Here is a 144,179-nt window from a genome sequence, read left to right as displayed (position 1 = left end):
AAATAAATCCTTGTAGTCCTTACTCAGGGCAAATGTGTGTTTTGTTAGAGAAAGGATAAGGTTGCATTCATAGGAATTACAGTATCAGCTTACTTTATAGCAATTGTATACAATGGTTGAGAACATTCATTGTTTTAATCCGAGGTATGCTGGAGATTGAGATATTGTAGCCAACAAAACCTTTTGGTTTTCTCTTTTACTATTCTTCAGTTTGTTCATTTGACTACAAGACTGTGCAGATCTAATGCTGTGACAGATTTTAGCTTTGCTGATGATAAACTGCAAAGTATTCAGTGTACTACACAGAAATTTCACAAGGTGAAAAAATTCAGCAGTACCTTTCATGGGAGCATGTTTTGTGTTGTGAGCTGTGCTGCAGTTCTGAAGATATCTTGATTCTTTTTGCTTCTTACAACACTTAAACACACAGAGTTATATAGACTTATACAGTGTCTCTCAGAGGCAGCTCCTCTTTCTCTGTGCATCACAAAGACCTAGATTAAACTTTGAGCACCAACTTATTTCTCCATTAACTTGACAGAACAAAGCCCTGATGAACCCAGATGATAGGACTGGATAACCTCTGACAATACAAGCCATATCAGGATGTCAGATGTCAGACAGCCCTAGAAAGCAACCAGCCTGTTCAGTGAGCAAAAGACGTGAAGTGAGGAAGAAAAGTTGAATAGTAGTTCAAAGAAGGAATTCAGACTACAGTGGCTGGGGAGATTACTAGATTTAGGTCAACAGCCTCACTGGAGGGATTCCCAAACCTTTCTTTCAAAACCTCACTTCTAGGATTACAACTCAATTTTCATTGCAACTTTTGATAGTCTCCATATTTGTAAATCACGTCTCTTAATGGTAATTTTGAAGTTTTTGTAAAATTATATGAAGTTATTCCAAAGAACTGGACACAAGAGAAACAAAATATACATCTCTACACACACTTGCATCACTTGTTTAATGGAGTTTCCCTTGAATTCTATCAGTGTAAACAAAGGGGGGGATAAGGCTCTGCATCTCTTAGACAAACAGAAAACATTCTCTGTACCATTACATAAAACTCATTTTGCAAAAAACTTTTCCTAAAGTTTTTATACTATTTTATTTATTTCCTTGCCTGATTAGCTTTTAACCAAATGTAGATGTTTTCCTTGACCTATTTTCAAAGTTAACTAATCCCTAAATCCCCCAGTTATGCAATCTTGAAGGATTAAATGTTTGTCGTGAAAGAGTCTGGATTTGTTTAGACTGAATAAATTTCAGTGGTTTACATACAGTTCATTGATTAAACTACATTCATAGAATGCTGGCTGTTGTCACAGGGAGTCTGCCAAAGTAGCTCTATTTAGATGTATATAAGCTTCTGCTCATAGTTAAACCCACAAAATATTTGCATGTGGTACATCTTGGAAGAGAAGGCTCTTTTTATATATAACACTTGTTCCATCTCTGCAGAAATATTACAGTTATTTAGTATCTACATTGCAGTAGCACCTGAATGCCAGCCTGGTCAGAAAAGCACTGTATTAGGTAAAATGACAATCTCTGCTCCAAAGCATTCAACCTAAAGGGCATAACAAACCAGGTGGAGGAGATAAACAAGTGGTTGGTCTGCGGGTGGTGGCAAAGACAGGGTAACAAATAATAGGATGCACAGGATTTGCAGCCAGTGAGGAAGAACAATCACAACATGCCATCTGCCCACCCATAATTAGATTAGAGTTCTCTCTTTGCAGTGCAGAAGAGCACTTTTGAAGAGACACTTCAAGAAGAACAGGAGCTTCTCCTACGTCTTGGAATTTTTCCTATGCTTAGTAAGGTGTCATGAGAGGAAGGATAAAAATGCCCAAGGAGATGCCCAGGTGTCAAAGACCTAGTGAGATAACAGATCACAGACAGAAATGGCTAAATGGTCAGAAAGGTATATTCTGCTTGGTTTTTTAAGGTTTTGCTCACACAGTTCGAATATTCTTTAAAATTCACCTTCATGGTGGTTTAAGCTAACTGGTTTTACTTCTCGCTTACAATGGGCCGGGAACTGCTATTTCCAGTTACACTGCCTTAGTTGAGAGGATAAAACCTCAACTTGTTCGCATTGAACAGTTGCTTTGTACTTCTTAGAACACGCTGAGATCATATGCAGAGAAATGAAGATGCCTTTATTGGAAGTGTGAACACCAAAAGAGTGATTTTAAAGAACTGAAAATATATTTCTTCAGGGTTATACGTGAACCTCTCTAAATGAGGAAGTTGAGAATATTTTTCTCTCTTAGACCTAATGATCCCTGCTTGGGTTTCTATCCCTTCTTCCAAAACAGCATGTCTCTCTCTCAGGGCAGGAAACCAGAATACATGACCTGCTTTTATCAACTGCTGCTTTCACCTACTCCAGCAGTTGCTGTTTTAAACAGATGAAATAAAATGGTAATGCAAAATTCACCTTCAAACCCGCTAAATCTTTAGAGTCAGAAATGTATCTAGAGTTGTGCCCTTCAATTCTGAAGTGAAGAACTTGAGATTTCATTTTCAATTCATTCTGATGAATAAATCACTCTGTGATGTGAACAGAGACTATGGATTAAATTAAATTCAAGTTTAGCAAAAACAGTTATTATAGCATTGCAACATATCTACTGAATATAAAATGCAAAAATAGTACTTTCCACGCTCTGTAAATTTTCAGTAAATACAGTCTTTTACACCATTACATGCTCCCTTCTTTCTGGAAATGTAAGTAATTTTCAGTTTCTACTAGACAGGAAAAATGGTTCACTGAACTTGCGGCCTCAGGATTGCAAAATCCTGTACGGATAAGCCTGCTCTTAAAAAGTAAGTCAGACTACTTGTTCACATTATGGGTGGACATCCTGAGAGGCTGCAAAATATGACTTAAACCATTACCCTGTGGCAAGCAACAGATAACCACAGTTTTACAATAGGTACTGACAGCTGCAGATTTGCTGTATTTAAGCGAAAATCTGGGGGAAATTCACAGCTGTCACAGCTGAGTTTTTAGCACCCAAAACCAAAAATACTGATCAAGGATGAAAAATAGCTGAGTAAAACTGAAAGCAGGAAAATAAAGACAACTCTTGAAAATAATGAGAGTGATGGAAATGAAAATGAAGTGAAACTAAGCATGTCTGAGGCCTTGAGAAACAAAAGGAACTGTGCTAGTACATTTGCCTCATGCTAGGCAGCCTTGCCATGCTAATACTAATCAGAAGATGGCTTAATCAAAACAAGTTAAAAGAATCATAAGCAGTGGTGAGCAAGAAGATTTAACACAAAATCTACTTCCTGGAAAATTAGTTTAAAGAAGTAAACCAAGAATATAAGATCAATAAAAAAGCAGCAAAGGCATTTTTTGTGTTTTATTCACCTAACTTTTAAAGCAGGTATTTTGAATCCATTCTCGTTTTCTTCTTAAACCAATGCAGTCACAATACATTGTCAAAACAGTTGGGTTTATTTACTATTACACAAACTAGACTGCATATTGAACAGCTTTTACAGTAGGCTTCATACAGAAGAGTTAGAAAGCCTTGCTGGATTATCAGCAGAATTAGCAGAAATCACCTGGAGCATAAGTACTGTTGTTCTTACTTCAACAGTAGGCAGGACTTAGGAGCAAGGTTGTCATTACACTGAGGCATGACCATCCCTGTACCTGGTGACACATCACAGGGACAGTGGATATTGAGCCAAAGTGAACATCTAGAAAGGGCTCTGGTGCCAGGCTATCCACCAAAGAAAGGGTCTTCTAGGAAGATCTTCTCAAGCTGGGATCTGGGTAGAAGGCAATGCCCCGTGAGAGCAAAACTTCAGAACACATCCATCAGCCATTGACCAGAAAAGGAGAGACCACAGGGTTGTAAAGCAAGGAAGTGAGATACAGGCAATGGAAGGAAGGAGTGTGTGACAGTGCTCAAAGCAGTGAATCCCCCACTGCTGGCACAACAATTGACAGGAGTAGAGAGTGGGCACAGCTAAAGAAGTGGATGTAGGCACAGCACATAACACATACGTGGCATCTTAAAACAGTAGCTTAAACTAACCCTCCTGATAACTAGAAAAAAACATAAATGCAAATTTAAAGAACAATGGTGCTGGGTTGAGTCCTGCAGTAGACATGGGTACATGCCTAGCTCATATATTTTGCATTCTTCAGTTTTTCTGGACAGATTCTGAATTAGTTGATAGTGTACTCAAACTTAATACATGCACTCCTAACACTTTTAACAGTATTTCAAGTATCTCAGTATTTCTTTTGATATGTGCTTAAAATACCTATTTCTGAATGTAAAATTCATACATCTCATCCAAGAAAAGCAAGCCATTTCCGTATTTACTCTCAAACCTCACCAGAATACTGTACTTTTGCTAGATTTTGGAGGAAGAGCAGTCAAGTAGCTTCCAGTTCAACTCTTGAAGAAAAGCTAACTGAGAAGTAAAAAGACTGTCACTGCCAAGAGTTACAAAAGGATCTGGGGAAATGACACTGTCAATGGTTACAAAAGGTCCCCCACACCCAATGTCTAACCAGCTGGAAGATGCAGTTTAAAAAAAAAAAAAAAAGGTGCACTAACATCTCTTTTCCACATTGAGGCCATCAGGTTTCGCTTAAATATTAATTTTCACCTGAAATAATGTTGAAGCCAAACAATAAACCAAACGTGTGCAGAACTTTTGGAAGAAGTTCACTATAGGGCAGGGATGACATTTGCTTCAATGTTGACCAGCATAAAATTGGTCATATAAAATTGGCGTATGTTATGATGGTGTGAAGTGCTTGCTGTGGCACATATTTCCTGTAGTGTCTCATAAGACTTAGTCCATGCAATATGCAAGGTTTTCCAGATTAACCTCTAGTGCTACATATATGAAACATCCTTTATTAATTAATTATTGTTTTAATTATTGTTTATGAATTTATTTCTACAGGGGAATTACGTTTTGGTATTACAACACTACCATCAATTTAAAGAGAACTGTCTAGCAAAAGAACAGAACAGAAAGCATTATTTCAAGCCACATCTTTTGTTCAAGACCTTGCTTGTTTATTTTAAAGACAGTATCTTAAAACAACTTTTTGCCTAATGACTGCTGTTCTATTTTAAACCTTAAACAATCTGTTCCATGAACCACCTGGAAAAAACGTGTTGAAAAATAGTTGAAAACATCCTTTCATTATAATTCCTGGAAAAAATGTGACAGTCATTATCTATGATGAGACTTTTATATTTACAAAGAGTTAATTTAAATATCATGCTGATCTCTCCTTCCCTCTCCAAGCCGTACTGAACAATCAGAATTCATTATGTTGCCTATTATAGATCAAATGCCATTATTTCTTGTTATAATGAAGACAGAACAAAAACCACACCAGAACAGAAAATACAGCTGATAAAACTGAAATGTCATTTTACACGAAAATCTCTTTTCTATTCTTTATACTAGGGTCCATCATGGCTGGGCTTCGCGAACAAAGATTTGGGACTAGGGTCCAACCTGCATTACAAAGCACTGCCTAGATACTGCACTGTAGCTTCCATGATCCACTCTCGGAGGTTGACTGACCCACAGAGATGGTATCGGAGGTTCTATTACTCAGCCACACATCCTAATGAGAAACTTTCCCATTCCTGTACCCACAACCACTGACAGGTTGGCTCACAGACACACCTTCCTATGCATCATCCAGGCAGGTCAATGGTTTGTACAGATGGTCTGAGAATACCAAGGCAGAGAAGCCAGGGAATGCTGCAGTGCCTTACGTTTCTACATGGAGGTGTTCTGAGCTTTTATGCAACAGCATCTAAGGAGGTTAAGGAGCTGTAATTAGCATACATCACCTCTCTGTCAGTGCAGCTAATCAGGCTGAAAAATCCCAAGCGTCTCCACTCCTGAGCAGTCCTGATTCTTGCAATGGAATTTTCAAGCTCTTCTTGCTAATTGCTTACACTTCTTTCAGACTCTCTGGCACCACGGAAAGCTTCCTTCTCCTGTGGAAATGGGGAGGTGAGGGGGTGGGGTGATTTTCACTATGGAAGTGACTTTTTGTCTCTGCTAGGAATCTCACTAGAGCTATGGACTCTTCTGAAGATATCTATTGATACTAAAAATACTACTCTGAAGGTATATTCAATTTAATTCTCACTGAATTTCAGGGGTAATTCCTGGGCTTTGTCTGTACTGTAAGGTCAACAACTGTCACAGCTGGTACCACACTGTCAGCTGCCAAGAGAGCTCAGGCTCAAAGCACCCAAATCATGATTCCAAACAGCAGAGGTTATGTGACCTGCTGGTCAGGTGCTGTTGTCAGATGCACAAATCTACTTGCAACTGATTATATCAGACCACATGACTGACAGCTTGGGGTCAGGATAGCAGCCTCAAGCTTTCCTCACTGGGAGCATCTCCCAGAGTCAGACCTAAGTGTGCACCTGAGCACACACCCAACATATAAAACGTGGATGATGGGCAAGTCTGTAGCTGAGAATGGGCTTAACAGTTAACTATTCTTATCTTGAACAGCCTTTTACTCAAACTTCAGGATCTATATACTATGCACTTGATGCCTGCTCAGTCTAAGGGTGATGTTCCCACATCACCAACACAGATGATCTAAGACCCAGCTGTTGTAAGCAACTATCCAACCAGCTGCTTTTTCCCAGTTATGGCCAGTGTCTGCTGGGCTTCCCTCTTCCGTGACTTACCAGGACCAATGGTAAAATATTTTTCCTTGTAGGTCTGGCCTTGTCAGCTTGCTCTCTCACATTGTTGAATATTGTTTTCATTTATCAGCTTCAGAGTAATTTTTAAGCTTTTTTTAAGATTACATGACTGTTTCACGCTATAGAGTGTACTTGTAGCAGAGTCACTCTGTAGGGAATGTCATAAGCACAAAATAAATTGTAACAGCCACGAACTAAATAATATTTAGAAGACTTTTTATATCCTTCTCATATCATATCATGTGAACATGATTTTATTTTTGCTTTGTAGCTATTCACTCAACCAAACAATTTTTAGAAATCAGGGCCTCATGAGTTCACCTTGAAAAAAAAGAACCACATGTAAACTAAACAATAAATAACTTTGTTGTGTTGCTAAGTTAGAAGAGTGATATGTAACTTGCTACATCAGGAAAACATACTTTTAATGTCAGTCGCTCAACATCAGAATTTTTTTATAATTAACTCTCTTGCTAACATAAATGCAAACCTTAAGTAGATCTACACATTAGAAGATTAATAGAAAGGTAGAAGATTAATAAAAAGGTAGAAAACACAAAAGCTTCTGAGTATTTTACAAGAGAACACAGTTTAAAGATGTCAAGGACAAAATTTGCTATGTAGAAGTAGGGCAATGCACTATATAGTCATTGAGCGTTGAGTTTTTAAGTTAAAAAAACAAAAAAACAAGCCAGCAATCTCCCTTCTTTATTGAAAGGTCACTGTAATGCAATAGGACACAGAAGCAGTTGTGAAATTAAGCCCTCCAGAACCTGGTTGCAGCTTTGGAACGTGACCATTGTTGTGCAATGGAGTTTGTCACCATCATATGAAAACCTCATTGGGAAATAAATCTTTTGTTTACCTGCTCATCACAGATAACAATCGACTGATTCACATTCTGTAGTATTTTACTAGGGTCTAAAACAATACCTGAACTGCAAACATGATCTTTTCTTTTAAACACCTCTATTCGAGCAATTTTAGAATCAGCTTCATACATCCTACATACAGAATGCTTTCTCTTGTTTTGTGTCCCTCTTTAAAGAGAAGGTATGTCAACAGGTTCACAGCCTATTAGAAGCTTCTCCATTCTTGCTACCTATTTTTACCTGCTTAAAAAAAATACAGTAATGATGCTGAGCTAGATATTCAGTGGAATATTAATCATGCTGATGTCTCAAGTAGAGGCTTGACCTCTGCTCAGGAGGAACAAGCAGTAAAAGCAAATTAACCCACAGGTACAGAGATCTATATAAGCAGAAGTATGAGCACATTGTTCTAATTACAATCTCCATTCTCTGGAATTCTGGAGAATCTGTGGGCACATCTACACAGGTGGGTGTAAACAGAGCTCCTTTGCCCATCTCCTTGGGTGAACTGATGGAGACTAGTGCTGATTCAGAATTTGAATAGGCACATTTGCATAGCACTGAACTGACTAGATGTAGAAGCAACGAGGAACTCAGTACGCCTGCACATGTCTCTAGACACTCATCCTGAGGTGCAGACTTTGCCCATCATACAGAGGGCAACATAATAAAGATGACAATCAAATTTCTCAATAGGGAGCAAAGGAGATACTCCAAGTTTATATATAAACTAAAAATATGGCTCCAGACTTGGATTCCTAAACGTGGTTTTAGGAAATTCACTTTGCAATGTGCAGTGTTGATGCAGCAAGTCAACCTTCAGTATCTTAATTTTCTCAAATAGCACAGTTGATTTGAAATACACAAGTAGTTACGCCTTAACGAGAGTTTCTAACTTGTTAAGTGAAAAGCATGTGTCTTCAGCATGTGTTTTCACTCCCATCGTCTTTTGGTGACTTGACTGCCCAAAGACTAAGGACTCTCATTACTTGGAAGATCTTTTCAATTGTAAACATCTGTTTCCAGTTTCTGGGAAATCTCAGGGAAAATTTTTCCACTAATACTTCACAAATACACCCATTACCATAAGTATAAAAGGTTTGCCATAGATTTTAAATGTGTAAGAAACAGAAAACTGAAGCAGTGAAATCTGCTAGGCTAATGGTTTTTGAAAAAGGAAAACACTTGGCAGCTGTTTGGAAATGAGAAATTTAACATTTGGTCTCTTCTCAAAAGGTGACAGTGATTAACAGTCAGTCAATGATGCCACTGGATCTTGTATGACTATGCTTGTGAATCAACCTAAGACAATCTGTGGCAAAGAAAAGCTATTTTTAAGATTAAAAGCTCACAGGACAACCTTAGTCAGTAAGGTTGTTTCTAACAGGGCACAGTCACATGAAAATAGTGCAAGAGACAAAGAACAGGTTTTTTCCTGGCTATCTGTTGCTCATGCTATGCAAGTAATTTCACGGCAAATTTGTTTAGCAATAACTGTATTAATCAGAACTCCAAGGGAATAAGGAATTACACCCTAAGCATCTCATCCATTCACTATATATGAAAGAGTTCCTCAGGTTAGATGTACCTGATAAAATCGATTTGAAGGGTGGGGGAAAAAAGGCTCCATTCTGCTGTTGAAAGTAGTGCTGGACCAGGATATATGCACAGAGCCTAGATATTTATTAGCCCAAAATTCCTATCACTTTTCTGTTGACAACTCCCAGACACAGTGGTGCCTATACTGCACCTCAAGCACACTTCAAGACCCAGGAGAAGAATGCAACAAGAGGGACATCCTCACAGCCTGTAGTGGTTAAGTGGGTATGAATTCTCTTAGCGCTCTGAGTGACTTACAGCTTTCCATAAGGTTTTGTTTGTCTGTCATGTGAAAATATTAAAGAAAATCATTTAGATTCATAACTGGAACAGAAAGTGATTTGAGAACTGAGAGTTTTTGTCTGTCATTTTAGGATGCATACGTAACAGGATGTTGGTTTCACTTCAACAGAGAATTTCATATGCATTTATGGAAAAAAGTTAATACTTGGTAATGAAGTTCACGTTAAGTGCGAGACTATTATGCTTCTGTGTGCTTAATTTAGAGCTCGGCACATGGTCTTCTGATATGTGCTAAAGAGGCTGCACGTCACTGCCCTGCCCATACCCTGTGTCAGTGTGTGAATGTGTACATGGAAACAACACATATGTGATGGGAACAATTTGCTATACCTTAACAGACGTTACTTACACAACATGTAGAGAGATGCCCAAGAGATATCATGCCTTAGGCAGCTCCAGTCTTTCTGATGATCCTCAGAGCAGAAAAACCTCCTACACAGAGCTGTCTTTTAAAAGGCACAGGCTTACTCCTAACATAAATTCTCATGTCTATATTCTGCCTAACACGCCTGGAGGTATGGCTGAGACACAGCCTATTCAGTAGCTATGAAGAGATTGCTAAAGAGCATATAACATGAGTAACTACTGAAATCATTTAATTAACAGTGATTTAGGGGTCACTGTCAGAGAGGTAACACAGAAAAAAAAAATCAAAATCCTTTCCCACTTTGTACTGTTTCATATAACATGATCATTTTTTTATTTTAGTTTTAAGAAAATAACGTGGTATCATTTTTTAGTATGATTGTTAGGAAAACATAAGGAAAAATTACTTTAACCTTATTAAGTTTACTGGACAATTTTAAATTTTAAACAGAAGCCTCTTCAGTGCAGTGATCACAAATTCATGTTGAAATGAGACAGAATAGTGCATATCAGGACAGTGCTTAGGATGCCACTGTCAAGCTTAATTAATCACTCTTATTTCTCTCTTGAGTCATCATAATGAGATTTTTTAATAGGGAAACCACTTCAAGAGAAATTTCTGAAGCTGATGTTCAAGCAGATTAGACAGAGAAAATGTTTTAGCTTATAAGGATCCTGCATAGCATGTGTTATTAAATGTACAAATGAATGTACCTTACAGTCTCTATTTCCATCATCTGTTGTTAAAGGAAGAGATACATAGTCTTAGAAATAAATAGGTGTTCTTGCAAAATTTGTAGTGTGGTTGCATTACATTTGGTGGTGGGAAGGGACAAGTTACTGGTTGTTCAGTTGTTTAGTTACAGAAAGGTGCAGTTTGCCCAGTAACAAGGGGACCATGGAATGGGGGGACACATTGGAGGCGTCGAGAAAGCTGTAACCCTGGAGTTCCTCAGTCAGTGGGGAAATGGGGAGGGACCTGTGTTTCAGGCAAGGGGATAAAAGAGGCTGCAACCTCCATTAAGTTGAGAGACCTCACTGGGGATTGGCCGGTGAATTCTCCCTTTTATCTGAATAAAATTGAGTTACCACCTCTGTCTCTGGGAAATCTTTGAGGCTCATAATAATAGAAACAGATATATTATTTTTCAGAACAAATGGGGGCTCGGTCTGGGATAGACTCACCCTCCAAGGGCAGTAGCTGGTGAAAGGAGCTGGAGGCACCACATCACTGGTTTTGGTGATCAGTTCCTTTCATTAGTGGCCGGCGTCAGATGGCTGACTGGGTTCCCGAGACCATCCAGAGACAGACAAGAGGGGAAGATAGGGTAAAAGAATGTTCATTTTGATTTGGAAAGGTGTCCACAGGGAAAGGACTCACCAGTGAGTAGTATGGGAGTCGGAGAGGGGGGAGAAGGGAGAATTCCCAGGGGAAAGAAAGGAAAAGAAAAAAAAAAAAAATGCCTGAGGGGGGGCAATGAGAAGGTGCCATGGGGGGGCAAAGCAGAAGATGCTGGGGAGGAGGCAGTAAGGAAAATGCCGGGGGGTGGGCAAAAGGGAAAATGTCCAAGGGAGAAGGCAAGGGGGAAAATGCTCAAGGAGGGCGAAAGGAAAATGCCCAGAGGGGACAAAAAGGAAAACACCCCTGGCAAAAGGCCAGATAGGGGATCTGACAAAAAGGGTGATGACCCTTATATCTCTCCAGAAAATGCCCAAGGGAGGGCAAAAGGAAATGCCCAAGGGAGGGGGGGGAAAGGAGAATGCCTAAGGAGGGCAAAAGGAAAATGCCCAAAGGCGGGGCAAAAAGCCACATAAGGGATCTGGCAAAAAGGGTGACAACCCTTATATCCCTCTAGAAAAAGCCCAAGAGAAGGTGAAAGGAAAATGCTCAAGGAGGGGCAAAAAGGTCTAAAGAGTTACAGTCTATTGGGATGGGGGGGTGACGGTAACTAGGAGAGGGGGTTTGCAGACCACAGGAACTTCTTTTCCCACCAAACCCCAGGCATCGGGAACCTTTTTCACTCCCATCAAAAATGAAGCATCTGCGGCATGGGTTCGCAGTGGGGTGTGGCAGGAACTCCCTTCCTGCCAAAGTTGAGGTGGCACAGGCGTGGTTTGTCAGCGACCAGGGAGTGAAGTGATGACTGGGGGGAGTGTTGTGGTTTGTCGCCGAGTCGGGCGCACGGACCACAGTGGGGGGAGTCGCAGTTCCCCGCAGAAAATTTTCAAGACGGGATGGGGTCCCAATGGAGAAAGAGGTTTACAAACACTTCAGGAGAGGGAAGGGGAAACAAATTCAATCCTATCTCCCTCAGGGACTAGGGTAGGGACACAATATACTGCTAGAGAAAAAGTTTTGCAAATGCCACGGAGTGAGGTTCCATTGGGGGGCCAAGGAGGAGGTTTTGGTTTTGTAATAGTCCCATTAACAACTCAGGATATAAGAGGATTGAAAAAAGAGCTTCCTTCTTATTTAGACGATCCTGTAGGAGCGAGGGAGAGAATAAATGAATACTTAGAGAATGCAGATCACACTTGAAAAGATTGGGATTTCTTGCTAGGAATCCTCTTCTGATTACAGAAAAAGCCTCTAAATGGATGACTAATGCACCAGTATGAAACTTGTCTAATAGAGCAAGATGATATAGAAATCAAAGGTGGAAAAATTTTAATTCAGATTCTTGTGGAAAAATTTTAATTCAGATTCTTGTTTAAACAAGGATGAGCAAAACCCCAAAAGAAAAACAGTTAATGATTGTATTCAGGTAACAGATCTTCAAACACGAGCTAGAAGTGACCTAACAGATGGTTCACTATCTAGAGGACAAATGTGTGTATTGATTGATCTTCACAAGTAACAGAAGGGAAGTGTTACACCAGGTAGGCTATAATTGAAGGAGAACAATTAAAAGAGTGTGGTAGATTACCTTCTATCCGGTCAGCACAAACAGCTGAACTATTTGCTCTGATATGAGCTTGTGAAATGTACCAGGGGAAAGCAGTTAATGTCTATACAGATTCCAAATATGCATATGGAGTAGTACACGTGTTTGGGAAATTAAGGGGGAAAAAAAGGGTTATTAACCTGTAGAGGCAAGGCACTAGTACATGAGAACTTTTCTAGATAATGTTTGAAATCCCTTATCTGGTAACATTACAAAAAGAAAGCGGGATAGAAATTACTAATCTGTTCATAAAGCAGTATGTGGCCAAGATACTGTCTGTTGAAAATCTCTTTGACAGGAAGCCCAGCTGGCACAAACCCTACTCCTGGAGATTGAGTTCTAGTTAAGGAGCAGAAAGAAGCATCGTTGGTGGCAAAGTGGTGTGGACCATATCAGGTGTTACTGACCACAGAGACAGCAGTTAAGACTGCTGAGAGCTGGTGGACTCACCATACACAAGTGAAACCTTCTAAAGCATCAGAGGTCTGGACTTCACAACTACAAGAGAAAGAAGGAAAACCTAAACTTATACTATGCAGAAACTGTGAGCAGAAGCGTGTGTATTGATTTAGGGAGAAGTTCCTGCATCTACCTACTGAGCATCTACTAAATTTCCACTCAAACCTTCCTATAGACAATCAGATGAAGATGAAACTTTTGATCCTGTGTCCTGTTTCTGTATCAGCTGTGCGCTCGGCAAATAGAAAGAAATAAGTTTTTAGTATTAAGGGAAGAATTGCAAAAGCCTCTAATCTAACTAATTGTCGGGTCTGTGGAGGACCAGGGGGATCAGAGAACTGGCCCTGAGTAGCTGAACCAGTACAACCAAAATGGTGGGTCAGCAACCTTAGTAAGGTTCATAATGGTACAGGATATTGGGAAGAAGGATAGCAGCCCTTGGCAGTTATCTCATACAGGAATAGGAACATTTCCTTAACAGAACCTGAGAGAAAGGAGTGGAAGTAGGAGAGAGTATTCATGAAAGTACCTTGTCACTAGGGTATGATTGTACAAATGAGAACTGTAAACTTCATTGGGCTTGGCAACACCAAAATGGGACCAGAACTCTTTTTCAAAGATTCTGGTCTGCAACCAATTTATCAAACCATAATTGTACTTGGCAGGATATGGCAGGTGCCTGGAAATGTTACTATCCCAGCAATGATTCCAAAATACACATAGTGTATGGGCCATTAGGGAAGGAAAATACTCTTTATTTTCAAGTCGCAAAAGATGAGGAAGTCTGGGATGGTCCCTTTTCCAAAGAACTCAGGCACTAAAAAGACACTATCTGTGGCTGACATGCATATAAAAGATTGCCTGAAGATGGAATTTGTTTTGTGGGACACATTAAAACCTTATTCCTTTTACTAAACCATATACAAGGGAATAGTTTGGGAATTAAAGTATATGATGATTTCAAAAGAGAAAAACAAGAACTTCATACTTCCCTTACAGGACAGAGTAAACAAAGATGGAAAGAGAATGAGTGGACTCCTCAAAGGATTACAGAGCATTATGGACCAGATACTTGGAACCCCTATAAACTGATTCCTGGAGCAAGAAAATCCATCCATAATTTAAATTGTATAATCAGACTCCAAGCTACATTAGAGACTATTGCTAACCAAACAGCTAACGCCTTAGATAGACTAAGTAACCCCAATGAGAACCACCATCTTTCAATATCAAATGGTTTTGGATTATTTGTTAGCAGAGAAAGAGGGAGTATGTGCAAAATTAAACAGCTCAGACTGCTGCCTGCAAACTGATGTCAATGGAAAAGCAGTAGAATAGATAGAAAAGGAAATTCGAAAGTTAGCCCATGTCCTGGCTCGAACTTCGAAGGGGTGGGACATAGATATGTTTTCATGGCTTCCAGTCGGACCAGGATTAAAGAAAACACTGTTCTTTGTTCTTTGAGGGCTAGATACCTTAATTTTCCTATCTTGTATGATTCCTCGTCTCATAAAAATTATTGCACATGTGATAAAGGGAAGGCAATTAGTAGCTATGCCTAATGACCTAAAAATAACAACTGAAGGACCAACTATTCATTCTCAAGAAACTTTAACCTTAAGTAATGAAGCAAACCAAGAGATAATTATTAGGAACATGATACTCCCTTTTGCAAGAACATCATAAAAGAAGAAAAAGGAGGATTGTTAGGAACAAATAGGTGTTCTTGCAAAATTTGTAGTGTGGTTGCATTACATTTGGTGGTGGGAAGGGACAAGTTACTGGTTGTTCAGTTGTTTAGTTACAGAAAGGTGCAGTTTGCCCAGTAACAAGGGGACCATGGAATGGGGGGACACATTGGAGGCGTCGAGAAAGCTGTAACCCTGGAGTTCCTCAGTCAGTGGGGAAATGGGGAGGGACCTGCGTTTCGGGCAAGGGGATAAAAGAGGCTGCAACCTCCATTAAGTTGAGAGACCTCACTGGGGATTGGCTGGTGAACTCTCCCTTTTATCTGAATAAAAGTTGAGTTACCACCTCTGTCTCTGGGATATCTTTGAGGCTCATAATAATAGAAACAGATATATTATTTTTCAGAACAATAACAAGCTTTTTATCCATACCAAGGTGTGTGGGATTTTACTTCTGTAGCCGTTTGAACTTACATTATTAGTATTTTAATTTGATTTACAGTACCTCCTTTAAACACATCCAGAAAGTTGGATGCTGATAGCATTAGATTTTTTTTTAAGTAGAAAAACTTATGGAAAATATTAAAGGAGTTCATTATCTATTGTTCTAAGAAGTGGCTTTTAGTTAGAAATGACATTTAGGTGGAACCAAAATTTTAGCACACTGAAGAGTGATATTTGGCCCTGTCAGTGTATTTCAGGATCTCATCACATGGTTGCCTCACCAAGTTGCTTTTGGTTTCAGCCCTCTCTCATTACCCCTTCCCGTCTGACTGAAATCAGCTGATCTTTTTAGGCATTCCCACAGTCAGCCAGCAAACTACTCGCTGTCAGATACCAAGCACCATATTTAGGGTGTGCCTTTTAAATACAGAGGCCAATAGGAATACAGTCGCCTCATTTTATCTACCCCTTCAGAGCTCACTGCCTTCCCATCATAAAACTTTGCCAACCAAACAGAAAATGTTCTCAACCTATAGGAGTAGCTTTCTGATTCTACATGTGCCTTTGCTGAAAATGCAAATCAATAATAGTAATAAAGGTATTTTAATATATTTAAAATATATATTACATAATCTGGATAAAATGTAATTAACTTTTAACATCCATGCAATCATTTCGTTATTGCGGCTAAAAAAATAATTCTCAGAATCCATCTCTTCCAGAATCTCCAAGAAAAATACTCTTTGTTTCACCATTTTCTGATTCATTTGACTTTGGAAGCAAAATAAACACATTGCTGTGTTCAATATTGTTGCACAAGAGAATTCACAAGAATGAAATGTGTTCAAAGTTCCTAGAAAAAAATGCAGCAATGCAGGCTGCCAACTTGTTCAATGTCAAGCTCTAGGCAGTATAGCAGGACTAGCAGTAAATGACTCATAGTGAGTCACGCTTTAGCTATTTTTGCTTTTAAAGTAATGCCAGGCGCTGTGTTAATATTCAACCCTGAGTAAATTTAGCAATGCAAGAAAACAAGTGTTTCCATGGTTGCTCCTTCACAATGTTTATGGTATATACACAGCCATTAGGCACAGGAATTAAGCCAAATGAAGAATATGGAAATGTTCCTCTTTCATTTACAACTGAATTTTGCTACATTGGGTTTCATGACTCACTCAGCTACTACTTTTTCCAACTCTAACAAAAATGTAAAGCCGTAGCTAGCACACCACCGTACTGTTAGTGGTCAATAGCCACTACTTTCCTCTAAATTACATCTTGTCCTGCGTACATGACTGAGCTGGAAGCATGATAATGAAGTTACGCATATTTTTTTCAGGACAAAACAAGACTGACATGAAGCCCTCACTAGTGAAACTAAGTACGTCCATCATGGGTAACATGTTCCGTGACACTTCTGAGGAGGAGCTGGCAGGGAGCAAAGCCAAAGAGGAGGGCTGAAGGGAAGAAGGAGGTTGTGGCACCACGTGAAAAGGGAAAGCAGCTTCAGAAAAAAGAGGAAGGATGCTGATTGAGGCTGAGGAACAGTTGGGTAAAATGAGAGAAGTAGCGAAGAGCGTACAGCAGAGCTGGAAAATATCTTCCCATGACACAGCTGTGATGTGACAAAACCCATATGCAGGCATGACTTCAATGCAGCTATCTACACAGCCGTGTTTTCTTAGGTGAGCAGGTATTTGTGGAATTGTGAAATAAGAGCCCAACTAATGTAGACATCTGACATGGCATCACAAAACTTTGCTGGAAATCAGGAAAGAGGAATTTAATCTGGGTTGTAGGAAAAAAAACAAGGCCCCAAAAAACCCAAAGCAAAGGAAAGGTAAATCGCTTACTTTGCTCACACTAATAACAGAGCTGCCAAATGATTACATATGATTGCTTGTTAAACTTTTTTGTTCCTATTTTAATACAGTGATTTATTCATTAGTCTTAAATTGCAGTAATTACTATTTTTATTGTAGAGGCTGATAAAGCATACAGAAAGCTTTTACATTTTTCCCCTTGAAGGAAACTGCTTAGTTTTTCTGCATCAAGTCTTCCATGCTGCAATAAGCAGGGACTTTTTCCCATGTTTTCCTATCTGGTTATAAACTAGCCACTTAGTTTATACTCAAAGTTTATGGATGGATCCTGATGAACGGCCTTCCTGCAAAAACTTTTTTTGATTTCATTAAGTCTTGGCTTGACCCTTAAACTTTCAAACAGGGAGTGCGGGAAAATATTTAAGGCTGGGCAAAGAACTGAAGCAAACTACTAAAGTCCAAAATGATGAAAAATCCTGTTTGGTGGCCTCCTAACCCTGAAGGCATTTATCTCCAGCAAGCCCCTCCCAGGTTCTCCAGGGATCTGAAGATCTGACTTCTGTACTTGCCCAGAGCTGCCCCAGCCTGAGTAACTAAGAATACATTGCTTGTCTTGCAACCTCTTTGGCTCTTGAAAGGAGGCACAGCTCCATCCAAGTGGAAGAAGAGAAGGTGGTGATGGAGATGGAGATGTAGAAAACACAGTTTTGTCTTGCTGCAGGAGTTAACCACTGGAGTACACAGTTGTGCACTCTCTTCAAATCCTTCCCAGTACCTTCCACTTCCAACTGCACATGGTGCACATTTTGCACCAACTGAAGGGCTGTGGAGTGCCCTCTGCAGACCAGCCTGCAGCCGAGGGGTTGCTGAAAAGCCTATGAGCAACTGTATGATGTCAGATGTAAATTCCATTCCACCCCATCCAGCAGCCTTACTCTGATGATGAATAATAGCAAATCACTACAGAGGTCACGAGGCAGGGAATGCTGACAGCAATGTTTTCCTGGTATTGTCCAGCCCCCAGTAATCTGGTCAGGGACATTTGGAGGATCCAGAGAGGAGTCAAACATGTCATCTTCCTCATAAGGGCTTTTTTTAGGTGCTTATTTGGGAATTTATTGGCATCACTTCCTGGGCAACTGCTGTAGTCACAATGCTATGATATAAAACATAAGCACTCTCACTATCACTCCACTAACTGCTTCTCTCCCTCACTAGGTATTTTTAGTGCCTTCTGGAACCACCTGTTAAGCAACTTGCTTTTAATCCTAAGATCATTCACTGCAAGTCTGGTAACACACATCTACATCCACATTTGAGATGATAAGATATGATAAACCTATCCCCACTTGTTAAGTAAGATGCTGTGTCTGAAATCAGAGCTAATAACTGCTGAAAGGTGACAATTTAAAGCACTCCTGAGTTGTGACAGAACATTTGAATGCTTCAAGCCTGTTTTAGAGTAAGTGTAAATGCCAGCAAAGGTGTTCGACTTCTGTGACTTGGTTTTAATGGTGACTGAAAGCAACATCTCTTAGGTTACCCCTGAGAGACAGTACATACAATTACCACTTCAGCTCCCCGATAACATCAGTAATCATTTGAGAGTCTGAAATTCCTAAATCTACAGATTAGAGCCGCACTCCATTTCCTCTCCAGGTACACAATAGAAGCATGGGTGCTCCATCTCACAGTACAAGCGATTCATTGCCTCTGCGTTACTTTATAGTTGGCACGTTTTTAGCCACCTTATGCAATACTGACTGACATACAGATGTAAAGCACTCTATGCTGACTGAATAGATTTGTCACTGAACAAAGCTGTTCAAGCTTTGCCATAACCCTCCTCCTGGGAGCTAAGGCACTTAAGTCTAGGCTCTGACATCTAGTCTGAGGTCTACAGACCTAAAAGATAGGTGTTGCAGTCCCTCAGAGCTTCTCTAGCTTTCTTCCTCCATTTCAGCTCAACATTTAACAGGTTTGGGGTAGTGTGAAGATCTCCAGTATATTAATGGCATACAAGTCAAGTTGGAAAGAAACCATGCTCTACTGTGAGGTTAGTGGTGTCTACGGCTTTCAAGAGGGAAATGAAATAATATGGATATCAGAAATTACGGTAAGCAGCCAATGCACGTGAACTTCTGCTATGGAATTAGAGGATGTTTCTTAATCTTGCAGTACATTACTATTTTGCATGTTATTATATGTGGCAAGTATAGGTCAGGGAAATTGCACTGATTTCAGAACCTACACTGACGCTTACCAAAGCAAGATCTAGATCAATACCTGCTGCTCTTCTGAAGGACACACCACATGGCAAATAGTTTCAGGATCCATAAAAACACCAAGTGTTTTCCCTTCTCTGAACTGGAGTATTTCAAAGTTACCGTGCAGCGTGATATGCACTGATGGATTATTATTTAGTCAGCATTATCTCAGAACTACTTCCCTGTTCTTCCTCAAATGCTTTTTGTACTGGCACTCAATATAAAAGAATCTACTTGAAGTAGATTCTACATGAAGCAGTATTTCCTCTGATACTTGTGCATACTGGTGGCACAAAGTCCCACATATAAATAATTGAAATAAATATATAGAAAGAGTAAAAAATCCTACTAACTCTCCAGATAAAGACTCAAGTAACAGAAAAAATGAGTAAATAAAACAAAGTTCCCTAAGTTTAAAGCTCTTTTCAGGTTTTCCTCCTTCCTCCTCAATATCCTAAGTTCAAAGTGAGAGCATCTCATAGAAAAATTTTAACACTGAGATGCTCTCCCTTTCCTCTTCCTTTGATTTCTTCTCCTTGGACTGTTCTTCACCTGTTTTCTTGTGATCACACTTGAAATTTAAGCTTTAAGCTCATGGCACATGAATGGAATTCCTATATCCTCCAACTTTTAAATTTTTCTGAATAGCATGCAACAGATACAATAGTAAGTAAAATTGTGCTGAGCTGGTAGAGGCAGTCCTTGAATTTTCACTGCTCGGATTTGTGCAAGCAAAATAGTATGTATTATTACACCATGAAAGAAGTGAGTGAAAACTCTAAGTGAAATCACTGGTATTTTATTACCAGAAAGCAAATTTTCCATAGGGTATAACCCATCTATTGAACATTTCAGAATTTCAGATACAGGCAAGGTTTAGCAACTACCTCTATGCATCTTACTAATCTGAAATTTCTAAAACATTTCTGATGAGTTCAAATACGGTCACAAGGCATGAGATTTTAGAAGTTATCATGTTGCACTGGATTACCATGGAATCAAGAAATATAGGAACTGACTGAATTGAACTAAACGCCATTGGGGGAGAACATCTCTTTAAGCTTGGGTGAAGTGCTGGAACAGGAACAATGAGCAAACACTTGCTTACAGACTTATTTTGCCAGAAAAATTCTTATCACCTAAGCAAAGTTCTAAGGTTTTTCATCATTCTTCCAATAGAAACAAAGGGGAAAAAGTTAATATATTTTAAGATGGCATTTTATTAGATAATGTGATTGAATGCAACATCAAGGGAATGGAAGTGCATCTAGAAGCTCCCTTCCTGACCTATATTTTCATACAAACAGTAAAAATGTCGTGCTGGCAGCCATCAATGTGCTCACTTAAGGGAGAATTATCCCATGGCAGTAACAATAAATTACCCTAAGTATTATGCCTAAGTGTATAATAATAATAAAAAATTATTTCAATATAACACTCCGTTTCCTTTCTAGATTTTATAGACTCAGTGCTGACCTGAAAGCCAGGTTGATATAAAAGCAAGAGTTACATCCTGCAAAGAATTTTTTTTGCAATTGAATAAAATGTAGATCTTTTAAAAATGTATGTAGGGACCAGATGACAGACACAAAAATAGATAAGAAGGCCCTACCCTCAAGCATTTGCTGATTAGAAAGGGAGATATTTATAACAGGAGAGATCTACATCTGATGTTCTTTCTGATTAAGATACCTCCTCCCTCAGCTGAGTGCTTTACTATAGGGCTAAAGGGTCAGTGTCTCTAAGTATTTCCTTCTGCAGTTGTTGCCATTTTTATATATAGTTAAATACACACTGGACAGAGAGAGAGACAGAAACTGATTCCAGAGCTACAGGTCAATCACTTAGTAGGCCAAGAGTCAGTCAAATTCTGATTGTAAATCACCAAGACTGAAACTCAGATCTCTTATACTCCAGGTTACTTTCAATGGAGAAGAGTTGCTTGAGGGGGTGGGTTGATTCCTCTTTCATTTTAACTACGAATTCCATGTCAGATCTCTAAATGCCAAACAAAGAAACTTCTTGTTTTGATCAATTACATTAGAATAGCAATTATTTCATCAAAGAAACCAGACTTATTGGCAATTAATGTTCTTCATTAATCCACTAACAGAATTATTTATTGTCAACGCAAGTTTCTGCATTTACAAAATTTTTGACCTGAAAAAGTCATTCCAGATTGCAGAAGAAAAGTTCTGACGGTTTCATTCATTCTGGAGTTAGTACTTCTTAACAAACTCGCAAGGACACTAGCTGTAATGGTAATTTTACAATTTGGATATTGGTCTTGGGTACCATACAGCTCCCATTGCTATGATCATCCTGTTCATCTGCTTTGCTTCTCTAGCTTGTTTATCTTTCAAAAAACTCTGTGAAATAGAGTAACTCATTCCATTCTCAGGCCCTCATCTAATCCTTCAAAACTACTGAGCAAGTCAACTAATTCCTTCCAGAAAATATCCAGACAGGACAGTTCCAAAAGGACAAAGCCATGCCAGGCTTCTCTTATCAGGATAGTCCTTCAACCCTACCCAAAATTCAGCTCTCGTTCACACAAATGCCTCAACATATTCATGTCACTCCTTTGGGGCTGCAACTTGCTACCTCAGCATCATGCCATGAAGGCATTACTCTGGCAGTCTTAAACACAGCTCTTTGAACTGAATAAAGCACAAAAAGACAATAATGATGTTTTAGTGCCACAAGAGATTCAGGGTAGTTGAGTGTTTTGTACTCAACTAGCCATGGCTGTTTTGCTCCATAGGGTACCAGCCCAGAGCACCATGGATTTGAGCCAGTCCACGTTCCTTAGTCTCTTCTTCACAGTCCACAAACACAATATACACATAACTGAATTAGAGACATAGGTGTAAGGTCCAGATCCACAAAGTTTTAGGCACCTAACTTCCAGTGGTCTGTTCTGAAACTAAATTACTTGATCAAATACAAGAAGAGGGTAACAAAGCAAAGAACTAAAGCTAGCTCTCCTGAACTTCAAATGACCTTTCTAAGTGCTGGATCCTCTTTCGTTTCTTTACTAGTCAAAGGCCTGTCTAGAAGGAATTTTACATAAATGAAAAGATCATATCCCACACACACACCACTAAACTGTCATAACACCAATCCCACTTTCAGTTGGAAATTTCAACTCCTGTGCTGAAGTTGTTTTCTCATAATTAGTCAGTAAGGGGATTTTAAATTATTTTTTTACATTAAAATATAAAGAAAAATACACTAATGCTATTTTTTCAGGTGATTCTCTGCCAACCCTGTCAAGTATAAAGACGAAAATAGGCCAACTAAGAAGCCAGGTACAACTGAAGAGAAACCCAGATCTGCAAATCACTTTTGTGACTCCACACAAGAAACTTCAATTATTTCCTCAAGTTTCACCACTGTTATATGGTGAGAAGTAAAATTGCCTACCTCAGTGTGATGTTGTGAGGATTAATTGGATGAAACTTGTCAGGCGTTATACTACTCAGTGTCTCGTTGCAGCTTGTTTTCTTATCCTACTAAAAGCAAATCAAACTCTTTCCTGGAACCTCCAGATAGACTGTTTTATGAATTTAAAGAGAATTCTTTTCACAGTGTCATTTTTTCTATCCCAAACTGCATCTAAAATAACATTTTTTTACATAATTATTTCTCAGCATATGCATCGCTTAAAATACATGTATCAACAGGGCATATGGCGTCTACTTGAACATTGAATTTAAAATCATCTCCTTTCAAAATATTTGCTTATTGATAACAACTATAAATCCATCCTTGCAAAATGTTAAATCATGATACATACTTTTTCCTTTCAAAGCCTCAGAGACTTTTTTTTTCATTAGTAGAGAAGGCAAGAAAGATCTTTACAACTGCAGTGTTGCTATTTTCCAAACTACATTACAATGACTGCTTTCCTGTGACAAAAAGTTCCCTGAACTACTACTGAGTCTCAAAATTATTTGTCCCCCATAAAAAAATATTATCTTTCCAACATTTGCCAAATTCACTCCATAAACTTTGGCATAACCAGCAATATTGTCATTCACTCAAATCTTAGCACTTTCCACCAAATCACGACTGAAGTGTGCATCTGTTGGGTGTTCACAGAGCCCATATTTATCAAGGATTCCAAAGTGCATGTTGTCAGCTGCTACAAAAAAGCTATGAGACCTGTCATCCATCCTTTGTGCACCAAATGTGACACTAAATAACCTTCAGCAAATACAGCAGTGGCAGCTAGGGTCATATGAGCAGAGATTATACCTTCTGATTATCTCTCTTCACAGAGTATCAGAAATTTAAACTGTTACACAGAGATTAAAGACAGATCTTAGTTCCATTCTGTGAAAGCAAAATTCTCATACTCTGTGCCAGAAGATGCCTTTGAGATAGACAGAGATATATATATACTGGCATGAAATAAAAAGACTTAGTAATACAACTTCAAACAGAAGGTGGGATTTTAAACTTACAGAAGATACAAAATGCAAAGTTACAATTCCTGCAGTAATCAAGGCTTAGTTCCTATGGGCTCACTCCTTCAAGGTTCTGCACTGTGGTTATGCTCCAATAAGGAAATGAAACATGCCAGCAATCTCACTAATTTCAAAGGATCTACTCAAGCAATTTAATTTAAGCAACTTACTTAAGCATTTCACTTATTCAAAAGATCACTAAGCACTTTGCAGATCCAGGACCCTTACGGGTAAGGAGAGCATCAGTCATGTAGTGTTAAGGTAAAAAAGTTCTTACAAACCACACATGCAATCATATAGAACTTTCTGGTATTACCAGATTTAGTGAATATGCCTCCAAGTGCTCAATTATTTGGAAAAGATAATGTAGCCACTTAGGGGCACAAGAAATGGTTAAAAAAAAAGAAAAATTAATCAAACTCCTTTCTACTGCTTACATTCTAAGAAGGCTTAGAGGAAAAATTATAATGTTTTCCATTAAAAGTAAGAAGTGGGAATTTAGGAAACTAAGATAGTTCTGAAAACAGACTTCAGAAAAACCACTTTCTGTTCACATAAAACCTGTCTGACAGTGTTTTGACACATATCATCAGAGGTGGAGATTTTGCATTACTTTGCACAAACTCTAGCTGAAGTAGCTGCATAATAAAGGTTCACATATTGAGAGAAAATGCCTGAAAACTGTCTGAAAGACGAGCAGAACAGAAACTGCTCTGAGGCATATCAACCTTACTGCCAGAGATGCACTTGCCCAATTTCCTTTCTGCACCTTAGCTGCTGCTGAAGTTCAAAGCTAAGAAGGCCTCCTTCCCACAGAACTGCCAAGAGAAGAAGACAAGCTGAAGGTGATACAGCTCCGTTCTCCTCCCTGAGTATTAGAGGTACCTACGGTACTGCCTGTCACGTGTCACGGGCAGGGAACAACCATGCAGCTCCCTTTCATCACTGTGGCAGCAAATATCAAGAGAGAAAACATACTATTTTTCTTAATTTTTTGTTAAAATAAGGTTGTATTTAACTGCTTCACACTCTGCACTATACCTAAAAACTGTGTTGAGAAATTTTTCTCCTTAAAATCCTAGCTAATTTTTAAGTAGCAAGACAATGTGAGAATATACTGTTTCCTTGTTCAGCTATTCTAGACTACAAATGTTGAACTATGAATAAAAGATACACAATGATTAATGGTAACACATCCTGGACAGCAAATCATTTTAGCATCCACCCCATCTGCTCCTTTGAGATAGAAGAGACTGGAACAACAGAAAACCCCAGGAAAGCCCCTCTGAGAAAACTTGGCTGAAGTTTTCATATTTTATGTGATTTAGCAACAAAACCAAATCCCAGAAAAGAGCTAAAAATTGGACCACAACTGTATATGTGTTCTTGAAACAGGCCAGGAATTTTGAACTAAGTTGTGCGCAAACCTGGCAAGACTAATGATTGAAAACAAAATATTAACTAGATAGTTTTTGCTGAAGTTACTGATACATGTAACTCACATGAAGCAGTTTTAAAGTGTCTCCCAAAATTTGCAGACACATTGTAATATGCTGTAAGATGGGACCAGAATTGTAGGGCTCACGCTTTTGAAATCACAATTCATACAGGAGAAACTAAAGAATACACAGTTGACTCGATATAAGCACAGATATTGAATATTTAACAGGATGACCTTAATGTTCTCTTTACCAAAAAAAACCCAAAACCTAACACGAAAAACACATGTACACACAGTGTCCTATAAGGTAAATCACCAGTTTATGGAAACTCATGTCTTTTACGGATTTCATGACTCTCCAGCTCAGCTGGTATTGCAACTCTGAAATTCCTGCCTCTGAGTCCAATCTTTCTTCACAGTAATACTATTTTCGACATGGTATATCACAGAATCACAGAATCAAGTTGGAAACGACCTCTGGGATCACTGAGTCCAAACTATGACTGAACACCACCATGTCAACCAGACCACGGCACCAAGTGCCATGTCCAGTCTTTCCTTAAACACCTTCAGGGACAGTGACTCCACCACCTTCCTGGGCGGTCCATTCCAATGTCTAATCACCCCTTTTGTGAAGAAATTCCTTCTAATGTCCAACCTAAACCTCCCCTGCAGCAGCTTAACATTATAACTAGTACTTTAGATAATACTGACAGTGCTCAATTATACATCTCGACATAATAATTTACTATGTAGAGCTCAATAATGAGAAGTGACTTTTTGTACCAGATGGAGTACATGTGTTTAGTCTCTCACAAAGACATTAAAAACAGAGGCCCTATAAGAATTCCTGTAAGAATGTACCTATCATTTTTAAGCTTGTGAATATATTTTTGATATTCGGTTCCACATGTCTTTTTAAGGGCTAGGTATGAGTGACAAAAACACACAAAAGGAGAGAGGGAGGATAAGGGTAATGGCAAGAAGATGACATAACTACAATAAATAGAGAAACAAGACAGTCTTAAAGGTTCCAGGTCACTGTATCATATAGAAGCAAATTTAAGTATGTGAATATAAACAGGCTCCACCGATCTTCAGTCATCCATTATTACTCAAAAATTTCTAGAAGCCTTCCTGGTAAAAGAGCCTTTTGAAGAGGAAAGGAGTGTAGGAAAATAATTTCATATTGGATCAATAGATTATGTAGGCAGAAGACACAACACTAATGCAAGTTTAAGGCAGCAGAATTGTGCTTGCTTTCAAAAACTATTTCCCACCTATCTGCAGACCTGAGGTAACACTTCATTGCCAAAGAAGGTGGCTGCACCAGACTGTTCCCTTGTATACATGTTCACTATATTGCATCCAAGACTTTGCGGAAGCCAAGTAACCATTTTTCATTAAATCTTTTAAATTGCAATAAATATGTCAAGAGGAGCAAATGTGATGGATTTACTTGATCAAAACCAACACGAAATCTACAAACCCCAAGCTGACCCAGCTGATAAACAGTCCTTGTACAGAACACAGCAGTCCACCCAACATCATCATGCATTTCATTTTGGGCATAGTCTGACCTCTGTACACGACCAAAACAAAAGTCAAGTGGCTAGTAAGACAAATCTGGATTTCAGGCAGCAGTAGCAGAATGACATTCTCATATTTTATTACGAATAATTTTTACGGTGTTTATTTAATTTGGGGTTTTTTTCAACAGGTCTGCCAGTTAGAACTTAGTCCCATAGCTTGAACTGAATCTATTCCTAGGGCATACACCCCTTCCTCAGGCAATTACAGGGTGGAAAGTAAAGCCGAAATCAGTTATCAAGATTTTTATCTTCTTAGTTACAAACACCTGGAAATTAGGAATTACAACATAATGGTGGGGCAGTAATAATTTTATGGCTATGTAGGGAGTGAAAATTACACTGTTTTGTGGTCTACAACTTGGTATGTTCATTCTTAGAGTAGTGCTAAGATCTATTAAACTCAGAGATCAGTGCTAATACTCAAATCGAAAATCTTAAAACCCATAAAGATGAGAAACAAATATATTAAGCCCTCGAGCTCTAATCCTAGGGAGTCTTGAGACACCAGATCTAAAGTTCACCTTGTCAAACATGTCCTCACACCCCATAAGTCTCTATAGGGAAGTAATCTAAAGTCCAGTGGAATCAGTGGGCAAATTCTTTCTGCTACTTCCAGTGAGGTTTGAATAGGGTTCCAAAAAACCCCAAAACTCAAGGAGAGCTACAGGCGAGCGTCCAGAATATCCTTTTCCAATGGTATAAATCATTAATCTATGACTCCTGAAGTTCCTGAGACACCAGTTCATGTTGAAATCAAAATGTAGGGTGGGAGGGAATAGGTACAGCAAGGGGGTCAAGGGACAGAAAGTAGAATAATACGATTTCAAAACATAATCATGATTAGGGAAGAGCGACACAAATAGTGTCAGAGCCCATGAACTTTCCTAGAACCAGTAATCAGAGTGATATTTTAATGGCTGCTATATGTGTGGGGCAATAAAAGCATACAATTTCGTTGTGTTGCATAAATAACAGAACTGTTCACTCTCCAACTCCTCTGGTAATTCAAGCAGATATAACTTGAAATTTTAACACTAGAAAAATTATGTGAATTAAGAAAACCAGATTTTACTAAGCTGCAGTGTTTCCTGGTGCGTGCACGAAGCTGTAAACCTGAGAACACATACAGTAAGCATTTTCCAACAATATAGTTCTACGATTAAAGCAAAGGTCTTCTTAAGAGTTGCAACACATCCTAAGTTGTGAAACAGGAGCAATTTGTTTAAGCGACAAATGAAAACAGCTTACCTAATCTTTTTAGAAGATCCTATCAATTAAGAAAATAAATGCAAAAGGTCTTCAAATGACAAAGCCCACCTTACCAAAAAAAAATGGGATTTTCATGATATTTGTATTCAAACACAGCAGAAACTGTGGGAGTCTAAATAAAACTACCAAAGTAATTACACTGGTCTTTTTTCTACACAGATAACAATTTAAATAAGTTTTTAAGTAAGAACACACACACCAGTTTAAGCCATAATTGGTAATTCTATATTTTAGGGCAGTTAGTCACATCTTACTAGTTAGTACTCAAAGAATCTTTTTTTTTTTTAAATCAGACTTACATTGTTTTTTCATTTCTTTAAGCTGATCCATAAAATACATGTATTTTTCATTGCTTTTCAAATCTGAATCACTGTTCTTATTCTCAATTGTAGTTAATTTTTCTTGCACCAAGTTTTCTAAATCTGGTATAATTTCTGGTTTTTCTCGTTTTACCTGTAAGGAACAAGAAACAGAATGTTATTCATTATGACACATTTTAATACAAAGCAAAGGACATAAAGCAAAAATTCATTAGCATAATCTCAGTTTCTTTTGACTACAGTTAGGCTTCCTGCTCTGAAGCTGTAACCTCCAGGTAATTATTCATTTCAGTAAAAGTAACTATGAAATGTAGAGATTAACTACTCAGTATCATTTTAACTCAGTTTCTGGGTATTTCTCATGCTAACATTAGGGAAAACCGAACCTTGCAGTCAAATTTACTTCCCTGAGTAGTGAAAGTAAACATGTTAACAACAACCAGCATGACACAGCATGCATGAAAACAATGAATACAACTCTGTCCAGAATGAGAGATGATTAAAAAGCAGAAATAACATCAAGAGTTTTCTTAAAACCTCCACTCTCTCACGATTTTGGAGTCAGCTTTACAGAAGCTTATAATCTACATGCATGATCAGTGTGATAACTCCAGCAAAAGCAATACATAGGCTAATGTGAAAGGAAAGTACCCCAATTTATTTGTGCTGTGTGAACAAGAAGCATTATGCCACACAGGCAGGCAAAAATACAGTTTCTTGAAAAGTACTTGTTTGCAGCAATTACATCTAGATTGATCTGAAGAATAAATACCTAGAAATAAAAGGGAGGTCATCACATAGGCAATATTAAGATATTCTAAAACTGCAAAAAGCACTTTGGGAACCCCCTAAAGACAGTAATTGGGGTTTTCCCTTCTGTTTCTCAAGCCAACATTAAATTCCAGGGGACTATACCTTTGACAGGTCTTCAAAAGTACTGGATTACAGGTAATGTGGACTGTGCTGTACAATGATGGCCAGCAATAGCACAAAGTTGGAAAGAAGGGTGGACATCTGTCAAAGCCTTAATGCTAAGCATCTTCAGAACCAGACAAAGGCCATTTCTATCTCAAAATTATGACAAAACAGGACAAACTGAAAAAACAGGAGGTAAGCACCATTTCTGCTGAGCCACTCGTCCCCTACCACACACATTAAATTCTGCCCCTTACCAGACCATGCTACTATTCACTGTGAAAGACAGGAAAAGAGGCTACTGAGAAAAAAACAGTCCACTTCATCAAATCGTTTACAGCTTTGAAAGTTTACAGAGACCTTGGAAATCCTACAGAATATATCTTATTTCAGGAGCCAAAGGAATAATAAATGTTGATGTAAAAATGAACTCTGTAGATATATAAAATGCTACAAGAAAACTTTACTTTCCCTTAATCAAAACAAAGCAATCCATAAAACTATTACTTCTTCCAGGAGTAGAGCCAGTTTGGCACATTTTCTTTAGGCAGATACAAGTTGTGGCAAGAAGAAAAATAAGAAAAAAATATGCACTGCCAGATGATAGCATGCAAAGTTTTCAAAGGCACCTGGAGATAAAAGATCACCAACCACAACATCCAACTGTGAATGGGAATACCTTGGTACCAAAGGAGCTCAGTGACTATGAAAGACTAAAATCATTAGAGATGCTCAGACTGCTGCATAAAGCCAAGAAGTAGCATAGAGTCCTTATCCTATGAAATCTGACAAAACGAGCAAAGGAAAACAGAATATCCTGTGTCCAGTGCAGTGGGGACAATTGTACAAACTCGAATGAGTTGCCTGTGTCAGCATCACAGCAAACTGCTGCAACAGAGGGCCTGTCACAAACTCAACCAGAACTGTTCAGTACTCAGCTGGAGGAGATACTTGGCCTTCAGGTATAAACAAGCACAAGAAAACAGTTACTAAATCAAAATACATTTAAAATGCAAGACATTATAAAAGAATGATTTGATCTGGACCACATACTCTGCAACATCAGGTTGTTTTTACCGACATTCCAACATTTTCTCTTTAACATAAAAATAACATGTAGACACATTCACAAGCATAGACAAATAACAATCCACCACTAAGATCTGCCCTCATCATGAATGAGAGCACTATGGCCAGATCCCATACGGAAGATCCAGCTGTGTATACTAAAAGAGACCCTGCAGTGCTTCTAAGTTGCTGATACGGACACAAAGAGTAAAAGAAATTATGTGGACATTCATCATAGGCATCTATTGGTAGCAAAGACAATGTCAATAACCTTTTCTTCTCCACAGGCACCACGTTACACATTGACATAGTTACATCAGGCTCTTTTTATCTTTTTCTTGGCTCATGGAAGATTTGAGTGCAGGTATGCATCAACATACCATCTTCAATCATACCCTCAGAGTGAAAGGTGAAAAGAAGGGCACAGCCAAGGCTAGTTCAAACAGTGGTGCTCTCTACTCCAATTTCCAGAATATGAGCAGAAAAAAGGCAGCAACTGTAACTTCTAGTGTTATGCTAGCAAAACCAACATATGTCTGAGAAGCTGCATTACACCACTCTGCACTGGTGAGGCCCCACCTCAAGGCCTGTGTGCAGTTTTGGGTGCCACAACGTAAGAAAGATATAGATCTATTAAAAAGCACCAAAAGGAGGGCCATGAAGATGGTCAACAGTCTAGAGAAGCCATATGTGGAGTGGCTGAGGTCACTTTGTTTATTCAGCACAGAGAAGACTGAGGGGAGACCTCACTGCAGTTAGCAGCTTCCTCACAGGGGGAAGCAGAAAGGCAGGCACCGCTCTCTGCTCCCTGGTGATCAGGAATAAGACCCGAGGGAATGGCATGAAGCTGTGTCAGGGGATATTTAGGCTGGATATTAGGAAAAGGTTCTCCATGTAGAGGCTGGCCGGGCACTAGAACAGGCTCCCTGCAGCACCAAGCCTGTCTGAGTTCAAGAAGTGTTTGGGCAACGCTCTCAGGCACATGGTGTGATTCTTGGGCTTGTCTTGTGCAGGGCCAGGAGCTGGACTCAATGATGTTTGTGGGTCCCTTCTAGTTCAGGATACTCTCTGATTCCATGATTCTATGATATGCAGCTTTGTCTGTTCCACTGTGGAGCTACAGAAATTTACATATAGACATCTGTACCAACCTCAAGAAAACGCTCATATAAAACCCTCCCTTACCTACATAAACTATAATCGCACAGCGTGCCGCCACAGATCAATCAAAGTAAGAGCTAGCATGCTCTTTGCTACAGGCAACATGAACAATTTCACCAGCTATCAAGAGGAAAAAAGTCTTTCCCACCAGCTATAGTCCCAACAGCAATACATCATATTGTGAGGACAGTCCAGCAACACATATGGCAAAAGCTCAGACAACCTAAAGAAAAGCTCAGAAACCTAAAGAGTCAGATGAGAGAAATGTTAAAAGAATGCCCTTTCCTGTAGTTGAACTTCTTTCATGTTTACTATTTAAATTCAGTTTCTGTTCACCTCCACATGACTGCTTTCATTAAAATGATTAGTAGAGACACCATTCCTGACCACACTCAATACTGTACCATCACATATGCTATTACTGAAATGCCAGGAAGACCTTCTGGAAGGTCAACACATCACAGGTGAATAACAAGGCATGTCCACCCATTATAATAACAAGTAAATATGTTTGCTGTGCACAAGCAATTCCTCTTTGGTGCTGCATATCCTATTCTATGAAGAGCGTTGAGAATGGCCTAAAACAACAACATAACATTTGGGAAAACAAATGTAAGAAAATGTGCCATCAGTCCTAGATCCTCACAGTGGGACAGAATTACAACATCTTATACACTGCATCAGCACAACACCCTTACAGGTACATCACAGTTTTCTTAGTTCTCGCCACCCACCCACTCCTACTCTACAGATGCTTGATGGATGTAGGAATGATGAGATCAGCATAACAAAATGTATGAGGACAATACAAACATACGACATGGCTAAGGAACAGGGCAAAACTATCAGTATTCAGGGCAACAAGCTGGGGTCACGCTCCTTTTTGGTCTCAACAGCATGCCAGATAAATGCTTATCAGGAGACCTGAAGGCATGTTGAATTTCTCAGAAAAAGTTACTTCACATGGGAACCATGAAAGACATGTTAAGCAAACAACTGTTCGTTTAGCAGCACTGTCAGCCAAAACCAGCATGGTAAGTTACACCTTGCAGTCATTAGTCAATCCATGGAGAGCTACATTGATTTTGAAATCGGGTGGAGGCATACACACCCTACAAGGCATCCTGGAAATTACATGTGACGATGAACTGGGAGTGTTCAGGACATATGGTGAAAAGAAGTATCAGTCACAACAGCTTGTTTACAGCAATAGAAAAAGCAAAAGCATCTGCTGTGACATACCAGCAAAGAACCACAAGGGTATTTACATGGGAGATCAGCAATAGGAGAACAGACATGTTATACACGATAATTAATGATATTCCATACATGATCTATCTACAGTCGTGATAGGAAAACACATTTAGAAACACTAAAAAAATTGTTTAGAAAAACATAGCTGAGGTTTACCTATCAAAACATTTATTTGTTCATGGCCACATGTCACACCACCTGGTCACAGTGATATGTGCAAAGGGGTGTCTGTGTTTGATGGGCAATGCTTATGAAATGAGCCACTTCATGGCAGGTCTTTGGCTTCTGCCAGTATTTGTCTGTAGGGATAAGCTTTTTTCTTGTAGATTCTTCCACTGGGAGTATACCTATTCCATGCAAAAACTGTAAAGACTATGCCTCCAAAAATCAGGCTTTTTGAAAGGTCAGCTTGTACAGCCTAAGGGAACAGTTAACTCAGGGTATTCCAAGGGACAGTCTGGGGAATTTTTATTTCATCAATTACTGTAACCACCAAATCAGAAATAAATTATTCTGTCCCAGACCAACCTCAGAACCAGTAAGGCCAAAGGTACCACAGACTAAAACTGGACCAGTTTGCGGTATTAGTCTACATACAGTAAGGGATCAGTGTCTAAAAAGGCACGAATTAGCATAACTCTGCATGTAGCACTGCAGCATTTAAAAACTGTCCTGCCCAGTCCCAAAACACTTCACAAACATTAAAGAATTTAGCCTTAAACACCCATTGTGACGTACCATTTATTTTTCAAATGGGGAGACTGCAGCATTAAGAGATGAATAACTTGGCCTCAGGTTGCAGAAGGAGACTGGCAGAACCAAAAATAAATAAATCCCAGTTCTGTGCTTTGAGCACAAAGCCAACCTTTTACCTTCTCCTTTAGCTAAGGGAAAGTTCAAATTAACATGTGCATTTCGTTCACTCTCTATAAAGAGCCTGAAACAACTTGTGGCTGCTTGGCAAACTTTGTGATAAAAGAGCGGCGTTCTGCCTGCCACAGAAATGCTCCCCTGGCCTTTGCATTGCAGTGGTTCAGCATGTGACACTCCATGGTTATTTTTTAGTCTTTTCATTCTTCTCTCTCTAGCACAGAAGCCCTTTAGCTGCGTATTTTTAATCCTGTCACTGTTCCTAGGTACCCTTTCTCAGGGCGATCACTAATGTAGCCTGGTATTTGGGAGTTTGCCAGTGCCATCCAAGAGAAATTTCTCAGAAATTTTTTGCCCTACCTGAATCCTGTTGAGGTTTCCTCAAACCAGTGATACAACCTGCAAAAGAACTATCTTTTCAAAGAATTCAGAATTTGCACCATGCATTATTTGTCCCTGTAATTTAATCCCTACAAAATATGGACTTTTAGAGTTTAATTTATGGATAATACTGACATTTGTAAGGTAAAGAAACATTCCTGCTTGCTCATGAACTTTAAAAAGACCAAGTCAGCTGACATGGCAGAATTTCTTCATTTTCCAGATTCTTTGTTGTTCATTTATGAAAGGGAGGGTGATTAGTCACTCAGTGCTGAGAAGCTCAGAGGTATGTAGTTACCTAGATATTTATAGCCTTTTGGGACAACCCAAAAAATTAGTTGCTGATGTTTCCACCTAACTCTAAACTCATAGTAATTTGAACTGTATTTACACTATAGCCATGTGCCTCTGCATCTTTTGAAGAAAAACTTACTGTCTTACAGCTCCTGTTGGGACAGAATTTCTTATCTCTGTGAATTGGGATATTGTAAAGGAACTCAGTCAAGATCTCTCAGAGAGGGGTGGTCAGCCTAAGGCATCCTAAAAAGACCCAGTTCAGATTCTAGGAATCTCACATTTTCTGAGTTGACTTCACTTTAAAATACCTGACCCACATGTGGACATATCTAAAATTGCTTATTTCAGAGAACAAATACCAAGAATTGGCTGGCTAAAACAATAAGCATGGGCACTGACAAAACAGCCTCTCTGAGCATCTCTATCATAGATAAAGTAACTATTCTTCCTTTATTTATATCTGCTATGCAACAAAAGCAAACAAAAATGCATGTCACATTTCTTTCTTGTTTAACAATTCCTACATCCTATTATTTCATCCTTACCTCACTAAATAATTTATTATTACAAATATGCAGCCTTTCAACACACATATTTATTTTACCTCAGGGTAAGTCAAAGTTTGCTGTGATTATTTATTATAACCAATTTTTTTTTCACTGAGAGGGAAAATAACATGAGAGCTAAGTAAATTTGTGGGTTGAGTCACCCATACACTTTGTGAATCATGTGAGAACCAACTCGAAGTGAGTCACCACTGTAACTGAATCAGGCTGCAAAATTTCAGCTCAACCTAAACAGTCATTTATTATTCTTCAATGGCTGGATTCAAACCCTTAGCAAATATCAGATCATTTGCTGATGCACAAATAAAACACCGCTCTTGGAAACATTTGCAGGGGCAGTCAAAAAGGGTATCATCACTTAGCAGCAGGAGCTGCAGCAGTTTGAACACAACTCTGCTGCAGCAGGGATTGCCTAAGGGCCCACATCTGATTCAGGAGAGTCAACACCTCTGCACATGGTGGCTGCAGGGCTGGGACTCCGCTTGAGCAACACCTTCGCAGACAATTGTGAAATACCAAGAGGCAGAGTTATAAGGGCTGACCCACACGTATGACACATACTGCCTATTAAACTGGGCCAGCACAACAGAAAATCACTGTCAGCAAGTTTAAAATATCCCAGAACCCTGCCAGAGTAACAGTCTAAAGGTGAGGCAGGGTTGCTGCAGTTCCAAAACAGCACATCAATAACGTGGCTGTAGGTAGGGTGCCCCCCATAATGAACCTGCTAGTACCTTCCACAGCTTCCTTTCCCTACGTTAAACACAGCTAGACACATTAAACGTCCATAAAGAAAGTAAGCACTGAGGGACACACACGGCTTCCAGGTATACTGGGGTATATCTAAACAAATTCCTCACAACTCCTGGCACACCACAGTCATTTTGTTAAGGCCAGAAATGGACTTTGGCCCACCCTGGTTGCTTTCTTTCTCCTGCTTAGAAAGGAACCATATATAGAGAGTGGGATTAATGTAAATAAGCACCAGGTGAAGAAACAAAATTGCCTGCGTGCAAATGCAAAGTTTACAGCCTGACCAGCGTTTCTTGGGGTTCCCATGTGTTAGAAGTTTCACCTCAAGCAAAATGCTTTACCCTGCACACAGTTTAACAGAAAAAAGCCACCCCGTTTGTATTTTCCCCTGGTACCGACTATGGTCTTTTTGTTTCTCTTCAAGACCCCTTGTGCAGTGCTTTGCAAAGTGCAAAGAGGTAAAAACAAGCAACAAAAGGGGATCTTACTGAAATACCAGTATTAAAACTACCTGCTACCAATGATGTAAAACTGGCTCACAAAAACAGCAGTAAAGGTGAGGATTAAAGGTGAGGTTTTCCCAAAGTACCAAAGTGAAGAAAGTTCATGGATATTTAGAAGCTTAATCCTTTAGCATTTCTGAAAGCCTGTGGTTTGCTGTAAGGGTTGGATTGAATTTTGTTAATTATTTCAACCAAACAGAAGTCTGTCTTCACTTTGTTTTTCTGTAGTTTTTTCCAACATATGAAGTATGAATACGACAAAGCAAAAAATTCTACAGTATTTGGGAGATATTTATGAAAACATCTAAAAAATATGGTTCAACACACGGTGAAGAAGCAAGCATATCTTCTTTTCCTTGTATTTAAAAGTTCTGCCACAAACAGAGTTTATATGCAAGTTAATTTTTGTGCACTAGAGATACACAGCATCTTGTTCCAAGCAGTTTTGCCTGAGCACAGATGAAGGCTTATAACAGCAAAAATAACTTATAACTTTATTTTTATAAAAACGTGGCTTTGTTTTAACAGCATGTTAGAAACTGTGAGGCAGATGGTGCATCTGTTTTAGCAAGGTTGATTCAGCAAATGCATCAGGCTGTTGAACCAGTTTACCAAGCTGCTGATTAATTCACATATTTAGCAAATACATTAACATGGATATTAGAGCTTTTTTTTCTTTCTTTAATATCCCACTCAAACTGATGGGAATTTAGACATTGATTTCAGTGGGAGCAGAAGAAGGCCCTAAGGTGATTTCAGATTAACAACCTGTTTACTCTTGTATGGTTCTGCTTATTTGACTGAGATCACTAAACCCCATGTTTTCTACAGTATGAAAAGAAAGGGCTAAATCCTAAAACAAGTACAATTCAGTGTTATTTTCAGCTCCTACAAGACACTGATGATTTAGCTGTGAAGCTGATTCCTGTATAAAGTGTGACTTATCCTTTGAAGACCTGTATGCAACAATTATTGTTAAAATCAGCTGATTTTCCAGAGGCATGTTTTCCATATTCCTTGTGTATAACTGCAGTAAAAGTCAAGCAGACTTTTTCAATTTTTACTCCTCCTGAATTTTTTTTTCACTCATCTGATGAAATTCTTATCCTCAAAAAGTTCTTCAGCACTGACAGCATTTCTTCTTCATACTCTCCAAAACAGCAATGTGAGTCATATCATCATTTTTCATTAAGACTAAACGTAACCTCTACACTTTGGGGAAACAGCAATAAGATACCTTAAGTACAGACTCATGCTTCATTTGAATTGACATCAGTTGAAAAACATAAATCCTGAATGACATTTGCAGCCTAGACTCACTAAATTCATGTATTCATATTAATATCTAGATCAAGATGGTAATACTTCCATCAGGGTCAGCTCCACCTCTAACACAGAACAGTGAATTCAGGGATAGTTCAGAGCTGCACTAAGCAAAACAAACAAAAACAAAACACCAAGCCAGTGCAACTGCAGTAAGCCCCCCAATTTCCTTACAAATTGGTAATACCTACCTTACTTATACTCACTGGGTACAAAACACCTCACTTGTATGACAGAACAGTCTGTGCCCTGCAGCAGAACTGTCTTTTATTTTGCACTTAACTGTAAATGCGCAGGGACAAGTTTCTCCCTTGAGCCTTTCTACTTTATCACATTCTTCAATCATTATTAGTGATGTTTACTTATCCAGCTTCCTATTGGGACTGCCCTCAATAGAGTTATTAGCCACTAAATCCCAGGTCTTACTTCCAGTCTTATCCTTCTTGATTTACCAGTTCTGGCTGACAGTTTCCACATCTTCCCTTGTCTTGGCTTTCTTAGTACATGCACAAGTGATTATTTTCTCTTGCACAGCACACTCTGGAATGATAACATACTCTTTTTGCTACATGCTTGTCACAGGATATCCAAATTCCCTAGTTTTTAGAGGTTCCCTGCAAGCAGTATATCATTTAATAGAGAAGGATATTTTCAACTGCAATTCTTTTCCTCCTCTTTGCTTATAGGTCCCATCTTTGTTAGTAATGCAGTTTCAACGAAGCCTCAGAAAAAGAACTGGATCAGAAAATTAGCCTTTTAACCTAGCCTTTGCTACCAGTATGATAGATTAAGTTGCTGTTCCTCTACAGTTACCAATTATTGCAAAGGCAACAAGCGCTGTGTAATAGTCTGGTTTAGTCTTGTTTATATTACCACTCTACGCATCCTTCCCACTGACCTCCCAAAATCCTTGGAGTCTATCCACACCTTTCATGTTATCTATCACAGCATCAAGAGGCTGGTTCTTGCCATCAGATAACTGATGATGCCAGTCTCTGTCACTCTACCTGTTTGATTTTCAAAACAAACGTATTTGCACTTTCTCTCTCCTGGTCTTCCTGTTGTGGGAAAGCTCCTCATAAACATTTGGGAATGTATCTTTAAATCCTTCTTCAAAATCCTTGTTTTAAACCATTTTCCTTTATTATAATGCCCACAAATGCTTTCACAACTGTTTGTTTCTGTGCCAGCTGTGTGTCCTGCATGACTGAGCCCAAATTCCTGATTTCAGCGTATCCCTTTTAAACAGAGTCTCATAAAACTGGGTCCTCAGGATTTTGACAAATCCTGAACAGCTTTTTTATTATAGGTCATTACATGAACATCCACATCGTAGCTCAAAACTGTCTTGCTTCATACTCTCCACAATAAAGGAAACCTGAAGAACTGTGAATATAATAAGCTGTAATTAAACACAATAGTAGCAGTAGCAATACCTAACTGTGAAGTGGACACCGGATGCAATCTGGTAGCTGGCTCTAGCATAGAAGGTACAGAAGAAGAGTCTTTAAAAATTCAGAGATATTTGTTTTGCAACTCTCTTGTAATTGATACACAATGACTTTTTTTAAAAGCTAAATGTAAATTATCGATCCAGGTATAAAATTATGACTAAAAATGAAACCATGTTCCAACTCTCCAACCTGTATAGACTCCCCCATTACACATAAGCTCTTGATTTTGTTGTTGGAAGTAATTAAAATCCAACTTTGATTTAAAACAATTTTTAAATAGTTAATATTTAAAATACGAATTTCTGTAAATGAGACTGTGCGACTGCAGTATTAATTTACACATGTCTTCAAAATGTGACAGCAAGGTAAGAAGAAACAGGAAAAATGAGAGTCCTCAACTGCAATTACAAGACTGAAGGAGACCGTTCTACCTGAGAGTCTGCATGGCAACAGGAAACACAGGAGCATGAACCAGAACAATTCCTAAATGGAGTAGTCTTCACATATACTGTTGAAACACTGTTTGTAAAAGAAAAATAAATCAAAAAGCTTAGTCTAAAATTTAAATACACTTGATATTGATTTGACTGACAAGAAAAGGTATTAAAAGTAGAAATCTGATTTGTCTCTCTAAGAACTCACATAGGAAGCCAAACCAATACGAGTTAGGATATAATGCTGGAAAAAAATCAGTGCATTATTTTTTATATCAAAAACGTTCTCATTATGCTGGCTGACTATCCTAGAAATTTTATGTTGTCTGTGATTAAAAACTGTCATTAACTGTAAGATTTAAAATCATAAAAAAGAAGTAATTTTCTTCTAATCATTCTATGCCTGCAAGTATTTCCTTTCTGCTTTTTATAAACTCAATAAATTTTTTTCTTATTCCTCAGTTTCTGCAGCGCTATAACATTTGTCTCCCCAGATTCTTTCAGCCTGCTAGCATAAACCCTATGCCAGCCAACTCTTTTGATCACACCTCCCCTGCCATTCGAACTTCTCCCTACATCTTCCTGAATTTCACAGAATCACAGAATATGCTGAGTTGGAAGGGACCCACAAGGATCATCGAGTTGAATTCGTATATTTAGGTTTTGAACTCGTCCTTCCTCTTTCTCATATTACTTTGCTTTCCCTTTTTTAGCTTCTCTTGAAGCTCATCTCATCACCATTCATCACAACTTTTTAGTACTGCACTTTCCTTATAACTATCAAACTCGCTTTCCTTCATTTCTCTGACTCACTATATATCACATGCTAAACTGATTCCTCTCTTATTACTAGCCCTAATTATGGGATGCCTCCATTCTTCCTTTTATATATTACATTCTCACCAAACAACTGCTGAGTCACTGGTAAAGGATTTAGGGAGCAGATGCAGACGCAGACTGCCTCCTCTCCATGCAGGGGTCAGCAGTCTCACAGGAACAGCAGGTTACACTGACCTCTTCACGCGGTCTTATAGTGCTTTCTCTCCCAAGTGCACCCTCTGGTACCCAGGAATATATTTCCCTGAGACTGCTACTGCTGCACAGTTTCCTCACTGTCGGTGACCTCCTTATGGTCACCTCATTATAAAGTGAAAATACATCATCGGAAGTGGAACAGTGTAACTCACTGTGAGCAACTAAACCTTGTAATTGCATCTAACACTTCACCAGGGATCTTCTCTATGAGTACCTGTGACAGCAAAATATTTGACTTGATTCTACTCTGTAGTTATTCACAATCAGATGAAACTTCAGCTACATCTCAGCTGATCACTTTCTATTTTGGCCAGTTCCTGCAGTTTAACTATTATCAATTCCCATCATAGAATTATTAAGGCTGGAAAAGACCTCCAAGATCATCGAGTCCAACCTTTGACTGAACATCACCTTGTCAACTAAACCATAGCACTAAGTGCCACATCCAGTCGTTTCTTGAACACTTCCAGGGATGGTGATTCCATCACTTCCCTGGGCAGTCCATTCCAATGTTTACCCACCCCTTCAGTGAAGAAAATATAGGACAGTTAATATATGACCTTGTTTGTCAAGCTCATGACAGAATCCAGTGACAAGCAATGAGGGATCTCATCTTGTTATATAAAATACTACATGCAAAAGAACCCAAGAAGAACAGGACAAACAACTCCCTGAGGAAGTTATGGATTACAATCAGTAAACAAATGGATCATTAACTAATCAAACACTTCATTGTTCACATGACAGAATAACACATGCCTACTGCAAAGTTGGGTAACAAATCCGGAAAAAAAAAGAACACCCAACTCACTGGTAGAAGAAAAAAACCCTTTTCTGCAGAGTCACTAACTCTAAATGGAATAATTAAAACTCCCACTTCAGAAGCTGCCACTTTGAAGTGGAACTGCAGATCTCTATTTGCATATTAGGAACGCTTGTGTCGATTTCCATGCTCCATCTGGGCAAGAGATTGCAGATGAGGATGACAAGGCCCTGAATTAGGACAAATCAAATGGATGCAGACTCATGAAATCCTGTAGAGATAATTATCAGTTTCTCAAGATGATGCTAATTAGTATATTAGCATGGTTTCCTCCTTTAGCAGTAAATACATTTTAACAATATGTTATGTCTTTATGTCTGCTATTTAATATGTCAGCCCTGCTAAAATCCTTTGCATCTCTGTTTGGTCTGTTGGCACCATTGTAACTCCCTACTTTGTTGCAGACAACTAGATGAACAAAAATAATAAATAAAATAATAAAATAATAAAAAATAAACTTGCAGTAAAGATGCAAATTGTTGCACTGAAGCTTTAGAGATCCTGCTACCTAATGCAATCCCCTCCACTTTGTATAAAATGGATGGAGAAAGCCAGTGTCAAAAAACAGGAATCACAGAAGCCAGCTACAAAAGCCAGACTGACTAAGAGACAGGGAGTTTATTCCTCTAATGGCAATGGGTGCCTTCTCCACAAACCCTTTCCTTGAGTCAGTTGCTTAAGCCAGGCAAGTCCTTCCTCATAAACAGTGGTAAGAGAAATCCACATACTATCAGATTTAATATCTCAGTGGTTAAAACAGTCATCAGTAAGGTGAGTGACCCGTTTTCAAATCTCTGCTCATCCCATATTAGTTGTCCTAGCCCATAGGCTATTTGGTATTCAGGGGTAAGACATCTTGATCTCTCCTGTTTGAAGTCGTTCCACTTTGTATAACTAATTAAAAGATAATTGCAGCAAGTACTTGAACCTGACTCTCCCACATCCCAGATTATTGCCTAACCATTCAGCTGTGAATTCAGTTTCTCATTTTGTTTCTGCAAGGTTCTTACATCATGTAAGCACTTTTGAAAATCATGTTCTCAGTATTTTACATACAAATATTTACAGAGCAGAAAGTCACATTCATTTCAGAATTACCACTACAAGTATCTCCCATTCTTCTCCTATATAGTACCAGCTCTCTTGCTCAGTGGTGAAAGCTAGGTGGTTGTTTGGTGGTGGAGGGCGTTCTTTTTCAAACCCCTTCTCACAATACAACCCCTTTGTGCAAATTACTAACCCAACTTTCTCTGTGGTTCTTAGTTTTGATTCCTTGCTTGAAGAAGGCAATGAGAAGCCTCAAGCATTATTCACAGATAGCAGAATAAAGGGATATTGGTCTTTCACAATGATTGATGATCACTCTTTAGATTCTAAAAATATGCTATGTGCTTCAGCAAGGACGTGATGAACAGCTCTCTGCCCTGAAGAGCTCGCAAAGTAAACGATGGACCTGGCAGAGACACAGTATCAACCCCCTATCTGGAGAAACACAGACTACAAATCCAGGATAATGATGCACAAGTGAAAGCTTGTAAAGTGTTTCAAAGTAAGGAGAGCCTGGTAAAACAGGCATTTGTTCAAGGACTATAAGGGCATTGTGAGCTGATAAGAGAAGGATAGCAAACTAGGGAAGAAGTAGTTCAAGAAGTAGTGCATACAACAAAATAATTTAAGGAAGGCTGTTCAACCAGTCTACACAAGCAATAAATGTTTACATTTACTTTACAGTTATCCCAGTATAAAACTTGTAAATCCTTTTATTTCAGCTTACATGTCCTATAGGAGAATTTAACAAAATAAAACAAAACAAGGGAAAAATCCTACTAAAAAAAACCACAAAAACCCACAAGAAAAGCAAGGATGCGGAGAACACTGATATAACTATTTTGGTTCTGTTAGTGGCAAAACCTTCCCCATAAACAAAGCCTGAATTTCAAAATGTGAAGTAACTGTAGTCTGAAACGGGGGAAAATTTTACAAATGTTGGGTGAACAGGGGTTTAGGAAAAACTAAGAGTGCAACAACAGTATTGTGAAATGTTAAATGCAACAACATTACACAGCAAGCAGAGGAAGAACTGATTTGAAAAAAATAACGTAAAATTTTGGCTGTGCAAAAACATACTGGCTCATTTATGGTTTCCCAAAATGTTTTTGCGATACAGCATCCTGTGAGTTTCAGCTCACAGGAGTTCTTCCCCATTGCAGAGGCTTGTGGTGATAGAATACAGGCACAAACCAACATTAAGAACAAAAGGTTAGTCTTTTACAATATTTAATTTCTGCAGAGATTCAAACATTTAAATATGTCATTACAAAACAAAATGACTCAGTATAGATGCAATTCAGATGTACCAAAATGCATTAGTCATTCAATAAAAGAGACACTGAGGATTTACTAAAAATACTTTACAGAACAAAATAACAACATATATTTACTTTACTGAATGGTTGTTGTGGAAAGCACATAAAACCAAATCCTGTATAAATCACCCTAATTTGGCTTCTCTGAAACTAGGACTGCTAATTCTAGACCTGAAGCAGCATGGCTAACTCACACCCATTTTCCAACCCCTGTTTTGAACAGCAGAGCAAGAGGAAGCAGTGTGTGATGTGATCCCAAGGCAAGCAAACTGGGCAGGAACTAACTAACCAGCAGCATGAGGAGCTCCCTGCCAGGTGGGAGTCTCACTAGGGGCAGCGTCAACTTCCATCAGCTTCCTACTCATCCAGAGAGGAGACAGTGTTCCTTAGGGAACACCAGCAACAGGGAGCCCTGCCATCAGGGCACAAAACCAGAAGCAAAGCAGTGAATACGGCAGATAGATGTCAGGGAGCATAAAGAAATCCCAGAAATGTCACCAACAGGAGCTGCTCTCAAACAGTGATGAACACAGCACAGGTCACCATTGGTCACCAATGCAGCTTTCCTGGTTCTTTGGCAACCTCAGCCTCCACGGAAGTGCTGAGGGTACATTCTGCCATCTGAAGCTTGGCCTGCTCAGCTGCCCAGTGTTCCTCCCTGGCGCAGGCAGCTGCGGAGTCACTGCTGTGCTCAGTGAGGAGCAGCCAAAAGAGGCCACTGGGCTTCACTGCATCAGGGGTGCTGCAAAGGAGACCAGTAGGATCTAGGTGAGCTGGCAGGGAAGATGATCAGCCTGGCTGAACAGAGAGTTTTGGCTGGAACTCAGGAAAAAAAAGAGAGGTTATGACCGTTGGAAGGAGGGACAGGGAACTCAGGACTACAAGGATATTGTGAGGTTATGCAGGGAGAAAATTAGAAGGGCCAAAGCCCAGCTAGAACTTAATCTGTCTACTACCATAAAAGACATCAAAAATGTTTCATTTTGCTTTCATTACCAGCAAAAGAAGGGCAAAGGAAAACCTCCATCTGTTACTACAGGCAGGGAGAAACATAGTGACAAGAGATAAGGAAAGGCAGAGGTATTTAATACCTTCTTTGCCTCAGTCTTTAATAGTAAGACCAGCTATCCTCAGGATACCCAACCCCCTCAGCTGGAACACAGGGACAGGACAGGGAGAAGAATAAAGGCCCTGCAATCCAAGGGGAAATGGTCAGTGAGCTGCTACAGCCCTTAGACACACACAAGTCCTTGGGGCTGGATGAGATCCACCCATGGGTACTGGGGGAGCTGGTGGAAGAGCTCACCAAGTGACTCTTCATCATTCAGCAGCAGTCCTGGCTCACTGGAAAGGTCTCAGTTAACTGGAAGTTAGCAAATGTGACACCCATCCACAGGAAGGGCTGGAAGGAGGATCTGGGGAGCTACAGGCTAGTCAGCCTAACTTCAGTGCCTGGGAAGGTTATGGAGCAGATCATCTTGAGTGCCATCATGCAGCACATGCAGGACAACCAGGGGATCAGGTCTAGCACGGGTTTATGAAAGGTAGGTCGTGCTTGACCAACCTGCTCTCCTTCTATGACAAGGTGACCCACTTAGTGGATGAGGGAAAGGCTGTGGATGGTGTCTGCCTAGATATTAGTAAAGCCTTTGGCACTGTGTCATGGTTTGAGAGCTCCAAAATCCAATTCTCTAGTCTAAACCCCCTCCCACATCTCAACTCAATGTGAGATGGGTTTTCCAGACACCACACGAGACTCAGAATGGGGGAAAGGGAATATACATTACAATGACTGTACAAATAAATACTATAATACATTATATACAATCTTAACTATTCCTACCATGACATAAAAGTATTTACAATGGATCAAATCTCTTCTCCCCTCCAAATAAAAGTCCAGGAGGGAAGAAAGAAAAGATCTTTTCTACTTTCAGAACAGCAGTCTCTCTAGGGCAACAGTCTCTCTGTTTCGCTCTTCCATGCAGCAGCTGTAGCTGGATTTCTGCCAGTACACACGAGGGGGTATCCAAGCCCTCGTGGCCCATCGTCTAAAGCGAGGGTCTTCTCTTCCGTGGCTGAGTTTCCCAGGACAAGGGCGCTATCACCACGTCATACCACGAAGCGCAGGGGTCTTCGTGATGGTCCTTATCTTCAGGGGATTCAAGTCCCCTTTGCAGAGCTCTGTGCTCTGTCTCAAGCAGCAGGGGGGGGGGGGGGGGGGGCGGGCCAAGGTCACCCCCTCCGCATTCCTTCTTGGAGCTTTTCAGCTCCTTTCTGCAAGTGCTGTAGCACTTTAAGACTCTTTCAAGTAAGAGTCCATCATCTTCCTCCTTTCTCGGAGGTCTCCAAGGAGTTTGGGGTTTTAGTTTCAGTTCTTACCCAAACTTTCTCTGTAGAACTCAGTTCTCTCTCTGCTGCCGGTTCTCTCTCCCTCTCGGCTCTCTCAGACACCTCTGTGTCTTCCTTGGCTGCATGCTGTTTGCTGCTTCTTCAATTCTTACCTGTTGGCTCTTTGCCACTGTCCTCTGTTCGCTGCTGCCTCTGCCGCTGCTCCGTTTGCCCACTCACGATGGAGAAAACTCCTTCAGCTTTCTAGCTACAGGCACTTAGCTCAGTTTAACACTTCCCTGCAGCCCCCCCGCTGGGGGCTGGGGGGGCCCAGCCCCCAGTGGGGCTGCTGCTGTTTCTCCTCGTGGCTCCTACAACATGGCTACTTCTTCAACAACAACTACAACCAACCTTCTCTTCCATTCTGCTTGTGATATGTTTATATTTTGCAGAAGCGCTCGTTGGGTAAAACCTCAAAACTTCAAGGGTCACCACCCCCTGGGGTTTTACCATTTTATAACTGCAGGGGGAAAACTGTTTTCCCCCCACCACACACTGTCTCCCACAGCATCGTCCTGAAGACTCCATTGGCTATTGATGGCTTGGATGGGCACACAGTTCACTGGGTAAAAAACTGGCTGGATAGTCTGGCCCAGAGAGTGGTGGTGAGTGGAGTTAAATCCAGCTGATGCCTGGTTACATGTGGTGTTCCCCAGGGCTCTGTAATGGGGGCATCTTTATCAACGATCTGGATGAGGGGATTGAGGGCACCCTCAGTCAGGTTGCAGATGAAACTAAGTTGGTTGGGAGTGTTGATATTGAGGTGCTGGAGTATGTCCAGAGAAGGGCAATAAAGCTGGTGGAGCTGGGGTTGTGTAGCCTGGAGAAAAATAGGCTTAGGGCAGACCTTATCACTCTCTACAACTACTTGAAAGGAAGCTGTAGTGAGGTGGGGGTTGGTCTCTTCTCCCAAGCAGTAAGCAATGGGACCAGAGGAAATGGCCTCACGTTGCTCCAGGGGAGGTTTAGATTGGATATTGCAAAAAAATTTCTTCACCAAAAGTGTTATCAAGCATTGCAACAGGCTGCCCGGGGAAGTGGTTGAGTCACCATCCCTGGAGGGATTTAAAAGATGTGTAGAAGTGGCACTCAGGGACATGGGTTAGTGGTGGTATTGGCAGTGTGTGGTTTGCATTTGGACTCCAAGGGGTTTTCCAGCCTTAATGATCCTATGATTCTATCCTGTGGTTCTAAGAAGAAAGGTATGACTGAAGGACCAGGAAGCCTGTGACTTCAGGTAACAGGAATACAGCTCTGTTTCCTCCTCCAGCTGTGCCTAGCTAACAGTTTCATCAACAGTAGGGAGTGTTTGGGGATAAGATTCTGAGTGAGTATCTCAAGTCTTTGGATTAGCACCAGTACTAAAGGAAGCATTGGTGTTAGTGGCTGATGACGCTCCCCATGTGAAACAAGAATCCATCCCAATTATCCATGTGAGCCTCTTGCTTGTCCAGAACCCAGGTCATTGATGTTGCAGACAAATTACCAACACCCACACAGCCTTCTGAATTCTACCTCTTGCTGCTATCCCTTGTGGGACAGAAGTAACACAGCCAAGGGAAACCTTGAGCAGATCAAATGGAACAGAATGCTCAGAGCAAACATGAGAAGCAGAAATCCCAGTGGTACTCTCTTGAACCCTTGTTTAAGGCTGGAGAGGCCTGGCTGGCAGATGTAACCAGCAGACTGATGCCTGTCTGTGCAGCTGCTGTCAAGAGCAAGACTTCGGTTTCTTTGATTACAATGCCTCATTCAACGAAGATGGACTGCTATGAACACATGGAAGTCAAAAAAACAGCTCTGCACAGAGACTTGCTATTATAGTGAGGATGGATTTAAACTAAATTCAATGAGGAACAGGGCCTTGGCCCAGAGGTAAAGAAAGACAGGAGAAAGTTTGTGTAAGGAAAGGCCACAAGGGAAAGTTACACATTTCCACTTGGAGGGAGGGCACACACAGGCTAACTTGGGTGTCTGGGTACTAACACACAGAGTTTGGCCAGAAAACAAGAACTGGAAGTCTACACACAGTCATAGTGTTCTGATGCCATCAGGATCACAAAGATTAAATGGGATAGCATCCATGACTGGAACAGTGTCATGAAGGATGTTCAAGAAGAACAAGCAGTGGAGAAGAATGGCAGCTGCATTTTCATATAAAGCATCTCCTTGCCTATGCAGAGGTCCAGTATGAAACCAGAGATGTGTCTGACAGGAGACTTCTGGTCAAAAGCAAAAGCAAAAGCAACATGGGCCATGCAGCAGTGTGGGCCTGTTACACACCACCTGCTCAAGGGGACAAAGTGGATAGTGCTGTACACAAACAACTACCAAAAACAACCCGATCACCAGACTTGGTCCTCACTAGGGCACCATGGCATTGTGAAAGCAACCCAAGATATTTCCAGACTGCATTGATAATAACTTTTAAATGCTAGAGAGACCAAACAAAGGAAATACTCTATGTGACCTCTGTACACAAACATGGAAGAACGAGCGGCAAATGTGGTCACAGATAGTAGGTTGGGAGAAGTGACCACAAGCAGATTGTATTCACAATCCAGAAGGAGACTGGGAAGCTAAGCACAAGAAATAGGACTAAGGATTTTATGTAAGTGGACTTGGGGTTATACAGGAGATAGCTCAGCAGAATCTTCTGGGACGATGAAGCAAAAGGTGTCAGTCTAGCTAGTAAATTTTTGTGGGAAACTTATTGACAGCTCAGGAACTAATAATAATCCTATTGTACAAGAAGACTGGCATTTCAGTAGAAGACTCACTGACTAAACAAGGAGGTTCTTAATGAACTGTAATACAAAAAGACAGCATATAGAAAACAAAAAAAAGGAGTACAAAAGCACTACTTTGGCACTTAGGAACAACACTGGGAAAACCAAAGTGCATTTAGAATTAAAAGAAGTGGGGATATAAGTAGCAGCAAGACAAAATTGTTCAGAGGAAATTTGGGGATGTTACTGAATGGGGAAGACAACCTAGTGGTTGCGCAGATGGAAAAGTCTGAAGTATTTTTGCCTCAATCTTCACAGGCAAAGATTACTCCTAGATTTCCATGTGTACCAGTATGGTTTGAGAAGGAACAGGTTAACGACAACAAATTAAGAATGAGTCAGAGCAGCTGATGTATTCAAATCTACGAGGACAGAGAAGATTAATCTGAAAGCGCTGAAAGAGTTGGCTTATGTGACCCCAATAGATCTGTCTGCCATCTCAAAAAAAACCCACACATGACCATTGAGGCAGACACCTGAAAACTGGAAAAAGGCTAGCACTGTGTCTGCCTTTAGAAAAGACATGAGAAAGGTGACTACAGGCTGCTTAGCCTCACCCCAACCCCTGTAAGGATTTCATACCACATCTGTGTAGAATCCACCTCCAAACATGCAGAGAACAAAAAGGTAATCAGCCACAATCAGCATGGACTCACAAAGGGTAGTTAATGCTTGATCAAACTGATTGTCTTACGGGATAAAATGACCTGAAATGCAGATGTGGGGAGAGTGGTGGATGTAATCAAATGGTCTGGTGGGTAGACTGAAAATTACCAGTACAGCCAGACTCAGAGGGTAACATTCACAGTAAACACCAGATTGCTCTCTAGTTGGCAGCCAGTACCAAGCAGAGTATTGTAGTAGACTCAGTAGAGCTGAGTATGCTCAATATCCTCACCAAAGACCTGGATGATGAAACCTAATGCACTCTCAGCAATATTCTAGACATAACTAACCCAGTGGCATTTGACACATTAAGCAGTAGAGCTTTAATCAAGAAGGACCTTGAGGAAGTTCAGAACTGGAAATGTCAAGTTCAAGAACAAGAATTCTACAGCTTTTCTAGGGGCAGGATAACCGTGTGCATCAGTGCATGCTAGGAACTGATTGTAGTAGTTCCTTGTAGCAGGCCTGCTGAAAAGGACAGAGAGGTTTTGGTAGATGCCAAGCGAAATTTCAGGCAATGTTTTCACTGCTAAAGAGCAAATTGGATAGTGGCTACACTAGGAGCAGCATGGCCAGCAGGACAGTGAAGTTACTCTTCCCCTATATGAAGCATTGATTAGGCAATAGCTGAAATACCGCATCCCATACTGAACTCTCAGTTCAAGAGGCACCTGGAGAAACCAGAACCTGGAGAGGGGCCATGAGCTCATGACTGACAGAAGTTGAACCAGCGGGGTTTTTTTAGATGCATAAACAGGAGGCTAAGAGAGGCAAAAACTACTTGGAAGAAGAGTTACTAAAATGCTGTAGCCAAGCTTTCCTCAACTAATGAAAGCACATGTAAAATCATGACTTTTTACCTGGCAGTGCTGTCAACTCTTTTCTTAAAAATAAGACATGCTTTGTTGCCTCTTATCCAGTATCTCCTGTAATACCAGCTCAACAACTTAGTTGACCATATATATATTCCCACTGGACCACACTGTTAATGGGGATGTAAAAGGCATTTTTTGCGTTCACCACTTCAGGAATCTCAAAGACTGACCTTAAAACTTTCAGATTCTGATCTATTAAAATAAGTAAAAACCCTACATTGTACGGTACCTAACTATCCAGGGAAACATTTCATCCCATTTGGTGTGCTTGAGATCAGAGCAGGTACTTAAGCTGAAATTTCATCAAATTTTTAAGAAGGGGACCCAGCAGGTATTCACCCAGAGGTGTAATTCACCTCCTCCCATCAATATTACAAGCAAGATTTGTTATTTAGAACTAGTTATTAAGTTTTTCTTGGGCATTAAGGGAGAAAACTGGGTGCAAGACAAGGATCTAGCTGAAGATTCCTCCCTTCTTTGGTCCAAGTGGGTGTAGCTCTACTAACTTCAAACTGGATTTTATCTGCTAGTACCTAATTATTAAATGGTCTATGTGGTTTTATATTATATGGATTTGAAGTGAGCTTTCAGATTAAGAATTTTTCAATTATGTAACAATGCCCAGAGCAGGAGCTGTTATTTATTTTTTAAATCATCAAATATATGAGTAAGAACACAGAGATAAATTATTAGATACCCTGAAGACTTTCCAAGTATTAAAATTATGGAGGCGAAAGGTAGTCTTAGATAGAACAATGTTCCAAAATAGGTTTGAAACAGAATATAAATGTGATTTATCTAAAGTTACATAGCCAGTCAATATAAATTTCAGGATGCAGTCACACTTGTGAACTCTGTATTTTCTATGCAGTTTGTTTTATGCTGCATAAAGATATGGTACATTAGACCAAAGACCTATCCAGTGTATTCTCCTCTCTTTAATAGTGGCAGAAGCAAAAAGCTGGAGTAGAAGAGCACCAAACAGAAAGGCCTTTTGCTGTTTCCCACCCTATATTTTGTTAACAACTAGCAACTTGCAGTTTAGGGATTTACCAAGACAGTGATTGTATTTAAATCTTTGCATCTAACAGCCGTCAAGGATTTTTTTTTCCATTAATTTGTCTAGTAGCTGTTTGAACCAATTAATGCTTCTGGAGTCCATAACATCCTGTGGCACATAATTCCACAATGGAACTATTCACTGTGTAAAAAGTTACTTCCTTTCGTTGCTTTAAAACCTGCTGCTGCACAATTTCATTAAATGGCTCTTTATGTGACACACTGTGAACAAACACTTCTGTTCCATCCATGTCTACACACTGCTGTAATAGTCACCCCTTATCTGAATCAACTGACAGTTTCTCCTTGAGCAAAAGTAAAGCCACACCTGTGGTCCTCTGTAGGTGCTTTTTGCTTTAGGTGGATTTTCTCCTTACCATAAAACACTCTCTTTTTATTAAAAATTTAACAGGCAAATAAGTGCTAAAAAGAACCAGTTTAAGGAGTGAATAATATAAGGAGTTTTGTGGGGTTTGGAAATGGCCAAGCGTAAACCCACATTGAGCTGTAATAACCATTACAACTACAGTGAGCTGTGCTGGGTGTATAAACCTGATTGATGGGATTTGTCTGACATTTGTTTTTAAGCCCAACTGATGAAGGTGGCCAGGCATCTCCAAACCTAACTGGTAGATTAAGGAGGATGACTTGCTAAACACAGGTCTAATTAGCTCATAAAGGGTTAGTGGAGACACATCGTGTCATAACTGATGGGGCAGCTCTGTGCGGATCCAACTGATGGGTCAGGTTCTCCTGAGACACTGTTCAACAGGATTTCCACTGTTGTGTCAGATTTCATCTGCCAAGAGATACGATACACAGCTGTCAGTGAGAGAAAATGCAACACCGCTAAGTCTTCTCCAAGAGCATGTGACCAACTAACAACAGCTAACGCTGGGTTTGGCCAAAAGAAGACAAAAAATGGATTCTGAAGCCTAAGCAGGATGTAACAGGGGAAACAAGGGGAAAGGCAGAGGAGCAGCTCACCAAACTGAACATAAGCAAAAGCAACATGACTCCACAGAGCAGAGGTGGTGATTAGGGCTGTGGAATTTAAGGGATAGCAGTGGGGAAAGGTGGGGCTGTTTTGTGAGGATTAAGGGCACACAGTGGGATTATTAATAGCTACTTCAGAAACACCCTGTTTCAAGAGACTATTCTGCTGAACTGGACCAAACTGCCTCCAGTGCAGCCCAGCTTTTACCTGTATCCCTTCATCACCTCCAACTAAGCATAAAAATATCCATGGAGAAACATTCCATCTACAGCCCACACTTTGTATTACAACAATTATCACACCCCACAAAACCACACCCTGTAAGTTTTCCCTACCAGACTTGCCATCTTCCCAGCAATTCTTGTAAACTCTCCATTGCATCCAAGCCCACCTCCTCCCCACACAACAGACTGCTGGGGAAAAATAGCATCATAACGTTTTTGAACAATGGATGAGTATCTATTTGAATAAACACAGTGGATCGTTCACACAGATGCACTGGCAATGCAATGAGGCCCCAACATTTGAAGAGTTCCAGAACAGTCAGAGTACCAACATCATTGAGCTTTAAAATTCTACAAACACAGAGAAATTAATCAGCATGGTATGTGTGAGTACATGTTAATGTGGGAACTTTAAATTTTATAAGGAAGTTTTGAATGCATCTGATGTACACATTTTCTGAAGTTTTTTATAGTATTTTTCATTCACCGTCTGTGTTAACACACAAATCTAAGGATAAAAGAAGTACTTCAGCTGGTTAAATCAGCTTGCTCAGGCTATGCACTTAGCTCAGTTAAATAAGATGAGAGCCCAGAACTTACTTCAACTTGCCAATCCTTATTATCAAGCACAGTGTTTGTAACTCACAGTAGGTTATCAACAATGGGGCCATATTTGGGAGATACTATGACATCTGGTATTGATTTCTGGCAGGATTGAGGTATTTTTTGAAACCTCTTCCTCAAGTTGGAAAGATAATAAAATGCATACATACTACTGGGCAGATTTTTTTAAAATTTTAACAGGCATTAGAATAGGCATAGTTACATACAGCAGCACAGACACAAAGAAGTCATGCTGCTGCTTTTAAATCAAAGCACTGCCTCCCATCAACAGGAGCAAAGTAAAAAGGCGAGAAAGAAAAACAACTCAACACTTGCAACACAGGTTGAGTGCATGCGTTAAAAATCACGAGAAACTCATTATTTAATGAAAAAAATGTCTAAAAGTTGCTTTTAACTCCCAACATCGAAAAGTAAAGCAAAGAAATGCTCCACAAACACTCAGTTCTTTTCATGTTAACAAAGACCTTAAATACACAGTTCTGTAAAAGTGAAGACATTCAGAAGAAACCGTACTAAGAAGTCACAAGACTTTGGTACATTCTGAACTACATGCAACATGTTGCATGCACACTCCTGCTTACACCTGGTATAGAACAGCTGAACAAGAAAAAGTTCCAAATAAAATAATTTATGAGGAAGCTAGGAATGAAAGCAAGAACCTCTACTAACTCCTTCTTAACTGAAGTTCTTTAACAAGAACAAATTCATGGCAGTAGCAGCTACAAAAAAAGCGTGATCTAGTTAATGCTGCAAGCAACATTTTATCTGTAATTCATTAGAAAGCTGTTAAGAATTTTGCAGAGGAAAAATCTATGTCACTGAGTATTTTTATTTATAAGATCAGTTTAAAAACATACTAGGCAAAAAAGTAAATGTTTTTAAATGAGTGGCCTAATATTTAAAATTTTATAGAAGGAATATTAAAATATCCAACATACACATATAATTTCTAGAAACAATTACAGTAATTAAAACAACACTCAACATTTGGAGGGAGACATTTTATAGAAGGCATTCCAGAAACTGCCTCCTCAAAGACATTGATCAACTTGGGTGTGTTCAATTAATAGGAGAAATTAATTTCAAGTGAAAAGCCCTGCTGCTGAGAATCATCCAGCATTTAGCACTCACTCTCCACCCCCTGGCTCCAGAATTTAAATTCTTAAACTGTCAGCAGGATCTTTCTAGATGAGATGGTTAATTTGAAAGACTGTTTTCACTACTGAGCAACTGAAACTACAACTCCAGTGTTTCCAATAACAAATTTCATCAACCAAGAAATAATTCATTATTTGAGATTAAGATGGTTTTTTTATCTGTCTATTTTACCTCAACACCTACTAGTTTCATTACAGTTCATAATTTTATCTTCTTTCTCTAGGCTAAGCTAAACCAGACAGAGTTAACTCACATTGACTCTGAAATGCAGACATTGCCTAGAAAAGTAGGTATCCAAATCACAGAGACTTTCAGTTGCTCTCTGTTGTGACCTTCTGGAATTTCTGAAACAGTTCAGACTGCCAACTGCAATTCTTAAATCCTTAAAATAAAATAACTAAAAAGCTGAATTCAGTTTTTTTCGGTTTGAAATCTCCAAGTGGAAAAAAAATAAATCTCTTTACAGACAGGTACAGGATGCTGTCCAAATGACTGAGATCGTGGTTGGACTAGACAGTAAATTCAGTTTCAGTGTGTCTCGTATGAGATCAAAACCACCACAGCTGCATGATGCACTGATAAAGTGCAGCCCACTCTGCCAATTCTAATTCTGCACAGAGTTATGCTCCATCAGGTAGTGTGTGTCCTTCTGCAGCCAGCAAACAGCCAGAATAAACACAGTATCATGTGATCCGGCTTATTTGCTGAGAATGTGCGACCAGGTGATTTGGTACTGCACAAAAGTGATATTAATGAACACAAGACCATAGCCCAAGGCATGGAGGGAAACAATTTGTCAAGGTGAACCACACAAGCTGAGGGTACACCTGAACATAGTATCCAGTCCTCATTAATTGCGGCCTAGTTTGCTACCTACTGGGCAGCACTGCTGCCCAACATAACAAAAAGAGTTTTCAAATTACGACGTGGTTCTCAGGATTTCTTTGGCACATTTGTTCTTAATACTATCCCTGCTACCACTAGTTCCATGCCATGGTCCTAGGTCCAGAACATTTCTTTTCACCCAAATCCTCGCTGTTAACCAGCTGTGGTCCCTGCTGCCCTACTCCTACCCACACAAGCCAAGGGCCATTTCAGCAACTAATCTATTGACACTGCAAATATTTAGGAAAATGTTTAGCTTGACCAATGTAAGTGACCCCAGTGAAGTCAAACAAACCTATGTTTGTATGCAAGAGTTTCCAGGGTTTAGTCTCCAAAAAGCGAGATACATTTTTATACTTGCTAGGAGACATCCAAGAAACACTACTGAGGATGTGCTATATAACCCACATAAAATAAAACACTACTCCTACTTCTTTATATGCTACTCACTAAAAAAATATTTTAATTGCAGCTCATCAAATCTAGACTCTAACATATTATTGTAGCGAACTATACAAATAGATCAGCAATTCTGGGAAAATAAAAAAGCGGCTTCCATCAAATGCTTAGTCTGACACATACAGAGAAAGACACAAAAAAGTAAATATTATAAAGCAAATATTAGAAATGTGTTGAAATGCATCCTTGTCCCAGTTCCTGCAAAAAGCAGAGTACATGCCCACAACAGTGAAATATATTTTGAATTACTGGTTGGAGATGGCAGTAGGACAGAGCAAGAAATACATTATTGATTAGAAATTATATCAAAGAAATTGTACTGAAGAAACTTTAAAATGTTAAAGAACTCCATAGCTAGTAAATGCCAGAATTAAGTTTGCCTGTAAAAGTTTTAGTAAGCCCTATGGCATTATATATATATATATATGTAAAGGCATAACTATAGAGTCAGATAATATTTTTCTCTACTATTCTGCCTGAGCCATTATAAGGGCTTGACACAATGTCCACATTTGGCTTATTCTGTAAGATGAATTATCAGTCTGAAGTAGCTTCATTAGTAGATAGCAAGTAAACAAGCAGTAAAGAGTAATTCCAATTAGCATTCAAGGTATCAAAATAACACTGAGACACCCATTATTAACAAAAACTGTAAAGATGAAGCAAATTCTCCAGAAATCTTTTTACCGTTTGATGGGAGAGAAGACACTGGCACAGGTACAACGTCTTTCACCAGGGGATTGACTTGTTACCTTTGATGGTGCACTTCAGCACAGTCTAAGTGAATTTCAAGATAGAATCACCTGCTTTACAATCATAGAGTCAAAATAAATGCAGTCAAAGACTACAAAAGCTCTTCTATTCTCCCTGCCAACCCAAGAAAAGATATATCCATTCCACTAAACCCATATTCCTGGTAGCAGACTTTACAAAAATCTCATGAGCCATTTCTATGTAGTAGAGGACTTTTATTGATAAAAAGAAGCTCTCAAAATTTTCACGGTCAGCAGACAAGATTTCAGAATCAGGAAACACTGATGCACTGCACCTGTCAGAGGAAATGCTCTGAGCTCAGCTGGAACAGTAAAGGTCACAGTTGCAGACATGGATGTCATCAGTGGATTTTGCCCTAAAACATGCTGTCGTGACAGTGTAGCAAGCACAAAAAGATGAGCTAAGTGCTTATCAAGAAAACATCAGCATCAAACAAGGCTGTTTGTTCCATGAAACTAGAAAGTTTCATGTTAAAAACTGTTACACTGAGAACACTGTAATGGGTATCACAGTGCCAGTCACTGGCAGAGAGTCCTGAATCAGCAAAAACACATGAATCTCTTGGGATTCATAGTCTTCCTGGTACTTAGCCCTGCAGAAAACTAAGGGACAACCTGATTTTGAAGCCCAGCCTGTCTCTAGCAGGCAGTGGCAGTCACTGATGACACTGCTGGCACCTGCCACACAGCCTGGACTTGGTTATCGCATTAGTTCTGCTGCCAGAGCTGTGCCACCAAGGATGGGTGCTGGCTGGAAACACATCCTCTCCTTGACCTTGCTATTCCTTCAAAACCCACACTGCAGGTGGAGCTACCACTACAGAAAGTGTTTCAATGGTTTAGTTTGCTTTCTCAAAAGAGTGAAGTTGGATACATTGGCAGAACCTCCTCCAACAGCACTCCCGGCCTATACAGCTATGCTGGCAGAGACAAGTAACAAAGATTTTATCTTTAAGTCTCTTTCATTTTTATGAGATCGAGAAAGACCATCCAAGTAACTACACCATGATACTATGAGTTTTAAGTGAAGAAACTAGAATTCTGCTAAATAGTTTGCAAGTCAAACACAGACCATGGACTGGACTGTACAGCAGGTTTTTTTACTTTTCTGCAGTTGCTCCTTAGATCACTCACAAGCTGCACACTTGGAATGAATATGACCTGTATCACTGAAGGGAATTATTCCTCTGCAGGATTAAAACCTACACACTTGGCCATGAAGATAACAGACCCCAATACTAAGTAATCTGCTCTAAATTACTGACACAGTGAACAAACACCTCCTCCTATTCCATTTCAATGAACCTACTGGTTTGAAGAGAACTATTATCAAAAATACAAAACAAATCTAAGAGTAGTTCCTGTATATCCTGTAGAGACAAAACCACCCTTGTAAAAGGAACATAGTGCACTCCTCATCTTTGCCAAAGGAAGACTGAACACTTGACAAGGTATGAATGACCAACACATCCAGACTTCAAACCCTCTCAAGACATACACTTACCTCATCTGTATGTATTTTTACAGATAAAACCTAAAAAAGAACATGTTTAATTTCATTTCCTGTGTTCAAACTTTAATTAACTTAGATTTAAATTGCAATTATAATTGCTCAAATCAGTTCCCATGCAGAACAGTCAGAAAACCAAGATGTTGGCAGCCACTGAGATGGTGGCAGAAATTACTCACCTAGAACAACGTGGGAAGGCTGTAGCAGAAATAGGGATAAAACCCAAGCACTGATGAAACTTCTAATATCTTCATCTTTTCTTCAACTCAACACCATCTCATTCCTAGCACTCTTTCAACCAGTCTCTTCCCCTTCTACATGACCTCATGACTTCCCAAGCCCATGTCTTTTACTTTTTTGTCTGCCTCTTCCCACTCTTGGTGCTCCCTTAACATGGCTCTTAATTTTTTCCTGAAACATGTCTCCTATGTGTTTCTTCCACCTCACTCAGGTTTGGATTTTATCCTCCCTTGCAGTGTTCAGGCTTAGCAAAAGGCAGACACAATTCCAAGTAAGCCAAAGTGATGTTCGGCAAAGCAGTAACTTACAAAAGGAAGCATTAAGTAAACTTTACCAGAGATGCCTCTACTACATTCAACACTTTGCTCTCACCTGCAAAAATACAAAATAGCCCAGGTTCTCTTTCCCTGAAGGAGAAGAGGGGTGGGAATAATGCAACATTAGAAAGTTATTTTCATCTCTCTTGTTCTCTAGATTGATCTACAATACATTGCAATTAATTTTATCTCCAGAAGATAAAAGATGAAGTCCCCAGATGAAGCCTGGGGACTTCAGAAAATTTACCCCAGTTTTTACAGTCCCAAAGAAGCCGAATGCTTGAAAAGTCGAGTGATCAGAGTCCACCACCAACACCCCTGCTAATCCAGAGAGCAGAGTGGGACTGAGAGAACAGGCACAACTGTTGAAATGAAATACTAGGAGAAGTTAAAAATTCACTGAAGTACAGGAAAAATAAAAGAACTTATAAAAAATGAGAGAACAGCCAAACTACAGGAACCAAGAGCCATGACTCAAGAAGCAAGAACAGGAGGACACAATAAATCAAACTACAGAGCCAAGAACAACTTCCTCACATAAGCCCTTCCTCACAGAGCATGCATGGTAAAACTAGTGTGCACTGTATCTTTACGTGGAGATGAGAGAATGCAAAGCCAAAGACTACAGATTTCGGTTGTTACATATATGGGAAATGCCATTTTTTTACTGCTCAAAGTGTATAAAAATGAGCACCTGGCCCACTCAAGGTGGGCTACCTTCATGAGTTCAGCACCCAGCACCTATCTCTCCACAGATACAAAATAAAGTATCTCAACTCTGTGTGTGCATCATGTTCCTGCACACTGGGTGAAAGAATCCATATTTGGGACAACACAATATGCTGGCATTCTGGCCACCTGAGAGCTCTTTACAGCAGGGAACACTTGCACTGCCTGTCAGCCTGGGTCCCAATCATTTGTCTACACCTCAGGACTATAAAGTCTGCAAGAGACACTGCAGCTCCATCAGTCTTTTGTTGTTACACTAAAAGCAAGAGTGCTGTCTGCACTTTGCATGGTAAGGACCTGAATATTGGTTAATTTATTTTAAAAATACCCATTAAAAATGAAAAAAGAAGCAGCAGCAGAAGTCCAGTCATTACACAGGTACAAGAAAATCCAGTGGCACAGGGAGTTTCCACAGAAAAAGGATTTCCCACAGCCTATTGTTGGAAACACTGTGACTCAAGTGCTCATTTCTTGCTCAACAGGCTGCTGATTCAACCAGAAGAGGATGCTGGTATGTCTCACCTTCTGCATTCCACCTACTGCACCCGAAATCAACAAAAAAACTGGCTTTGAGAAAACATGTGACTATATCTCATGCTAGTTTCTAGCTATTTACATGACATACTTTGGTTGTACAATGTATTTGTCAATGCCATTTAAAGGTACATATAATAAAATAATAAATTAGGAATTTTAACTGTTGCTGTCTCCTTATCTTGCTAAATTCCAGTTGGACGTTTCACTACAAACAGGTGGTTAGAAGGTGAAACACAGAGTATAATATGCTTTCAGATTCACTGCTGTGTGAAGAAACTACTGACCAGAAAAACTGTCAACATACAAACTTACAAAATAATCAGATAAAAAGTGTTTTGCAGCTGGAGACAAATCCTGTTAATACTGTGTATGAAGAACAGTCTCTTGTGAAAATTAATGACCTGATGCAACTCCCCAAAGAAAGCCCTCAGGTAAGGAATTCAGATGGAACCAGGGAGCAAGCCAGTGGAGGCTATTTTAAACTCAAGCCTTTCTACAGCTATTTCCAGGTGCAGCCCTAAATTCAGCAACAGTATCTGTTTCCCAGAAGCAGATTTTAAACTGTCTCTGACAGGTAACTGGAGATAGGCAGTGTGGTTCCAGAGGCATGGCATGCAGCTAGCCGCCAAAATAAAGCATGAGCAGTTATTTTTCAGAGAACAGACTGTAACTCTGTTCTGCTGCAGCAGTTATATACATTTCCTTCTCATACTCAGAAAGGTTCAGGATGCTGGCAGGGGAAAGTAGAGAAAACTCCCTAGAGTGAGGTAGGAAGCAGAGACAGGAGAAGTGTGGCTAGAGGCTAAGAGATTAGCCATTACCAAATTTATAATCCATGTAGACGCTAGAACATGTTAAATATCTTGGAGCAGCATTTTTAAAACCTTAGGACTGAAAGAACAGTGAACGAGCTCGTTTTAGCAACACAAATGAGTTTCATTAGGGAAAAAAGGGGAAAAAAATGCAAACCAACCTTTCCAGGACTTTCTATTTTTTGCACACCAGCATGGATATGCACACAAAGATACTGCTGAATTCAATCCTAAAAATCACAAATGTATCACTGCCCTACCAAAAAACCCACAAAAGTATCTTCACTTCAGTCAAGCAGTTAAACCTCTGCTTAACTTAAAAGATCATGAGTGAATGCATCTGAAGTAAACAGGATTTGGGTGCTTTGTTGGCGAAGGTACAGGCTTACTCTTTATATTCCTAAAGATGAAATAAAAGTGTTTTGCTGATAGATGGAAGTAATGAAAAAAGATTAAAAGTCGTTGTTGAAAATTACTTGAAATTCCTATCATAACAGTAACATATCATTATTTAATAGCTTAAAATCAAAATATAAACCAGCTATGTTTCACTCAAGTCTGGATATACACCATTAATCTCTAATGATGAGAACTATGCTATGATTTACTAGGAAAGCTTTAAAAATCATGAATATTCCAAATAAAAGGAAAAAGTCCTGAACCATCCAACATAAACTAGGAGGTCTGCAATTATGATGAGATCTGAGATGAACTGTATATTTAAAGACTGCATACAGTGCCTGTATTTACTGCTGTCCAACACCTGCTGATGTGAACATGAGTTTTCAACTCCTTTTAAATATGTATATTTAATTTTTTGAAAGAAGATTTTTCAGTCAAGCATCTGACTTAGGATGATTTAAAAAGAAATATTAAAGGAAAACCTTTCTACAAAAGAAAAAGCATCTCAGAATAGAAATAGTGGAAAATGTATTGTTTTGCTTTCCTGTTATTGCTTTTAAAAGAGCAAAGAGCAGTAGCAAGATAACAGCAGGGCAGATTTAATTGAAAAGCTCTACCATCTTCAAGTTTTGAAACAGAGATTTCCCATTTTGAAGGGAAATCAGGGATGCACTTTTGCCTTTTCTAGAGAAATCCATACAAAACCAAGAAGTCAATTTGCAGACACACACTAGAATAGGTTGCTTAGGAAGTTGAGTTCTCCAGGCATTATGTGGCCTGAAAATGAAGGGACTAAGTCCAGCCTGCCCTGGGACTGCCTCTTTCCTCCCTGGCTCTGCTGTGGATCCCTTGCCTGCTCCCGGCCGGGATGGGATGGGATGGGATGGGATGGGATGGGATGGGATGGGATGGGATGGGATGGGATGGGATGGGAAACCCGCGGCCGCGGTGCCCCCTGGCGGTCGCTGCCGGCACGGCCGCGCCGGGGGTTTGTCCGTCCTGAGACCAAACACAGAACGAGCCCCTGGCTAATTGAGCAGGCAATTAACAAGCTCACCCTTTATAAGCACCAGCATAGTCAGGTAGCAGGCAGGCTTTAAAACACTGGTTCCCTACTGCCACAGCCACGTGTTTGTTCCCAAAATCAGCTGCCTCATCCATCTGCACTTCCATCTTCCACAATACACAAGGCAGGTGTCACCCAAGACTAAGTTGTCTTAACTACAGTGTCCTCAGTCATTCCCGAAGCACTACTCCTCCCATATTTCCACTGGTGTGAGTTTCAAGGGGAGGAATTAGAAGCTCTATCACACTGGGAAAAAAAATACATAGTTGTACCAGCAACTTTAGTATTTTATACCTGCCAAAGATTTATCTCTACAACCATGTGTTGCTTTAATGCAACATTTGTGTCTATTAAAAAATAATATTTAAATAACGATATGTTTTCATAACATTATTAGAAAAGGCAGTTTACCTGATTTACTGTTTCCTCAAATGCTCTTATATAATTATTAAGAGATCTGTCCATTGCAGCAAATTCTAACATGACTTTTTCCATACTGTTAACATCCTCTTCATCATCTGCAAAATAAAACATTTGGAACATGGATGATCAGTTGTATTATATTCAGGCAGTATTTCTTCTTTGCAAGTATTTTATTTACAATATTGATACTGTGAATGTTTAAAGCATATGTGTATCAGCAGGTGTTTTCAAGCTCCTCAAACATATACTTTTTTTCCTATTTTGCAACTGTAATTTTTTACATTTCTTGGGTAACTCCAACAAACAGCTTACTCAGAAAGACACTTCCCTGGTTTCATGTGAACAAGAGAGAGTGTGTGTAATTTCATCTACCAACACCTAGTCATTAGGCAATCAGGATATTTTCTGCAAAAGTTATATTTCATGACTCATCACATTGCCTCAGAAATAGTCAGAAGAAACTTAAATGCCCTCTCAGTACAGTATAGTTCAAGCTATAATTAGACCCCTTATCCCCAATAAACACAGCTACTGGAAAATCAAAACAGAGCCAGTGTTTTATAACACAGGAAATATTGGAGGACTGAATAGCATTGGTGATTCAAGAGTAAAATTCTAATTGCCTGGGAAAATCAATTAATACATGCGATTAGTAATTCACATCCACTTTTATTCTCTTCTTCTTTCCTCCTAATTTTACTCCTTTCATCTCTAACTACACCTCTGCTTTCCCATTCTAACATTGCTGTGCATCTGCTTAGCTGGATAAGGACCCTTTGTAGATGCTACATGGCTGAACAGCCACAGTTCTATCTCCTGACACAGCCACATGTACTACACCAAATCCTGCCAACTGCAGGAGGACAGCCAGCCACAAGCCCCTAACCCGTGCAGGAAATTAGGAACTTAGGAAACCTAAGTTTCCACTTCTGCTACTCCCATTTATTCCTACCCTGCAGCTTCCAGGTACAGAGAAAACAGCTGGAAGCATCTGGATGCCATGAAAGAGCCCCAGAGTCTGCCATGCAGCATTAGGGGTTACCATTTAATGGAGCATTCTTCTTTACAAGCAGTTAAGTAGCCAAGCTGTGCTGTTACTTTTAGGAAGAAAATCGTGGTACAGCTTTTTAAATTACTTTTATTGTGAAGAGAGGAAAATGTCTTCTGATCTGACAAGCTAGTACACTGCCCAAGTTGCTAACTATATTATCATGTTAGAGCACAAAAATCTGTCTCCGCAGAGAGCTAACACAAAGCACTGTATATGGCCATCAGCTTGAGAGCAAAATCTGAAACACATCACTCAGGGACAGAAGTTTCATACCACTGATGGATCCAGGAGACTGAGGAAAAGTGCTAAGATATATTTACACAAAGAGTTACATAATAAGCCATTCTATTTTGTGAACATGGCAATTACAGTTGTGACGTTTCCCTTAATTATATATAGGCTTGGCATGTATCCATTTTTCATTAAGTAGATGAATGGATACTGCAGACAGAATCTTGGCACTCCTGCAACTTTCTTCTGAATAATCAGCATTTCCCTCTCCTCCTTCCCTTCCCTCCCACCCAATTTCCATATCCTATCTGGTAACTATGATCATACTCTTTCCTTCCTGCAAGGAAGCATATGAAGTGCCTCCTTCAAGGTTGACACAAATGGCACTCCATGAATCACAGGAAAGGTTTGTGTAGCAAGTAACTGTCATTCTCCTCCCATGGCCAAAATGAATCATATCCACAACATAAAGAAACTACAGTGACCTAAATATTTTTTATTTTTTTTTAGGGGAAGAGAAGTGCATTATTAAATATCAAGAGAGCTGTATTAATGCTGTCTTTCCTAACAGTTAAAGAAAGCTTTAGGTAAAGAATAATAATATTGCATGCAACTTGAGAGATGCATTAAAATAAAGCTCAAAGTGGTGGAACACAGCTCAGGCAAGAGGGATATTAACTACATCCTGCCCCACATTCTTCATGTACTGACCGTTCCACCCATCCACCAGCTTGCTTTAAGTCTCGGTGCTATTCACTGCTGTTTCCTTGCTGCTGTTCTGTCATGCACAGGAAGTGTGTTCTACACACTGGGAAACTGCGGAACGCGTCACTAACACACGGTCACAGCCTGCCCTTGGAGGCACTACGGACATACAGACAGACCCAAAGGACTGCATACAGGTCAGTGGTTGTCCACAGATAGATCTGAAGGACTTTATAAAGGTCAGTGGTTGTTCATACCCTATTTCTGCTCATTGACAGATTAACTAGAGTCCACTTTCTATCTGCAGTCCAATCCATACTCCAGGGCGCTGAGAGCTAAGAGGAAATCTATGTTGTTCCCAGCCACTCACCTCCTCATCTCCTAAACAAGATTTAAGAGAAAACTTACTTTACAGGCTATTCTATTTGCCTTTTAAAAACCTTTATTGTTCCACACTACACACAGCAATAACCTGCTGTGCAAGGCTCCTCAGCTTTCCCTTCCTCTAAGGAGCTAAGAGCACTTCTGCCCCTCCCTGGTAAGGAGCAGATGCAAGGCAGAGCTTGGCTGCACATGATGAGAAGCTGTGGGTGACTCTATGGGAATGTAAAGTTTTACAGCTCACCAAAGTAGGGATCCCAGCACCTTCAATGTTTCTTTACACATAAACTAATCAGAACACACCATTTGACCTGATCTTATTAGGGAACGAGAAATTAGAAAAAAAAAAAAGACATGCTTCTCCTCACCACCATTACACAACTCATTCTCACCAACCCCTTAGTTTAACACCACTATAGTATCAAAAAGAATCAAAATTTAATAATTACATCAGGGCTTTGAACAATTCAAAAGGCATTGTCTGTTATCCATTCTTCAAGCCCTGCTGCTGCTTTTATTTCAGTTGTGAGGACACCAGTGGAGATTCACGGTAAAGAGATTCAAGGCACTGACTCTCTTCCAGCAGACAGTGGGCACAATGACTGGTGAATACCCTCCGGCCAGACTCCAGCTACAAAGCCAGCTTACTCTCCAAAGTAATCAAACCGTGCACTCTGCAGGCCAACAACCCAGCTTAACACCAAAATCAAATGCTTTGCAAGTGCAAGTGCTGTACCAGTGCCTTTCTGTTATCTAATCAAAATTTATCCTAATCTTATTTCTAATTCATATCTAAGGAATGCATTCCAAACTATCTGCATATGCTTTTAGCTACTGCCACAAAATACCATCGAAGTTGCATATTGTAGTTGTCTCCTTGTTATCTACACTAAATATGTTGAATTTAGTAAGCATTTCTTCCCAAGTCATTACCCTCACCACTCAGAGATTATACATTTTGCAATATTACATTTTTTACTCACAGAAAGGCCAGTCCAAGGCCATAATTTCATTTTCAAAGGCCCATGTGCATCATGTTAAAATTATCTGGATGAATATGCAGAGTTCATGTTATAAATTCCAGATTGCATGATTTTATGATCTCTTATTATAATGGAAACAGGGATATTATTCTGAAAAGTCTCCCTACATATTAAAGAACAAAGTTACATAAAGTGACAACCAAGAGTTCAATTTCTCGTTTCTAAAGAGACCAAACTGATCACGTTGAGGTGCCTTACTGCTGATTTAAACCATAATCAATCAGGGCTGAGTTATGTATCATGAACCCACAGTGTTAAAACAGAAGTTGCAATAACAGGATAGAGTCAAGTCAGCACTGATTTAATACTTCCTATACTAACACTAATCTAAAATCTATCCAAAAAACTTGCATTTCCTTCTCGTATCTGAGTTCATATTTACTTTAGCTCCCAGTATACATCCACAAGTTTGCAAAATTTCTAAAGATTTTTCACAACTACCTCTTTCTGTGCAAATCAGTATTTGCTTATTTAGGGTATTACAGGTGCCCCGCAGCCAGGGCACAGCAATCCAAATAAGCATTCACTTCCACCACAGACTATCTTAAACACAAAATATTCTGGAATACCATGAAATTACAGAAAGGTTCTAAACTTGGAAGTATAACAGTACTTAAAATAAATGCTTAAGCACAGACAACGTGGATTAACATAAATACACATATAATGCCATACATTTATAGTATTGTCTAACAAAAGTCAAACTTTCAATGTAAAGAAAACAGGACATGTCAGTTCTACTTCTTGCACTACATATTAGTTTGCTTTGAAATTCAAGGCCTAACGCTGTTTTTCTCATCTTTTGAGGCAAAAGACTAATGGTATACCATTTGCCCCCAAATTTTGACTGTAGATTTCAGACTTTTAAAACATTTAAAACAAAAACATCAGTCACTTGAGCCATTAGCAACAGCGGTAGTAGGCCTTTGTCTTCATATGCACCAGCAGCAGATAAAATACACACTTTGCCAGCAGGTTTCAAGTTTCTGCTGACAGCGGATGAATACAAGCTCCCCACTTGATTGTTCCATCTTCTGGTGGAGAACATACATTCTCAATTCAGGATACAGCTAAGCATTTTTGCTGTCATTTTTCCTTCATTTTGAAAACCAAAAGTGTTATGACTCCACTCTGCACTGCCAGTTTTGGTCTACTCAAAACTGTTGATAATTCAAATTGGATCTTGAAAAAAACTTTCAACCAACCCACACTCTTTAAGAATAGATTCACAACATTCTTGGAGAAGACAGTAGCAGGATGTCCCTCTAATGTCTGGATGCTCAGTAGTGAGAGGATACAAACCTGTGTAGGAGACCACTGTCTTATTTCCCTCCCCTGTCTACATAGGCATGAACCTGGCATGGTACTCCAGGCTACATAGACCAGGAAGAACCTAAAAAGGAGATTGCTTCTGCAGCACTGAGGGTACATCTTTGCTTTTTCTCCTGCAGATACATGGACAGCTTCTCAGAAAACTCTCACGGAAGAAAATTTCTTTCAAAATCTCATCTCCCTGAGCTATAACATATTTAACCTATGTGACATACTTAACATACGTAACGTATCAGGCTGCAAAAACAGCAGAACGCTAATACAGAAAATTCTAAACTAAAAGAAATTAGAAGCCATACAAAGAAACAGCAAAAGACTGGAGAATACCCATTTCATCTCCTGAGAGCAGGTATCCTCACACAGAGAAATGGTTGAAAGTAGAATGTCCAAAAAATATCTGTGGAGCCCTATGGAAAGGGAACTAACCATTGCAGTTCATAAGAGAAGAAAAATTATTACTGATTAGAGGGCCAGCAACCATACAGGGAATGGCAACTGGTGGAGTAAAGGGGAATTTGAGGCAGTAATTGCAAAATTTCCCTCCATGTAACAGGCAGTTCATTAGCTAGGCCTAATGAAACCTCCAGCTTCTCAGGAAATGCCTTAACTGGGTCATAGAGTATTTGAAGCTGTATTTCTCCACATTTCCTAATGAAGCCATTCTGCTGCATAGAAAGCTTTCATATACACAGAGCTAGAGACAGAGCATGCAGGAATGGTTTTACAGATCATTCACCTTCACCTAGATACCAGGACTCCACTGAAAGGCAAGTATGTCTCACAAGATGAAATGTCATGAATGTCAGAAAGAGAAACCTACACTAGGTGGGTGGCCCTGCTTGCGCAGGGGGGTTGGACAAAACAACCTCTAGAGCTCCCTTCCAACCTCAGCCAGTCTGGGTTTCTATAACATTCCTCAATATCCAACTTCATCTCTAAACTATTCTTCTGGAAGATGGTTAAAAGTGAGTTCGAGTCCTCTCAAGCAAAGAAGGAAGTTGAATATGAGTTTCTGGTATTCTATCAAAGAAAAAAATCTGAGTAGAAGAAGTGACAAGAGTGTGTGAGGCAGAACTTGTAAAGGAAAGACCAGCACAGGACACAGATTGCACCAGAACTATTGCCTGTAAATGGTTTTTAAAGTTTCATTTTATTTTCTATTTGAGTTCTGTAAGAAACTGCAAATCAAATTGCAATACTTGGATTTAGGTCAAGCATTTTCCTGTACCTGAGTAAAGTCTTCTGAGGTTTTATTTGGAAAGGAAAGGACTGTACTTTTCAGTCTGGATTTAAACATTTGTTTTATTCAGCAAGTAACGGGAAAAAAATCTTCAATTATCCATTTCTCTCTGCTTATTTGTTATTTTAAAGTAAAATGAGCCAAGAGTGTCTGGTAGATTACAGACTACACCTGATGAAAACTCCCTTGTCTTGTATTACAAACCATTTCCCTGCAGGCTATGACAGTCTGAAATGGAAAGAGTCGAGGGTCAGTGGCCCAGGAGGCTCCTGTGAATCCCATGGAAATGAAACCCAAGTACTTTATATTGTAGAGAGTGAGAATTTCAAAGAAACAGACCACACAGGGTCTGAACACCCACCTTGAAACATCTCAGTTGCTGAATGCCCAGTTTGAAACATCTCAGGGGGCCAGCATTTCCATCGAGTGGGTGTTGCACACATTCTGAAGAGAGTCATCTCAGAGTGGGCACAGAGAAACTGAGGCACCCAGAATCACTAACCACTTTTGAAAATAACTATATTATTCTATAATAATCATGAAACTTTTGCTCAACATGAAACTCCCTTAAACTCCATTGCCAGCTGAACTAGGCCAACAGTGCTTTTGAAAGCAACTTCCTTACAGTACTTTTTTCCCCAAGCCTACCAGGGGAAGGCTAAAAAGTCATAATGATCCCAGCTTAGACTTGAGAGCAGTTACAAAGATCTATCTTACCAGATATTTCTGCCACAGTACCCAAACAGACTGCAATGTAAAGCATGGCAATGCCTTGAACACCAATTGACAATATATTGACCTAATGAAATAAACAGGCTCTCACATAAGAGTTTGATTTAGCTCTGATATGTGCTGACGTGCTTTGCTGTATAAAATCCGAAGTAAATATTATTCAACACAAATAGAGATTGTTTAATTTAGGCTGAGGCACATAAATAATACAAAGACATCAACTAATGTCTCATAGAAGTAAACAGACTTTGCTACAAAACAGAAAGAGAAAAATAGTCTTTGTGTATCTACATATTTTTTGCTACTGTAACTTGATGGCACTTACAGCACCAAGACATGAAGATAGGTAGTATGTACAATTTCCCCAAACAAGAATGGGCTTTTGTTTGACTAAATACTAAAGCCCATACAACTCCCAAACTACTTCCCTCCATTCAGACAAAGAGACCAGCACTTGAACAGCACCTCTTTTCTCCTTTTCCAAGGTCATTGTGAGGTTAATCTTTATTTTACCAATCAACACCTACTTAATTCTGCAGAAAGACCAATTTAAAGTTAACAAAGACAGTATAACTAGTAAGCAGAAGCACTGAAAGAAGGATAAAGCATTTCAGGATGCAACAGTTTTGAGAAGCAACTCAAGATCTCCACTCTCCTAATTCTACACCAGTTCCCTGGCATTACTATGATATCCACCCAGAATTACTGTTCTCTCTTCAGCACATGAGTAAATCAGCATTCCTCAAAGCTAGCTACAGCCACAAGTCCAAGAAGAACAAAACGACAAGCAGCAAGAAAACACCAAGGCTCAGGTTCATGTACATTTTCTTTGCAATAAAGTAAGTTTCACAGGTCATTTCCCCAGGCACTCATCCTTCCTGTTCCTCTTATGTTCCTCCTCTGCTGTCCATCAGCTAGAATAATATGATTTTTCATAGGGTCACCCCATAAACTGGATTAATGAAACAATTCAAGCTAAAAATAGCAATCTGTCCTCCAAATCCAAACCAAAATACAAAACCCCAAAACCATGATATTGCAGTAATGGAATCTGAAGTGCAGATATTTAAATAGTTGCACCAGTACAACTGAGGGGGTGGCAAACTATAGCAGAGTGGAGATGGGGGAGGGGAATTTTCCTAAGTCAACTTGTTTGCCAAGAAAAAGATACAGGAATCACACCTGTATTTTCAGAGTAAGCACAAGGCATATGTTACCTTCACCCAGAAATCTGACCAATCTCTCATAAAATAAATAACAAACCTCCCCCATGTTTTCCTAAATATATATATTTTACATATATATATAATACATACATACATACACACACACACATACATATCCCTCTCTTCTCAGTGGATTTCAACATATGATGAAATTAAGGCTGAAAACAACATTCACTGATAATTTTAATGGGAAATGATTTTCCTATGACTAACAAAAAGTTTCTTCCCTGTGGAGGCACGGGCATGTCTGCACCACACAAAAGAGCGTGGTTTGGAGCCCCGAGCTGCTGCTGACCTTGCCTTCCTAAAACAAGAGAATAGGAGGGTTGGAAATACTTAAAAATAAGGGGGTTGGTGCTGTCCTCCTACCCACTTTCTCCTCTCAGAACTTGATATGGTAACATTAGAATTTGGTCAAAAAGTTCCTCGAAATATTTTCTCTCATAAGGAACAGTGAAATATTTGTTAAGGTGCCGTAATTGCTACTCTTTGATCCCTCTGAACACTTTTTAAAATTGATATTCCACATTAAGTATTTTATTTCAAGACTTTTAATGTGTCTTCACAATTCTATAAAAGGCTCACAGACTGCTTTATATCTACGGTTCCCCCTGGAAATTAATGTGAGTAAAGTAATTTTTTTTTATTATTATTCCAACAAGTTCAATTCTAACTTGTTAGATCTTTTTTTAAGCACAATTTCTTCTGTTTTACACAAGATCTCTACTGGTACATTATGAATTCTACAGAGATAATCCATGCACTTTTGTTTACAAGTCAACTGTATTAATGCTTTCTGTTGCCAAAAAACAATTCTTCTCCTATTTTAAATTGCACTGACAGGTGAAAAACAAATATTTTAGTGTGAAGTGCAACTCTGTCTCTAATAAAAGGCATGATTGTTATTAGCCAGCAGTAAACAGTACCAATTAGGTTTTTCACAAGAAAAACTTTGCTTGTGCTAATTAATCTATTATATTTCTCAGAGAAGCTCGTTCAAAGTTTACTTTCATTAAACTAAATACAGTAATTATGTAGAATTTCCTTCATTTGGGGAAATGGGATGGAAAGACTTTTCAGAAACAAAAAAATCAGTAAAGATAGGAAAACAAACCCTTTTCGCTCAAGACCTTCACAATTCTCAGAAACATTTACTTCTCTCTCCAGAACTGGAGGCAGTCTAGCTCAGAGCTAACAAACCCTCATCAGAGATTATCTAATCAAGTGTGATGTTTCAGTAAATGTTAAAGCAGTAGAACATGTATCAAACAGGAAGGTAAGACTAAGACAATACCCTCACATCAAGGCAATCCATCACTGTCTTATTTCAGCTCAGTTCAGAGGTCATAGTTACATTAACAGACACAAAAAAACCCCAAGAGAATCCAAAATAAGTTTCCACAACCAACTGCAACAGCTTCACACAGACACAAATGAACACTCATCAAGCACTCAAATGTTAACATTACTGACCCAAAATGAAACAGATGGGGGGGTGGAATGCCAGAAAATGTCTGGGTTTTAAATGCCCAGTATTTTGATTACATACTTACAAACATTTTTTTTTTCTCTGAACCCACTATAGTCTCCCAGTCTATATTTCTGCTTCTGCAACCCTTGGCATTACTGACTTCAGAATTCAGAGAAGGTGATCAGTAGCTCCAGACAGAGCACCACTGCTCTCTCACTGAACTACCCAGGGCACTGGCTGCAGCTGAGCAGCTGGGGTGGAAAAACAATCCAGTTTTATAGGCGGCTTTTTAGACAGATCTGGACAGCAGGCAACTCCACATTTAAACCACTGAATAAAGCAATGAAGTGTCTCACAACAGGGCTCACAGTAGTTCACATACATAAAGAAATAAACCACAGATAAATCAGATTCATAATATAGAGCTGACAATGGAAAATTTGGGTTTTTTTAATTCAGAAACACTGATTTGATAGATTATCAGAAATGTGAAAGTTAGTGGAAATTGATATGAGTATCATCTCCAAAGTTAATTGTTTGCTGAAAATGTAGATACTAGAGCTGACAGACAAAACACAACCAAGGTTAAACAAAAGGGAGTCTGGAAAACCAGTGTCTCATGCAAGCAAAGGTCAAGTGATGTTCCCCACATAAAACATCCAATTCAGATGAATCACATATGGATATTCCACTCCAAGTGCTAACCATGCCGCAATACTACAGCTAGGACTTTCAGAGCCCACAATTCCTCAAAGTGACCAAAAAACCCTCAAAACCCCAACACAAAAAAAACAAGCTACAATGTAATCCTCCTTCACAGACAAGGCAAAGGCAAAGACTGTACACAAACTGCAAGCATAATGAAAACCAGCGTTTCTTTCTGCCTCTAGCAGGCTTCCTTTGCATAAAACCTCTTCTGTGAATTGGCAGATCTCCCCTTTTTGGCATGAATTGCTGGTATGTGGCATTCATTCTGTTGCTTGCATGCTGGCAAGTGACAGAGCTAAATCTTTCCATTGCTGGAATTTCATTTCCCACAAAGCTCATACAAAAAAATTTGTCCTACTATGAGGAGCTGCTACTTTGTTATCATATGGAAAATGCACATCTCTGTGCAACAAAAGGGCAATGCAAGTCTGTATTGCCTGAGTCTCTCACACATGCACAAATATTTATGATTTTGAGAGGAAACAGGAATTTATTTGATGGCTTACAGTCTAGCACGGATAATGGTCTCTCAGCATGTTTTTTAGATAACGCTGTTATCTTTGTCCGTACTAGGAAAGAAGGAGCATTGAGGGGCCTTACAGCTTTTAAGGGGGTAGTTTTGAAAAGACAGAAATAAACTGAAAATTGAATGTGGAAATATTCTGTAACTAGATAGGAAGTAGAAAGCTCCCTCTGTTCTGGTAAACTACCACAGACATTGTGTTACTAAAATAAATTCAATTCAGAACCACAGGACTATGCTTGAGATTTGTGTAGCTGACACGTACTGGCTGAGACAATTTTCTCCCCTTTATACTGATATGCTTTTGAATTTTATTTAAAATCTGTTTTTCTATAAAAGTGACTAGGTCAAGTCTCTACACTGAAGTATATTATCTTGATTATCTTGAGACATCAGGACAGACTACACGCCTCCAACAAAGCATGGATATAAACCAAAAATACCAAAAAAATATAGAATTTGAATAAGTTATGGCATACTTAATTCCCTCAAAAACAGCTGTGAATTAGATCCACACCCACAAGTAATAAACTTCAAAAAATAAAAAGTCCTGTGAAAATGTCACATTAATCTACCCATACAGTAAAAAGTCTACTCACCCACTGCTTACTAAGACGATTAGTAAGGAAATCACAAGTTAAACTTTATTCATCTGCTTAAGAAAAATAGGAAAGAGGTTGCAAGGTTGATTTAACTCAGAAGATATTATTGTCACTTGACATTTACATGCAATGTATAATTCCATTCCCACTTACAGTCTGGGGAAAGCCTGTTAAAATTACTTCCTTAATGTGTGAACACTTCTTTGAATTGTGTTCTTTTCATCTGCCACCTTCTCCTTAAGCCAGCTGGCTCCTTTTGTTAAGTCTTTTTTAATAAGAAAGTTCATTACACGTAATTTATGGTGCAGTTTGAGATTGTCAGTGCTGGTCTGAAATACTGCACATGCATATTTCTGAGTGCTCTGTAACATTTGTTGATAATGTCAAAAAGGCAAGGAGGGTCATGCACACATATGCCCAACAACTCCAGCACAAGATTAATCAGAACAACCACGTCTACCTTCTCATTTTCATCCACATGAACTAGTCCTCCTTCAATTTATATGCCAGACTACTCTTCCTATTTGTAAAAGCAACACCTTTGTGGAAACTACAGAAGTTGCTCACATGGGAAACACCATAAGGAAGGCATTCAAATATCTTCTGTCATCTAGAGAACAATGAGCATATTATCCTGCTTAATCCTTTTGCTGTGCCTTTCTTATTTCTTACTTCTCCTTGTCCTTCATTACACATTTCTTTACCACTTGCCCTTCTCCCCTTCTCTTCCTCCTCATCCAGTTCCCCTATTCCCACTCTTTTTTTCCCCTGAGCACTTGCTAGACCACTTTTTGATTCTTTCTCTACGAGCAAGTGATATCTCCCCAGTGATCACAATCTCTGGGGGTCACCTCTTACTTTCTCCCATCCCTTTATATAATAGCAGCTCTAACATACTTGTGGCTGTTGATTGTCTTTTACTGGCATAAAGATCCACTGACACACAAAAAAACCCCAAACTGAAACAACAATAACAAAAAGGGCATAAGCTCACCAGTCATTAATAGTAACTGCTGTGTGGTGCACAGTTTGGGAACTAACCCAACGCAAACAATGCCTGAGGGTGGCTGGGGCAGCAGTGTGTGACAGCAGGTTACTTGGTTACTACATGCCCTGCACAGAAGGCTGTGCTGTGTGATGCTCATTGTGAATGTCCCACCCTTGTTCAATGTCTAAGAGGGGTAGAGGGATTGTTCCATTTTTTCCTTTTTTATAAAAAAAATGGGCTGACTGTATGCCAACAGCTTTGCAGATGCATCCCTGTCTTCAATGGCACAGAGTGTAAAATTTGGGCAAAGGCTCATTCTAGACCAACAAGCATGAGACTAAATACTACTAATTTTCCTTCAATAAGCTCTTTCAGTATTTCAAAGAAAGAGCAATACAAAGTACTTATGTCTGGAAAGTGGGACTTACATGAAGACTGACTAAAGTAACTCAACTTCTGAAGTCAAATAAGAGATGCTAAAGGTGATTTGTTCATGATCTACCACTACTATCCTGAAGATTTCTGAACATGTGGGGCTCTTTGATTATCAGACAGAAATATAAGATCCAGTGCCTGAAAACTGAAACAAGAAAGAAAACACTGTTTATTTGGAGATAGAATGGATTCTTCAGTTGACCTTTTGCTGAACTGCGAGTTTCGCTGTAAATTTTCTTTCCATAAGCAGTTTTAGTAGCACATTTTTGAAGCAGTCTAAAATTTTCTCTCTTCACATAATATTCTTTATCATCCCACTAATAAACGTCAGACTACCCTCCTGTAGACATGGCTGTGGGTCCACTCATAAATTTCATAAAAGTGCAAATCCTCACTTAGTGCCCTGTGTATATTACAGTGGTTCAAACCACTTCATATCACCCATAATGGCTCTTGGAGTTGTGATACTTCCTATTTGTCAATTCACAAAAGGTAAAGATGACATCTTTGCGAGGTTGTTGTCTTCTGATGCCTTTTACTTCTCCTGTACACATATTTTTCCTGGCTACCTATCTCCTGCTTTATCCAATCACCTACCACCATTACAGACAACTCAGGTGATTGTTAGACTCTTGCAATGTAATTTCCCCAAGCACAGAAGGCATAAGCAAAAACAGAAGTGAATATCTAGACAGGAATTTGAGATAATTCATACATCCTCCCAAAACACTCCTGACATCTTTTTTTATAGAAGGGAAACTCATGCCTTGTGAACTTCAATGACTTGCTCAAGGCCACAGTGCAAAGCCAGTTTGAAAGCACAGTTATTCCTGGCCTCAAGGACTCAGCAAAATCAGGCTCAAGAGCATCTCAGTTGTTTTATCTCTTTCATATAATGCTATTATGTGTTCCTTGCTCTTTTTCAAAGAAAATGGGAAAGAAAATGAGAAGGCAAGCAAAATAATCTGTGAAAATTATAATAAAAAATATTTTAAAACTCCAATTCAGACCACCAACCTCTGCCTGTCCTCCAAAGGATAGTATTTTTCATGGGTCTCAGTGTCAGTAATAAGGAACACACAAGTTTTACATATGATTCTGACTGATAAAGAAAACATTCCCCTTTAAATTCCTGGAATTTAATCAGTACATACTATAATCTTCATTCTTCACTAGAGTGTCAGTGTGCTATATAACATCCGTGTAAATTTCATAAAACATGTCATAAAACCCAGATTCGAGTCAGAGTGACTTTTTTCTTTTTTTAATCTGAAAGTATTAAAAACTTCTTATAATTAATTCTGTGTTCACTGGCAAAAAAACCCACTTATTTGAGTATCAAAAAAAAGAAAGGCAAAAACCAATCACAAGTTCTTAAATTCTTGAACAGAAGAACAAAGAAGAGAAAGGAAAAGAAAGGGAATTTTTTTTTTAAAAGAAGTGTCTTGTGTCTAATTGGAAGGGGATCAGGATGAAGTTCAGAATGATCATGTCTACATAAGGGCTTCTTTCGTGTTTTGACCAAACACCGAGAACATGTCAGCACAATGCCTCCTTTTCATCCAGTTAAACCTTTTCCTAATGGAAAGAATCAAGAAAAGAAATACAATTGCTTTATGTCCTTAATCTTTCTAAATGCTGCCAACCCCAGATTTTTTCCTACTCTTGTGGGTTCCTCCTCCCTCCCTAGTTATTTAGGCACACAATTAGATCACTGAAAGCTAAATACTGATCTACTTAAATTGATAAAAATTAAAGCTTTCAGAGTGGGTTCTTCAAAGCCCACACTACTTTCTATATATATCATATGCCTCTACATTTAAGCAGGAGTTAGCGGTATTTTCTTATTGCCACATTTCTGTGGCAGAAATACGATGATAAGAAAATGACAGATTAATACACTACAGAGAATATTTTCATACAGTAAATTACTGAGATAAAATATTCCTCTCTGGCTTTTGTTCAAAGAGGCTGATTTATCTTTGTGCTAAAGAGTCCACACAAGACCTCTGCAGTACTTCACAGTATTTTGAAGCTGGAACAGACCATTAGGATCATTCTATTCTGATCTCATGCACAGCAGAGGCCAAAGAACCTCACCCAGCAATTTCAAGCCTATAACTTACAGCTGTAAGCTCACTCATTCTCTCAAGGTTAACATCACTAGAGCACAGAGGGTCTCCAAAAAGGTCTATACAGCATTTAAATCCCACTTATTATCTATTTTGAAGACTACTGAGATTTTATGAGGTCTAGGACACAGAGAAATTTATACTGACTACGTACGTGAGGTAACCCACCAGGTGACTGCAAATCTCCCTAACTCACAATGACCTTTGGGGGAGAAAATTACACACTGGCTTAGAAAAATATGTTAGAGAACAGAATATGCACACATACATATGCATGTGTGTATCTGACATCAGACGTTATGTAAATACCATCTACCAAAACCTGAGAAAAAAAATTGTCCAGTTTTCATCTGAGCACTCATAAGAGTTCTGACAAAAGTTGAGACTGTCCAGCATACGATCTGTTCAGGTGCAAGCTGTCAGTACACTTCCATGAGAATGCACTAAAGGCAGTTATTCAGCAAGCTAGCTGTAAATCAAGACTGGATTTCACTCTGAATGATACTCTCTAGTTCAACCACAACATGCCATGTACAAAATGCAACGATCTGTATTGATCGGGTAATACAAATTCTCTTTATCTCTATTAGTCTTAATCCTCCGTTTATATTTTATTGTTACTAAATGCAGGAGTACAGTGATATGGCACCAACACCTCTAAATCCATTCCAGGAGGGAGTTTCGTAGTGCCACAGCAGGTGAAGGAGCCAGGGCTCGATCTGCAGGAAAGGCTTTGCTGCCACCTAAAGGGCCTCTTTTTGCTTCAAACTGCGAAAGTTGAGGAACAAAGATACTTGGATGCACTCAGCTTACTGAGTGCCCACACCAGAAAGAGCTAGCAGAACAAAGTATGCTGCTTAATATAGCTGCTTTCCCCTCACTGCACTGTGTTCTTCTTGCAGTCAAAATTCCAGCTAGGAAATAGTAACAACCACACATATTTGTTTCTTCCCACTTTGTAAGATTACAGACTACAGTCAGGGTGGTTTTGTATAAATATAAAAGAACACAAATCTTTCATTACAAGTCATATTTTTCCAGATTTTGAAACAAGGCACATTTCCAAATTCTCCTTTTTCAGACAGCATCTTTGAAGAACAGCTTCCAGAATCAACCAATGTATTCCAGCAATGGAAATTCCATCAGTGCTGGCTATAAATCTTGTAAGTAAACAGAGGTAAGACAAAAAATTATTCCAACCCTCTCTTCTCCAAATTTTTATATTGACTGCAGAACATAGCGCACAAAATATAATTTTTTGTCTTCAGAAAAGCATTTCACAAGAACCCAACCAGGCCTTTTTGTTTCAAAGAATAAAATTACTTAAAGAAAAAATACTTAAAATGTGACACCATTTACCTACCTACTTCAAGAAAAACATATCTTTCTCACTGTTAGCTGAAAGGTTAAATATCTGTAAAACAATACAAGAAGCACAATGCAATAGAAGAGAAGCATAAGATTAAAAGAGCATTTTTCCTAAAAGGATTAATCTTAAGCAAGGGATTTGAAGGAAAACAAAATTAGAATTTTTGAGAAACGGAATCTGAAACATTTTATCTCACATACCACAAAATACAAGTTTACCTTAAACAACAGGAAAAGAACTTTCCCAAGAAGAAAGATGTAATTTTGGTGCCTACACTGAGTTTGTGCATGTCACCAATTAGTACCACAGACACTGGTATAGCAAAAAAGCAGACCAGCTTCTGGCAGATAAAAGCCTGAGGTTAGAAAAAAACTTCCTCTGTGAACAGCTTGATATTATGAGGGAATTCTTGCAGCTTCACAGGAAGCATCTGGTAGAGGCTAACACAGAAGGATGAACTTCATGAATCACTGGCCTCTCTTCATTTTCTACAGTACCTTCTCACATAGCTAGAAAATATTTTCATATAGCAAGTGTCAGTGAAAAGCTATTTATCTCCAGGATGGCCCTTGACATTCTACACTTACATTCTCCAACAAAAGAAAATAAACACAGAAAACCTACACTTAAGATTCTCCAACTAGAAAAAAACCCTGTACTCCTTCAGTGCATATAAAACCATTTGCTATTTCCTTCTCATTACCACCTTCACAGATTTATGGGCTTCCAAGGGAAAAACAAGGTCTGATTCCTCATGCAGAGTCCCTACACCACAGGCCACAGCTTTGACCACTATGAGGCCACTATGAGGTGGAGAGCAACCTGACAAAACCACCATTCATATGCAATGGAAGGCAAGACGTGCAAGAAGACATCTTGACACGGCTTCTCTTCCCTGAACAAGAACAGGACAGCGAAACAAAGTTTATCCTGCTCATTTCCTGAGTCAGAGAACCTTCATGCTCACACCACTTCTCAAGGAGGTTGTAAAGTGTCATTCCAGCCTATATGCTATAGCCCATTCTTGGGGCAAGTATCTTATGTTTTGATTATTTTTATGAAGCACAATGATCTCTAACACCATGAAAGTTAACAGAGCACGAGAATTTTAGAAGCACAGGTGTCAGGAGGTTAATTTCTGGATCCCAAAACAATCCCATCGTAGTCATTTCATGCACAAGAACTTTGCCAATGTTAAGAGTCGTGTTATGGTATGGTACTGCAGGAATCCTGCATTTGAATTTTCAATGAAAAATAAACTGGGGGGAGGAGGGGGAAGAACAAAAAAAACAAATTAACAAAAACATTTTATATTCAAACAGAGCTACAGAGTCCATCTCTACACTGGAGTTTGCACCATTCCAAATAGGAGACATTTTAGGTCAGTGACAGAGAAACTTCCATGGAAAGGTCCTCTGCTCTGAGAGATGAACAAACTTAGAATGTTCATGTATGTTATGCATTGCTGCAATGGGTTTAGAAAGTCACTGCAAAGAATAGCGGATATTCCATAGAAACTCATGAACCAAGTGTCTATTAAAAGGCTGCCAATAATTTAATAAAACTAGGCTAATCACCATGTCTCTATGGTCTAGGCTCCTTCCTATGTCAACAAGGGTCGGAAAGGTTTAGAGTCATTCCTATTAAAACCATTCTAAAAGAGCAGTGAGATAAATCAAAGTGATGTGGGTAATCTCATAGAGTTAAATCCACACGAAAAGACTAGACAATCACCAACCATATGAAGTTCAATAAAAGAAAGTACTGGATTCTGTACCTGGGATGGGGCAACCCTTGATGTTCGTACAGACTGTGGAATGAGACAGTGGTACACACAGTGCCATAGAAAGGGACCTGGGGGTCCTGGTCAATGGCAAATTGAATATGAGTCAGCAGTGCCCTGGCAGCCAGGAGGGCCAACCGTGTCCAGGGGAGCATCAGGCAAAGCATCACCAGCCGGTCAAGGGAGGGGATTGTCCCTCTCTTACCTTGAATATTGTGGCAGTTTTGGACACCACAATATAAGAAAGATATTAAGCCCTTAGAAAGTGTCCAAAGCAGGGCAGCAAAGATGGCGAAGGGGAAGCCTTGAGGGGAAGCCGTATGAGGAGCAGCTGAGATCACTTGGTCTGTTCAGCCTGGAGGAGACTGAGGGGAGACCTCATTGCAGTTACAACTTCCTCATGAGGGGAAGAGGAGGGGTAGACACTGATCTCTTCTCTCTGGTGACCAGTGACAGGACTCGAGGGAATGGCCTGAAGTTGTGTCAGGGGAGGTTCAGGTTGGATATTAGAAAAAGGTTCTTCACTCAGATGGTGGTTGGGCACTGGAACAGGCTCCCAGGGAAGTGGTCACAGCTCCAAGCCTGACAGAGTTCAAGAAGTGTTTGGAGGATACTCTCAGGCACATGGTGTGACTCTTGGGGATGGTCCTGTGCAGGGCCAGGAGTTGGACTCAGTGATCCTTGTAGGTCCCTTACAACTTAGTATGTACTCTGATTCTGTGATTACCAACTACTGTTTAGCTCGTATTGAACAGGCATGATGACACAAGTGGATCCCAACCAATCTGGAGATAAGAAAGTCAGAAAAAGTAGGACATTGCACATGTGAGATGCAGTGCAGCACACATGAAGAAAAGCACAGAGACAGCTCTGGGACAAGGGGAACAGACAAATGGGATAAGCAGCTGGAATTGAGGTAAACTCTGCTGGCAGAGGGAGCACATTATGCAATAAGCAGATAGGAAAAGTCAGAGATGCAACTCTAACTTAATCTGGGGTACATGCCAAAGAATCCTATCACTAACATTAGTAAGATGCACGAGTCTGTTCTGTACATAAGGGTGAGCAGAAAAATCCTTTAAAGCATGGAAACAAAGAGGAATTCTCATATGGACCCTGACAGTGCTACAGGAAGATCACTGCCATGTAATACAGATGGCAAACAGCCATGGGGAGCAGATGACCATGACATTTAAGGGCAAGTTTTTGAAGAAAAAGAAAAGTAGCTAATTTTTTTTCCCCAAATAAGATTAGAGGTCAGTTGCAGTAACTGCTTCCCACACAGCTGTTCTACACTTTAGGGCCTCCATACTTGGCAGTGAGAATGTGATGTGTGGTTGGAATAGTCCCAGACATCAAGGAAGCATCTTGCCTTCTAGCAGAAAACCCATTATCTGTCCACGCTTTAAAATGCTTTTCAGAAGCTTTATGCTAAGAAATTTTTATCATCTTGTCTGTATTTAGCATACTCTCAAGACCTTCCAATTATTTCCCATTTGTACCGGGCAATCCTCCTAGTCCCACATAATTTGGGCTCCAACCAAGACAAAAGTAACACACCCTCAAAGGACAGGTGCTGGACTGGAAGCCTGGGGATGACATGAGTTAGCCTTCTTCATTACGACATCCACAGCTCTCTGTACTTTACAGTCCCATATTCTTGAGAAAGTTCTGCTGCTTTCTCACAAAAAGTCAGATAAAACTGCCATCCTCAGCAAGCTGACCAAATTCACAGCCAAAAACTTTAAGTAAAGCTGGGAATAGATGTCTGTCATGGATACACTAGACCTACCCTTGGCCAGCACATTCTTACCATTATCAGTCCATCAGTCAACACACATAGCAGGTTTCACTAATTCCAAAAACAGAGGAAAAGACTTTTCATTCCAGTATTTGACATGGATGTCCAGCAGTGCTTTCTAACTCTGTGGAACTACTTTGAGGAGTCTAAGTAAAGATAATTCAGCAACCAAAAGAAGTTAAATTAGCAATGCAAACAGCTGCTCCTCGGTGTGCAGAGGTGTCAAGGCGGGGCTTAAAGGTCTCAGAGCATTACAGTTGAGACACATTGCTGAACAAGTATTTGTGACAAGAGACTTAATGAATTCTTTTTTCAATCACACTACTAAAGCTCAAAACTAGACTGAGGCTAAATTTAGGAAGATGCAAATTATAATAGAACTAAAATGCTTTTACTTGCATTATAAATGATTTTGAACAGTGTCACCTTCAAATTCTCAAACCCATTAGGACTCTAGTCCAGAGAAGGATATAAGCATGTGCTTAAGCTTTACAATATACAGACCCTCCAAATGCTGGTGGACCACTCAAGAATATCAGTGTATCCTTTCCTTCAGTATTTTGTTAGGTTGGGCCACAGTACATCCAAGAGTGTTTTGAGCACAGGTGGGAGATATTGAAACCAACTGTGCACAGTCGGCTTTTCTGTTTACATGGGTTTTTTATATAGTAACATTTTAAAATGTTTCTATACCACAATGGTGTTCTTTAAAGAGAAGAATACAACCTTTAGACAGTGTCAGTAGCTAAAGATAATCAGCAGAAGGGCAAAAGACTTATATTTCTTTTTAACTCATTAAATAAAATGAGTTTTTAAATTGGCTGTTTCCCTTTGATACTCGGTTTGGTGAAATTAATTTTCACCTCTAGAAAGAGAACCTTAATCCCTACAGAATCTTTTAAAATTTTGTCTCTGCCAGTGCACGCTCACAACACACCATCGATGCTCAATGCTAAAAGTCATCAGGGTATCAATGGACAGGGAGGTCTTAATCGACAATTTAACTTCACGGACATCAACAAAATCACTTAAAAAATAAAAGGTTTTCAGGATCAGATGCATTAAAATTATTCTGCACCTAAATTAGTAGCAGTCAACAGAAATTGCCTTATTTTTCTAGAGATTGTACAAGTTCATAAATGAGCAATGTCTGACCTGAATATTTAATACAAGCAATTTCTTTTCATAAATCTATACAGGACTAGAACAAAATAAACCTTTAATAAATACATTTAATAGTAAATGTTTTAATAGTAAATGTTTTCAGGATTTGGCTTGTAGAGAATAGCAATAAAGAGAGGAAACAGAGATACTCACTGCACTAACTTTGCCTGCTTTTTAGTTATTTATCTTTAGATGTAAATGTAATTTTTCTCATGTACTTGCTATGAAAAATTTCATTACTGTTCCCAAAAAACAGCATTATCCAGTATGACAGACCAAAGGAACAAAATATATCCACAGAAAAAGTGCCTGTAAGCTAAAATAAACAGTTACTACAGAATTCGTTGCTTCTACAAAGCCTGGAAATAAAACCTGTCAGAAGCTGGACAGTTAAATTTTGCAAAAGGAATTAAAGTAAATTGCCAATAGGACAGTAACAAAAAAACAGAAATATATTATCTAATTCTTTCTAAAAATTAAATTAGTATTTTGCCTCAGTACATAAGGCAAAGGAGGATGGATGAGTAACAACTCTAGAAACAAAAATCACCACATATGAGCTGGAGGTAAGAGCTGAACAGTAAAGTCCAGTAGATCAGATGATGCTAATTCTAAAACACCAAAGCATATCATGCCACAGAAACCCAGTATCTTTCCTGATGGCACTCTGTAAAGAGCACAAGAACTTGAAGTCCAAGTGGAGTAGTCAGGGGAATGAAAACCAAACCTTACAAAAGTAACTGTAACAATGACCACAGGTATTTCCTCGGGAGTAATCTTCTCCTTTCAAAATAGAATGCTAATTATGGCCCTTTTGGTTACTACATCAAATGGACAAAGTTTTGTCAAGGTTGTAATTAAAGATTAATGTTTCAGAAGGAGGTATGCGAGGAAGAGGTATTTTCTAGGAGTACAAAGCACGGACTTACAGAGGCAGACCTGCACAGTGGAGCTGACTCTCAATAGGAACGCAACAGGGGCTTCTACTGAAACGTGAAACCACTCAAATCTTTTAACTTTTGTATAAATAATTTCTGTGGTACCGGGGAGGAAAGAATTGAATACATTCAGTGTTTTTCCGTGCACTGCTTATGGCAAAGTAGGAGAGAGGGTGACTGCTAAAGCAGAGAGGAAACACAACTGGTTACACGAGTTTTACTTCAAAGGGAATCCCCAGCTGACTGTTCACACAAGCTTTCTATTTCCTCTACCCACTAGAAATGACGTTTCTGACAAGAGTATGAATAAAAAGGTCAAAGGAGAGAGAACTATCACACTAGACAAAGAGAAAAACATTCATCTTGACTGCACATAATCCTTGGCTTAGATGAGTGAAAGATTTATAATGAACAGCAAAACTTTCATTTTGGAGGATTCTTGTTCTCTGTTCTCCACTCTTAACTAAAAATACCAGGGTTTTGGAGCTTTAAAGGTTTTTTTCCTAGTGAAAACATTATCACAGATCTAAGATAGAGAAATGGGTCACCTAGAGTTTGTCTTTGAAAAGTAGCTTTGCAGTGCCCCTTTTACTGTGAAATAGCAATGACAAAACTGTTAGTAGTGATTCCAGATTTAATGCACCCCCTGCAAAATGTCCAAATTGAAGCACTCTAAAGGGGTCTGATTTTCAGCAGGGACAGTATTTAATAAAACTGCATCCCCTAACAGGTGTCTCAAGCTTTGTTCTCAAAATCTCTACCATTATTTTAATATATCTTGCCCTAAACATCAAATAAAACACAACGCAAAGAAGCAGCATGAGAATGAAAAGTCATTTTATTCACCCACTTAAGAGGCCCTCTCCATCTCATTCAACAACATTAAAGTTTCTAGAAAACTGTAGGGTAAAACCAACTGGAACACAATTAGTCTTCAGTGTTACAAAAGCAGGGACAATGTTTTCCTGGTATTTACATTTTCACTGAATTTATCATTTGAGACAGTGAAATGATTGGAATGAAAACAGCCTGGCCTAGCCAGAGGAGCTACAGCTCCTATAATGAAGATAGATATTGACAGTAACTAAGTCAAAATACGTAGGTCTACAACTCATCTGTCAGATTCAAGATATAATACAAGAAAGAATATACTTACTGAAACTTTCCACAAGGTCTAAGGCAGTCTTAGTAGCAATATCCATTCCAGAGTTGATGAAGGACTGGGAGTTCTTCAACGAAGAAAGAGCAGTATCAATTATGTTGAACGGGATTTTTGCACCACCTGACATCTTGAAATTGTTACTCTAGAAATAACAGGGACAACATTTTAAACACAGTTTAAAATGAAAAGAATTTGGGAGAAAAACATAAGTATAGCTAACCATAAAGCAGTGTCAACAGAAGCACTGAAACATCAGGGAGCAGGAATGAAAACTTAGCTCCCAAGATGTCAGTAATTTCAGTGAAACTGCAATTCACCACAGGTTTTCAATTCACCTCCTATTCAATATTAAGCAAAACTACACACCACAAAGCAATTGGCAGTTTTCACCTATTGCTCATTCCTACTGCTAAACCACAATGAAGTTCAAACTCAGTGATTATGTCTGCTTGAAAATTACTGTTCTATTTCAGGTCCAAAAGAAGATCCAAAGAAGCCAACTTGCCCAAAAATGTGTCTGTGTTTTCTAGGTATATTATCAACTAGATAGAAATATGACTAGAAAGAAATATGATTTCTTGCATTCAATTCGGCCTCACCAGCAGTTGGCCCTTGGAAAAAATAATCTGACAAAAGACCACTTTATTAAGAATGTACTTAACAGTAAAACATCTAGCAATATTTTTAAATAAAAGCCCACGTTACAAATGCTGCCTACTTCCCCCAAGGATGCTACAAACTTTTAGTATTCATATTCCATTACCAAAAAATAAAGTCACGCAGGTACCATGTTTATCTTCCTTACCACCCTCTGGTTTTCCAGTACACATCCACAACCTACAGCCTTGTGGGGATTAACTGCTCCTCCTCTGTCATTAATACAACCTTCAAGTGGTTTTGCTTATGCTGTGCCTATCCACACTGCTCACATCTGTTGGTTTCTTCTCAGAAATCCCAACTTCTGCTCTTCCTTCTTCATGCTTTGCCATAACTCACTCAGACATGTAGCTACTGTGAGAAACATGAACTTGGTGTGTAGTATTTTATACTTCACGTTGTAGATTAGAAAAATTCTGATTCAGCTTTAGATACACCAGAAAAAAAAGAAAAACACAACAAACAAAAAGTCTTAGATAGACAGAAATAGTGCATTAGTCCATATAAAGAATAACTAATATGTTCAACAACTATATTGAGATGCTGTTGGGTGAAATAGAGAGCAGAATCCACAATCAAATTTGGGGTATACCAGAAGTTTTATCTGAACAGTACACAAAGTAACAAGGGGATAAGTTGTTCCATCAACAGCAGCCTTTGACAGGCTATAATCCAACAGCAATCTGGAAAACATCTAAATAGAAAGTACAATGCTTTGCCCAAGATTTGCATACCTTAAGCTGTATCTCCCTCTACTGCTTTCCCTGAGGCTCCAGAATTACATGTTGTACTCACCCTAACCCGAACAACATTGCCACATTCCTCACCAATACCATACAGACTATGAGACTAAATACCTGCTGTCATGCTCTCTTCTCTCCTAATGTTTATTTCTTGTCCTTTTTTTCCATTTATAAAATGTGCTTAGCCAGTCAATACTATCTTTTAGTACACCATCTTTAGGTCATGTGCTTCCAGCAACATTTTAACAACAGCCCAACTTCATCACAACTTGAACTGCTTCATTACATATAAATTACCTTCCTCTCTATTCCCTTCTAAAGGTGCATCTTGCCACAGAGGAGGGAGCAGGCTTCAACAATAGCTCTAGTTATGTCAGCTCATACTCTCCCTGCCAAAAGACAGTGATAGCTATTATTAGAGATCTTCGTATCTGTCAAACTGACAACAGAAGACAAGAAAAAAGTTCCTTATGGAACTCCTTGAAAGTACAGAAAAAGGATGCTCTTAAAGATTTAATAACCAATGTTTAAGTACCAGTTTGCCATCTTAGCAAAACTGTATAGAATCTCTGTAATCAAACATACACTATTAAATAGTCACAAAAAATCATGTTAGCAGCTTTATCTTGCTGGGTCCAATTAGTGTATCAAAGTCAACAGCCAACAATTCCCTTCCTGAACTTAGTAAATCTCACTGAGAAAGCCTGCTGTTCTTTTGGATTTTTCACAGATACACACTGTGAAAGCAGGAATCTGAAAAAAAAAAAAAAACAACAGTGAAGTTAAAAAGGCTCCTTCATTCTTTTGACATTTGTGGAAGCACTGAGTAAACTACACAGGAGCAGAAGTTACTGGTCACAATATTAAATCATGCTAGTACATTGGTACTTTCATCTATTTTGTCTTTGGAAAGTAGTCTCTTTTGGATGGATTTTCCTTTTTTTGCTTTTTTAATAAAAGATTATTTTTCTTAGAAACTGCTTAGGATCCTGTAATGCCCCTGCCCACTCAACAAGTTTAGGGGAAGGTAGTTGGATTTGCCCTGGGTGGTGTGCAGGAGAAGCAATCAAATTCTCAGAGGGTTCAATAACAACTTTTACTTGTAAACTTTAGAGTATTTGAGTAGAATAAGGTACTTGGCAACATCCAGACAAAGTAAGGCACTTTGCAAACTTTAAATCAGCAAATTTTAGCTTATCCAGACAAAACAAAGCACTTACTGGAATTTTGTGGTCTGGCTTACAATGTATTTTGAGAAGAAGGTAGGAGAAGAAAGTGAGAGAAAGAAAAGAGAGAGAGAAAGTTAGATAGTCACCACCCAAGGATCCGGCATGGTCTCAGCAGCTTCTAAAGCCAGGGCAATGGACCACATTTGGCACAGTGTCACCATCGTTTCACCTGCCCCAGTTTGCCATTTTGGGGCTTACAGCAGGCCAGCTCTGTTCCCCCACCACTTTCCAACTTGGTTGTTTTGAGCCAGTCAGCTGTTCCTCCACTCTCCTACATCAAAGATTTCACTCCTGGATTTTCTAAGTGAACTCTTCAGCTTCAGCTTGCAGCTGTCCAATCTGCCTCCCGAGGAAAGGCCACGTTCCTCACTTCACTGGGTTCCACAGCAGTGTTTTTAAGGCACTCTTTTTTTGCCATGAAGGTCTTCAAAGGGTGCATCAATGAAGCACTCATAATTTGCAAGCCCCAGACCCTGCATTTCTGAAAAATACAATCAGCAAACTCAGCGCTGAAAAGGAGCCCAAGTGAGACTACCAAGGCCATTTTTTCTTCTTTCAACAAGTGATCAAATGGTCCAGACAAGATAAAGCAAAAAAACTTACAGTGTCTATTTTGTCCCTTAAATATTTGAGCTAATGTCCTAAACTCTCTACGCTTCAACTCCCCAAGAGATTAAAAAAAAAAAAAAAGTTACTTCTGTAACACCAGCTCTACCGGTGACAAGTGCCCACCGAGCACCAGGGTCGGTGTCCACCCCCGGGCACACTCGGTGACCCGCTGCCACGGGGAGACGATGCTTCCCTGCCACAGGGGTGGGAACAGCGCCCGCCGGGCTGGAAGCTCCGCTGTCCCAGCCCTGTCCCTGCCCTACCCCGTCCATGGGCAGTCACGCACAGGGGATGGGAAGGGGCCGGCGGGGGCAGCCGCCCTCGCCAGCAGCCGCTGCTCACCTGGTCCCAGCCGTGGCGGCCCGAAGGTGCTGCTGTCCCGGGCGGCCCCTGACAGTGGCAGCGGCGGCGGGCCCGCCGGGCACCGGGGCAGGCGGAATCGCCTCATCAGCCGGCGCCGTCATGTGACGGGAGTGCTCGGCCGCGTCGCACGGAGCGCCGCCGCCTCCCTCCATCTCTCCCTCCCTGCCTGCCGCCTCCTTCCATCCCTCCATCTCTCCTCCCCTCTCTCCCTGTCCGCCGCCGTCCCCCCGCACTGCCGGGGCAGGGTGAGCGCGCCGGGCTCGGTCAGCGGGGGGCGGCTGTGGGCAAACTGTGAGTTCGGCGGCGCCGGAGCGGGATGGGGTGGGGCGGGGTGGGGTGGGGTGGGGTGGGATGGGGTGGGGTGGGGTGGGGTGGGTTCAGAGCCCGTCCGGGCGCTGCGGATCTGGGCCTCGCCGTGCGCCCTGCGGCGGCGGCGGCGGCGGCGGCACCGGGGGCCAGGGCAAGCTCCAGGCGCCCGTTCTGGGCCAGAACATTTTTGGGGCAGCTCACTGTAATCTTGAATTTGTCGCAGTGGTTCGGAAGGTTTTTGGTGAAAAGTCAAGCCAGCTCAATAACTTCGCATGGATGTTTCTGAAATACAGGCGCTTATTTTTAGCAGTGGTGCGCGCCCCATCCTGCTGGAAACACGTCAAGGAACAAAACTGTGACCAGGAAATGCAACCACAGTGTGGAAGCGAGTCCTTCAGCAATAAGTAAAGGAACAGAGCTGTGTCGTTTCTATTTGCTATGAAAGTTTTCGTTGTTGCTGAAGTCCATTGCAGTCACTTTGTTTGTATTTTTAAATTGACTCTTAAAAACACATGTTGTGAAGTGTTTTTGCTTTCCTTGCTCTCATCTCCCAGTCGTGGTCACGATTGCTTCGGGATTTGTGACCGTTTCATTCTTCAGTAGTGCTCTTCAACTTTCCTGGTACAAAAGGTCACGCTTCCCTTGCCTGGTCACACAGGTCACTGTGTCAAACACAGTGTACATGCTGAAGGTGAAGTCAATGCATTTTTTTTTCATTTCACAAAGCTGTGATAATTTAGATTTCATAAATTGAAAGGTAGGAGAGTATTCTTAAAAATACACAAACTATCAAAAACACGAACACAAAGCACTCTGAATGTGTCTGGCTTTGTTTTTACAGGTTATTCATGGCACAGCGAGTTTCCTCATCAGGCTTTTTTGCTTAAAATAACCTAAAGATTAATGATTAGACTCGGACTGCAGGACCTGCTGCTCTGTGGCATCCAGCTCCACAATGGTGGATTTTCTGGCTGAAAACAATCTGTGTGGTCAGGCAATTCTTCGGATTGTCTCCTGTGGAAATGCCATCATTGCAGAACTTCTGAGACTTTCCGAATTTATTCCTGGTGTTTTCAGGCTAAAGGACAAGGCTGATCAACAGAAGTATGGGGATATCATATTTGATTTCAGTTATTTTAAGGTAAGTCCTTTTGTTGTTAAACTTCTTAAAGCATTGCTGTCTCACATGAGGATGCTTCGGGTTATGAAATAGCCATTCCTGACTATTGTGTTTATTACTAGCATTCTTCAGAATTGACTATCATGACTTGATTAGTTTTTACCAACAATTAACCAAATTGAGGTAGCAAGATGCTTGCATGGTAATGTTCTGCTTCTGGGCTGACTAGTGTTTTATATATATTTGATCATATTCAGCCTCATCTTACTCATTTCAACAAGTGGAAACAGTCTAGGAAGGGTTCTGTGCTTAGAGCCCTTGGCAGGATAGGAGTGCAACTGGTACCTGCACTGAAAGTATCAGGGCAGGAAGGGGGTGGCAGTTCTAAGTGCATTCAAGAGCAGTCCCAAAATGTTTGATGAGTCATCTACCCTGTGACCTTTGATAGATACTAATTATACAAAATGTGAGTATTGGATTCTGGGGAGGTGGTGGTGGTTGTTGTTGTTGTTGTTATTTCCTCCTGCAGAATTACTGCATTATACTTTCATCAGCAGGTTTTGAGCCTGTGCAGTTGGTTGTTTTCCTTCAGAGCAGTACTGTGGGCAGTATGCCCATCTTTCTTGGGTTATCTGTAGCTTATTCTTTGCAGCCATGAAAACTGAGTTCTGCTTTCCTGTCTGACAGTGCTGTGATTGTTCATTTGCTGGACTTGTCATGTGTGCTGAATAAATAAATCAAAGAGTAGTATCCATGGAAAGCCCGTATTTCCTTTCCAAAATTAAGCTTCTTGCAGGACTAAGTTCTCTCTGTTGTTTTCCAGCATGCTTAAGAGGGAACTACAAGACTATCTAATCTGACTTTATTTTGATTGTACAGCCCAAGAAATGTCAATAGTAAAGCAAGGGGAGGGACTTGCAAAGTTTTATTCTGTTTTATTTTAGTAAGAGTTGTAAATTTCAATCACTAACTGTAAGCCTTGGATGCTGAAAATCCTGAGAACAAATGATTTCAGAATTACCTTTAGATCGAAGTGCTTGTTAGGAGTCTTTTTTTTTACACAAATTACTTGAAAACTTCAAAGCAGATAGGTCTAATTGGTAAGAAATACAATAATCCTTAAAACTGTAGTAGTTTTGAATGTTAAGGAAGCATAACAGTTTTTCAGTTATAATCCCAAAAATCCAGAGAAGTCCTATTTATAAAGCTGAGATTAGTGAATTTACAGATATTTTTACTGTGAACGCACCACTTCTGTATTAATGATTCTTAGAATCATTAATGCATAGAGAGATTTGAGATTTTGAAAGTTGAGACTGTTTACTTCGTACATTTGAACTTCACAGGCAGTCTGGGGTCTGCTTTTATCCTTTGTTTTTTTATAGCAGAAAAGCATTCTTAAAAACTCAAGAAATTGTCGGCTGGGTATTTTCAATTAAATGTTAATAATATTTTCAATTAAACATTAACAGTATTTTCATTTAGATGGTGATGGTAAGACCAAGTAGTGGTTATGAGAAATGTGACAGTGGTAAAGAGTTAGAAAAGTTATATTATTGCTTTAAGGAAGTCAGACTGTTCGTCCTAACCCTTTTTCCATCACAATTGTTAATGACAGTTTCTGCCTTAATCTGAGGGACAAGTGCTGAGCTAGACCCAGAGTCTGTAAAACAGGTCTAATACTTTTAAGCAATTTGAATGTATCAGAAGCTACTAAGCTTTGTGAGCCCTCAATGTCATGGTTTCTATCTGAGAAATCGATCAGATCAAATGTGTAAAGAAAAAAATTCCATCCAGGAGATAGTTAGCACAACAAAAAGCACCTGCTGGCTTCAGATGCATTAGGGCTTTTCCAAAAGGATTGACTGTTCTTTTCCATTGGTTACATAGGATAAATCATTTTTAAAGTCATTGCAGATTGTAACAAAATGTAAAACTCATTTTTGTGGAATCAGTATTGAATCATAAAGTAGCTTGGAAAACTGCAGATCCTTGTTTCAGCAAGAAGTGTCAACTCTGTTTTGCACACAGTGGTGGTTGTACGTGGTCTGTGTCCTATTGAAGAGAAGTCAAGTAGAGGTCAAAGTCAAATCCTGTCTCTAAAGATGAATTTCTTTTCTTAGGGGCCTGAGGCATGTGAAGGGAAACTGGAAGCCAAGCCTGAGTTACTGGATTTAGATGAAGAATTTCGTGAAAACAACATTGAAATTTTGACAAGATTTTATCTAGCTTTCCAGAGTGTACATAAATATATTGTGGATTTAAGCAGGTATGGTACCTAAAATACATATGGATAACCTGGATAACTGTAATGAACATTGACTTTTACTCCTACTCTTCCCTACAAGCTTAATATATGACTTGAAAACATTTAATCTCTCTACCTCATTTCCCCAATTGTAAGTTTGAGCTAGTTTTTCTTCCTTATCTTGGAGATTGTCCTGAAGATTTCTTTTTAGCGAAAGAAGGCTCCATATCATTAAGCTAAGTTTTTTGTGGTCTTGCAAAACAGAATATCAGGTATGTTTCTTTTTCTTTACCTTTCATTGGCATTATTTTCCTGAACATAAGTTTTCAGTGGAGTTGCCAAATTCTCAAGTTTGCTACTCTGACCTGTAAAAAACAAAATAAAAGGTTCATTAAATACTCTAAGGAAAAGTTCCTGAGATTCTTAAGCATGATAATTGGGTTTGTTATTGATCTTGTATGGAAATATTAAATATTTAATATTGTTTATTAATAAGTAGTATTAATGGAAAATCCTTTAATAGGAATAAATCTTCTGTTAATTAAGGTGAACATACTCTGTTTCTAGCTCTGCCTTCCAAATTACGATTGAGATCAATTTATAGTATTTCCAAGAGGTATTTTTGAGGTAACTCGAAAATATGACAGTTCTTCTAAATTTTTGCATGGAAGTCTTCTCAGGCTATTATCCATCTATAACAAGATTAAGAGGATGAGATGTAAATTACCAGGTTCTTCTAGTGTCTTTCACATACACCATCAGGATATGAAAGGAGACTTTCGCCAACTGGTTGGCGCTGGCTAGGAGTTCCAGTCCTCATTTTATAGTAGAGCATCTCTTCTTCTTTGTCTGAGAAACTCCACTCTGCTTGTGCTAGGGAAATGTTCTGATGCATCTGTTGACTTTTAGAGAAAATTGACCAATTGAGTTCTGAGGACGTAGGGTTTGAGAGCAAAATAGTCAATGACCAACTTTTTGTCATGATTCCTAGATACTTAGATGACCTCAATGAAGGAATTTACATTCAGCAAACATTAGAAACAGTCCTCCTTAATGAAGATGGAAAACAGCTTCTAGTAAGTATTTAGTGCCAAACTAGACAAAGATTTAATTTTACCAAATGCATGGAAATGCTGTGACTCATTTCAAGGAAGACAAAGACCAAAAATCCTCAGTCTACCATTTTACATACTATATTGAATGCATGGTTGACATTGAGCTAGTTTGCCAATATGTGGTTTTCTTTAAATGTTGCTACAGAACTGGGTTTATGTGATTTTCTTTCTTAATTGTTTCTCTTTCCAAACAGTGTGAAGCTCTGTATTTATATGGAGTCATGCTACTGGTCATTGACCAGAAGATTGAAGGAGAGGTCAGAGAAAGAATGCTGGTTTCCTACTACAGATACAGGTAGTGTATGTAGGTATGCAGAAGCACTCAGGGCTGAAAAGCTGTAGCATGCAGTATATTCAGTAACCTTGGTTATTGAATTAAGATAAATGACCTTTTTCATCACCTGACTGTATACAGATATTTCAGCAGAGCTCTCTGAGTATCAGTAGAGGTCTTTACTTTAGCTGTTTGCAGCTTTAGTTCAGAAACAAGCAGCAGATTTTTCATTCTGTTACAGTAGACATTTGAAGTCCACAAATAAACTTTCAGCAAAACCTTTAAGGCTGCATGTGCCGGCTTTCAAAGTATCATAGGTTCCCAAATGTGCAAGGAAACCTTCTGAAAAGTCCTAAGTATCCAGATGACAGATGTATTGCAAGTCAGACTTCCTGTAGTTACAGTGCTTGATTGAGTAAATCAGTGAGTTTTCCAGGGGAGTTGACAGCATCATGATATGACAGTTGCGGTCTCAAAAGGTATCAGTGCAAACCCTTTCACACATATAAAAAAGGAGGTATCCTATTCCAATGCTGCTTTGACTGTGTTTATGCCTCTCAGTATATGATGAGAGATTTCTTCACTCTGGAATGCAGAAGTGGATCGACAAGGGGAATTCAGAAATGAGGAGGGAAAAATAAAAGTTAAAAAAGGAACACAAACTCCTCCTCTGAATATAAAGCTCCTTGTTTCTGTCCCTGAGTAAAGTTCAGTTTTCTGTTTGTGCTTTGCGTGCTGATCTGGAATTTCAGTAAGGACATTTATCAGTGGCCTCCTGTAACGTGGTAAACGTTATATCCATGGAGTAAATGACCAAAAATCTCCCAGACCTTAGTATCCGTTAATTTTCTTGTGAGAAGGACGTGGTTACAAGGAATGGGAGGACAGGAAATTATTAGGTCATATAGCTTGTATTTTTGTTCCTTTCTTTTGTAAAACAGTGCAGCCCGATCTTCTGCTGATTCCAACTTAGATGATATTTGTAAATTGCTTCGAAGCACTGGATACTCAAGCCAACCTGGAGCTAAAAGACCTCCAAACTACCCCGAGAGTTACTTCAGCAGGGTACCCATAAGTGAAACATTCATCAGCATGGTGATCGGCCGCCTGCGGTCAGATGACATTTATAACCAGGTAAGTCACTCTGAGATAGAAGAGGGGTCTAAAGGGGAATATCAAATTCATTCTCGGGTTAGTTACTCAGCCATGACGTGCAGAAAAAAATAAATCACAGAGGTTATAAGGGAACTCTTGAGATCAGCCAGTCTGACCCCCTGGCAGATTAAATTATCTGCATCCGAATCACCTCTTTCTTTGATTAAATTAATCCTTGTTTCTGTCTGAGATGAACTAAACATACCTAGTCCTTGTAAAATACTTATTTCTGGCTCTTCTCCTTTCAAATGATCTTATGCTCTTTGGTTCATTCCTCCTTTGAGTCATTTACTATACTTTTACATTTCTTACTATAGCCTGTTAAAGGTAGCAGGCATCTACACAGTCAACTTTTATATTGTGGAAATGTATCTGGTAAATATACTGCATGTGTGTAAGCATGTCCAGTTTACCTAAATATCCTCGTTGCCTCCTAGTGTCTATATGCTGTACTCTTTAATGTGCCCCATAATAGTTTCAGGTGGCTTATGTTGCACTATGTTTTGTTCTGCACTATGTTTTGTTCAGTTTTGTTTTGTTCCCTTTTTCTAGGTTTCAGCATATCCATTGCCAGAACACCGCAGCACCGCCCTGGCTACTCAGGCTGCTATGCTCTATGTGATACTGTATTTTGACCCTTCTATTCTTCACACTCAACAAGCAAAAATGAGAGAGATAGTGGATAAATACTTTCCAGATAATTGGGTAAAAGTTAATTCTGTTTTAAAACTGTTCCCTGGATTTAATGTTATAGGAACAATTTTAATTATTGTTACAGTATGCATTATAGAAAATAGTAATATCGCAAAACTAGAATGAATTCTTCTCTGTGAAAGTTTTACTGTGTTCAGAGTGAAGCAGTCTGATTCATACATTCTGGATAAGCACAGAAGGCAGTCCTCTGAAAGTATCATTTATCACCTTAAATGCTTTAATCAACTACACTCTAATACCATCATGATAAAGTGAGTCATAGAAAAATGTGTGCTAGAAGGGATTTTAGGCATCTTTTAGTCCAGCCTCCTTCTCAAACCAGGGCTGACTTCAAAGATAAATCAGGCTGTTCAGGCCTTTTCCAGTTAGTTTTGAAAATATCTAAGGTGAAGACTCTAGGGCCTCTCTGGACACCTGTGTCTGTGCTTAATCACTCTCATGGTGAAGAATTTCTTCCGTCTGTACAACTGGAATTTCCCCTGTTGTAGCTTGTGACTGTTGCCTCTTGTCTTTTCAGTGCATGTGTCTGAGATGGGTCTGGCTCTGTCTTATTCATAACTTCCCTTTAGGCAGTGGGAGACAACAGTCAGATCCCTTAGTCATCTTTCTTCCAGCTTAAGCAAACCCAGCTCCCATAGCCTCTACCAACATACTGGGTCCCCATAGGTGCCTTAGTGGACTTCTGTTCAATTCATTCCAGTTTGTCCATGTCTATGTTATACAGAGGAGCCCAAATCTGGACACATTACTGTGAATGTGACCTCATGAGAGCTGACTGGAGGAAAAGACTCACTTCCCTCAATCTGGTGGCTGCAGTCTGGCTGGCAGGGCCCAGTGTATGATTACTTTTTGCTGTCATAAGGCTGCATGTCTCATTCATGTTTGGTTTGTCCACCAGGACACTTAGGTCCTTTTCTGCAGAATTGTTACATAGGCAGCCAGTTCCCAGATTGTGCTGTTGCAAGGCTTTGGGGTTTGTATTAATCATTACTGAACTTCATGTGGTTTCAGCTGGTGAATTCTATCAGCCTGTCAAGGACGCTCTGGAGGACAGTCTTGCTCTCCAACAAGTCATCCCACATTGATGTTACTTGAAAACTTGTTTAAGGATTAATTCCATGCCATTGTCCAAATAACTTAGAGGCCAAAACAGTCACTATGTGTGATTCTATAGACCTTTCCAGATGCAGTGATCAAAATGGAATTACTGCGTCTCAGTATTGAGATTTGGGATTTCCATCCAGAATCCCCTAGTCTGCAAAAAACTGCTACTGAAATAGGCTGGCGTGTAAGAATAGAGTCCCTAGGTAGTCTGTATCTAAGGCAGTCAGACTTAAAAAAGAAACTGTACATTAATTTGTGTATTTATGTTTGTTTCAAATTGTATTCTTCTGTACCATAAGTGGAAAAGCGAAGAAAGGAGGGAAGAAACTGCAGCAGGTGGCTATTTTGGTAGATATCAGAACCCCTCCATTTCTGGAAAACTGCAAACTTATTTTTAGAAATGAGGACTTGCCATTGTGAATTTTTGATTATGCCAGCATTTTTATTAACTTGAGTTCACAGTACATACTGATATTGTTAGACAACACCTATCTTCTTGTGGTCAGATACGGATGAGTTAGCTGCATTGCACAGAATACTTGACTCCTAGGCTGAATTCAAATAGTTGTTAGCAGTTGGAGTGTAGCCTTTCAGGGAACTGTCATCTACAGGAAATAATGAGCTTCACTTCAGCAGTATGAGAAGGATCTTCATATCAGCAGACCAGTGTCCCATTTGCTTCTACTTGACACTGTCAGAAGAGCTCAAGGGTTGGCAGTGTCTCCATCAATGTGATCACTTCTGGATGGAGGAGTATTGGAGCAATAGAGTGACAAAGCTCATAATGCCACAGCTCTGTATATCCTTCATTTGTCAGTAACCCAAGTCTTCCTTTTTTAAGCAATTATCTTACAAACACTTGTTAGTCAGTCACAATTCTGCAGTTGTAATCACTCTTAAACTTGTGCTGGGGTCTGAAATCAGTTCCTCTTTGCTCCTTAAAAATCGCACTGTGTAACAATAATTTCCTTCTGTTTCTGTCACTGTGGAAGATCCCTTGCATTTCAATTTAGTCCTTTGGGCATCCTCACAGTAGGATTAATTCAGATGATTTTTCCCTTCCTATCATAGTTGTTTCCCCAGTTTCTTTTGTCAGTCTTCTTTAGAGCGTCATGGAAATGAAAAATAAGTCATAAGTTCATGGGGGGGGTAAATAGAGGATCATATATACTGACTGAATGAACTGTCAGCTTGTTTTCAGTACTAAGCCTCTAATTAACTGTCTGTGCCCCTTATTTCAAAGAAAAGCCTTGATTTCCAGAGGTAGTAGAGCAAAAAGTACAGCTACCAAAAAAGTTTAGTTATCTCTTGTTTATATCCACAGCATATCCTTTTCTGTCATACTGCTAAATGAAAACTATGTATTTTTCTTAATATAAATGCAACTTCTTGTTTTCTGCTTCCAATTTTAGGTCATTAGCATTTACATGGGAATCACTGTAAATCTAGCAGAAGCATGGGAACCCTACAAAGCTGCTAAAACTGCCCTCAACTACACACTGGATCTTTCAAATGTCAAAGAGCAGGTACATAAGTCAGAATTGAGTATTTTTAGCAAGATGCAAGCTGTGTGGGCATCATAGGTATATTCTGTGATGTCAATAATGCATGTGTCTTTTCCTCTTGCATACAACTCTTTGCACTGCATTCAAGTGCAATACTTTGAGTACATAACTTTGAGCTAAAGATACTTGAAAGTTTCAAAATCTGGTCTTCCTAGCCCTGCTTGTTTCACTTCCTCCTACGTGTTTTGTTTACCCTAAACATTTCAATATTGTGACTTGACTGAACAGCTGCCAGCACTCGTTGCCATGCTGTTCAGTATTGGGGTGCCCTAAGCTGACTGTAGTGTTTGCTCTTGCATAGAGAACAGTTTTGGCAGTCACACATTTATGCTGACAGAGTGAAGCACTCAGTTTTACGTGGGGCCACTTAAGCAATAATGTGGAAAAGCATCTGTTTTAAAAGAATGATACTGAAATGTTGTAGGATACAATGCAGTTAAGGGTTTTCTTCAGTGAAATAATTTTTTCCATGCCTGAAAAACAATGAGTAATATTGTGTTGGCTGATTGTTTGCTTGATCATCTAATCAGTTGACTGATAATAGCTAAATCATAGAATCATGGAATATGTTGAGTTGGAAGGGACCCATAAGGATCATCGAGTCAAACTCCTGGCCTTGCACAGGACAACCCAAGAATCACACCATGACCCTGAGACTATCATCCAAACACTTCTTGAACTCTGTCAGGGTTGGTGCTGGGACCAGTTCCCTGTGGAGTCTGCGCCAGTGCTCAGCCACCCTCTGGGAGAAGAACCTTTTCCTGATATCCAAGCTAAACCTCCCTCAATTCAGCTTCATGATATTCCAAGTCCTGTCACTAGTCACAAGAGTGAAGAAATCAGTACTGGCTGCTCCTCCTCCCCTCATAAGGAAGTTGTAACTGCAATGAGGTCTCGCCTTAATCTCCTCTTCTTCAGGCTGAAAAGACCAAGTGCCCTAAGCCGCTCGTCATACGGCTTCCCCTCAAGGCCCTTCACCATCTTCATTGCCCTCCTATGGACACTCTGCAATAGCTTAATGTTTTTCTTATACTGTGGTGACCAAAACTGCCACAATATTGAAGGTGAGGCCACCCCAGTGCAGAGCAGAGCAGGACAATCCCCTCCTTCGACTTTTCTGTGCTTTCAGACAGCTTCCAGACAGGTGCCTAACATCTTGCAAATAATTCCTTTCTCTTTCCCAACCTTTATATGGCCCCTTGCAAATTTTAGATGTTCCTCCACAGCTTTCCAGTCATGCTAATTATCCGAAGCCCATTCATCCAAGAACTTAGGACTTGGACTTATTTCATGCTTTTGTAAGTAGTAAGGGATATCATTTGCCATCCTGCCAACTACAGCAATTTGTCATGAATGGGTGTTTTAAAGTCGTTTTAAGAAAGGTATCAGCAAAAACGGGTGTAATATAAAAGCGTCGATAAAGTTGGTTGGCAAGGTTCACTCTACTTACTAAATGATTAAAGCACACCGAGAAGAAACAAACAAAACCCCAAAGTCAATCAATCCAAGCAGAAATAAAACCAAAACTATCTCACTGGAGGGCCACAGCTCCCATTGTGCATCATGATGCCACCTTCCCCACTCTATGCCCCCGCCAGGACATCGATCACTCCTACACTGACATTTAATTTATAAAAAGTATTTCCATTCTGTGATAGATTTTTGTTGTTGTTCTTTCCCATTAGGCAATAAAATACTATTACCATTTTTTAGGACTAATTCCTTGAGAGTACATAGGTGAATATAGAAAGTTTACAAGTCTGCATTTTTGAAACATTATGCTTCCTGTGTAGGCTCTTTCCTTTAAAGTTTTTCTTGAATCCTTTGTCATGCAGTTGCAATGTATGATTGCCTACTAGTAATGATGCAATTTTTATAGCACTTTTTTGATCTGTGTGCCGTTTGAGTTCTCGGGAACATCATATATTCCATTTGGGGCAAGGATTATACTGATGCAAGCTTTGTGTGTTTTAAGGCAAGCAGATACGCTGCAGTCACCGAGCGAGTGCACACGCAGGTGCAGCAGTTTCTCAAGGAGGGCTGTCTAAGGGAAGAGCTGGTGCTGGACAATATTCCCAAGCTGCTGAATTGCCTGCGAGACTGCAATGTAGCCATCCGCTGGCTGATGCTCCACACTGCAGACACAGGTGAGACTTTGTGCTGCACCTGTTGCAGAGCTGTCAGTCCTGCTGTACTGGTGCTTCATGTCAGGTCCTGAGGGGAGTTCAGCGTGTGCTGCTGTTGAAGTCAGCAGTTTCATCTGCTGTTTGCAAATGATTGTTGGTCTTTTGCTAACAGTCTCCTGAAGTCTTGGCTGAAACACCACATGTGCATTTCCTCAGTTCTTGTGAGCCAGACACAGGTATAAAAATTAGTAGAAGTCATGATCCTGATGAACAATAGTCTGCAGAAAAAGTCTGGGAACATCTTCCTGAAAGTTCACCTAGCTCCTAAAGGAAAGCTTCTTAAAATCTTAGTAATTAACAGGTTAAAAACAAGGGAGTTATTCTGTTGAACTGAAATTCAACTGAATCTGTTGATGTGAGTTTGGGTCTGTAAACTTACCTATTTAGACATTCCCTTGGCTGAATGCTTGTGCTGTCTTTGAGGCTTCTTGGTGTGCGAGAGGACTTCTGTTACACCTCCACACACCTTTTGTGATGGTTTTAGAAATACTGGTCTCTGGACTTCTCAGTCAGGTGGACTAGATTCACATACCTGCAGAAGCCTGAAGAAGTTTTAAGAAGGCTGAAGCACCACAGAAACCTTAATTATATCCTGTTCTAAGGAAGGGTTGTACAAGAGCAGTGACACCCATGTGAATGGAGAGCAAGTGGGGATTTATATAGCAGAGCAAAATGCTTTTGATTTCAAGCTATTAGAATCTCTTTACAAATTGAAAGCTTGGCCAAATTCTGTAACAATGGAGAAATGTTGTCTTTCCATTTTCAGCTTGTGATCCAAATAACAAACGTCTCCGCCAGATAAAGGATCAAATTCTAACAGACTCAAGGTACAATTCCAGGATCCTTTTCCAGCTTCTTCTGGATACAGCTCAATTTGAATTCATTTTGAAAGAGGTAATGTGCTGCTGCCTTTTTCAGCATTTTCCCCTGAATGACAGAACAGAGCAGTAGATTCACTAGTGCATTTACTGCACAGTCCACTCACATAAAGAATGACTGTTTTGATTTGTTAATTGTGAGACTCCCACAGAAGATTACAAACTACTATTGCTCAGAAGTAACTTTTGCAGCCTTCTCAATAGTTGGCAGGTTTCATTCTTACCCAGTGTGTTTATATTTACTCGGAATTTTGCATGAACATCCTGACAAGAGGCATAATAAAGTCTGTTGAGGAAGATGTGTAAGCTTTTATCCTGCCATACTTCTCTCTTTCAGGCTTTCTTTAAACAGAGACAAAAGCCTATGTATATTAAGGATAGGCTACTAAGGAAAGTCTTACACTTATGTATGAAATTCTGATGTCTCTGAAAGATTGCTCATTAGTGCTCTGGTACAATCTGGTAGTATATTTAAGAGTATGCTTAACCTCATGTCCATGCTGTTCTGAATTGGCTTTTCCTGCATAGGCTGAGATGACTATGTGAAGTAGAAGTCAACATTAGATGAGAGTCTTCTAAAATCTCTAAGCTGAAAAAATTACTGGATATTTTTAAAAGTGACTAAAAATCAAAAAATCTGCATTGTACTGTTTTGTAAAATTTAGTGTAACTTCTGTCACTGTATGTCCATTACACTGTCTGTATCTCTTACTTATTTTTAATTTTGTATTTAATATCCTGTCAAGATCTTGAGGTTATGTAGTAATCACTAAGTCAGTTCCATCTGTTTTCAGTATTTTATTTCATCTATTGTGACATGCCTTCTTGCCAGTTTTGTAAACCAAATGGTTTGTTTTTCAACAGATGTTCAAGCAGATGCTGTCAGAAAAACAAGCGAAATGGGAGAACTATAAAAAAGAAGGATCTGAAAGGATGACTGAGCTTGCTGATGTCTTCTCAGGAGTTAAACCTCTTACTAGAGTGGAGAAAAATGGTAATTATTATTTATCCCTTTGTTTAGATAGGCCAGCTAAAACTAAAAAATGCCAGCTCACTTTTCTGTATATAATGGTTTTCTCATTACTGTGTTCTGTGTACAAAGGAGTGAGAAGATCATGCCCATTAAATATAGGAGTGGTTTAACCTCTCCTCTCATTCTTTCCCTGGCTATAACCTGGACTTCAAGTGTATCAGCATCTTTTCAAACCTTATTTTACTTCTCCTCTACACTGCATGGTATTCTCCAAGTTCTCCAAGGGCTTAAAATTGAATCTATACTTCTTTCCAAATCCCTTGCTCAGTTTTTTGAAGCATCTTTGTTTTTTTCTCTTGAACTGGTGTAGAAATATGAATTGTAAATCACTCTCTCATTTGTTCAGGAACATGGCATAAAGTGTTCAATGTAAGGGAGACATTTGTGATCAATCCAAAACAACAGAGCTTAGAATACAGGCAATTTTTTCATTTGCTTCCAGTTAAAAGCAGAATTACCTCACTGAAATATTTCTGTTTATCTTTTTGATGTTAGCAAACTTGTATCTAAAACGTAGAAGCTGCAACAGCCAAGGCAGTTAACACTGTAAAACAGTTAATAAAACAGAAATTTATGTTTTAAAGTGCTTTATCATATTTGTAAAGATTTTTTAGTGCCCATTTATGTTGGTAGGTTTTTTTAATGTTGTGTGTAAAATTTACCAAAGTGTTTGCCACTTTACAAGCCTACATGTTGAAAGACTAGAAATGTACCAGTGAAATTAAAACTTTTAAAAATAATATTCTATATGTATAGCTTGTTTGTTTGTTTTGACTAGCAAGTTCCCTGCTTATCATACATGCAGAGATTTGATTAAATGTTTCTTTTTCCTACACAGAAAATCTTCAGGCTTGGTTCAGAGAAATCTCCAAGCAAATAATGTCTCTAAACTATGATGATTCCACTGCAGCAGGCAGAAAAACTGTGCAGCTAATACAGGCTCTGGAGGAGGTATGGCAGAGACATTTTGAGATAAATGATCTCATCCTGAAACAACAGAATATTTTTACAGATGCACTGACTTCCAATAGCAGAGATACCAAACAGATCTGAGTTTTAACAATTGTTTAAGTCCATTAGGTCTTTGCAGTTATATATTTACATTAAGCAGAAGTTTCATGTAGACCTTGGGATTGTAAAATAAGGGATATAGTATGAAAAGTCATGCCACCTGGAGCTGAGGGTAAGTAGGGTTTTTCGAAGAAATTAATTCAGTATTAAACATTATTTGGCAACATTACTCATTTTTTAGAATTTCTAAAAATAAATTCATTTGAAGCTAGAAAGGGTAATTTGAAAGGCAAAATAAAAGTATCCATCATTTTTTGTGTACATTTCTTCTATTTCCAGGTTATAGAAGAGTACTCTGTATGATGTTTCACAGTACAGCTCCTTGAGTAACTGTGAAATTTATTATTTAATACATTGTAAAACAGGCCAGGATTTGTCAAGTTTCTTACTGCAATAACATCCTGAAGGAATATGTTAATTTTAATGTTTGTATTGCTGTCCTTAAAGATAAATAGAAAACAAAAAAGAGTCCTTTTATGGATTTTTTTTGTTTGTTTTTTAAATTTAGGTCCAAGAGTTTCACCAGCTGGAAAGTAACCTCCAAGTTTGCCAGTTTCTGGCTGACACACGGAAATTTCTGCATCAGATGATCCGAACCATCAACATTAAGGAAGAGGTCTTGATCACCATGCAGATAGTTGGTGATCTTTCTTATGCTTGGCAATTAATTGACAGGTATGTTAGCAGGACCTTTTCTTCCTGTCAGTCACCATTTGCAAAACTTATGGGAAATAACATGCATAAATATAATTAATGCTATAAAATTTCCAATTTAAAAACAGCCTTGAAATCTTGTTCTATGAGTTATTGAGTATATTGAACTCTCATCAGCCTGAATAGGAGATAACAGCCATCCTTGTCATTTTGTTAGCTGCAGGTTAAGTGATAGTGTAACTTTCTACTGTCTATCCTGTTCTAACTATAACAGCTTTGTTAACCTTCTGTCTCCAACCTCTAGTCTAATTAAGTGTTCTCCAAAATACTGGAGGTCATATTTTGACCAAAAACAAACAAGGAAAGACAAATGTTCAAGAGCTCCTTTTCCACGGTGTGATTTTGCTGAGCTGCTACTTCATTACCCTGGCTGTTAACACTCCCTGATGCCCTCTTCTTTTGCCCCACCTACCCCTTTATCATACAGGGTTTTTCTAACCAGTATCTCTTCAAACAAAAATCCTCCTTTAGTGAAGTTCTTTATTCTGTACCATTTCTGCATTACACTGGTGACATATGATTTAACAGTTGACAGTAAGTGTTTCAGAGGAAGAAGCTGATTTGTTTTGTTTGTTTCCTACCCCAGCTTTACGTCTATTATGCAGGAAAGCATAAGAGTCAGTCCATCTATGGTAACTAAACTCAGAGCCACATTCCTAAAGGTAAGTATGAACAATACTGAATTTAATTGAACACTGAAGGTCCATCCAAGAGGTTTGTTAAAAAGCCTTAAGGCTCTAAAATCATAGAATAGTCAAAACTTCCTTTTACTAGCATTTTCTATATCCAGGTTTTTTTAGACAGTATTGAATTAACTCAGGGTTAGTTTTAAAGGAAGTACAACCAAGTTATGCATGGCTTTTTATGCAACCACTTATATTGCTGCTGTTAGGCAAATAAGTCTCATTGTCCAGGCTCTCCTCGTTACAGTTATTTGCTGGAGACACTGGTATAGAGGTGGGATCCTCTGCATATGGATCATTACAAAAGTTATGTTGGCTGTGCCCTTTGTCTGTCATGATAAAGCTCTGGCATCAAATGTAAAACTACAACAAAAATTTCTCATGTGGCTGTTAAGATTAAAAAAAAAAACAAGAGGAAGGTAACCTTATGGACTGTTGGACTTTTTTGACTTTTAACAATTTTTTTTTTTTCTATTGGAAAACCTGGTGTAACAGTGCTCTTTAGGAACAATCTAATGCTTTGAGTTAAGAGCCTGACCAAGAAAATTCATTATCTACATTACGAAAACAAACACATGAAGTTAAAATACTAACTTTATTTCTAGCTTGCTTCTGCACTTGATTTGCCTCTTCTCCGCATCAATCAAGCAAACAGTCCCGATCTCCTCAGTGTGTCACAGTATTATTCTGGCGAGTTGGTTTCCTACGTAAGAAAGGTAGGTGTTTAAAAGGCATAATTGCCTTGTTCTCTAATTGCTTTTTCTTAATTGAAGATTACTTTTTAATGAGAGTATCCTGACTGTGTTTGTTTCTTCTCTCATTTACAAAGGTTCTACAGATAATTCCAGAAAGCATGTTTACATCTCTTCTCAAAATTATAAAGCTTCAGACTCACGATATTAGTGAAGTGCCTACTCGCCTGGATAAGGACAAGCTACGAGATTATGCTCAGCTTGGACCACGATATGAGGTGCAGTTAAAACAGGAAATTCTGAAAAAGCAAACCTTATAGGTGGCCAACTTCAACCTAAGTTTAAATACATATACAGCTCCATAGAGTTATACTTCAACAGTGAAGTTGGATTTGTTGACTAAGAGTTAAAATTGACTAGTGTTATTGTGAGCATACCTTAGGTTTCATGAGGACAGAGGAGTAACTTTTGCACTACTGTTTGTAAAAGTAGTGCAAATGAGCATAAAGATATTTTTATTTATTGGAGGGGATGGAATTCTAAAAACCTAACTCTGAAATGAAGCCCTCCAGATTTGGCATGCTTGTTCCGAGAAAAGAAGATCGAAGACTGAATGAGCCAGCAAGGTTGAGCTTTTTGCTGCCCTCAAATGAGAAGAGAAAAGGGAGGCACATTAATTTGATCAGATAAAGCTGCTATTGCTCATTTTGTCTATGGGATTTTTGCTGCCCTGTTAACAGTCTGGAAGAGTGAGCAAACTTTATAATTACTTGGTTTTATTTTAAGTAGAGAAAGATGAGATGCAAAAAATTGAGTAGACCAAAGTCTTTCCCTCAAAGAATCTTATGATCAGTTAAGATGCCAGCTTTGCCCAGCAGATTTTACCAGTGTTCATTTGTTAGGTGTTTTATGCAAAGAAGCTGTGATCTCTAATTAAGCTGATGTTCAGACATGAACACTAGGTTTAGACTCCTCCATTACACTTTGTAAAGTCAGTCTGGTTTTTGTATGGGTAGGAATGGAGGAGGAGGTAGTGTTCGGTAATGGTTGATTGTGAGGAGGAAAAGGGAAAACACCTTATACAACAGCTTTTCACTTTTGATTTCTGTAGAACTGTGGGTCTGAACTGTGTAGTCTCTTCTATATTGTAAATACCTGTAAGGCAAAAGACTGGCTTGTCTGTACTCTGAGCATAAGGATACTTTTAATTGTAAAATTTAAGTGAATGTGCTACTGTGTTAGATCAGTGCAAATACTGAAGTGGACTCACTGTGGTAGCAGGCTTTATTATGGAATAACTACTGGGAGCTGTGTCCCTGTCCTTCACAAAGGTACCCTCCAAGAGTTTTGTCCATGACATTTTGTACACGTGAGATATAGGTGATCTTCCCTCCCATAATCTTTCTGAATCCTTTGAGAGATATATTCTTTCCTACTGGTAACACACCTATGTTTATCTAATTAAAAGAAAGGTAATTATTGTACTATAAGTAAGTCTAGAACAAGATGTAAAATTGGAAGTATATCGTGCAAATTATTTAAAATAGGAAGCTACCACTGGGAAAGACAGATTTTTTTTTTTTAGAGTAATTACTTAAATCTATTGAATCACTTCAATAAATGGTGTTTTCTCTTTCTATTAAAGGTTGCCAAGCTAACCCATGCGATTTCCATCTTCACTGAAGGAATCCTCATGATGAAAACTACTTTAGTTGGTATCATCAAGGTAATGATCCATTATTCCAGTAGGAAAAAGTTGTTTGGTGGCAATTAGACTTTAGCACAGATTTCAGCACAATGTATGAGACCTCAAGGAAAGATAAAAAGAAAAGTTTGCATACAGATTTTCAAACAGTGATGCCTAAATTGGCAGCCAGATACGAACTAAGGTTTAAGGTTGTTGTGAACCCACAGTCCCCATTGTAAATAGATTCATCCACCTTAGTTGGTGATCTTTGGGGGGTTTTTCTAACTGGAAAGTTTTTTTGAAGAGCTGTTTCTTCTACTGGTATAAACTGCCCTTCCTACATTAAGCCTACATTGATGCCTCTTTGAGGACCAGAAGCAGGTATTCTTGAAGAAACATACACTTCTTAATGCATACTGGCTTCTTAGAATTATACAACATTCTCAGTGGAGCATGAACAAAGGTTGGATATGAGAACTGCAAACCTTTGCCATTCAACTTAAATTTTTATTTAGTAGAAGTATATAAATTTTTATTCTTTGGACAAGCTCTGGTGGGAAAGTGCATCTGTTAGCAAGGCTTTCGTATTTATCAAAAGTGTTTGTAACTTTCTTGGTACAAACTAAATCCATTATATTTTTTATACCTTTGTAACTCTAAGAAAAATATGTTTCTTTTACTTAGGTGGACCCAAAACAGTTACTAGAGGATGGAATAAGGAAGGAGCTGGTAAAAAGGGTGGCCCTGGCTCTTCACAGGGGCCTCATCTTTAATCCTAGAGCCAAGGTGTGTTAGAGCTTGATTTGATTTTAATTTTTTATGTTTCTTGGATGTGCAAGGACCTGCCTTCTAGAAAATAATTTGTGCTTTTCTGTACAGATTTCCTTTTTCTAAAAAAGTACACGTTTGAACTTGTACAGATTATTTGGAATGCCTCATTTGATGTTCAAATGAGTTCATAAACTGTTAAGAGTATATAGAATTAAAATACATATTTTTATTCCAAAGCATACTGTCAATTCAGAATTCACAGTTCTGCCTTTGACTGTCATGACTGATACATATGCCAGGTAAACATAGAAAGGCAGTGGTAAAATAAGGGGTGTGACTTCTGTACAGGTTGTTGACACTCCCAGATCAATCATTGGTACCACTAAAGCCAAAAATAAACATTAAAAGCATGGGGAAAAAATATTTAGTACTAATTATTTCAGATATCAAACAAACTTTGATAAATTTCTCAGTGCTTTTCAGCTCTGGATGGAGCATTGTGAAATGCTCTAGAGGTTTTTCTGTCAGGGCATTCAGAAGGCTTTTACATTTTCTTTGAATTCTATCTGTTCACAGTTTTGGTTTTATCTTTTTGTTGTTGGTGGTTTTTTTTATCTGTAGCCAAGTGAACTCATGCCCAAACTGAAAGAAATGGCAGCTACAATGGACGGGTTCCATCGATCATTTGAATATATCCAGGATTACGTCAACATATATGGTTTAAAAATTTGGCAAGAGGAAGTATCTCGTATTATTAACTACAACGTGGAACAGGAGTGCAATAACTTCTTAAGAACAAAGGTGCAGTTCAAACCCAAAACCAACTAAAAAGTTGATGTGTGTTTCTATTTGGCTATTCCCAGTCAGGGAACTCCCCCAGGCAGATGGAGCTCGTCAGCCCTGTAAGGCCATCCATCTAAGGGAAGGTCACTCTAAACAAACCTACGTCCTGAGGACCTCAGTGCCACTGTCCAAGCTTGCTTGGCCCTGGCAGATGAACCTCAGGATTAAAGGGTGGGCTCAGTTCAGCGCACACTGTGTCTCACCTAAAAAAAAATCCATTGTGCAGGCTCGAAGGGTAAAGACCTTTCCCAAATCTTCGCTCGTGAAGACTGGCCATACTATTTGGCTTTTAGAGCCTGTGGCAGATGAAGCATATGCACCCATTGTGCACAGTTCATACTATTGTGACTTCAAGTAAGTGTTCTAATTACTGTGTAAAACATCTGCCCCCACCTTATTTTGAAGTATTTCAGCATCCCCTCTGCATTAGTTGCACATAAGAAGAGGAAGGTACCCCAACCAGCATATTTTAATATCTTTTTGTCATAAGACTCATTCTTGTCTTTGTGTCATTCTGTTGCAAATTAAAACTTACTTTTCAGATTCAAGACTGGCAAAGCATATACCAGTCTACTCATATTCCTATACCAAAATTCACACCTGTGGATGAATCTGTAACATTTATTGGTCGGCTCTGCAGAGAAATCCTGAGAATCACAGACCCAAAGTAAGTACTGTGTGTCATAAGCTTGTATTGCATCACTATGGATTGTACTGCTCCAATTCCACCATATACAAACCAAATATACAACAAATAGTTTTTCACTAGCTGTCATATGACCCTTTTTGTCAAAAACCATAGTCACCCAGTCCATCCTGTACATTTTAAATATTAGTCAAGAAAATTTGTGATTTTAGCCTAAGAAGGAGAAAAAGCCAGTCAGAGTTTAAGAAGCACTTGGACAAGGTAATGGTCAAGAATCACACATGGTGTAATTCTTGAGGTGTCCTGCACAGGGCCAGAAGTTGGACTTGATGATCCTCATGGTTCGCTTCCCACTGAGTGTGTTCTGTGATTCTGTGAAATGGAAGAGAGAGAAACCAGGGAAGGGTTACAGAACCCTTGTGGAGAGAGGAATAACTAAACATCACCTGAGATACTGGGAGATTGTTTCTCATGTGGCTGATTAGGTGTGCAAGTTTCAAGCTGGCTTCCTGCCAAGTCCCCCGAAACTCGACAACAAGAACCCACCTCCCAGAGAGGGAAAAGAAAAAAAACAAAAAACCAAGCAGCCAAAGCTATAGCAAAAATATATATATATATATATATATATATATATATATATTTTACATATGAGACAGATACACAAAACGAGAATACCACACACCAGGAGCACTTCCAGGGAGAAGGACAAAAAGGGGCAAGGACCGAACAAGTCGACCAGCCAACCGAAGGCAAACTAGCAAAAATCTCACCACTTCCCTTCGAACAGGCAGGATGGCTAGACACGGCCCTTGGCTCTCCCCTCACGGGTGGCAGATAACAGCAGTCACTGTAGGCCTCGGCTCCAGATAAGCCCGACCGAAACAGGGACCCACCGTTCTCGAACCTCGCCGGAAAGGAAGAGAGCGAGGTCCCTCCTGCTGGCTTTATTTATACCTCAAGTTACGTAAAGGAATAGCATGGAATACTTCCGTGATCACTTTTCTAGTTCCTTCCTGGTTACAAATTGGTCTCCAGGAAGGCCTAGAGTGAAACCACCACATTAGGATAACTCATTGCTCACATTATCAGAGGAACTGTCTGCAGCTGATTCTGAAGTAGTTGTTTGTTTATTTTTTCCTCAGAATCACGTGTTACATTGACCAAATGAACACCTGGTATGATATCAAGACTCATCAGGAAGTAACCAATAGTCGTCTCTTCTCAGAGATCCAAGATACTTTGGGTACCTTTGGTCTCAATGGCTTAGACAGGCTGCTGTGTTTCATGATTGTAAAGGAGCTGCAGGTAATTTCTGAACTTCAGTTTCTCAAGGTCACGATGCTTTTATTGTTTAATAACTTCTAGTGAAATTAAAAAATCTGTTAATTACTGAATTGGTAAACTGAAATCCAAAGCATTTGAAAATGGGTGTTCAAACACACAGATAAGAATTTCAGATAGAATTATGGAAGCTGGTGCTCTTAAGTAAATGGTGCTGTGTAATGCCAGGTTGTGTGTTACAGGATGCTTTTTGAAAGTGTACACTGTGTGTGTACTTAGAAATTGATCTCAGGTCAATTTCTATTCTTCTGTCTAGATAACAACAAAGATTAGATGTTTTGGGTCTAGCATGGTATAAGTACGTTGTCAATTCTATGTAGTGACTGTTTCCCTAATACCTCTATGTGAAACCAAGTTTTTTTGTTTCCTGAGGAGAATCCAGTTCTAGCCTGGTTAGAGATTTTCCACAGTGGGTATTACATTTTGATGAGGGGGATCTTCTAATTGTCCTAACGTTGATTAACATAACTCCAAAAAGAACAGAGTCTAACTGCAGAATTCCTCAACTCTAGTTCTGTGGAAATAGTCTTTCCCTGCTGTTAAACACTGTGGCTCTTGTGCCATCAAGATTAATCATAGAGTGCATGTGTGAGGATTTTACTTACTTATTTCTTTCTTTTATTTAGAATTTCCTCAGTATGTTTCAGAAGAATATATTGCGTGACAGGGCAGTACAGGATACCTTAAAAGCGCTTATGAGTGCTGTCAGTCCCCTTAAAGGAATTATAGGTAAGTGCTTCCTGGTTAAGATGGAAGAAAGCAGTTGTCTTTGGACACTTGCATTTATTGCTCTTATTCTTTTTTTAATGCCTCACCCTTTTGCTTTTCTCAGCAAATTCAAACAAGGTTTATTCTGCAGCAGTTGCAAAAACACAGAAGATCTGGACAGCATATTTAGACTCCATAATGAAGGTAGGTTTATGTAACTTAGTCCTACGCAGAATTCACTCCAGGCTCTTCGGTTATATTTGGCCCCTCGATTCAGGAAGGACATTGAAGTGCTGGATCAAGTCCAGAGAAAGGGCAACAGAGCTGATGAAGGGTCTGGACCACAAGTCCTATGAGGAGCAGCTGAGGGAGTTGGGCTCATTTAGCCTGGAGAAAAGGAGGCTCAAGGGTGATGTTATCACTGTCTACAACCACCTGAAAGGAGGTTGTAGCCAGGTAGGGGTCAGTTCTTCTCCCAAGCAACAAGTGACAGAACAAGTGACCCTCCCAGGCTGTGACAGGGAGGGTCAGGCTGGCCCTTAGGAGGAATTTTTTCACAGAAAACCTGATTAAAGATTGGAATGGACTGCCCAGGGAGGTGGTGGAGTCTCCATCCCTGGAGGTATTTAAGGAAAGACTGGCACTTGGTGCTGTGGTTTAGTTGACATGGCTGTATTCAGCTATAGTTGGACTTGATGATCTTAGAGGTCTTTTCCAACCTAATTGATTCTGTGATACTTTAATCTGCTTATTTTACAATTTGTATTGTGTTGATTTGGAATTCTGTAGCATCACAAGTGATCAAGCCTGGGTCGGCAAGAGCTCCTGAGCTTCATTTATATGGGCAGCTCACACTCCAGAAAGTGCTTCATAAGGAACATCACTGAGATTCATAAGGAATAGTTCACCAAAAACAGAGTCTGGCACTAGAAATCTGATTTGGGAAGACCAAGTTAGTGTTCAGTATCAGGAGCTCTGAGACTCCCCACAGTGCCTTGTGACCATGATGTGCCCAGGGCTGAAGTTTGGAGCAGTAGCTTTTCCCAGACTTGCCCTGTTCCCACAGAGGGCATTGTACCATGCTGAAGATTCAAACAAACCCTTAACCTGGCTCTTTATTTTGTCTCTGTAATTATACTTTGGGACCAGCATTTTTCAGACTGCTCTGAATGTTTGTTTATGTTACTGGAGGGAAGAGGAAGGGTCAGGGAAGGGGAGGGTTGACTGCCACGAGCCTCTCCGGTGGTTTTTGCCCCTGCCATGCTGATCCTAAGGTTTAGGGAGAAGTGGGGAACAGAGTACAAGCATTTTCACTTACCAGTGAAAAACAAGTAACTGGGTTTTTTATACACGTTACCGTTTTTGTGCGCTTTTCACATAGCCTGTATTTGCTACCAGGAACTGTGTGTAAATCTCCAGCACTGTGACTCATCTCTCCTTTGAGTGCCCCACACAGCTGGGGTCGGTCAGATCTGACTGCAGGTGGGCTGAATCAGTGCCTGGTACCAAAATGAGGGAGCAGATCCAACCATGATGTCTGTCTGTGCTTTGGGCAGCCCTACAAAGGCTGTTTAGGTGTAATGAGGACTTCATGTAATCTGCTTAACTGTAAATTGCTACTCAGTAAGTTTTTCCTTACTTTGACTTTACTCTTCCTTGACTGCGTTCAGTATAACACCCCACCCTTTTTGTGTTTGTTTCAACAGGTTGGTCAGATGCAGATTTTAAGACGACAGATTACCAATGAATTAAATTATTCCTGCAGGTTTGACTCCAAGCATTTGGCTGCTGCTTTGGAAAATCTCAATAAGTAAGGAGCAAAATGTGCTGAAGAGCTGCATGTAAGATGTAAATGTTATCAGCCCAGCAATCCTTAAAATCTAAATTACAGCAAAATGTGGAGATTATGTGCATGTTTTTGTTGATGAGTATTTGAATTTTAACCCAACAAAAACATTAAACATAAATAGTATCTGGGCAAGTAATTAGTTTGAACATGTAGCTTCTAATGGCATTTGGTTATACCTGGTTTTGAGGTCATATTTAGATGAGAAGAAGGAACAGTGAAAATGTGGGTGCTGATTTGGAAACAAATCAGATGTTTGTAAAAAGATATTCTGAAAAAGGTATTTTACTCTTGCTTGTAACAATTTCATGTCTTTGAAGCTTTTACATTACTATGACATGTGGCATCATGGAAGGTTTATTTGGGGATAATTTCAAAAAATATTTAATAAATCTATTTGCCTTTTAGAGCAATACTGGCCGACATTGAAGCACATTATCAGAACCCATCACTACCTTATCCTAAAGAAGACAACACTCTTTTGTATGAAATCACAGCTTATCTGGAAGCTGCTGGCATTCACAATCCATTAAATAAGGTCAGGCATACATTCTGGTTCTTGGTGCAGTTTGCTTTTTTCTATTTTATTGATTATTAACTGAGGGGAAAAAAATAACATGTAAAAGAACTGTGCTGTTCTTTTTTTTTTATTTCCTCTCAGATCTACATAACAACAAAACGTCTGCCGTACTTTCCCACCGTCAACTTCCTATTCCTCATTTCCCAGTTTCCAAAACTTCAGTACAACAGAAATTTAGGTAATGTATAAGTTGTTGTTTGTCTAAATCTAATGAAATCCTGTGTGAAATTATCTGTAGAGAAGACAGTGAAATTACCTCCATAGAAAATACACAGTTTCTGATTTAAGTCCATCATGTTGAGACAGTTTTGTTATAATATTGAAGCCAAATACAATGTAGTAGGAAGGAGAATCCAAATTCCTGAGTTTCTCATTCTGTCCTATGCCTTATTAATATCATTAAGTCATTTGCCATGGAAGACATGCAGTTGTTACATTAGTTTTGAATTTTTATGTGTGGGCAAGCAAAAGGGGAAACACAGCAAAAAATAATGAAGAGTATGTTATATAAATGTGCTGTAAGAATATGTTTTGTTTTATAAATGTGTATTTTTGTGGGTTCTTTCTGTGCAGGAGTGGTGTGCAAGCGGCCAGCTGATCAAATTGACTGGCTTCCTCTGGTTCTGGGGCTCCTTACCCTGTTGAAACAGTTTCACTCAAGATACACAGAACAATTTTTGGCTCTGATCGGTCAGTTTATTCGTTCAACAATGGAACAGTGCACAAGGTATCCATGTTTTACTTTTTACCTAAGGATCAGCTCTGTGAAGAGAGCTTCAGTAGTATTATCACTGCTTTTGCAGTATTTTTTTTTTCTAGCAGAGTACATTTGACATCTGCAGCCTTTCAGTACTTGAAGGGAGCTTATAAAGAAGATGGAAGGGGGTCTTTTACATGCACAGGGAATGACAGGACAAGGGGGAATGGTTTTAAACTAAAAGAGGGGAGTTTTAGATTAGATGTTAGGAGGAAATTCTTTCCCAGAGAAGTTGTGGATGCCTCATCCCAGGAAGTGTTCAAGGCCTGATTGGATGGGACTCTGACCAGCCTGGTCTAGTGGAAGGTGTCCCTTTTCCACACCTAGTGGTAAGGGAGGCTGGCATTTTCAGGTAATTTTATCCAAATAACTGCTCAATTAGTAAGAATGTGATCTCCACGGTCATTTAATTTTAGCCAGAAGATTCCAGAAATGCCTGCTGATGTAGTGGGTGCCCTCATGTTCCTGGAAGATTACATTCGCTACACAAAGTTACCGAGAAAGGTAAGAAAGAATTCCATGTCTCAAAATATGCCCCCAAAATACCCCAGCCATTTGCTCTGGAAACAAGAGCAGGGAATGTGTGGTCCCACTCCACTACTGCCAATGAGGGGATCTGGCCAGGGAGAGGGCTCCCCACACCTTCCAGTTTTACTGCACTGGAGTGGCATAACAAGTAACAGGTCAGGGCCCTGCTGATGCAGAAGCAGCCCTGATTCGTAGAGATCAGTCCCGTTACCACAGGAATAAATAGATGAGTATTAATAAACAAAGGATTTCAGCTTTGTGCAGTTTTAAAACAAGTCTGTTTAAATTAAACTTCAGTGTACATTGCTGAGGGCTGTTGGGAGGAAGAAAAATGGAATTTCCAAGATATTGCCAAGTAATGGTAAACTTAGCGGTATTCTAAACACAGGGCAAAAAGCTAATTAGCAGGTCTGAATTTTGGTGAAACACTATATCCAGTCTTTTTTTGACTTCCTCCGGAAGCCTGACTTCCCAAGCAGCTTCCCTGTCTCTTATGTAAGAGAAGTTTCTTATACAAGTTCTTTTAGAACTTCTCTTACACAAGAGAAGTTCTAAAAGTCTCGACTTGTAGAGAGACTTTATTTCAGGGTTAAATGCAACTTAACTACGTTTGAAGATGATTTATTTTTTTTTATGTGGTATTAAAAATAAGTCATAATCCCATTTGCTGTATATAGGCTGTACTTAAGGTGTTATTGAATAAGCCATTTTCCAGCTAATACTCACAATGAAGAGAGTGAGATTCTTCCAGTCTCCACTTCCCAGCCCACAGTCAGTGTAGTAGGTCAGTCTGATGTTGCTGGTGCCTGTCCAGCTCCCACTCCAGCCTGGTGCTGTGTGGAGACAGCAGAGAGGGTGGCAGCATTCCTCCAGTCTTACACAGTACCTGTGGTTCTCGCACTTCCTCAGAGGATGTGCTGTTTCTTCCTTGCTTTGTTCACCAAGCACATCCTAACACTGAGGTGGCTCAGGTCAGTATTGTGTGTGCTTGAGTCATAGATTAGATGTGCTTGTTAATGGATGAAAGGATTATGCAAATGCCTAACTGTGTCTTCCTATATCCCTCAGGTTGTTGAAGCACACGTGCCAAGCTTCATTTTTGATGAATTCAGAACTGTTCTATGAATATGGAGAAGGACTAAGTCATTCCCCCAAAACCCAAAGTGAGGAGTTGAGGCCTGGGCACGAGACAAGTACAGCTGTTCAGAACTGTGTCTTTTCTGTGCTTTAAGGCAGTGCCTGCAGCTGTCTCTATGAAATGTAACCATCAGCACTACATAATCCTTGGTTGAATCTTGACATCATACGCAGTGTGTATCTCCTCCAAACAGTTGTACATTTTGTACTGTGCATTATAAATGCTGCATGCAATTGTTTACATATAAATCATTTAGGTTTTTTGTTCTGAAGAATTATTTGTGGAAGTTTGATTTTTATATCAGAAATGAACGATGAAATTGAAAATAAAGGTGTTGGATAGTTTGCCAGGACTGATGAATCCAAAGTGTCAATTTTTGTTTTAAAAGAACCACAGATGAGAATGCATATACAGTGAAAAGAGGTTTGCTGTCTGCCTATGTACTACAAACAGTTAATTTTCTTCTTTAGAGGACAGAAAAATAATTAAATATCCATAGCTGAAAAGTCCTGTCAGGCTACTTAAAGGCGCAAATATTAGTGCAACTGTAACATGACAAATGTTGTGGACAAGGTGTTTATTCACATAAGTTTCAGTCTTGGTATGTGTGATATCCCACCCTTAAGGGAAAGGGAGCACCCAAGATTCACAGATGCTCATGGTCAAAAAGAACAACAAAAGTCAGAAGGTCCACAAAACCTCACAAAGTTTTATTAGTAAATTACACACTTGGCATGGAAATTGGTATGTTAGTCCCAGACCTCTTGTATAAGCAGCGGTGGGTTTTGGATAAAGGGGTAGGGTGAAAGGAGGGAGAGAGAGAGAGAGAGAGATGGGTTAAAGAGGGGCAGAGAGAAAGGAAGAAAGAGAGAAAAAGAGATCACTAGTCCTGGCTCCAGCACCGATCCAGCTGATGGGGTGTCCTGGGGCAGGCATACACCCAGGCTCTGTGGGGGTACTTTTTTATAGATAAGTTTTTTCCCACTCTAGAGATAAGTTTCTCAACTGTGTTGTGCTTATCTCCAGGAGCCAGAACAAGGACTTAGTCTCATAAAAGTGCTGCATTACCTCCCTCTGGCCCCTTTTTCCAGCCACAACAATCCTTGGTTGGCTCCGCTGTCAGGGTGTGATACATACACATTAGGCCCGTTATCTTCTGGGCTTCTACGCTATGGAACATGCAAACATGCTGAGGGATCATTGCCCTGGTCATTAATGACAACATTAAGCAGTACTGGCCCCAGTTATCAGCCACTGGAGTGCACCACTAGGAACTGGCCTTCAGGAGGACATTGTGCTGCTGATCAGGTTCCCCCGGTTCCAGCTGTTGAGCCAGTTGGTTGCGCCTGGTTTTTCCTTAGGAAATCTGTGCTGAGTACTCCCAGGTCCTTTCTTGTTCTTTGTATGTTTGGAGATGGTTTCCAGGTCTATTTGCTCCATCATCTCCCTCTGTGGTGAGGCTGGCTGTCCTGCAGCTTTCCTCATCCTCCTCCTTGCTGCTCCTGCAGAGAACAGCAGGCCCTGGAATTGCCACCACTGTTCACAGGGCATTGAGAGTGGCCTCGCACTGACACCTGCCAGCTCTCCCCACATCCAGGGGTGCATCCCACCAGGTCCCATGGGCTCCTGTATGCCCACATTGTTTAAATATGTTCCCCAACCTGGTCCTCCTCTGGTGGAGGACTGAGTTCTGATCTGTGAGGTTCAGCGCTGCTGAGTGTTGTTGTTTCACCTATTCCAAAATCAGCCTTTGCAAAAGCTGGACCTGTGCCACAACAACCTGGCACTTCTGCATTCTGTGCCAGCAGCTACTGTGTCAGAAGCACAGCCCTTCCCTTTCCAGCATGCAGAGGCTTGCCCAATGCTTGGTTCCCTGCCCGTGCAAGAGCTTTCATGCCAGCTGAGACACATCACAGGCTTCTTCCCAGCATCCAGTGCCCTCCTGGCCTCCACATCTCCCTCCAGGTGCCCCCGCCCTGGGTGAGTGAACAGCACTGTGGTTCAGGCACTGCTGACAAGAGCCCTGACTGAGGTAAACCCTGCTGTGCAGACCTGTGTGTCTATGTCTATGTGCTGGGCTACATATTTCCAGGAACACAGGAGCCTAGGCCATGTCCTACCAGGATTTAAGAGTATCAGCTGAGCTGAGACTGGACACGATTAAAACAGTGACGGCTGCGCTCCTGCACGTAATCCAAAGGTGGGGCTGGCTGTGAGTCAGTCATGCTATCCATGCAGTAGCCACCCAAGCCCATTGTGCTTCCCTAAAGGGAGGTATGCTACAGATCTCCCATTGATCACAGAATCACAGGATCAATTAGGCTGGAAAACCTCTGAGAACAATCAAGTCCAACCTTCAACCAAATACCACCGTATCAGCTAGACCATGGCTCTAAGTGCCACATCCAATCTTAAACACTTCCAGGGACAGTGACTCTACTACCTCCCTGGGTGGTCCATTCCAATGTTTAATCACCCTTTCTGTGAAGAAATTTCTCCTAATAACCAATCTGAATCTCCCCTGCAGCATCTTGAGACTTGGTGCAGCTTGAGCAGGGACACCCCTCAAGCTTACTTCTTGAGATGAGCCCCCTTACCTGGCATCAGGTATCTACAGCAAGGTAAGCGACATCTCACCTCAGGCCCAAAGTTATACTGTAGGGTAGCAACATTATCTAGCCATTGTTAGAAGTGTAATAAGTAATAGGGTTCTATCCCTGTTTATTTGCCATGTGAATTATCATCTAAACCATCATCAAACCACAAATTCAGTTATTGCCCTGTGGTGGGTTGACCTTGGCTGGGTGCCGGGTGCCCATCAAGCTGCTCTATCACTCCACTCCTCAGTTGGACAAGGGAGAGAAAATAACATAGAGAATGACTTGTTGATGGGGATAAGGCAGGTTACTGAAGCAAAGGCAAAAGTTTGTGTGAACATGAGCAAAGAGAAAAAACAAAATTATTTTTACTTCCCATCAGCAAGCAACGTCTGGTTGGGAAGCAGGGCCTCAGCCCGTGCCAGTGTTCCCAGCAGTAGCCAAAACGCTGGTGTGTTATCAAGACCTTTCTAGCTACCAATGCAAAGCACAGCACTGTGAGGGATGAGACGGGGAAAATGAACTCTATCTCAGCCAGACCCAATACATGCCCAGTCACTATTTGATTATCATTTGGTTTCCAAACAAAATTCACCATTTGTTTATTGTTTCATCATTAAGCCTTTTAGTTAATCCCATAATGATGATTCCTCTTAATGATTCGCTTGTGAAACCAGATAAGCAAATGGAGCTGTACAGCAGGAGAAAGAAAACATCATGATAAGACTGCAGGGGAAAAAAAAAAGAGAAGAGAGAGAGTGAAGTGAGTGAGATGGGGAGTCAGTATCACCCAGCTTTAATAACCTGATGTCTTACATGTTTAACCCACGCAAGCAACATGTACTTTAACAGGTAGGAAAGAGAAGGGCAGCAGTGGACGAACACAAACTGGTATCACACTATTTTTTCTCTATTCCAATTTCATTTTTCTTTCCCTTTAGAAAGCTCCAAACTTTCCCAAAAGAAATGCAACTGTCCTGTCCCCCCCACCGCAGTAGTACAGTTTCCTAAAATCGGTTAAGTTAAAACACAGAAAACTCTTAATGCATGAGGACTTTTGTTAATAATGCAATTATTTACGATGAAGCTTCAGATTTTAAGTCCCGTTTAAGAGTTATGCTGGGCCCTTACAATGGGCATTTACTGGCAGTGTATATTACTACTGGGGCTCAGCAAGCAGAAAAATCAATAACGATATTATTAAGGAAAACAAGGGTTCACAGGCAGACCAGAAAAAACTCTGGAAAAATAATTCCAATTAGTTTCTGCAACAGAAGTAGGCTGTAAACATCAGCAGGGATCTTTCCTGTGCTCTAGATCATCACAGTATTCCTCTTAAAAAAAATGATTTATGAAGATCTGGCAAAATTAATCTGCTTTGAGATGTATACACAATGCCAGAGTTAACTGGCTTTTCTCCATGGAAATTATCATATCTCTTGCTTTATCCAGGTAAAAACCATCAGTGCAGGGAATTCCTTTCACTCCAAGTAGGCACAAAGCAACCAGTATGTAGAGTGCCCCAGAAGTCAAAATGGAATTTATGCCATTTTTAATTACAGTGCTTAATTGTAACTCTTGTGGCTTTCAGACAAAACCAGAAAAAATAATATTTAGAATAAGGGTAGAGCTGTGATTCTAGCAGAAATCAGTTGGTCATACCCATGATTAATGTCTCAAGCCTAACTGGTTAACCAGGCCCAGGAAGGCTCTTAGCTGGCTTGAGGTAAGTTTGACAGGCTCATACCCAGATCTGCCCAGGGAGTATTCCAGGGCAGCCTGTTTCACCCAGTGTTGGCAATGTTCCCTACCCCATGCTAATCCCTCTTCCCCCCGATCGCACTCGAAGGTGCCTGTATCCTCCCCACAGGAGGCAGAAAGCAGTAGCTCTAAAGAAAGCTGTAAATGGAAGTAAGTCCTTGCTTGGGCAGTAGGTAAAACCCCTCCTTGCCCACCTCACCCTCACAGGTGCCTCTGTACAATAGGTATGAGGCTCTGGATGCAGAAGGTCAGTCAATGGACAAGGTGCTGCCAGAGTTGGAAAGGCCTTAACCCCACACATCACAACCACCTCCATGAGGAAGAAGAGATAGGTTGTGGTTGTAGGCGATTTGCTCCTAAGGGGAACAAAGGATCAAATATGCTGGATGAATGTTCCTCTTAGGGAAGTTTGATGCCTCTCTAGGGCCTAGGTTAAGGACATCTTCAGAAAACTTTCTAGCCTGATACAGCTCTGGAACTATTACCCACTACTGGTCCTCCATGTGGGTGGCGATGGAACTGCAACAGTCCAGGGATGATCCAAGGAGACTTCAGCACCTTGGGATGGTTAGTAAGGGAATATAGAGCACAAGTAACTTTTTCCTCTATCCTTCCGGTTGGAGGCAACAACACTGGAAGAAACAGATGGACCCAGTCTCATACATGGCTCTGTGGCTGGTGTCACTGCCAGAACTTTGGTTTCTTTGACAGTGGGTTGGCCTACATGGCACCAGGCTTGCTGACATTATGAGTGGTGTCACCACAGCCCACCTGGCCAAGGGGGGCCTATTGAAGCCTTCTTGCTCCAGCTGCAGGAGGAATCATGCTCGCGGGCTCTTGCCCTGCTGGGAGACTTCAACCACCCTGACTTCTGCTGGGAAACTAGCACAGCAAGCTGTAGCCAATCCAGAAGACTCCTGGAAAGCATGGAGGATAACTTCTTGAGCTGGGTAACAGACAGCTCCACCAGAGTGGATGTGATACTGGACCTGATGGTCACCAACAAAGTGAGCTAATCAAGGACATCAAGATTGGAGGCAGCCTGGACTATGGATGAGAGTAAAGTCAGGACCCTTAATTTTAAGAACAATCGGACTCCCTGGAAAACTGCCCTCAGGGACAAGGCAGCAGAACAGAGCTGGCAGATCTTTAAGATTGCTTTCCATAGAGTACAAGGGCTCTTGATCCCTAGGGGTAAGAAATCAAGCAAGGAAGGCAAGAGACTGGCATGGCTCAGTAGGGACCTGCTATTCAAACTAAATGGCAAGAAGCAAATGAACAGGCAGTGGAAACAAGGACAGGTAACCTGGGAAGAGTACAGGGATGAAGTTCAGTTGTGTATGGATGGGGCGAGGAAGGTCAAGGCACAGCTGGAACTGAACCTGGTAAGTGACTCAAAGAATAACAAGAAGGACTTCTACAGGTATATTAACCAGAAAAGGAAGGTCAAAGAAAGCAGCAAAGCAATTAAACTGGTAACAAGGGATGAGGAGAAGGCTGAGGTAGTCAACAAATTTTTTGCCTCATTCTTCAATGGAAACTTCTCTTCCACACCTCTCAAGCATATGGACAGCAGGATGGGACTGGGACAGCAGGATGGGGACTGATCTCCTCCACTGTAGGAGGAGATCAAGTTCATGACCACCTGAAGAACCTGAACATACATAAGTCTATGGGATGCAACAAGATGCATCCCAGAGTCCTGAGGAAATTAGCTGATGTAGTTGCCAAGGCACTCTCCAAGATATTTGAAAAGTCATGGCAATCAGCTGAAGTCCCAGGTGACTGGAAAGAGGGAAACATTGCTCTCATCTTTAAAAGGGGTAGAAAGGAGGACCCTGGGAACTGCTGACCTGTCAGCCTCACCTCTGTGCCTGGGAAGAACATGGAACAGATCCTCCTAGAAGCCCTGCTAAGGCACATGGAGAACAGGAAAGTGATTCAGGACAGCCAGCACAGCTTCACCAAGGGCAAGTCCTGCCTGACCAACTTGGTGGCCTTCTATGATGGAGGGGCTACATCAGTGGACAAGGGAAGGGCTATGGATGTCATCTGCCTGGACTTCCGTAGAGGCCCCTGCCACAGTCTCCCACAACTGCCTTCTCTCCCAATTGAAGAGATACAAATTTGATGGGTGGACTGTTTGGTAAAGAATTAGTTTGATGGTCACATCCAGGCAGTAGTGGTCAGTGGCTCGATGTCCGGATGGATATCAGTGACAAGTGGTGTCCCTCAGGGATCCATATTGGTACCAGTACTGTTTGATATCCTTATCAATGACATAGAGACTGGGATTGAGAGCACCCTCAGCAAGTTTGCAGATGACACCAAACTGAGTGGTGCAGTTGACACCCCTGAGGGACAGGATGCCATCCAGAGGGACCTGGACAACTTTGAGGAGTGGGCCCATGAAAACCTCATGAGGTTCAACAAGGCCAAATGCAAAGTCCTGGATGTGGGTTGAGGAAACTCCCAGTACCAATACTGGCTGGGGAATGAATGGATCGGGAACAGCCCTGACAAGAACTTGGGGGTGCTGGTGGATGAGTCTGGACATGACCCAGAAATGTTGACTTACAGCCCAGAAAGCCAAATGTATCCTGGGCCGCATCAAAAATAGTGTGGCCAGAAGGTCAAGGGAAGTGATTGTCCCCCTCTGCTCTGCTCTAGTGAGACTCCACCTGGAATACTGCATCCAGCTCTGGGGGTGTCCCCAGCACAGGAAGGACATTGACCTGTTAAAGTGGGCCCAGAGGAGGGCCTTGAAGTCAGGCTGATAGAGCTGGGGTTGTTCAGCCTGGAGAAGGCTCCAGGGAGACCTTATTGCAGCCTTTCAATACTTGAAGGGGGTCTGTAAGAAAGACGGAGACAAACGCTGTAGCAGGGCCTGCATAAAGAAGGTTTTTTACAATAAGGGTGTTGAAACACTGGAACAGGTTGCCCAGAGAGGTGGTGGATACCACCAGCCCTGGAAACATCGAGGGTCAGGCTGGATGGGGCTCTGAGCAACTTCATTTAGTTGAAAGGGGGGGTTGGACTAGATGACCCTTAAACATCCCTTCCAAAACAAATTGTTCTATGATCAGGATTATTTTTCCTATTTATGTTATTTTGCTTAAATTAACAGTGGATTTAAGTTACTACTTAAAATACTCTGTCAGCTTTTAGTTTTAATACCTGGAATAATTTTATTTCACCAAACTGTCATTCCTCTGTTCACTCCGCACAGCACAGGAGCTTGTGCAGCTCTTTGGAGCTTCACAGGGAACAATTTAGGAAATGCTGACACAATTTTTCATGTAGTAATGTCATGCTGAGCAAGCCAGAATTTCAGGATGAATAATTTATCAACTGCCCCTAGTTATTCTGATTTGAATGGATTTTACTTTTGTCCAGAATACACAAGCTCGTTTCAGAGAGCAATATGTGCAAGGACTGCGAGTCAACCGTAAACTACAGCCCTACTGACACAAAACAACCTGTGAGCATCAACAGGATTATAGCAAATACCAACATGTATTTTAGGTTTTAGGGCACGTGACCAGCCTTTGAAGTAGCACAGGTCACCACTTACTTGTGGGAAGCCAGTACAGGCAACATGCTCCACACATCTTTCCTATCTAACCAGTCTGCAGTGCAGCAGCTGAATTTTGTGTCCAGTTCTGGGCCCCTCAGTTCAAGAAAGACATTGAGGTGCTGGAGCAAGTTCAGTGAAGGGCAACAGAACTGGTGAACCGTCTGGAAAGTGAGTCATAGGAGGAGGGGCTGAGGAAGCTCAGGGTGTTCAGCCTGGAGGAGGCTCAGGGGAGACCTTATCACTCTCTATAACTACCTGAAAGGAGGTTGTAGCCAGGTGGGGGTCAACCTCTTCTCTCAGGCAACCAGAGATAGGACAAGAAGAATGGCCTCAGGCTGCACCAGGGGAGGTTTAGGTTGGACACCAGGAAGAACTGAACAGTTAAGCATTGGAATGGGCTGCCCAGGTAGGTGTTCAAAAAGCAACTAGACAGAGCACTTCGTGCTGTGGTTAATTGACATGGTGGTGTTCGGTCAAAGGACTCTTGGAGGTCTTTTCCAACCTTGATGATTCTATGATTCCATGACACTGTTTCCTCTTTCCTCCCCACCACAAGCAAGTTTTCATACTCCTGCACAATGTGAACACCTACAATCTCAAACCTACTATCTCACCACTAGATAGCTACTTCTCTTGCTCCTTCTGCTCTCTCCCTTAGCTGCAGCTGCACCAGTCTTGGAGCAGAGGGATAACCACACGTACAACACGCAACTCCTGTGCCCACAACACTTAATTGAGAACATGGGACGCTATTAAATGTTGCAATGTACAAATCCTTAGAACCAACCTCTTCAGAATTTGCAGATACATGGACAACTCAAGTTGCATCAAACACATGTGCGTTGTGCTCCTCTCAGATTCTAAACCATGCCTGTGACACAACTTTCCTGGCACGTTGCTTCACTTTGCTGCATATAGGTGTAGAAAATGAAAATCAGGGTTCTTACAGACCATCTGCCTGTGACCGTACTGTGGCTTAGCATGAGCTGCTGTTGGATTCCATTTTTGGCCATTTTACCTACAGACATTGCCCACTCACTGCCAGCTTTATTTTAACTTCTCAGTTGACTCAAGAACTGCTTCTTTCATGCCTTCCCCTCCACCCCCACCAACATCCCTCTGCATCCATAAGAAAATCTCTGCAGTCAGGGACTACGGAACACAGCTGGAAATTCTGCCCTATCACTCTTCTTCACCCGGGCAAAGTGCTGCTGCAGCCACCAACCAGAGTAGGCGCCCGGCCAACACTGTCCAACACTGCCTGAAACCAACTCATCAGTAACTTCAGTTAGAAGCACACCCTGTGTTGCCTGGTGTCACAATGATCCCAGTTTGTTTGATACTTCAACATAAGGCCTTCATTTTGTCCTGAGGACAAGGCACGTAGCCATTTCACGGGTCTTGTTTTCAGGTTGACCCTTCTCACACACACGTGCGCAAAATTTGTCTCTTCCCCCAGTAATTTCCAATAAGTGATTGTTACCCTGATCATCAAGAGACTTAACCAGGCACCAAATTCAAGAAAAGAAAAGAAAAAAGTCCTTACACATACATGCAAATTAAAGCACACTCATATTTCCTGATCAATTAGGATTGAACAAAACTCATTAACCAGAGATACACAACAGAAATAATCTACATATATCGTAACTTTTTATTTAAGTAAGCTGAGGATGTGTATTTGGCTCAGGACTTTTTATCCTTGACTTTAAAGAGACTGACTGCAAATAATATAAAAAAATAGAAAATGTAAAATTAATCGATATTTTCAAAATTGTCACAAATTTTGAAAACACTTGTATAAATTCTGCAAACTTTGTGTACCCTTAAAGGGGCATCATTTAGTTACCATATATAATGATATTTGAAACTATTAGTACTTTACCCTAAAGTTTAAACATAGACATATTCATGATGGGTGTAATTTCAAGAGGGTATCAAAAGTGATCATGGTTAGAAAAATATACATACTTTTGCTTCTGGAAAAGAACAGGTCATATTCATCAAATAAAATATTAAATAAAGTCTCTCCACAGATTTTTTTCACAGTCCAAGATAAAATGTGTTTATACACAGCTTATGCAATCTGCCATTTTCAAGATAGAGTCACAGTTTCACCAGTACAGAAGAACAAAATCTGTTACTGTTTTCCAGACTGTTGGCTGCACCCGTGTGCGATTGTTTAGGCAAGCCAGGAGTGGAGCCATCCCCAAGTCAATCACAGAAAAGGCAAAGTAAAATGCAGATGCACAAGAACAAAGGAAAGCACACTGATAATGAGAACATTGAGAGGAATAGTGACCAACAGGAATAGATATGAACTCTTTAGTAGCATGCAGCAATTCCTACAGGAAAAATAATCCCACCACACTCCAAGTATTAAAAGGACACTTTCATGGTACTTCTAATTAATTTTTAGAAGTAATATTAAAGATTACTGTCTACTGGAAATAGCCTGGACTGAATTTGTTTCAGTGGATAAAGTTTGTTGCTGTGCTTCAGTTTGTGGCAGTGTTAAACTTCAGTTGCATACGCTCCAAGCAAAACAAATCCAAACTCCCAAGGTTTTAAAAGGAAGTGAGATAGGAAGAAATTTCCAAAAAACATGTGCTTTCAGTACCTGAGTGCACTGCAGTAGCCAACACAGCTATGGTTTGATTATTACTTGTTTAAATGAATTCCAGTGTAAAGAATGAATTCAGAAGAGCAACATGGTACTGGCAACAGTGACTGAAGTTAAAGATCTGGTGACACATCAAAATCTGACATCCTTTACAATGTCCTTTTAAGTGCCAACAGGCTAGTATCTTACCTGCAACTGAAACAGAACAGAGGCAAATCCTAACAAAATAACCCAGTTCAAGAATGTTACAATACTTCACAGTAATAAAGAAACAGTCTACAGAACTACTGAACAGAAAAAGCATGAGGATAATAGCAGCATATGGTTTACAGTTCTCACTTCTCAGTTTATTAATATTAGTGGTGCACTCAGCAATGGGTAAAGCAAGGAAAGAAATTCTGTCAAAACTGGCAATTATCTACCACGTGTCAACACTTAATTATGGTCTTTGTAAACAGCTAACTCCTTTTTGAACTTAAATTGCAAAGAAAAGAATATTTACATATAATATATATGTATATAACCACAAAACCAAAATTAAGTTAAATCCTTATCAAGGAAATTGCATTTTGAAGAGAAGAAAACATAATACAATATTAAATAGTACACGTCCAAAGATTTTGAAGGCATTGTGATTTCCTTGTTTTCTTCCTCCAGTCATTTTCCCCTGGATTTTAGTAGACTAAATACTTCATTTCAGAGTAAATAAGTGGAAATATTATAGAGCAGCTCCGGTAAAGAACAGCTCCACTACTGAAAACTGCTCGAGGTGTGGTGATCCAGGATTCTGACTTAAAGCAAAAATAAACGGCATATAAAGCCACAGCAAAGAAGTGGCCAATCAGTACCATTGGTTTAGGAGATAACCTGCATTAAAAAAAAAAAAAAATAAAACAGGTAAATAAACAGAGTCAGAAAGCACTGACAAATTTCCATTTTACAAATACAGATCTCCACTCAAGATAACACACCCCCTTCTGATTTAGGCAGCTCTGGTCCTGCCATCTCAACTAAAAATTACAAACTTGGTTCTCTTGCAGCTGCTCCACACTCCGTGGTCCCTTCTACAGCACAGCCAACACAGCCTGCTGCTTTCCCTTTTCCAGTACTCTGTGTCTGCCTTTATTATCCCTTGGAAGAATATTCTCAACAGGCTCTTCAGTTTCAGCTCTCATTCCAAAAGGAGAAACATAAAAAGCACACATTCTCACATGTTCAGAGTAGTATGATTTACTGTGCATTCATTAGTTTCTGAGGGGTCATTCAAATACCTTCATAGCTAGAGATTTCCCTGTTCCTTACAACCTTTCATGAGAGGCCTCACCCTTCACTATTCTCAACTTGTCAAGTAGGGAATGTCTCCAGCAGCTGCTCTGTTGCTCTGGACCCCTCCACCTCATTCAAACTCCTGTGCTACCTACACTAACTTCTCTTCAGCTTTTGGTGGCCTTCTTTACACAGAAAGAAAGGAAAAAAAAAGTCAGCATTTAAAGACAGTTTCTAATAAGGTTCCAACCCTTAGTATAATCTTAACTATACAGGCTGATGTGGGTCATTCTCCCTGTGCAGATCTCATAGGGGCTCACGGTGCTCAGCCCCCTTCACATTAGCTACTGACAGCACAGTGAACTTACACAGAGAGCAATCCAACAGGACCTGAGACACATTCTCCTCCAAGTCTGAAGTAATGGAAACAGGCTCTCTTTAGCTGATGCAAGGAATCTACAAAATGAATTAAAATGACTCAATAAATATATTCAACACATACAAGAAAATTTTTCTGCCGACACAACATTAAATCCAGGACTTTGGTAGCTGTTGTTCTGTTCAATTCAGCTGGATTTTGAGATGGTTTTATTTAAGGAAAGGATATCCTTACAGAATATCTACATATTTTTGCATTAACTGACACAAGAAAAAGTGCTTCCTACTTTTTTCTTTGATTGTGGGGTTTTTCTTCGGTTTTGTTTTGTGGTTTGGTTTTTTTTTTTAATACTAACTTCAGACTTGTCTTCACATTCCTAAAACTCAGTTTACATCACAACAGAACTAAACCATTAGGCAGAGAACATGAGCTAACTTATTAAAATCCTTTGATTAATATATTTTTAATATATATCAATATACATACATATTTATATATTCATATACACACACAAACACATGGATGCATGGTCAAACACATCCCTTCCCCAGGCATATTTATTTATCAAGTTGTAATTAGTCAGAGGTTATCGTTAAAATATATTTACCATCTCTGGCAGCAAAGAGTTCATAAAGTGCCTGGGCAAGAACATTCACTACAAAAGAATGAGATTTTTTTCTTGACCAGTAAAATGTTCTTTTTGCCTGAAAAATGGAAAAACAAAAACAAAGTCAGTAAAATCGAAGAGCATTCAAAAGATTTCCAAAGAGGTGGCAAAAGTCATGCTCATGGAAATGCAGAGTGGATTTAGTAATGTGCTAGATCAGTTTAAAGTGAAGTCATTAAGGAATTTTGGAAACTTGTTGAAGTTTGGAAACTTGGAACCAGTTTAGGCTCCTCTTACACCAAATATAGGGGCAAAAAAAAGGTAGTTCCAGAGCATGCATCCTAGAGTAGGTGGCTGGGGTAGGTTGGAACTTGAAGGGTAACACTCACCTAGTTCTCTCAGTTGACTGATAATAAGTAGGAAATAAATGGAAGTCTGAGGTGACTAGCTAAGTATCTGCATTTGGTCAGGTAAGTCCTGAACTGTCCTGACATTCAGGGTCCCTGTAAGTGCTTCTCAATTTTCAAATACACTTTTTTAATCACCTGTTTGTAGTCTATAATTATACTATCTGTAATTTAGCCAAGACAATATCTCTAACCCAAACAAAAGCAGTAAACAAATAAATAAGAGCTCTTATTATCTACTCATGAGAATTGTGAGTTTAAATCTCACTGAAAAAATAAACCTTGCATGAACACTGATGGTGCTGATCCTGGGAAAGAAGGATGTCTTCTGACTTACTACTGTGAGATTAATTCAGTGGGCAAGAGGCTCGTGGAGCACTGAGATGTGTCTTGAAAGACTTGGTACACAAGCTCATTATTCTCTAAGTTCCACTCGCACAAGTGTAATGGTCCAAACCCACCACATTTAGGACCAATCTGGATACAAATACACCACTAAGACTGGATATATTACCAAAGCATTTTGACTGGACACAGCACACCAGTCTCCTTAAGTAAAATACGGCAGGTCTGTAAGCACAGGTTGGAAACTGCTTTTTGCCACACAGCCACAGCACTCCCAAAGCACAGCTCCCCTGCTGAATCCCTGGTTGCTAATTATTCTATCCAAACCTTTGAAAACTGCTTTGAAAACTTACTTGCCCGAGTTGCAGAAAACTTACAAGTGTGTCACTGAATTGCAGCAAAAGCTGCCTAAAATCCAAAATAAAGAATCACCTTAAGAACATCAGAATCTTCATAAAGGTCTGGAATATCCTGGAGCAAACTTCTCCATATTTTAACATCATTTAAAATAACACTCATTCCTCCACCAGTTAGAGGGTGTCTTATATTATATGCATCTCCTAAAAGAAGAACACCTAGGTAGAAGAGAAAAAACAATGGGATACTGCATGGCCATTACAGAATCTTAGAACTCAAGCCCTCAATTAAAAAAAAAAAAAAATCAAAATAAAATTAAAAAAAAAAAAATCAAAAAAAAAAAAAAAAAATCAAACATACTAAGAATTCATTCCCACCAGAAAATAAGATGAATAACACTAGCAATTAAAAAAGAAAAAACAAAGTAAAAAACCAAAAAGTATGTCTTTAAATTAACAGGCTTAAAAGTGTTTTAAGATGATCAAGGTCAAGCTATTTTTTTCCCCACAGGTATACATGTACATGTGTCAAAAAGCACAGACACATACACTCTTAATTTCCCTTTTTTTTTTTAATGAAGTTTTCTTATAAGTTTTCTGTATAAGCTTGAGCAACTGAGTAAATTAAACATAGAGATAAAAGAGGCATTGATTTAAAGTCTGGCATCGATACAAACATTCCAGTTAAAACTAGAACACACCTTTCTTGTTTACAGCTGAAGGAGGCAAGAAGCTGGCTGGCATAGTCCTCAAACGGTCATTCTGAACTGCTATTAAGAATGGTTCCTTTAAATGATCTGCAATAACCAAATATTTTAGTTACAGTACTTAGAGACTAAGTCAAAAATAACTTGTACATAACCTATTTTAATCTCTCCTTAGAGAGCTAATCCTTCTGGATTGCCAACCTCACCTATGTGAGCTGAATAAACTGCGTGATGTGGAAGTGAGGAAGGGTTATGGTTACCGGACCAGTAACTGTGCACATGGAAAAGCCTACACAGTTCAATGGATTCAATGAAATGTGTCTTTTTGGGGGCATATTTAAAACTGTGACAATTATCTAGAAATCTTTCTAGACTCACCAGGCAGTTGTGGATGAATGTTCTCAATCATGTATTCTTTTAAATTTTTGGGCATTTCCCCTCGAATATCAACAAGGACCCGAGTCTCAGTTGAAGAAATCTTATAGATTAGCACTGGACTTGTCTTAGCTAAAACAAGTTCAGCATAATTAGCTTTAAACTGTGGTGAATCCTTAAAAAGGAAAGAAGAGGGAAAAAGATTAAGACTGATTAATGACAGGATACTAAATGTCAGACATACAAAATAATTTTCTAAAATACTTTAAAATAAAATTCTGTATCATGTTAAATTTCTGTTATTTGTCTCTTAAATTAAGTGTTTTCAAAAAGAAAGTTCTGAACTTCAGTGTAGCAACAATTCTTTTGCCAATACATTTTAATATTTACTAGAATATATACTACTTTATACATTTAATTTGAATACCTCATCAACATTTAATGCATGCCATTGAAAACCTGTAATACAATCAATGTAGTAGTTTTTGGTAAGATCATTCTGTTTTCTTTTCATAAAGAAAGTGGTGGGAGGGAAAGAAATGCACTAGTCTGAACACAACTACATGGAGACATCAATGGAGGAAGAACCATGGGGTCCTACCTAGTGAGGTCTTAAACAAGATTCCAAAACTAGACAAACTTGGGTGGTGCTAACTGAGTCAGGGACCCAAAAAATGCTGAAGTTCCTCCAAGTCAGTGTCCCCAGTATAGTGAAAATTCTGTTAATTTTGGTTCATTCTCCCTTAATGATTTTTGCTCCCTTAATTATTTTTTGCAGCAGCCACAGAGTGTAAGACCCAGACAGGATTTCTACCTGGGTTCTCCAATCACCCAGCTACCAACCCAGATTCCTGGTCCGAAACCAGGACACCACCTTCTCTCTGCAAGTTTATACATCCTGAAGGCAAATAGGTACCCGTTTACAAGGTACCACACACCTTCAGGCAGGAGCACAGTTTGGGTATTCTAGAGTATAAACTGTAGGTGGTTTCAGTCACAGCTGCCAGCATGATTTCCACCCCCTGAACGAATACTCTAAGTATTGTGAAAAAAGGAGTGTCACCATCTTAGGTACCAGTATCTTTCACAAACCTGTCAAAGTCCCTATATCCAGGGTAACAATTTTACAAACTGGGTTCCAGGTTTACACTGGTGCCCACTTCTGATCCAGAGCTTAGTGCTAAATAAGACATAGCACTAATAGTGCACATAGCACTGCCTTATGTAAGATGCTGAAATGTTTCTTTCTAAAAATAAATTTCTGTGAACTGGTCTAGTGAATTCAGTGCTCAGTTTAAACTAGCTATGTGGAATATCTGTACATTTTTTTAAACCTTCCCCTGTTCAACAATATGTTTAAGATTAGCACTATACTCCACTCTTAAAACCAGAAACCTAAATTTAACCACAATATCTACCTTAAAACACAAAAAACAAAGCCAAAGCTGGCTCACAGATACTTGAAAGTGTTTTAAGAGTTGAAAATATGATCTGTAACTATACCAAACATGAAGTCTGATATAGTAAGTTCAACTATCCTAGAGCTGGGATGGAGGATGCATCAACAATTTCAGAGGAAAACAAAGATCAAAATTTCCAAGCACTCCTCAAAGGGACACAGAAACTGACAGAACAGCTGGATAAATATCTAAAAGCAGAGATTTAATTGATTCTGTTGGAAAAGGTAATAAACAACAACAAATTCAGTGAAATTCAGACTCACATAAAGAAGCAGCAGCATACTGGCTTATACAGTATTATGCATAAAAGTTACCTTCAAAATGCAACCAACAAAATGGGATGAAACAGTAACTTTACTGGATACCAAGTTTTTCCTAAACTTGGAAAAAAGTCCATCAGCTACAACTGTAAGTGGTGCATGAAGTTCCTGCAGCATGAAGAAAAAATAAAGATATGACACTGTCAGTTTTGCTTCAGAACAGTGAGAAGCAACTCAAGCTCTCCTTTGCAATTGTACATTACATGTTCTACAAAACAATAAACATCTAAGAGGATCACAGACTATACTAACAACATACGTATTAAGAAATACAGTATTTTTTGCCTCCCTCTTATTCATACCTGCTTCCTCTAAAAGCTCATCTAATGATATACTCCAGCTTTTTTAGACATGCATTCAGATAACACAGTTATGGGAACAGTGTAGGAACTTGGATAAGAAAAAAAGACAAGAAAGAGGAGTAATTTCTCCCTTCGGCCTGTAATGCTCTTCAGAAGAAAAAAGAAAAAAAAGAAATTTTAAATTAAAGAACTATGCATAAGCAACTGAAGAAAACCAAACCAAAGTTTAACAAACTGATATGCAGTAACCATATAGGATTCTCTTTAAAAGACCAAGCAAGGAACTCTGAGCAGTTCCCAGTATACTTAGGAGCTATAACAAATAGTGTATATAGACAAAATACAAATGTGAGTAGATGTTCCCTTCTACCTGCAGCTTTCTCAATGTCAATATATTCAGTAATTGAACTTCAAATGACAATAGATTTACAATAAGCATTAGTCTTTGGCCTTCAGTAATCTCATATGCTTGGCAGAAGCAGCAAAATACAGTTTTCCTTCTAAGCTTTCAGGATGTAAGTAACAAGACAAAAAAGGCATGCTGTGTTTCATTAGTACTCCTAGGAAAACTTTTACTATTGGATGGAAGCATCTGGTGAGGCACTATGTGAATGGGTTACTCCGGGAGCACTTGCCTCCAGCATCAGAATGGACTCTGTCACTTCACAGAATCATAGAATATCCTGAGCTGAGAGGGACTCACAAGGATCATCAAGTCCAACTCCACTTGGTCACACAAACCGTAACATCTTTTGCTGTGTGAGGGGAAGTTGGACAAAATCAGGTGAGAGTAGATCTGAGTAAAATAATAAACGTTTTACAGTGTCTGTGCTTATACAAGTGAGCTCCTGAGTAGAGCTAACGAAACCTCTTCCCTATGGATTCCCAGATCAGATGATTGCAAGCTAATTACTCCTGCAAGTAGACCAAAGTCACCTGCCTGTATGGGTTCCCTGGTGTCTAATGAGCTGAACATTCATGCTACAATTTTTCCACAGTCAACATACTAAACCTTGAGTCTATTCAGCTGCCTGGTTTTGATAAATTTTGTAAATTGACTTTTAGCACACTGTCTAATGTAAACCTCATTTAAGAGACTAAAAATCTCTTTTTGTAGTGGACAAGAGCGATGGAGAAAACAGAAAAACGGAGACACACAACACTGATCAGCCTCCTTTCTTTATGAAAGCAGGCTAAGGAATGTAAACAGCCTTGGGTTTTATTACTCAACTAAGAGTTTCCTAGCTGTAAGAACTCACAGGTAGGGAAACATAGCTATGAAGAAATGTTTAATCAAAATTTCTTACACTAGATTTCTAAAATCAAAGGAGTTCTAAGCCAGCAAATGAAACAGCTCTTTCTAGCCACTGAACTTCAGCATTCAGAGCAAAACATGAGTTTGTTTATCTCCAGTATACAGATAGAAAACTTAAGTCCTTTATAACAACACCTATGCTCTCAGGAACTACACAGGTTAAAACACAGGTCATCCTAGTGCTGGCGAAGTAAGTCACACTTAAAATTACAGTAACAACATCCATAAATGCAAGTAGCTTAAAAACAAAATTCAAAGCAAAATATGCATTATCTTTTTCCACTGCTCAAACAAAATAAAACAAAAAACCCCTTATATGTTGCTGGATCATAAAGCCAATTGGATTTGAGAAAAAAAAAAAAAAAAAACACCAAAAAACCCCACCCTTCTCCCCCCAAAAAACATCCTCCTCTCCAAACTCCCTGTCTTTCTCACACCCATCTGTGATTCAATGGTTTATTCTATTAGAGTGGATTTCCTAATATGGTTTTGTTCATTTTATATTACATGTAAGACAGACCAATGAACAGGACTTGGAACTCCCTCCTCCTCCAGCTACCTCAAGAGGGGTCAAGGACGTTGTAACCTCTCTCTTACAGCTTCCTACTTGCAGTACTTTGCCATCAAGTGGGCTGAAATGCCATTTGCCTGAGGCGAGTCTAAAACCAGCTTGCTCTCTCATGGCTTTGGCAAGTACTTTTAAAAGGCTCTCTCACATATGGTTTTATGCTACTATTCCTTAAGTATGAAAGATATTGTTGTAATGCTCAGGGCAGGATCCTCCAGCTACTCAGGAACTTTCTCCATGTACTATGAAGGGCAGCAGGGCATAGGCAGGAGAGTCCCATCTTCCCCATCACAGCACATCTGAACACACTGCCTACATAACTTTAGGCAGCAAAGGAATTTCAAAGTCAACAAAGAAGCTTAAAAATTTGGTTTTTTTCTAGAGAATAGGCAGTATACCCACAACTTCAGCACAGAGGTTCTATCCAGACTGGGCTTTCCTAAACTTTTTAAGTTCACAGTTTCACAACATTTAGTCAGCAATTTAGCATTAGTTGATGCAAAGAAAGTTAATCAAATCAGTGATACAATTAAAATAGGCCAGAACTCTCTGTCATCCAAGAAATGACTGGACAGAGCTTTCAGTATGAAGAGGTAACTTATTTTCAGTTCCCCACTAGCTAGTGGATGTATATGTGGAAATGTAGACACACAGTCAAACCACAAATCCTAATACAATGGGTTTTTTTAACCAGGAACTCTCAAAAGATTTTAAACTCTAGACATATGAATATTGAAACAAATAATGAACTGAATTCTGTAGAGACACTGAAAACAGAAGCTGCATAACAAGTTATAAGGAGAATTCCAGGACTGTATTTACTAGAAAGTAATCTCTCTTTATTAAAGCTTTTGCTTTCTTGATAACTGCATTATTTCTGCACCAGTGCTTTGAAACACAAGTTTTAAAAAAATTACATATATAAATCAACCCTCAATTTTCTCAATAGTTTAACAAAGATCATAACAGAAAACTGTCTTACCTTAGTGTCTCCAGTTTCTTTGTCCTTGTATTGAACACCCACGACACAGTCATCTTCCTCAAGCAACTGTAACACAGTCCCCTCAATGAATTTTGTGCTGAAATGGAGGGGTTAAAACAGAAGAGGATTAATGATGCCAACATTTCAAGGCTCTAGACATGGAAGAAAAACCAAATTTTCACTAATCTTGCCTCTGCCGACACAATTTGTTTAAAACATGCAAGGAAGTGTTCTTGCCACTTTCTGAAGCCAGATTAAATGTCAAAAGGTGTTGGTTATTAATTTCAGTTCAACATTACCTTTGGTTTGATACCTGAATATTCTAAAAACTGTGTGCTTATCTTAAACACCCTGCCACTAAGCAGAATCCCCAGCTGTGCTTCAGGTGCTTCATGGCCAAGTGGGAGATGCTGAGAGGAGTTTCACATCTAATAGTGGTCAGAAATCTGGCAGCTGACTGAGTCATCCCAGTGAAGTGGTGGGAACTGCTGACAGTTTAATTCTCCAAGGAGAATTAAAGAGCAAGATCAGCAGCACCTAAATACTTTAACATGTACACTAGATAAAAGTGAGGCACCTAATTCTCAGAACAGTCCAAACTAATCTAACCTGTTTGGGATACAGATGTCTAGGTTGGTAACTCAGGAATTCAGGATACATTTGGTATTGGTTTTGGGGGATTTTTTGCTAATTATGCTTTTAAAGTTCTGCAGACACTTCTCTTTGAACGAAGCATCCCTTTCTTCTACCTCCCAACCAGAGCTCTTTCGGGTTCAGCAATTAAATCTCTGCAAACTTACATCCCTTGTTGGGTTTGAGCTGTTAGACTTGATCACAGCAGTTCAGACTTAGCAGTTCGAAATGGGACACTGTCTCTCCCTCACAAATATTCCCTATCCAGGTGATATTCCATGACTTGGAGAACTAAGTTAAAGGTCCATATGCGAATACAAGAGCTTGCTATTTCAGGCTCTCAGAAGGAACACAAACAGTTCAATTTATGTCTTTTCTACATGCCATCCAGCATGGAAATTTCAGAACAGATCATGACTGGCTTTTACAGTTGTCATTTCAGTTACCTATGTAAGTGCTCACTTCTTTTTCTGGTTCACACCCAATATAAATCAGTTTATAATTATACAGAATTAGTTTACTGTTACAAACTTATGATCCCCTACCTCTTATCCTGAAAAATTAATTTTACTCATCTGAAATCAATTCATATTGCCTAGTACTTATAAAGAGGATATATTAATCAGTAATAATTATCCTCTGTGTTTTCACAAGCTTAGAGATGAAAAACAAAACTTCATGGCATTATTAAGAGTTCTTGCTCTTTCCTCCATCTAAACACACAGTTTTCAATGCTGCAATTCAAATGGCCAACAAGCATACAAAAAACAGACATTAATGAGTGTGTAGAAAAAGAGGAAAGAATTTAATTCAAGTCACAAACATTAGTTTTTTTTAAGGTTTTGCTTCCAAGACTCTGTACAGCTACTGGAGTTTTCTGCAAGTTGAACAAACAGGTAACCAAATTTCACTGAACTTGTAGCTTCAACAAGAAGGCTTTAGTCTTCAGAGCTAGTGAACACGATTGCTATTAATTTTAACTGTACTACGGAGCTGTTAACTTTTAATGTTATTTTTAGTAATTCATATGATATAACAGATATGATAGGAGAGAGCAATTTTCCAGCTCAGAATAAAGACATGTTAGGTAAAAATATGATAATGTCATATTTCCCTTGTAAGGGGACATATGGCATTTATCATATTTTTCAGGGAAAAAATTATTTAGGTGGGAAAAAAGACAACATGAAAAAAATACCACACATAAAACAGCATCTAGAATTGTTTCAATAAAATTTTCCTTCTCACCTCTTCTATAAAGAAAAGAAAACAGTTAAGAGGAAATACCAAACACAAATTTTACTTTTCATTATGAAAAAAAAGTGTCTTCTGGATTCTGAAAAATACAAGCTAGTAACTGGGAAGAGCTACTTTCCTTTAGTGCTCCTTTTTAGTTATTTTGCCCCACTTCTTGTTGTCAAACAAAAAAGCAAACGAACATGCAACATGCATGCAAAAACTTGATTTCTGGCATCACTGACAACATCACTGGAAGATATACATGATCCTGCCCTTTGTAGGAGGGTTGGACTACACGACCTTTACAGGTCCCTTTGAACACAAACCACAATCTAAGAAATTATGCCAGATTTGCCACTCACATCTTGGCCAAAGAAGTTCTGAGCATTGTTCACCAAGAAGAGGTCACTGCTTCTGGTAAAATGCCAAACCCAAGAATCAACAGAAGAGAATCAACCCTTCAACCATGAACTGTCCCTCCACACATGCATCAGTACCTTGCCTAATATTTAAAGCCTATACTCCCTTAGTTTAAAGAGTTACTTGTCCCAAAGGGTGGTGTATATATGATATATGTGATGTATATGTAACTTATGAGCTTGTCTGCAGAAAGCAGAATGAGTAACTATAGCTGCTACTTTCTCTTACTCTTGTTCATTGCAGCCCTCCCTGATGGGACAGAGGAAAATGGTTAAGGAATCTCATGGATGCTGGGAACAGTGCTTTTGAATCTCTGGATCCTGACTGTGCTGTTCACAACGTGACTCACTTGGGCTCTGCCATGGCTGCCCTTCGGAGACCCATGATGAACTGGCCATGACGAAAAGATCTTCCACTGGCCACACGTCCATCTTCAGATGTTGGATAAGGAATCTCAACCTCTGACTTGCTCTCTAGGTCATGAATTATGTAACCATTTACCACTTGTGCATCAATACCTTCTACTGTATCTGCAAAATATAAGGCAATAGATGAGTTAAAAAAAGTCTTTAAGAAAGCTTAATTAGGTATTAAAGGTATTTCTTTACATAGGGTCCAATGTTCTTAAAACACATATTAAAAGACAAGTGTTTTCAAAACGGTAAACATTTGAATTAAGATCACTTGTGTATTTCCAACACAAGTGATCTTAATTCAAATGTAAAGCACAGACATCATTTCTTAATTTTTCCACGTAGGTGCGCTTTTACTAAAAACTTTATAGGGTGTAGTAACTGTTGTGTTACACATATATATACATTTTGAATTGCACTTACCTTCAAGACCCAAGTCTCGAAGAGCATTAAATCCTCCAGGTTGCAACAATTCTCCAACTATCCTGTCAGGTTCTTTCAGATCCCTCTCTATCACTGTCACCTTTCTTCCATCCCTTGAGAGCACTGTCGCCAAGGAAGAACCAAGGACGCCTGATCCCACAATGATAATTTCTGGATCATATTGAGGTGATAATGTTGTATTTGGAGCTGTCTCTGTGAGATTCATATCTGAGAAGTTCACTTCTTTTTTACCCTTTAGAAAACAAAGCCAACAAAGTTACACGTGCTGATGTATCTCTACCATAACCTTGTCAGAGGGCTGACTTTGAACTAGTTCTACTCTGAGCCAGGGACTGAATACCAGTAGGTGGAGAGCACCTTCCAGTTTAGTTTTGTCTGAAATTAAATCCATCATACTCTACAATGCAAAAAAAGGACAAGAAGAGGGAAAAAAAAAACAACACCCCTGCAAACAAAATCAAGACCCTTGTTTAAAACTGCCTTGCTGATCAAAGACAAATCACTAACTTAAGTGTCAGAGAGACTGAAAGTAGCTATAAAAGACAGTAAGACAAGGCAGATCCATATTCTTATTCTATAAAGTAAGACACTGATGCCTTCATGCCAGGGAACCACTCCCACATGGAGGCCTTAGCACTTTGCAAAGAAAAAGGTATCAGATTTACTGTAAAATGTATTTCTCTGGAAAACATATTTCTCTTTAATTTTACTTGTAACTAAACCTACCTACCTAAGTACCATAATAACAGCTTATGGTAATACTCAGCAGGGAAAAGGATCAGCAGAAGCAGCTACCTGGAAAACGTTATTAAGAAGTGGTCCTGAAATGAAAAGTCATCTGACAGTTAAAAGTATAAGGAAAAACATCCTTCACCTACATTTAAAACTGTTAAGAATTGACATACATCGGATTGGACATCAATGAACACATAAACTGGTACCTGAAGATGAAGACCAGCTGTGCTATAGAACCTTCCCAACAGCATCTAATCACATACACTTCAAAGTGAAAAAAAGTTGTAAGGGCAATTCCAGTGTAAAGCTGAAAGTCATTTCTCCAGCTGGCAGAAGAGAGTTCAATTCACTCTTTCAGAAATGCCTTGGTATTGCAGTGCTGACAGTGGTAAAAATACGATTGCATCAGTGAAACAAATGCCCAGAACAACACTGAAGCTAGAATTTCTAGTGGCATAGTGTCATGTTTATGTCTACAATGCAGCAAGGGAGTGCAAAACTAACTATCTGAATTCAGCTAATAGAAAAAATTGGGGTAAAGGCAGGCTTTACCAGAAAAACAAAATAAAAATCCAGAACCTTTGACTTGCAGCCAAAAACAGTTTCATGTTCTTTAGTGCAAGGGGTCAGTGCTCACATGAAAATGCCCAGAAGTACACAGGACAGTAGCCAAACAGTGCCAACCACAGATGTACTGGATATACATGTCCTGTCCATGGTCTTGGACGGCAGGACTCCAGCTAAGCTCCAGGCACCAACTGCAGCTCTCCACCATCCCACAGCAAGGCCCACGCTGGGCTCAAGAGAATAGACTGTCTGAGCTCAGGTCCTGCACCTATTGTACAAGCAACAGTTCAGCAATAATTTCCATGTAAATCTATCTGCAGTTGTCCAAACAAATGTGATTTATCCATAAATACTAGGAAGCTGATCACAGAGCCACAGAACGACTGAGGTTGAAAAGGGTCTTTGGAGGTCATCTGGTCCAAAGCCCCTGTTCAAGAAGGGTCAGAGCAGACTGGCCTGGGACATGTTTTGGATACCTCCAAGGCTGGAGACTCAGCCACCTCTCTGGGCAACACTGCAGTGCTCAGTCACTGTAAATAAAGCTTCTGGATCTTCAGAGCAAACATCTCACATTTCACTCTGTGCCCACCTCCTCTCGTCCTGTCACTAGGCATCAAAAGTCTTGGCTCTTTGCACTCTCCCTTCAGGTATTTACAAACATTGATATAGGTTTATACAGACATTAATGAAACCTCCTCAAGCCTTCTCTTTTCCAGGCTGAACAGTAGCTCAGCCTTTCCTCAAAGGAGAGATGCTCCAGTCCTTCATGTTTATAACAGACTGGAAACTGAAGACGTTTTTCTGCAAGTATAATAATCTTTTAATACAAATCTTTCTTCAAACACATTTGATTTGACTCCATAGAACCCTTGGTGTATCACTTAAGTTTCACTGTTTCTTTTGCCATCCAAAACTAACACAAAATATGACAAATCAGACACCCAGCATCTAAAGACAAACCCTCTCCACCCCTTTCTTAGCTCTTTTCCCTCACCAGGGCAGAAGGGGTCAGTGGCCAGAGGGATGAGCAGAGGGACCTTGGACCCCACGTGCCACGTCTGAATCAAACTCACCTTTCTGGATTTGGGTTGTTCAACTTGTTGAGACCCCGGGGTGGGTTTGGCCCAGAAAAATCCAACAAGCGGCAAAGCTGAGAGCACATCAGAGAGCATCCCCAGGTGTGATTTCTGCTTCTGCTGCTGCCGCGGCCCCCTGAAGTGGTACCTGTAGGACAACAGCAAGCCGAGGGAGAAAAATACCAACATGGAGAGCAGCACCTCCTTGTTAGCATAAGTCATGAGGTCTCCACACTTTTTATACACGTAGATGAAGGAGGCGATGCCCAGAAAGGTCCACATCGTGAGGGTCACTGCTCCCGGCTGTTCCTCCAAAGCTTCGCCGTCGATAGCCCAAACCGGGGCTTCGTGCAAGGGGTGAAAAAACGTATATGCAGAAACGAGACGACTTCCTTTGCAATGGAAGGGAGATCTCAATGGGAAAACTGGGAGCCCCACAAGAGGGACAAGCCCCAGGAGCTTGGACAGAGGTTCCAAAACCTCAAAAAAAAAAATTAAAAAAAAATAAAACGTCTTCTTAAGAACCCCTGAGCTCCGCGCGGCTCCTCACGGACACACGCGATGCCGGAGGAGCTGGAGCTCGTCCCGCCGCCCCAGGTCGCCGCTGCACCGTACACAACCCCGCTCAGTGCCGGAGCCCTCACGCCCGGGGTCTAGGGCGGGGCGGGGGAGGGCGGCGCACGCCCAGCGGGGCGCGGCTGATGCTCTACCTGCCCGCGTCAGGGCGCCCCGCAGCCGCCTCACGGGGGGAAGATGCGGCGCTGCCCGGCCCGGTTCCCGCGGCCGGCGGCGCCCACGCCAGGAGCGGGGAGGATCGGGAGTGCAGGGGGACGGGGGTGCGCGGCGGGACAGCCCCGCGGGAAAGGCGGCCCCCCCGCCATGCTAATGAGCAACGGCCGCCACCGCCCCGCGGGCACCGCGCGCCCGGGCCGCAGCCGCGCCGGCCAATCGGCGGCGCTATGCCGACATGGCGCTATGGCCGCCGGCCAATCGGAGCGCGGCGAAGGCGGGGCTTAGGCCCGCCGGGCGATGTGACGCGCGGAGGGCGGGGCGGCGTTACCGTGGTGACGAGATGAGGGGCGGGGCCATCACGACCCTCTCTGAGGGGCGACGGGGGCTGAGGGCACCGGCGGTGGCACCGCGGGGTGCCCTGCTCGGGTGAGCACGGAAAGCAAAACCCACCGGGGAAGTAATAGAACCATGGAATGGTTTGGGTTGGAAGGGACCCTAAAGACCGTGTAGTTCCAGATGCCCTGCCGGGGGCAGGGACACCTCCCACTAGACCAGGTTGCTCAAAGCCCCATCCGACCTAGCCTTGAACACTTCCAGGGATGGGTCGTCCATAACCTCTTCAGGCAGCCTGTTCCAGTGTCTCGCCACCCTTACAGTAGAGAATTTCTTCCTAATACCTAAATCTATCCTCCTTCAGTTTAAAGCCATTTCCTCTTGCCCTGTCACTCCATGCCCTTGTGGAAAGTCCCTCTCCAGCTGTCTTGGAGCCCCTTTAGGACTGGAAGTGCTCTAAGCTCTAAGCTGTCCCCTAAGCCTTCTCTTCTACAGGCTGAACAGCCCCAATTCTCTCAGCCTGTCTTCATAGGAGAGGTGTTTCATCCCTCCGATCAACTTTGTGACGCTCCTT

The 144,179-nt window shown here is 39.9% G+C and overlaps 3 protein-coding genes and 1 long non-coding RNA gene across 15 annotated transcripts; 2 read left to right on the top strand and 2 right to left on the bottom strand.

The window, feature by feature from the left end:
• Nucleotides 1–28,523: 28,523 nt before the first annotated feature.
• On the bottom strand, nucleotides 28,524–89,444 carry NSMCE2 (NSE2 (MMS21) homolog, SMC5-SMC6 complex SUMO ligase). Of its 8 annotated transcripts, none has more exons than XM_027726958.2 (6): nucleotides 89,340–89,444; nucleotides 87,457–87,548; nucleotides 86,689–86,841; nucleotides 85,754–85,901; nucleotides 62,731–62,837; nucleotides 28,524–28,736 (listed from the first exon to the last, which is right to left on the bottom strand). In XM_027726958.2, exons 3-6 carry the CDS (start codon nucleotides 86,746–86,748, stop codon nucleotides 28,548–28,550), a joined length of 504 nt encoding a protein of 167 aa, XP_027582759.1. In that variant the 5' UTR covers nucleotides 86,749–86,841; nucleotides 87,457–87,548; nucleotides 89,340–89,444; the 3' UTR covers nucleotides 28,524–28,547. The 8 variants fall into 8 exon arrangements, with proteins under 8 accessions (XP_027582759.1, XP_027582761.1, XP_039238105.1 ...); XM_027726960.2 differs by lacking the exon at nucleotides 89,340–89,444 and adding an exon at nucleotides 88,475–89,047; XM_039382171.1 differs by lacking the exon at nucleotides 89,340–89,444 and having other exon boundaries at nucleotides 87,457–87,680.
• Nucleotides 52,360–54,999, top strand: LOC113991004. Its single transcript, XR_003541807.2, has 3 exons — nucleotides 52,360–52,617; nucleotides 53,077–53,187; nucleotides 54,813–54,999. It is a non-coding gene; the product is annotated as an uncharacterized LOC113991004 (long non-coding RNA).
• A 28-nt stretch (nucleotides 89,445–89,472) lies between the features above and the next one.
• On the top strand, nucleotides 89,473–117,426 carry WASHC5 (WASH complex subunit 5). Of its 4 annotated transcripts, none has more exons than XM_039382169.1 (29): nucleotides 89,473–89,605; nucleotides 90,511–90,810; nucleotides 92,913–93,058; nucleotides 94,029–94,113; nucleotides 94,344–94,447; nucleotides 95,368–95,560; nucleotides 96,134–96,286; nucleotides 98,812–98,925; nucleotides 100,940–101,111; nucleotides 101,917–102,044; nucleotides 102,893–103,022; nucleotides 103,900–104,012; nucleotides 104,641–104,807; nucleotides 105,433–105,508; nucleotides 106,135–106,245; nucleotides 106,359–106,499; nucleotides 107,867–107,947; nucleotides 108,593–108,694; nucleotides 109,301–109,480; nucleotides 110,065–110,189; nucleotides 111,311–111,473; nucleotides 112,136–112,238; nucleotides 112,342–112,421; nucleotides 113,924–114,027; nucleotides 114,472–114,601; nucleotides 114,725–114,821; nucleotides 115,217–115,370; nucleotides 115,817–115,904; nucleotides 116,997–117,426. In XM_039382169.1, the coding sequence occupies exons 2-29, from the start codon at nucleotides 90,625–90,627 to the stop codon at nucleotides 117,051–117,053; spliced, it is 3,483 nt and encodes a 1,160-aa protein (XP_039238103.1). In that variant the 5' UTR covers nucleotides 89,473–89,605; nucleotides 90,511–90,624; the 3' UTR covers nucleotides 117,054–117,426. The 4 variants fall into 4 exon arrangements, with proteins under 4 accessions (XP_039238103.1, XP_039238102.1, XP_027582756.1 ...); XM_039382168.1 differs by having other exon boundaries at nucleotides 89,473–89,651; XM_027726955.2 differs by having other exon boundaries at nucleotides 89,475–89,651; nucleotides 94,347–94,447.
• Nucleotides 117,427–126,632: 9,206 nt separating this feature from the next.
• SQLE (squalene epoxidase) lies at nucleotides 126,633–143,402 on the bottom strand. Of its 2 annotated transcripts, none has more exons than XM_027726982.2 (11): nucleotides 142,538–143,402; nucleotides 140,142–140,394; nucleotides 139,655–139,835; nucleotides 137,014–137,110; nucleotides 133,841–133,954; nucleotides 132,070–132,241; nucleotides 131,686–131,781; nucleotides 131,061–131,203; nucleotides 129,877–129,973; nucleotides 129,259–129,346; nucleotides 126,633–128,491 (listed from the first exon to the last, which is right to left on the bottom strand). In XM_027726982.2, exons 1-11 carry the CDS (start codon nucleotides 142,820–142,822, stop codon nucleotides 128,299–128,301), a joined length of 1,719 nt encoding a protein of 572 aa, XP_027582783.1. In that variant the 5' UTR covers nucleotides 142,823–143,402; the 3' UTR covers nucleotides 126,633–128,298. The 2 variants fall into 2 exon arrangements, with proteins under 2 accessions (XP_027582783.1, XP_027582784.1); XM_027726983.2 differs by lacking the exon at nucleotides 142,538–143,402 and adding an exon at nucleotides 140,893–140,983.
• Between the last annotated feature and the right edge of the window lie 777 nt (nucleotides 143,403–144,179).

Source organism: Pipra filicauda, unplaced genomic scaffold (assembly GCF_003945595.2).
Source record: "Pipra filicauda isolate LSUMZ 115617 unplaced genomic scaffold, ASM394559v2 scaffold25_size4600443_pilon, whole genome shotgun sequence".
Taxonomy (NCBI): domain Eukaryota; kingdom Metazoa; phylum Chordata; class Aves; order Passeriformes; family Pipridae; genus Pipra; species Pipra filicauda.
Note: the sequence above shows the minus strand (reverse complement) of the source record. Positions and strands in the feature narration are given on the sequence as shown.

Bases quoted from the DNA above. Each gene is read 5' to 3' on its own strand.
- NSMCE2 (XM_027726958.2), bottom strand. From the start codon at position 86,748: ATGGCAAAGCATGAAGAAGGAAGAGCAGAAGTTGGGATTTCTGAGAAG. The intron at 85,902-86,688 runs GTGAGCAGTGTG...TGTTATTTCTAG, and splicing joins CTGAGAAGAAACCAACAGAT to AGTAACAATTTCAAGATGTC. The intron at 28,737-62,730 runs GTAAACTGCCTT...TGTTCCTTACAG, and splicing joins TTGAGGAAACAGTAAATCAG to GTAAAACGAGAAAAACCAGA.
- WASHC5 (XM_039382169.1), top strand. From the start codon at position 90,625: ATGGTGGATTTTCTGGCTGAAAACAATCTGTGTGGTCAGGCAATTCTT. The intron at 95,561-96,133 runs GTAAGTCACTCT...CCCTTTTTCTAG, and splicing joins CAGATGACATTTATAACCAG to GTTTCAGCATATCCATTGCC. The intron at 104,013-104,640 runs GTATGGCAGAGA...TTTTAAATTTAG, and splicing joins TAATACAGGCTCTGGAGGAG to GTCCAAGAGTTTCACCAGCT.
- SQLE (XM_027726982.2), bottom strand. From the start codon at position 142,822: ATGTGGACCTTTCTGGGCATCGCCTCCTTCATCTACGTGTATAAAAAG. The intron at 140,395-142,537 runs GTGAGTTTGATT...TGTTTTCTAAAG, and splicing joins AACAACCCAAATCCAGAAAG to GGTAAAAAAGAAGTGAACTT. The intron at 131,204-131,685 runs GTGTGTTCTAGT...TCTTCTACCTAG, and splicing joins TTCAGCTGTAAACAAGAAAG to GTGTTCTTCTTTTAGGAGAT.